The sequence below is a fragment of the Salvelinus alpinus genome, chromosome 15 (assembly GCF_045679555.1).
Source record: "Salvelinus alpinus chromosome 15, SLU_Salpinus.1, whole genome shotgun sequence".
In the NCBI taxonomy this organism is placed as follows: domain Eukaryota; kingdom Metazoa; phylum Chordata; class Actinopteri; order Salmoniformes; family Salmonidae; genus Salvelinus; species Salvelinus alpinus.
Genome location: NC_092100.1, coordinates 56,660,106 through 56,774,846, shown reverse-complemented (window position 1 = coordinate 56,774,846; position 114,741 = coordinate 56,660,106). Strand labels below are relative to the sequence as shown.

At 41.3% G+C, this 114,741-nt stretch overlaps 3 protein-coding genes across 10 annotated transcripts; 1 reads left to right on the top strand and 2 right to left on the bottom strand.

Annotated features, from left to right (window-relative positions):
• Positions 1–14,235: 14,235 nt before the first annotated feature.
• Positions 14,236–39,414, top strand: LOC139540417 (sorting nexin-33-like). Its single transcript, XM_071344214.1, has 2 exons — positions 14,236–17,055; positions 35,092–39,414. The coding sequence occupies exons 1-2, from the start codon at positions 15,633–15,635 to the stop codon at positions 35,343–35,345; spliced, it is 1,677 nt and encodes a 558-aa protein (XP_071200315.1). The 5' UTR covers positions 14,236–15,632; the 3' UTR covers positions 35,346–39,414.
• On the bottom strand, positions 23,219–59,317 carry LOC139540419 (HMG box-containing protein 1-like). Of its 8 annotated transcripts, none has more exons than XM_071344218.1 (12): positions 59,261–59,317; positions 57,725–57,903; positions 57,360–57,546; positions 56,977–57,100; positions 56,431–56,542; positions 54,938–55,056; positions 54,608–54,764; positions 53,007–53,151; positions 52,549–52,836; positions 52,106–52,247; positions 50,976–51,041; positions 43,586–50,255 (listed from the first exon to the last, which is right to left on the bottom strand). In XM_071344218.1, the coding sequence occupies exons 2-11, from the start codon at positions 57,864–57,866 to the stop codon at positions 51,018–51,020; spliced, it is 1,440 nt and encodes a 479-aa protein (XP_071200319.1). In that variant the 5' UTR covers positions 57,867–57,903; positions 59,261–59,317; the 3' UTR covers positions 43,586–50,255; positions 50,976–51,017. The 8 variants fall into 8 exon arrangements, 6 of the variants coding, with proteins under 6 accessions (XP_071200321.1, XP_071200319.1, XP_071200317.1 ...); XM_071344216.1 differs by having other exon boundaries at positions 59,230–59,276; XM_071344217.1 differs by lacking the exon at positions 59,261–59,317 and adding an exon at positions 58,847–59,209.
• Positions 59,318–75,882: 16,565 nt separating this feature from the next.
• LOC139540396 (cAMP-dependent protein kinase type II-beta regulatory subunit-like) lies at positions 75,883–108,078 on the bottom strand. The gene is made up of 11 exons (XM_071344191.1): positions 107,622–108,078; positions 94,396–94,431; positions 90,033–90,085; positions 89,681–89,764; positions 89,153–89,259; positions 88,750–88,903; positions 80,544–80,645; positions 80,252–80,326; positions 80,056–80,124; positions 79,348–79,483; positions 75,883–79,049 (listed from the first exon to the last, which is right to left on the bottom strand). The coding sequence occupies exons 1-11, from the start codon at positions 107,884–107,886 to the stop codon at positions 78,913–78,915; spliced, it is 1,218 nt and encodes a 405-aa protein (XP_071200292.1). The 5' UTR covers positions 107,887–108,078; the 3' UTR covers positions 75,883–78,912.
• Positions 108,079–114,741: the final 6,663 nt, after the last annotated feature.

Genomic DNA, 114,741 nt, shown 5'->3' with positions numbered 1-114,741 from the left:
GATGTTGCCCTTGCTATTGGTGATTCTCTGATCCACCTCTACGCAGACGACACCGTTCTGTATACTTCTGGCCCTTCTTTGGACACTGTGTTAACTAACCTCCAGATGAGCTTCAATGCCATACAACTCTCCTTCCGTGGCTTCCAACTGCTCTTAAATGCAAGTAAAACTAAATGCATGCTCTCTGCCCGCACCTGCCCACCCGCCTAGCATCACTATTCTGGACTGTTCTGACTTAGAATATGTGGACAACTACAAATACCTAGGTGTCTGGTTAGACTGTAAACTCTCCTTCCAGACTCACATTAAGCATCTCCAATTCAAAATTAAATCTAGAATTGGCTTCCTATTTCGCAACAAAGCATCCTTCACTCATGCTGCCAAACATACCTTCGTAAAACGGACTATCCCACCGATCCTTGAGTTCAGCGATGTCATTTATAAAATAGCCTCCAACACTCTACTCAGGAAATTGGATGCAGTCTATCACAGTGCCATACGTTTTGTCAACAAAGCCCCATATACTACCCACCACTGCGATCTGTATGCTCTTGTTGGCTGGCCCACGCTTCATATTCGTCGCCAAACCCACTGGCTCCAGGTCATCTATATGTTTTTGCTAGGTAAAGCCCTGCCTTATCTCAGCTCCCTGGTCACCATAGCAGCACTCACCCATAGCACGAGCTCCAGCAGGTATAATTCACTGGTCACCCCCAAAGCCAATTCCTCTTTTGGCTGCCTTTCCTTCCAGTTCTCTGCTGCCAATGACTGGAACAAATTGAAAAAAATCACTGAAGCTGGAGACTCATATCTCCCTCACTAACTTTAAGCATCAGCTGTAAGAGCAGCTTACAGACCACTGCACCTGTAAATAGCCCATCCAACTACCTTATCCCCATATTATTATTTGTTTTTTGCTCCTTTGCACCCCAGTATCTCTACTTGCACATTCATCTTCTGCACATCTATCACTCCAGTGTTTAATTGCTAAATTGTAATTATTTCCCCACTATGGCCTATTTATTGCCTTACCTCCCTAATCTTATCACATTTGCATACATTGTATATAGACTTTTCTATTGTGTTATTGACTGTATGTTTGTTTATTCCATGTGTAACTCTGTGCTGTTGTTTGTGTCGCACTGCTTTGCTTTATCTTGGCCAGGTCACAGTTGTAAATGAGAACTTGTTCTCAACTGGCCTACCTGGTTAAATAAAGGTGAAATAAAAAATAAAAACTCTATGCAAAGGAGATATGTCGTACTGCATGAGGCAAATGGTGGTCACACCAGATACTGATTGGTATTCTGATCCACGCCCCTACCTGGTATTTTTAGAGCAGCGAACACCTTTTGGTAACATGATATCCTCACCGGTCTCACTCCCATTCACAACGGGGTGATAGCAACCTTTATTTTTGTAATTTCATTTTGTGAAAGTAAGGAAGAGTTGGCTTCCCTTGCTAGTAGTAGCTAGCTGGCAGAATGGCTAGATGGCTTTATCCTGGCTAAAAACATAGCAAGCCAGCTAGCCTTTTGAGCTTACCACATCTCTATGTGAAATTATCAGATTTATAATAAAGATATGTCTTGGCAAATATTCATATACTTGCCGGTTTAACCTAAACCATTATCCCAGTTTCATTCATTCCGATATCAGCAAAAAATATTTACATCATCATGTTTAATAACTCTCTTTAATAACTCTACCTACATGTATATATTTCCTCAATTACCTCGACTAACCGGTGCCCCCGCACATTGACTCTGTACCGGTACCCCCTGTATATAGCCTCTCTACTGCTGCTCTTTAATTATTTGTTACTTTTATTTCTTATTTTTCTTTAGGTATTTTTCTTAAAACTGCATTGTTGGTTAAGAGCTTGTAAGTAAGCATTTCACTGTGAGGTCTATACCTGTTGTATTCGTCGCATGTGACAAATACTATTTGATTTGATTTGGTCATGGAGAAAAAAGCAAATGGCTAGCTACAATAGTTGGCTACAGCAGGTTCTACTATTTCACAATAGCTTGGAATCCTTAGTTATTACTTCTAAACAAAACACCTTTTTGGATTCTTGTTGTTTGGTTTACTGTTAGAACAGTCGCTGATGAATAGCATATATAGCCCATAGATCAGCTCAAGGAACCAAGAAGTGAAAACACCCCCACAGCTGTGGAAGGAATGATACAGCCGGACTCAACTTTCAAGTAGTACAAATGTACTTCGAATACCGGAGCATATTACAAGGACACCCCCTTTTGTGACAAAAAACAACATTGTAATACTGTGCTACGCTCCATATTTTCTGTCTGTAGTGTGTGAACAGTGGTGAAAAAAATACCCGATTATTTTACTTGTGTAAAAATAAATATACTTAATAGAAAATGACTCAAGTAAAAATGAAAGTCACCCAGTGAAATACTACTTGAGTAAAAGTCTAAAAGTATTTGGTTTTAAATATTCTTAAGTATCAAACATGAAAGCGTAAATAATTTTAAAAAATACTTTTTTTATGGATAGCAAACACTCAGAAGCATTTGTGTTTAGTGAGTCCACCAGATCAGAGGCAGGGGATGACCAGGGATGTTCTCTTGATAAGTGTGTGAATTGGACCATTTTCCTGTCCTGCTAAGAATTCAAAATGTAAAGAGTACTTGTGGGTGTCAGGGAAAATGTATGGAGTAAAAAGTTACATAATTTTCTGTAGGAATGTAGTGTAGTAAAAGTTGTCAAAAATATAAATAGTAAAGTACAGATACCCCAGAAAACTACTTAAGTAGTATTTTCAAGTATTTTTACTTAAGTACTTTACACCACTGTGTGCGAATTTACCTTAACAGACTGACATTCCTGTCTATGTAGCCAGTTTGCACTATTGATGCTTTTAAAGGTTGGGCCTTTACACATGTAAATCAGCAATGGAAACAACAAAAAACTACATTATTTAGCCTATATGACACAGTAGCCTAGTCGTTTAGGCTTCAATCAAATCCATGATATATAATGTTGTACATAGCCACCCGTAGCATACAACCCATGACTTCATTAATTGGTTCGAATCTCTGTGCAAATAACCAAGTTTTAGGACTGACAATCGCATGGATCCTTGTTCAAGCTCTTGTGTTTAAATGTTATTTGTCTCTTCCTAAATAATATATGCTCATTCATTATGAGTCAGTGGTGGCTAACACTGCGCTCAGAGCCACAGGATGATCAGGTTTCTGTTCAATCACCATTCTTCCACACCATTTTAACTTATCAACTGCTCAACATGAGTAGTAGAATCAGGTGTGATAGGACTGGTCTTGAACAAAATGTTATTTTAAATAGTTAATGAATGTATGTTGATGCTTTGTGTATTTTCCAGGAACTCGGTTGTCTTATAAAAACATTTATCAGTTTCTCCCATATTGGCTCAAATGGGTTTCTGTTTTTTGTTTCCCTCTGTAATATATATATATATTTAATAAATACTGATTATAACATTATTTATATTGTAATTTCTGAATATTGTGTATTTTAATTAAACATTAAAGGCTATTTACATGTGGGAAATGATTTTCCATTACATGGGTGCACAATGGGTTGACTGGTGAGTCTTATTTCACAGTGAGTCCTGCAATAAGAGCTATAACGCTAATATTGGTGTAGACTCTACATAGTTGTGTTCTGTGGGTGTCACTGAGTTGACTGATATCCTACATCCCACCATGGGTGCACACTCCATAGGTAAGGCTGTACAGTCCGATATGAATGTCCAATACAGGCAATAGACTGACTGGGGAGGTGATTTCCCACAGTCAAAGTCCTGCAATAAGAGCTATGAGTCTAATATTTATGTAAACTCTTTGGAATTGTAATCTGTCGGTGTTACAGAGTAGGATTATACCCCATTTAATGCACACTCTATAGGTAAGGCTGTACAGTCCAATATTAGTGTTCAATACACACAATAGGTTGACTGGTGAGCTAATGTGACTAATTTCACAGTGGTTTCAGAGTCCTACAATAAGAGCTACAGTATGACGCTAATATTTGTTAAAGTCTTTGGAATTTTAATCTCTGGGTGCCACTGAGTAGGCTGTTACCAAATTTCATTGGTACACACTCTATAGGTAAGGCAGTATAGTGCGTAGATGTATGCCCCCAATGAAATTATGCAGTATACTATATCGACAGTGGGATGTTTTTTTTGACTGTTTATTGTCAATTAAAAGTATTGTGTTTTTATTTTTTATTTTTAAGTTATATAACAACATTCTAAACTTGTTTAGCATTATCTACCCCAAAATTGGCATTATTCCACTATTTGTAAACGTTTGGATCAGTTTCAATGGGGTAATTTTATTTTGAAGGCAAACAGCAAATTCGACTATTGTGGCTAATCCTTATTGTGGCTAGTTTCACACAGGTCCTGGTGAGGCACATTCTCTGAGATATAGTAACTCCTCCCTCTGGTGGCCACAATGAAAAACAACAATACAATTCACACGAACTGCCTTCATTCATAAAAATGGCACACAGGAAACTCACCATTTTTTTTTATCACACACACCTTGATGTGAATGCAATGAATAATTAAAAACAGTTTGACCAATTATATGAAACCAGCTGATAATGATTTAAACATTGCAATTATTTGGCATTTTCAGCGGTGTTTAATAAAAGTGAGTCACCAAATCAAATTTGTCCCATTTATTTATTTCTCCATTATTTTACCAGGTAAGTTGACTGAGAACACATTCTCATTTACAACAACGACCTGGGGAATAGTTACAGGGGAGAGGAGGTTGATGAATGAGACAATTGTAAACTGGGGATTATTAGGTGACAATAATGGTTTGAGGGCCAGATTGGGAATTTAGCCAGGACACCAGGGTTAACACCCCTACTCTTACAATAAGAGCCATGGGATCTTTAATGACCTCAGAGAGTCAGGACACCCGTTTAACATCCCATGCAAAAGACAGTACCCTACACAGGGCAGTGCATTGGGATATTGTGCACAGGGAATTGGGATATATTTTTAGACCAGAGGAAAGAGTGCCTCCTACTGGCCCTCCAACACCACTTCCAGCAGTATCTGGTCTCCCATCCAGGGACTGACCAGGACCAACACTGTTTAGCTTCAGAAGCAAGCCAGCAGTGGTATGCAGGGTGGTATGCTGCTGGCGATGCTTTGTAAACAACAAGTGTAGACGAACAGTGAAATGTTTACTTATGGGTCCTTCCCAACAATGCAGAGGGAAAAAAACTGTTCCTTTAGGTGCTCAGTTTCTTTGTGACCATCACCGCCAGTCAGTAGGAAAATGCTGTTGTCTACATGTAACATGCTTAAATTGAGCAATCCATTGGCTTTAGAAGTCAAGAGCCAGAGGCACCACTTACTCACATGTAATGCATACCAACAAACTTTGGGAAACTGCAATAAAGATTCTCAGATTGTCCAGATTGTCAGATTGAACAGACCTTTCCACATGAAAGCCTTCATAATGATCAAATCTGTGTTCAAGTTAGTAAATATAGGGACTGAAAGTGCAATGGCTTGTGTGAGGACCTGTACATTTACACTGAAATTATCATTCACATGGACTGTCTTCTTGCATTTTTAGAGGAATAATTGGATAACAACCCTACTACTGCCTATGTGTGTATTGGCAGGTACAATAATGATTTTACATGTTATTCATGGTTTAAATGATAACAGCTCAGAATAGCTGTAAATAAATGAAGCCTGAGAAAGCCCATGTTGGAAACCAAGGGAACAGGGACTGGACAACAATAGATTTCCTGTCAATGGGCTGACATGTCATTTGGGACAACTTGATTGGCAGGCCCTAGAACCACCTACCGCCCATGTCAGGAGTGCCCCAACTTCCTAGTTAATTACGTTTACATGATTAAATTAATATTATTTGATCCATAGTAAAGACACGAGAGTGTCTTTATCAAAAGCAATCACTTTTGCATGTAAATACACAGAATCCTACTCATTACTTCTCGTACTTAATTACGTAACTTTTGTTTTGGACTGACACCGCCGTAGGCTTTTAATGGTCACAAGGCTCACGCCGGGAGGTAGCCCGGTTCCAAAACCAATGCAATCAACTCTGATCTTGTACAAAACATGCCTACACGGGCACCCGGGCCAGATGAATCAAATCTCCTCACTGACAAAAGGGTCTACTTGTAGCTTTTGTCATGCATCAATGAAAGCAGTGATTGTGCTTTCATGAAAACTAGGAACTTAGAAAAGAACGAGGTCAAATCATGACGTCAGTCATCTTCAGGTCCGAGTTCCAGAAAGATGCCAGAATTTCCGACTTGGATTTCCGACTTGGATGACCATTCAAAGCAATTTTCCCTAGGCAAGAGTGCCTTCCCTGACATGCACCAGCTAACTGCCAAGATAAGCACCCCTAACAAATCAAATCAAATCAAATGTATTTATATAGCCCTTCTTACATCAGCTGATATCTGAAAGTGCTGTACAAAAACCCAGCCTAAAAACCCCAAACAGCAAGCATTGCAGGTGTAGAAGCACGGTGGCTAGGAAAAACTCCCTAGAAAGGCCAAAACCTAGGAAGAAACCTAGAGAGGAACCAGGCTATGAGGGGTGGCCAATCCTCTTCTGGCTGTGCCGGGTGGAGATTATAACAGACCATGGCCAAGATGTTCAAATGTTCATAAATGACCAGCATGGTCAAATAATAATAATCACAGTAGTTGTCGAGGGTGCAGCAAGTCAGCACCTCAGGAGTACATGTCAGTTGGCTTTTCATAGCCGATCATTAAGAGTATCTCTACCGCTCCTGCGGTCTCTAGAGAGTTGAAAACAGCAGGTCTGGGACAGGTAGCACGTTCGGTGAACAGGTCAGGGTTCCATAGCCGCAGGCAGAACAGTTGAAACTGGAGCAGCAGCACGGCCAGGTGGACTGGGGACAGCAAGGAGTCATCATGCCAGGTAGTCCTGAGGCATGGTCCTAGGGCTCAGGTCTTCCGAGAGAGAGAAAGAGAGAAAGAGAGAATTAGAGAGAGCACACTTAAATTCACACAGGACACCGGATAAGACAGGAGAAGTACTCCAGATATAACAAACTGACCCTAGCCCCCCGACACATAAACTACTGCAGCATAAATACTGGAGGCTGAGACAGGAGGGGTCAGGAGACACTGTGGCTCCATCCGATGATACCCCCGGACAGGGCCAAACAGGAAGGATATAACCCCACCCACTTTGCCAAAGCACAGCCCCCACACCACTAGAGGGATATTCTTCAAACACCAACTTACCATCCTGAGACAAGGCCGAGTATAGCCCACAAAGATCTCCGCCACGGCACAACCCAAGGGGGTTGCCAACCCAGACAGATAGATCACGTCAGTGACTCAACCCACTCAAGTGACGCACCCCTCCTAGGGACGGCATGAAAGAGCACCAGTAAGCCTGTGACTCAGCCCCTGTAATAGGGTTAGAGGCAGAGAATCCCAGTGGAGAGAGGGTAACCGGCCAGGCAGAGAGAGCAAGGGCGGTTCGTTGCTCCAGAGCCTTTCCGTTCACCTTCACACTCCTGGGCCAGACTACACTCAATCATATGACCCACTGAAGAGATGAGTCTTCAGTAAAGACTTAAAAGTTGAGACCGAGTCTGCGTCTCTCACATGGGTAGGCAGACCATTCCATAAAAATGGAGCTCTATAAAAGAAAACCCTGCCTCCAGCTGTTTGCTTAGAAATTCCAGGGACAATTAGGAGGCCTGTGTCTTGTGACCGTAGCGTACGTGTAGGTATGTAGGGCAAGACCAAATCGGAAAGATAGGTAGGAGCAAGCCCATGTAATGCTTTGTAGGTTAGCAGTAAAACCTTGAAATCAGCCCTTGCCTTAACAGGAAGCCAGTGTAGGGAGGCTAGCACTGGAGTAATATGATAACATTTTTGGGTTCTAGTCAGGATTCTAGCAGCCGTATTTAGCACTAACTGAAGTTTATTTAGTGCTTTATCCGGGTAGCCGGAAAGTAGAGCATTGCAGTAGTCTAACCTAGAAGTAACAAAAGCATGGATACATTTTTCTGCATCATTTTTGGACAGAAAGTTTCTGATTTTTGCAATGTTACGTAGATGGAAAAAAGCTGTCCTTGAAACAGTCTTGATATGTTCGTCAAAAGAGAGATCAGGGTCCAGAGTAACGATTAATTGTCAGATTCAACAGAAGATCTCTTTGTTTCTTGGGACCTAGAACAAGCATCTCTGTTTTGTCGATATTGGACTTGTTTTACTGTGGATATAGATACTTTTGTACCTGTTTCCTCCAGCATCTTCACAAGGTCCTTTGCTGTTGTTCTGGTATTGATTTGCACTTTTCGCACCAAAGTACGTTTATCTCTAGGAGACAGAATGCGTCTCCTTCCTGAGCAGTATGACGGCTGCATGGTCCCATGGTGTTTATACTTGCGTACTATTGTTTGTACAGATAAATGTGGTACCTTCAGGCGTTTGGAAATTGCTCCCAAGGATGAACCAAACTTGTGGAGGTCTACAATGTTTTTTCTGAGGTCTTGGCTGATTTCTTTTGTATTTCCCATGATGTTAAGCAAAGAGGCAGTTCGAGTGTAGGCCTTGAAATACATCCACAGGTACACCTCCAATTGACTTAAATTATGTCAATTAGCCTATCAAAAGCTTCTAAAGCCATGACATAATTTTCTGGAGTTTTCCAAGCTGTTTAAATGCACAGTCAACGTAGTGTATGTCAACTTCTGACCCACTGGAATTGTAATACGGTGAACTTTAAGTGAAATCTGTCTGTAAACAATTGTTGGAAAAATTACTTGTGTCATGCACAAAGTAGATGTCCTAACCGCCTTGCCAAAACTGTAGTTTGTTAACTTTTTATGGCTGCAATCCCGCTAACGGGATCGATATGTCAAAAGCCAGTGAAAGTGCAGGGCGCCAAATTCAAAAAGCAGAAATCTCAAAATTAAAATTCCTCAAACATACATGTGTCTTATATCATTTTAAAGGTATTCTTGTTGTTAATCCCACCAAAGTGTCTGATTTCAAATATGCTTTTCAGCGAAAGCACTACAAACGATTATGTTAGGTCACCACCAAACCACAATAAGCACAGCCATTTTTCCAGCGAATGATAGCTTTCACAAAAAGCAGAAATAGAGATAGAATTAATCACTAACCTTTGATGATCTTCATCAGATGACACTCATAGGACTTCATGTTACACAATACATGCATGTTTTGTTTGATAAAGTTCATATTTATATCAAAAAATCTGAGTTTACATTGGCGCGTTACATTCACTAGTTCCAAAAAACATCAAGTGATTTTGCATAGCCACATCGTTTCAACAGAAATACTCATCATAAATGTAGATGATAATACAAGTTATACACATGGAATTAGAGATATACCTCTCCTTAATGCAACCGCTGTGTCAGATTTTAAAAAAACTTTACGGAAAAAACACACCATGCAATAATTTGAGACGGCGCTCAGAACAATAGCCAAATTAGCCGCCATGTTGGAGTCAACAGAAACAAGAAAATACATGATAAATGTTTCCTTACCGTTGATGATATTCATCAGAATGCATTCCCAGGAATCCCAGGTCCACAATAAATGCTTGATTTGTTCGATAATGTCCGTTATTTATGTCCAATTAGCTACTTTGGTTAGCGCGTTTGGTAAACAATTCCAAAGTCACAAAGCGCGTCCACTATAACGTGACGAAATGTCCAAAAGTTCCATAACAGTCAGTAGAAACATGTCAAACGATGTACTGAATCAATCTTTAGAATGTTGTTAACATACATCTTGAATAACGTTCCAACCGGAGAATTACATCGACTTCAGTTGAGCATGGAACAGAGCTGCCTATCACGTGAACGCGCGTGGTCAAAGCATGGTCAGCTCGTGGCAGTGGTGACTAATTCCTGTCTCCTTCGGCCCCCCTTCACATTAGAGTCATCAGACAAAGTCAGACATCAGAAAACTCACCCATATCTCGCTGTAATTTCAATGAGAGCTTGGTTGAAAATCTGCCACCCTCAGAAAAATTCCAAACAGAAAGTGGAACTTCTCAGGTTTTTGCCTGCCATATGAGTTCTGTTATACTCACAGACATAGTTCAAACAGTTTTAGAAACTTCAGAGTGTTTGCTATCCAATACTAATAATAATATGCATATATTAGCAACTATGACTGAGGAGCAGGGCGTTTACTTTCATCCAAGCTACTCAATACTGCGCCTGCAGCCATAAGAAGTTTTGACAAGACATTTGTGGAGTGGTTGAAAAACGAGTTTTAATGACTCCAACCTAAGTGTATGTAAACTTCCGACTTCAACTGTATTTACTACATACAGGAGTGGTAAGTCAGTACTGATGATGTTGATTTATTTCCTTATGAACTATACTCAGTAAAATATTTTAAATTGTTGCATGTTGCATTTATTTATTTGTTCAGTGTGCATGCTAATAATGTTAAATTGTCTTTATATTAAAATCTTCTTTATATTTCACAAAATTTTTGGTCCCACAGGCTGTCCCAACACATAATGACATGAAAGTGAATTCTAAAAGTGTAAAAAGCCCTTAGTTGTCTCTAAAATGTTGTATTCTATACCCATCTGAAGATAAATAAGTTAATAATGTGTTTGATAAGGTTAATGATTCTCTCAGGGGACCCTAAGTGAAATTTAGGGGACACCACAGGGAACCACTGTACTACTAACTTATCTCCCTGCTTGCTTTAATGCTTCCTCTGTGTGTGTATCTCCTTTTTAAATGTATTTTACCTTTATTTAACTAGGCAAGTCAGTTAAGAAAAAATCTTATTTACAATGACGGCCTACCCCGGCCAAACCCTAACCCAGATGACACTGGGCCAATTGTGCACCACCCTATGGGAATCCCAATTACGGACGGTTGTGATTCAGCCTAGAATCGAACCAGGGTCTGTAGTGATGCACTGAGATGCAGTGCCTTAGACCGCTGTGGGATGGCATGGGCATTCCTTTGCAGACTGAGGACTGCCAATGCCATCTGTCAGCCTCATTACTCTCTGTAACAAAAAGCTATTTTTTTAAATGAGAACTCAGTAGCCCATAGTAGCCCATATTTTGGTTGTAGCTAGCTTAATTTCAGTCAACTACTCCTGCTGAGGTCAGGCTCAGTTCAATGTTAGCTTCTAACTTCATCCTGCTAGCTAGCAAGTTATAGCTAGCTACCTGGCTAACAGCCAGAGCCCTTCAGCTACCTAGACATCTAACTGAAATATCAGTGAATATTTACCAGTTGTGCACAGTGGTGTGTATTCATGGATGCCAAGGGAAGCCCCTCTCTGGGTTTCATAATTTTGCTTCAATTCGCAAGAGGCTGAATGTATCTCACAGGAAAAAGATCAGAGCGAGCGAAACACTGCCCCTCTTTCATGCTACGTGTTGGCCATCTATCTGATGCTGTCTGGTCCATACGAGTATGACGTTGTTGCCGCCCCTAGCATTGAAGGCAAAGGAAGCCAGCGAGCATCTGGCCTCCCTTGACAAAAAACTATAAAGAATTAGCCAATCAGCATTGAGGCAAACTATTATGACCAATGATTATAACAGCGATTCTGGTCCAACCATTCATACAGAAGTGGTCAGATGACGCAGATGCTATACTACAGGACTGTTTTGCTAGCACAGACTGGAATATGTTCCGCGATTCATCCAATGGCATTGAGGAGTACACCACCTCAGTCATCGGCTTCATCAATAAGTGCATCGATGATGTCGTCCCCACAGTGACTGTACGTATATATCCCAACCAGATCCATGGATTATAGGCAACATCCGCATCAAGCTAAAGGCTAGAGCTGCGCTTTTAAGGAGTGGGAGACTAATCCGGACGCTTATAAGAAATCTCGCTATGCCCTCAGATGAACCATCAAACAAGCAAAGCGTCAATACAGGATTAAGATTGAATCCTACTACATCGGCTCCGACGCTCGTCAGATGTGGCAGGGCTTGAAAACTATTACGGACTACAAAGGTAAACGCTGCTCAGTGATGCAAGCCTACCAGACGAGCTAAATGCTTTTTTATGCTCGCTTTGAGGCAAGCAACACTGAAGCATGCACGAGAGCACCAGCTGTTCTGGATGACTGTGTGATAACGCTCTCGGTAGCCGATGTGAACAAAACCTTAAAACTGGTCAACATTCACAAAGCCGCTTGGCCAGACGGATTACCAGGACGTGTACTCAAAGCATGCGCGGACCAACTGTCAAGTGTCTTCACTGACATTTTCAACCTCTCCCTGACCCAGTCTGTAATACCTACAGTTGGAGTCGGAAGTTTACATACACTTAGATTGGAGTCATTAAAACTTGTTTTTCAACCGCTCCACAAATTTCTTGTTAACAAACTATAGTTTTGGCAAGTCGGTTAGGACATCTACTTTGTGCATGACACAAGTCATTTTTACAACAATTGTTTACAGACAGATTATTTCACTGTATCACCATTCCAGTGGGTCAGAAGTTTACATACACTAAGTTGACTGTGCCTTTAAACAACTTGAAAATTCCAGAAAATTATGTCATGGCTTTTGAAGCTTCTGATAGGCTAATTGACATTTGAGTCAATTGGAGGTGTACCTGTGGATGTATTTCAAGGCCTACCTTCGAACTCAGTGCCTCTTTGCTTGACATCGTGGGAAAATCAAAAGAAATCAGCCAAAAGAATTGTAGACCTTCACAAGTCTGGTTCATCCTTGGGAGCAATTTCCAAACGCCTGAAGGTACCACGTTCATCTGTACAAACAATAGTACGCAAGTACTTCTCAGCTTCTTTGGAAGTTGCTCCTTGGTTTTGGGTATTCGGGTATGAATCACATTCACCCCCCTTTTTTACACTGCAAGCATATGAGTGAGTTTCAACAATGCCTCTTTTCTTCTTGAAGTTTCAACATCCATTATCTCAGCAACTGTTTGGTCATGTCCTGATTCCATGCTACTAGCTATGAAGACGTTAGAAGGCTAACTTAACTACACACGCTGAAATTTTTCGATAGTTAACGTAACTTTTGTACACTCACTTTTGTACATCGCCTTGGTCCGTACAATTGACCTTATTTTAGCACCCAAAAAACGTAATACTTCCAGATCAACTGTAATGTCAATACCACTGTAAAGCACAATTTCTCCACTTTCCAACAGAATCAATTACATGAACTCCACGCTGCCCGTTTCTGCATGATTCAAGAAGGCAACGAGCTCCGTCGGGTCTTTTTAAAAATGGCGGGTGGGGAAGCGAAACTAATGCGTGGTAGTGAGAAGGAGAGACGTGTGTGGCAAAACGGCGTTTTTTCACTCGATCTGTCCAACTTATCACCTTATTGCCTATAAAATGTGAATAAAACACTATAAAGAATTTATATAATGTGTCATTACATACCTATTTGAAGGTTTGTGTCGAATTTGAATCGGGTTTTTAGGGCGGTGCTAAAGTGATCTTCAGAAGTAAACACCGGCTCTGAGAGTCATGATGCTTGCAGTGATGACGCAAAAAATGACTAGGTATCCCCCCTTACCCCCGTCACTGTCCATTTCTTGTTTTTAAACGATGAGAGAAGTGCTACACCTGGTGGAGAGAGATTGTAAGACAGAAATAGTTGCTTTATGGGTGCTGTACGTTACGGCATGACACATCACGATGTAACAGAGGGTCAGTTTTTTAAAACTTTTCTCCAATACTATAGAGCCATTACCATGTCTATCAACGCTCAAATAGAAACGTAGTTCACACCCCAGATTTTGAAGTCAACACAGTCGCTACAGACCCATTAGTTTTCTTCGCAGCCTCGTTTGAATGTCGCGGTTGCGCACATTTGAACGGATTGGGGCGAGTTTACGTTAGCTTGTTCGTTGGAAATCGACAAAAATATATTTCAATGGTTTGATTAATTACAAAATTATTCAAAATAGCTACATTGTATGGTTAGATATCATTTTGTGTGAAAAAACAAATTGTACCTGCAGTCTAAAACTATAAACTTTGTGAGAAAACCCTGAAATTGTTCCTTATCTAGAAATGTTACACCCTCTCATGTCGCCATCTTGAGCGCCCCCCTCCTCCATCGCTCGTTGCCCTGCAAGTGTATACTCGTCAGACGTCATGAAACGTCATGAGAAGTGTCCACTTCATTTGAGGGCTGAGGGGATAAGGTGTGTCTTTTAAGTGTTTGGACTACACCGGTGACAAGCAGTCAGTCTTAGAGCATGCGATCAGTTATCAGTTCTAAACATGTATTTGTATTCTCTACGCTTATGATCTATTTTCTTACGCGCATATGACAGAAAAGTGGTGGTCGGAGCACGTCTCTGGATCCGCTGTGCCGGAGGCGCTTGTATTAATCCTGCTGTAGGACTCCTTGCGGCCAGCACCAGCAGCATGAACGAGTCACTTCATGTTATGTTTCTCATGCTAGGGGCAGTGTAGAGCTGATTTCTTGCGTTTCAAAGAATGAATAAAGGACATTAACGAAGAAAAAAATTGTTTCTCTATTGTCCATGCCTAACGTCATGAAAAAAGTTACTTTGCTACAAAACGGATAGTAATATAATGGCATATGCTTTGCATTAAGTCGCGTTCCCTTATCATTTGCTAATAATGCTTAATGTTTTTTTTAATTCAAGGCAACGAAGAGTAGATGCGCAAGAACCTGTTATGTGGGGGAATTGGAGCAAGTTTCGGGAAGGAATGTGTATCAAGACCGGATTGCATTAGACTGGGAAATCCTTAGACTAGTCATCTCTATCGGGTCTGAATGCTTTCTTCCACCCGGGGCACTTTGTCTTTGTGCTGGGAACAAACTATTTCACTTTGTCTTTGTGCTGGGAACAAACTATTTTGATAATGTTTGATCATATGTACAGCATCACATCACGCAAGGATAACAATGTAACGATTCATCAGGATTACAACGAATAGACAGATGCATGTTTGCAATTTTTTCTTGGTGAAAACACATTTCGGGATAAACCGATGTCAATGCTTCCGTGATCCGAGGACTGAGGAGTTACAAGTTGCGAAGCCCACAAGTTATATTGCAGTTTCAAGTATTGAAGGAAAAGCTTGGATATCAAAGAAAACGTTTTGGCTAAGGGAGCGTAATGCTATCAATAGGAATATGGTACTGATGTAGTGGGCCTACTAAAAAGATGGACAAGATTCTTGGCAGAGTATAGAAAACAACCCAGGACAGTTGTGTAATTGAGTTGTAAAAATACCCAGCTTTATACTGCACCAGTTGTTTTTTAAGAGAGTAGATATAGCACTAAGGTTAGTATCATGTTATAGTGCATGAGCACATTCGAAATTAGTAGTTTGTATCAGTATTAGTGTCATTTGACACTGTCATTCGAGTCATTCTTTCGCTCCTTCTCTTATTGATTTGTTGGGTGACTAGAGTTGAGATTAGATGAAATAGTAGGGCTATGGTTCAGCTATTCAGAGATCACCTATTTGCACAACATGTGTTAACAAGTTGTGCTCAAGGGTAGCAGGGTCACAATGATTTTAGGCAGTGTGCATATGATAGTCAGCTGATTTGATGTCATAAGTGAGTCAGAATGTCGATGAAAGGCAAGGCACTCTTCACTTTCCAAAGTGAAAACAAAGAGGAGATCAGCATACAGGAGAATGAAGAACTGGTTATCTTTGACAATAACTCTGTGGATGGATGGTTACAAGGGGAGAACAGTAAAGGACAGAAAGGTCTCTTCCCGGCCTCTTATGTGGAAGTAATCCGCCCTCGTTCCAACTCCAACCTGACAGACTGCTCCATAAGCCCGGTGGGTTCTCCCGGCAATGGCTCCTCATATTTCCCCTCTACAGCAAACGCGCCCTTTCCCATGCAACAGGGTTACTATCACGATGACGATGATGACTGGGATGATTGGGATGACAGTTCCACAGTGGTGGACGATGATGGCCCCAGTGGCACAAATGGACATTCCCATCAGAGCCCCCACCCCAACAACCCCAATGTCCACTATTGTGCCAAACCTTACATGGAGAGGCAGGACAGCATCTCCAGCTCGCGGAAGGGCAGTATGGTAGGCAGGAACTTGAACCGATTCTCCAGCTTTGTCCGCTCAGGGGTGGAAGCGTTTGTATTGGGCGATGTGCCCATGAACGCTAAGATAGCCGAGTCATACACCATTGCGATGGGCCCCAAAGGGCCTCAATGGAAAGAGAGCCACACACCTTTCTCTTGCTCCATCGAGGACCCCACCAAACAGACCAAGTTCAAAGGCATCAAGACCTACATATCTTACCGGGTGACCCCGAGCCACAATGCGAGGCCTGTGTACCGGCGTTACAAGCACTTTGACTGGTTGTACAATCGTCTACTGCACAAGTTCACCATCATCTCCGTACCCCACCTGCCCGAGAAACAGGCAACGGGGCGCTTCGGGGAAGATTTCATTGAGAAGCGCAAGAGGCGGCTGATTCTCTGGATGGACCACATGACCAGCCACCCGGTCCTGTCGCAGTACGAGGGCTTTGAGCACTTCCTGATGTGTGCCGATGACAAGCAGTGGAAGCTGGGAAAACGGCGGGCGGAGAAGGACGAGATGATGGGCGCCAACTTCATGCTTACCTTCCAGATCCCCAACGAGCACCAGGACCTGCAGGACGTGGAGGAACGTGTGGACTCCTTCAAGGCCTTCGCCAAGAAAATGGACGACAGCGTCATGCAGCTGACGCACGTGGCCTCGGAACTGGTGCGGAAGCACCTCGGAGGCTTCCGGAAGGAGTTCCAGCGTCTGGGGAACGCTTTCCAGAACGTCAGTCAGGTGTTCATGCTGGACCCTCCCCACTGCTCGGAAGCCCTCAACACCGCCATCTCCCACACGGGACGCACATATGAGAACATTGGTGAAATGTTTGCCGAGCAACCTAATTATGACCTCTTCCACATGCTGGACAAACTGTCGCTCTACCAGGGACTACTCGCCAACTTCCCGGACATCATTCATCTACAGAAAGGTAATGTACTCTCCCCTTATGATGTGCTCATTAGTGTTAGACCTAGAGTCTAATAGCTTGTCCTAGAGATTAATCTTCAACTCATTGTTTTGCCTCACAAAGTACGGCCTATTAGTGTATGTAGTTATCACCATCATTCTGACTTCAATACCATCATGTAACTCGATACCAAAACGATACCACAACAACAAAAAATGTGTATATTAGCCAAAGTCACAGAATGGTAACTGATCCAGACAGACACTCAGCTACTACTCTGTTCAATCATTGGGGCATCCTTTGAGTTCAATATCATTACATTTGAATTTTTTTTACTTCAACATTTTTCAGACACAGCCATGTATGCTTTAATGAATCAATTGTACGATCATACAATCAATTTGACGTTGTTTTTACCAATCTAACTACATAACAACATAATGTTAATTTATTTATTTGAATGGTAAATCTATATTGATATAGTGGGAATATCAAGATGTAGCCTAGGCCTATCCAAAATACAGGTGAATTCACATTCAATAGGAGTTTGTGCATGCATTGAGTTATTGATCTTGTTTTGGCTGATTTCATGGGGCTGTAGATGACAATCAATCTGTTTCCCTTTCATTTGAGACATATTGTACTGATCAACAACATTTGCATAGAAGTAGTCTCTTTAACCAGTAATGAGGTCATTCACGAGGCAAGAGGGGGGCAGCTCGTCAAAGCAGTCAGTTTGGCTGAGGCAGTAGATCATCTTTGGGAGAGATGTGCAAAAGAGACAGAACAAGTGAATGAATAAAGTTTTTAGTGGCAATCAGCTTTGAAATCAGCATATTTTGCGTAAATGCTATGGTAGTGAAGTGATGTTAGATTTAGCTATCAGCTAGCAAGGAAAGTTAGCCTACAAAGCTGGGAGCTACCAGTATCTTCTTCCATTGCAAAGTGTTCTAGCCTATATGGACATTGTTTTGCTGTCGTGTTGCATTATTCAAGTGTGTTAACTTTTGTGTATCGTGAGTGGGGAGCTAACATGATGCAGCCCAGACTCCCAGTGCAGGCTAGCAATGAGTAAGTGGAGCAGGCATGGTGCACTTTATAAATAGGGGTTGTTGCGCAGATACAGGCTTGATCTGTGAGACACATTTGACAGAAGTACCGAAAGTAACACAAAATCTAGTACCGAACCGTTGTTCATGTTTTAGTATTGAGAAAGTACCAAAGTTTCGGTAAACCGTGCAACACTAGTTATAAGTGCTTATAGAATCAGCGTTACAAGTAATCATGCGTTACCACAACAGCTTTGAAATCAATAGGGCAGAAATCACTCTTGGTTCCTTGATTGATGAACACTGACACTTCTATCAAACATGTCTTTGAGCCCTAACGGTATTTCCTAAATGTGTCTAGTTTTACTACCCTGTCACTGATAAATGGAAGGATAATTGAAGTACCCCCAAGCCATTCCTTAGTCGCATATATAGTGCCTTTAGAAACTTTTCACACCCCTTCTTATTCCAAATGTTGTTGTGTTACGTCCTGAATACAACATTGATTAAGTGGATTTTTTCTCACCCATCTGCACACAATCTACACCCCATAATGACAAAGTGAAAACCTGTTTTGAGGAATATTTGCACATTTCTTGAAAATGAAATACAGAAATCTCTCATTTACCTACAGTTGAGTCGGAAGTTTACATACACCTTAGCCAAATACATTTAAACTCCGTTTTTCACAATTTCTGACATTTAATCCAAGTAAAAATGTCCCTGTCTTAAATCAGTTAGGATCACCACTTTATTTTAAGAATGTGAAATGTCAGAATAATAGTAGAGAGAATGATTTATTTCAGCTTTTCTTTCATCACATTCCCAGTGGGTCAGAAGTTTACATACACTCAATTAGTATTTGGTTGTATTACCTTTCAATTGTTTAACTTGGGTCAAATGTTTCGGGTAGCCTTCCAAAAGCTTCCCACAATAACTTGGGTGAATTTTGGCCCATTCCTCCTGACAGAGCAGCTGTAACTGAGTCAGGTTTGTAGGCCTCCTTGCTCACACACACTTTTTCAGTTCTGCCCACAAATGTTCTATGGGATTAAGGTCAGGGCTTTGTGATGGCCACTCCAATACCTTGACTTTGTTGTCCTTAAGCCATTTTGCCACAACTGTGGAAGTATGCTTGGTGTCATTGTCCATTTGGAAGACCCATTTGCGACCAAGCTTTAACTTCCTGACTGATGTCTTGATGTTGCTTCAATATATCCACATAATTTCCCAGCCTTCATGATGCCATCTATTTTGTGAAGTGCACCAGTCCCTCCTGCAGAAAAGCACTCCCACAACATGATGCTGCCACCCCTGTGCTTCACGGTTGGGATGGTGTTCTTCGGCTTGCAAGCATCCCCCTTTTTCCTCCAAACATAACGATGGTCATTATGGCCAAACAGTTCTATTTTTGTTTCATCAGACCAGAGGACATTTCTCTAAAAAGTATGACCTTTGTCCCCATGTGCAGTTGCAAACCGTAGTCTGGCTTTTTTATGATGGTTTTGGAGCAGTGGCTTCTTCCTTGCTTAGTGGCCTTTCAGGTTATGTCGATATAGGACTCGTTTTACTGTGGATATAGATACTTTTGTACCTGTTTCTTCCAATATCTTCACAAGGTCCTTTGCTGTAGTTCTGGTATTGATTTGCACTTTTCGCATCAAAGTACGTTCATCTCTAGGAGACAGAATGCGTCTCCTTCCTGAGCGGTATGACAGCTGCGTGGTCCCATGGTGTTTATACTTAGATGAACGTGGTACATTCAGGCGTTTGGAAATTCTCCCAAGGATGAACCAGACTTGTGGAGGTCGACAATTTTTTTTTCTGAGGTCTTGGCTGATTTCTTTTGATTTTCCCATGATGTCAAGCAAGAAACACTGAGTTTGAAGGTAGGCCTTGAAATACATCCACAGGTACACCTCCAATTGACTCAAATTATGTCAATTAGCCTATCAGAAGCTTCTAAGCCATGACATGAATTTTCCAAGCTGTTTAAAGGCAGTCAATGTATGTAAACTTCTGACCCACTGGAATTGTGATACAGTGAATTATATGTGAGAAAAAAAATAATTGTGTCATGCACAAAGTAGATGACCTAACCGACTTGCCAAAACTATAGTTTGTGAACAAGAAATTTGTGGAGTGGTTGAAAAACGAGTTTTAATGACTCCAACGTAAGTGTATGTAAACTTCCGACTTCAACTGTATGAATTCACACCCGAGTCAATACATATTAGAATTACATTTGGCAGTGATAACAGCTGTGTCTTAATGGGTAAGTCTCTAAGAGCTTTGCACACCTGAATTGTACAATACTTGCACATGATTATTAAAAAATTCTTCAAGCTCTGTCAAGTTGGTTGTTGATCATTGCTACACAGCCATTTTCAAGTCTTGCCATAGATTTTCAAGCAGATTTAAGTAAAAAATGTAACTAGGCTACTCAGGAGCATTCAATGTCTTTGTAAGCAACTCCAGTGTATATTTGTCCTTGTGTTTAAGGTTATTGTAATGCTGAAACGTGAATTTGTCTCCCAGTGTCTGTTGGAAAGCAGACTGAACCAAGTTTTCCTCTAGGATTTTGTTTGTGCTTAGTGCTATTCCTTTTCTTTTCATCCTAAAAAACTCCCTAGTCCTTGACAAGCATACCCATAACATGACCACCACCATGCTTGAAAATATGAAGAGTGGTACTCTGATGTGTTGTGTTTAATTTGCCCCGAACATAACACTTTGTATTAACACTTTGGACATTAAGTTAATTTCTTTGACACATTTTTTGCAGTTTTACTTCAGTGCCTTATTGCAAACAGTTTGAATGTTTGGGAATATTTTTTATTTTTCTGTACAGGCTTCCTTCTTTTCACTCTGTCATTTAGGTTAGTATTGTGGAGTAACTACAATGTTGTTGATCCATCCTCAGTTATCTTCTAAAACAGCCATTAAACTCTAACTGTTTTCAGAAGGACACCTGTATCTTTGTAGTGTCTGGGTGTATTGTTACACGATCCAAAGTGTAATTAATAACTTCATGCTCAAAAGGGATTTTCAATGTATTCTTTTTTAACCTATCTACCAATAGGTGCCCTTCTTTGCGAGCCATTGGAAAACCTCCTTGGTCTTTGTGGTTGAATCTGTGTTTGACATACACTTCTCAACTGAAGGACCTTACAGATAATGGTATGTGTGGTGTACAGAGATGTGATAGTCATTCAAAAATCGCACACAGAATGACTCCATGCAACTTATTTTGTGACTTGTTAAGCACATCTTTAGTAATTAAGAAAAGGTGATAGATATCTATGCCATCACTAGATGGAAAACTGTCTAGCTTCCAGGATATGTTCCCTCTGAGTTCCATTTGCACATTGCATCAGCCTACATATAACTTACTTAAATACATTAATGCATTCAGTGGTGGAGATAGCATGTAAACAAATCAGTCTGGTGGTCAACCACCTTTCACAAACTGACAACCTTGTAATGGCATGTCCCTTAATGGTAGAGTGAGCTGTAAGAAATCCTGTTGGTGTCAATGCAAAAAATCTTCCATCTGGGGTGATTTCCTATATGCCCTGCACAATCCAGATGATCATTCGTCTCCATTGGATGCATTGAAAAGGGATGATGTGCCTAGTACATGCTTGGGCATTGCTGATGCATTAACTATGGCCAGCAACTTGGACGTGTCTGTATTTGTCATCAGGGTGGTGCAGTATTTGACCAGCATACCAAAGACATGCTTCAGTTCTCAAACAACCCACATATCAGGAGGGGGGAGGGGCCTCCAGCAGAGAAAGCCATGTTTCTCTTAGTCGTCTATTGTAAATAAGGCCATGGTCAACGTTTCAATCTTAAGTAAACAGCTGCAATGTGCTTTTCTAAATCACATCTACACCGCACCCTTAATTGTACAGGAATTGAAAGCCATTTGAAAATGTCATAGGCATAGCACAACATCAGGGACCAAGGGTCTTATTGGTTCAGCTGAAAATACTCATGGAACATTTGGCTGACTATTGAATGACCTTGGCCCAAAGACGTAGATCTACATTTAGTAATAGCATAGTCAAAAGGCAGAATGTCATATCTGCACTGCACATTTAATAAATCCACTTCCGCTCAGTTTACTGTACTCTCATTACCTAGCTGAAGGCAATGCACATGAACACATCATGTAAGAATATATATATTCGGAAAGTATTCAGACCCCTTGACTTTTTCCACATTATGTTACGTTACGGCCTTATTCTAAAATTGATTAAATCGTTTTTCCCCCTCATCAATCTACACACAATACCCCATAATGACAAAGGAAAAACAGGCGTTTGCAAATTTATAAAACATTTCAAACGGAAATATCACATTTACATAAGTATTCAGACCCTTTACTCAGTACTTTGTACTTTGTAACCGCTGCCAATGTTCATTGAACAGTCTCGAGTCTTCTTGGGTATGACGCTACAAGCTTGGCACACCTGTATTTGGAGTTTCTCCCATTCATCTCTGCAGATCCTCTCAAACTCTGTCAGGTTGGATGGGGAGCGTCGCAGACCATCTATTTTCAGTTCTCTCCAGAGATGTTCGATCGGGTTATGTCCGGGCTCTCTCTGGGGCACTCAAGGACTTTCAGAACTTGTCCCGAAGCCACTCCTGCGTTGTCTTGGCTGTGTGCTTAGGGTTTTTGTCATGTTGGAAGGTGAACCTTCTCCCCAGTCTGAGGTCCTGAGTGCTCTGGAGCAGGTTTTTGTCAAGGATCTCTCTCTATTTTGCTCCGTTCATCTTTCCCTACATCCTGACTATTCTCCCAGTCCCTTCCTCTGAAACACCTCCCCACAGCATGGTACTGCCACCACCATGCTTCACCGTAGGGATGGTGCCAGGTTTTCTCCAGACATGACACTTGGCTTTCAGGCAAAAGAGTTCAATCTTTGTTTCATCAGACCATTTTGCAGCCTAAGGTGTGTATAATGTAACATTGGTAACATGTAAAAAGCAATATTATATTTTAATCAACAATTCCTAATTAGGCTATCTGTATTAAAATGTATTATTACGTTTTTTTTTATTCTCAATACCATACAGGGTGGAAGCACCAGAACACAAGAGTGGGGACAAGACTGGAGGACACCAAATTGCTTGGGAAAGCATTGTTTTAATAGATAATTGCTTAAATAAATAAAAAGATCAGCATTCTTTACAGATTGGGCATTTGTTTCCCTGAAGGAGTTTCTGTTTCTGAATTTGCAGTAGCTTTTTCTGTAAATTCAGGACCTCACTCTGTAGTAGGTTTTTCTCTCTCTCCAGCTCCAAAACATCAATATGAGCTTGGTTCATGTCAGTTCTGGGGCGTTGCTTGGCCTGTCTGCTGTTTTTGCTGCTGGTGCAAGATCCAGGCACTGCTGTTTCTCCATGGCACAGGGTGTCAGCTCAACTAAAGGAAAGAAAAGAAAGACAATTTTGTACAACAATTGAATTGGAGTTTATGATATGCCCAGCCTTGGTACGAATGATGATGTTATGCAACATGCTGTAACGGGACTGATAACGGTAACATTGTAGTGAAGTAGCATTAACGTTAGTTTTAACGTCCATTATATTCATTGATATGTACCAGTTATTTATGTTTACTAAATATTGGTGGGTCGAGTTGTCCGTCGTCATCATAGGGGTTAAGGAGAGGGGCAAACTGCTAGGGAATCATCTCGCATATCTTCTGGGAGAAAGGATCAATTCCATTGGACGGAGGCCCCCCTCTGGTCTGAAATAGCCCCCGCTTCTCCTCTGCCGCATCCTTTTTGGCTTAAATTTTTCCAATTTGGGTCTTTCTTCTCTTTAATCTGTGTCAATCCGTTCAATCTGTCACATAAAATGGCCCTGGTGTCTTCCTTCTTTTTGACAGTTGTCTGTCTTATTATCCTCCAGTATGTTACTAAATTCCTCCATCAGCTCCGACAAGAGTTTTTTTTCATAAGCGGAGAAATGTGAACTTCTTTGACGTTTGACGTGCCATGATCAGGTGGCTAGCGGACAAATAATAAATGCCTAAATAATGTAATAACAATAATTTATATTTTATGCTAGCTAGCTTGGATTATAAATTAGCTACCTACAGTAGCTAACATTAGCTATTGAATTAGTTTTCTATCTAGTACTGGCAAATAACGGATTTTATTTCAAATCAGCCAACCCGTGAGAACCTTTCACGATGGAGTTGCAGTAGTTTTAACGTTACATTGTTGTTATTTTAATCAAGGAACAGCATCTTTGTGGCCTCATTTGTCAAGTAGGCTAGCTACTTAATTTCAACTCACGAAATACCTCATATATTGGTGTTACATGTCACTATTCATAGTTCACAACCGTTAATCATAGATGTATTGATCCAGATTTAAAATGAAGTGGTGCATCACATCTCTGATTAATTATAAACTTAGATTTACAAAACCTAGATTAGCTTTAATCGTAGATGAATTTAAGGCCAGGCACCACAGGCAAAAACTTTGATTTTGCTTCTATCTGTCAATTTTCCGATTTTTGTATATTTTGCAACTATAACTTTCCTGATTTCATAAAATGTACAAATAAATCAGCAATAATGTATATAAATACTTTATTTGTATCATTTTATCCCAACTCCGTCAACAACACCAGCATACATTTTGTTCTTGTTAGCATGTTTCATGTAGAACTTCAACCACTATTTTTAAAATGCTCCATGTGGAATCATATATCATTCAAAAGCTTGTTTTCCGGAGCATATCGTTAGCTAGTTCATACATGGCTATATGCTTTGTAGACGTAGTGCTTCGTGCTGAAAGATGAGTAATTTCCTGACATCCGATTGGTTACTGGCATTTAAAGGCCCTTCCGGCAACCTGATTGGTTAAAATGCCTCAATTTGTTGTTTGAAAGTATCTCCCACGAAGAATCCACGTAAAGAGAGATAAAATGAGAAAATTTCAAAGAATATACCTACAGTATGTGAATAAAAATAGGCGATCTCAGTTAGCCAATGAGAGAAAAGCAGTGAATGAAAGAAACAATTGGCTTGATCAGCCGATCGAGGCAGTGGCAGTACAGGTAGAGGAGGAAAAGGAGGTAGCCGGCAGCTGCGTGTCGAAATGCAAATTAGTTGAGATGAAGAGGACAGCGAGCGGCGATCAACCAGACAGCAGCCAGCCAGCATTTAGGAGGAGTGTTTACAGATCCTCCAGGCTGCAGGAGTGCTCCAGGGGAGATGTGGCTTTTGACATAAGTGTGAGGATGGTTCTTCTAGCCCACAAACTTGGACTTGGTTATGCAGCTCTAAAGAATATAAGCAAAGGGATTTGCATCTCACCTCATAGCAGAGACATGACAGGAGAGTGACAGGTAAATAAAAGGAGAGAGTAGCCCATTAGTGTCAGTTGACTTGCTGTATATAAAAAATATTTATTTCCTTGCTCCAGCAAAAGTATTCAAAGTTAATTAAACAGAGTGATAGGAAAACATAACTATACAATGAGACTGTCACATAGGCCTACAGTGTCATAGGGCTGTAGCCTACTGTGATTACTGAGAAATTAGCTTTACATAAAGTAAATGCATGCTGATATGCTAATATTTACATAGGGTAACATGCTGATATTTAGTCCTGCAGTTATGACTGTAATGTCGACAGACATCATAACAAGTACTTATCCCCCCCACTTTAGTTGCAGAGATTCAGAGAGGGCGTACGCAGATATAGACCCAGACATAGCAGAGTTGCGGAAGGAGGATGAGGATGCCATCATAGACATGTATGTATCCTTTGATGGCACTTGGCACGAGAGGATTCACTTCCAACTACGGGTGTGTGGATAGACATTGTAACAGGTCTAGTGATAGACTACGAGGTGTTGCCTTCATACTGCCATTCATGTGTGATGAAAAGGAAAAGTGGAATTACTGAGGAGGAGTTCAGGGAATGGAAGGATTCACATGCAGATGACTGCTCAACTTCTCAGGTTCGAGGAAAGCAATGGAGCAGGAAGCAGCTAAACACATGTGGGCCAGATCAGTCAGTTGCCACCACTTTCGATACACCGGGATGCTCTCAGATGGTGACAGTACTGCATACAAGGCAGTTGTCAAAATAGATCCCTACCCAGGCATTGAGATAGGGAAACTAGAATGCATCAATCATGCCCACAAGAGGATGGGAACAGCGCTTCGTAAACTGAGTTCAGAGAAACACTTTGGGGGGAGAGGTGAAGGGAAACTCACTGCACAAAAATGTAAGAGTCTGCAAAACTATTACAGGGGTGGAATTCTTGATAACCAGGGTGATGTAGAGGGCAGGAAGAATGTTATCTGGGCTGGTCTTGTCCATTCCACGTCAACAGGCTAAATCCCTAATCACGGTAGATGCTCGTCATCTTGGTGCTGGTACCAGCGAGCCCTAGAAAATGGTGAAGATCCACCCAGTCACAAAAACCATAGAGGCCATACATTTTTGAATAGAGACGTTGCACAGAAAATGGTACCTGTATATCATAGGATGTCAAATAATAACCTCCTCAAAAGAATGCAGCACGGAGGAACCCAGAATGCAAATGAATGTCTGAACTCTGTAATATGGTCGCGATGCCCCAAAACTGTCTTCGTGGGCAAAAGCAGCATTGACGCAGCAGCCGGTATGGCAGTAGCCACGTTCAATGAGGGAGCCACTGCTCTATCAAATGTGATGGACAAATTATGTCTTGACAGTTGTGAGAGTTGATGCTGCTTCAATGGAGTGTGCCAAGCATAGGCGCAGGTCCCATGACACAGTCAAGAAAGTAAAGTGGCACCAGCAACAACTCAAAGAGGACCTTACATATGGGGCAGGCATAGCTGATTAATGTTCTGCACATTTCAAAAGCCATACAAAATCCTTGTGTGTGACAAATTGAGCAAACTGATATGAGAATTTGCCCAAAACTGCATATTTGGCCAACAGACCAGTATTCAAAGCATATGCTCTATTGCTTGAAACAAACGTATTAAACATTTGGCCCCCAAGTGGCGTCACTACAGAGGTGTCACTACAGACTCTGGTTTGATTCCAGGCTGTATCACCACCGGCCGTGATTGGGAGTCCTATAAGGGGGGCACACAATTGGCCAAGCGATGTCAGGGTTTGGCTGGGGTAGGCCGTCATTGTAAATAAGAATTTGTTCTTAACTGACTTGCCTAGTTAAATACATATGATGTTTATTTGTCAGTTTAGAAGTGATATATGAATGAGTTTAATGTGATATAAATGGTCATACTTTTGGAAAGTACATTTTAATTGCATTAGCCTATCTTTATTGGCCATTTTCTCAAAATGACATGTTCACCGTGCACCAATTCATTTTTCTCAGTCTTCCAAGGATGTACATTCACATTATTCCACACAAAGGATCTTAGGTCTTATAATCAGACTTTTACAGAGCTTTTTTATATCTTGTGTCGTTTTGATTTTAATTGTCATTTTATCTGTAAATATATGTAAAATATTAATCTGTCATACATGTGAATTGTCTTTTTTTAATAATTCCATGAAATACAATATTTTGATCAACTGATCTGTAAAAGTCTGACCATTTAAGTGTCTTAACCCAATAAAAAAAAAACATTCTGCCTTGAAGCAATGTGTTTGAAAAACAGATTCTAGTAATATGCAAATTCTCGCATACAATTGAGTTCGCAGAGGATGAGGCGCTAAGAGATAATTGAGAGTTCAGAGAAAAATGTGCCCAGAAAGTGGAATTGAGAGCAAGAAAGTAAGTATCGATCTCCCTGCTCATGGTATACTTGCCTGCGCTCTCTTGAAATTCACCTACAGTGCATTCGGAAAGTATTCAGACTCCTTTACTTTTTCCACATGTTGTTACGTAACAGCCTAATTCAAAAATATAATCCCCTCATCATTCTACACGCAATAATACCTCATAATGACATAGTAAAAACAGATTTTTAGAAATGTTTGCAAATGTATAAAAAAAACAACAACTGAAATATCACATTTACATATGTATTCAAACCCTTTACTCACTACCTTGTTGAAGCACCTTTGGCAGCGATTATAGCCTCGAGTCTTCTTGGGTATGACGCTTCAAGCTTGGCACACCTGTATTTGTGGATTTCTCCCATTCTCTGCAGTTCCTCTCAAGCTCTGTCTGGTTGGATGGGGAGCGTCGCTGCACAGCTATTTTCAGGTCTCTCCAGAGATGTTCGATCGGGACTGGCTGGGCCACGCAAGCACATTCAGAAACTTGTTCCACTCCTGTGTTGTCCTGTTGGAAGGTGAACCTTCGACCCAGTCTGAGGTCCTGAGCGCTTTGGAGCAGATTTTCATCAAGCATCTCTCTGTACTTTGCTTCGTTCATCTTTCCCTCGATCATGACTATTCTCCAAGTCACTGCCCCTGAAAAACATCCCCACAGCATGATGCTGCCACCACCATGCTTCACCATAGGGGTGGTGCCAGGTTTCCTGATGTGACGCTTGGCATTCAGGCCAAAGAGTTCAATCTTGGTTTCATCAGACCAGAGAATCCTGTTTCTCATGGTCTGAGAATCGTTTAGGTGCCTTTTGGCAAACTCGAAGCGGGCTGTCATGTGCTTTTTACTGAGGAGTGGCTTCCGTCTGGCCGCTCTACAATAAAGGCCTGATTGGTGGAGTGCTGCAGAGATGGTTGTCCTTCTGGAAGGTTCTCCCATCCCCACAGAGGAACTCTGGAGCTCTTTCAGAGTGACCATCAGGTTTTTGGTCACCTCCCTGACCAAGGCTCTTCTCCCCCAATTTCTCCCCCCCCCATAGGGGTGGTGCCAGGTTTCAAACTTCCTCCATTTAAGAATGATGTAGGCCAACGTTCTTAGGGACCTTCAATGCTGCAGAATTTGTTTTGGTACCCTTCCCTAGATCTGTGCCTCAACACAATCTTGTTTTGTAGCTCTATGGACAATTCCTTCGACCTCATGGCTTGGTTTTTGCTCTGACATCCATTGTCAACTGTGGGACCCAAGTGGGTGGGCCCGACCGTGGTGCCTGTTCGTTAATTCTCCTGCCCCCACAAAGATGTGAAAAGTAGATTTATCGCCCGAGCCTAATATTCTAAGAGTTGATTTGGTTTGGGCCGGCTCAGGTTTATGGTTTGTGCAACATTGTAACCTATGTTTGATTCCCTCCACAGAGGGAGAAGCACGCCAGTATCTCTCACATAACTAGTATGAGGTTCACTTTCTATGATCTCTCTCCCTCTATGTTCTGATAGACATGAGCCTGCAACTCATCTCTTCAGCGTTGCATTTATTTTCTTACAGAATCATAGCTGCGTGAAGGGTCCGGGAGGAAATGCAGCACCCCTGATCAATTGAAATACATTTGCCAAAGTTATAGAATAACTGCTATCTGTTCAGAAATACATAAAATCATTCAGAATAGCCTACTACACCATGAGAAGGCCTATAATTTAGCCACAGAGGATCAATATCTTCTTTTTTTTAAACAGCCTAGCTGTGGATTTTAGCCCGATGACAAGGAATAGCCTACAGTCAGGAATGGGCTGCAAATCTGTCAATGATAAAACAGTACACAGACAAAACAGGCCTTTCGCAATATTTCAAATACAATCGAGGGGAAACACAGGTTGGACAGCGATTGCTCCTGCTGAAAAAAGAAGACTATCCTGTAGGCTACCAAACATATGTGGTAAACTTCCAAATATTGTTTTACAAAAGAGATAGGCTTTTGGCACGAGCGCATCGACAATCACCAGCGAGTTAGCTGTGCAGTCTGTGAAACTGGAAAGCATTTTTAGGACTATAATTTCCTTCTCTTAATGTAGCCTACAATATGTGTCTCCACACACCTAGGCCTAGGCTACTGATGGCATCACATTTCAGGTAAGTCCCAAGTGCAGACTGTGTTGAAGTAACAATGTTTATTACAGCAACAGGGGCAGGCAGACAACAGGTCAAGGCAGACAGGGGTCGATAATCAAGAGTGGTGGGGCAAAGGTACAGGATGGCAGGCAGGCTCAGGTCAGGCAGAGGTCGGGTAATACAGAGTAGGGGCAACAGTACAGGACGACAGACAGGCTCAGGCAGAGTGGTCAGGCAGGCAGGCTCAAAGTCCGGACAGGCAATGGTCAAAACCAGGAGGGCGAGAAAAAGAGAGACTGGGGAAAAGCAGGAGCTGAGAAAATCGCTGGTTGACTTGCCAGTTCATCTCGTTTGTCAACAGACAAACATAGAACACAGGTATAAATACACAGGGGATAATGGCGAAGATGGGTGACACCAGGAGGGGGTGGAGACAATCACAAGGCAGGTGAAACAGATCAGGGCGTGACAGATGGATTCAAGACAAGGTCGTTTTTATTGATCTCAGATTCTCAGTTTGTCTGTGTCAAAGTAGCCTGTCATTTCGATAATTTGTGCGGTATTAAAAAAGATTCTCCTAAAGTCTCCAGTCATGTAAAATGCTGTAGAATTGCATGAAATGGGTTTCTAAAAGGCAAAACATTTCCCCATGTGTGCAACTTCTTTAAGTGCCTCTACTCTATTGTTCTATGCCACTATGCAATGGAATGATATGCAATGCTTTATTATAAAGGTGTTTTTTTCTCTTCATGCTTTTCAGTACCTTAGAATTCCCCAGATCACCCCCCTCTAGAGCTCACTTTTTGTTCCGGCACCTTCCGATTTACATATTAAGCACTGGGTTAGAGAGTGACAAATAAAGCTCTGAGTACCAGGCCATTAGGACTTGATGGCCGTTAGTGAGTTGGCTACTACCAAAGCATGTCCAGAGTGCATAAGAGGAGATTACCGTGACTCAGCGGTCACGTGGACTTTTACTGCGGTCATGACTCGTGACTGCCGGTGTGGTGGTAATACAATCACTGCAACAGCCCTACTCTCCATTGCTATTCAATGCAGATCCTGCCTTCATTCCGCTTTGATCAACATTTTTTGCTTCGGTGTGTGAATCTGGGCCAGCGATAGGTTATTTTGTTTTATAGAGGAGCTCTGGCCTACTGGTTATTGTGTTATAACACAGTTCCTCTACTTCCAACAAGTTATCTGTTGAACACAACTCTCAATGTGCATGTCGTTAGACCTGTTTGATCTGTTGAACACTTTTTTAGTCAGTTTCCCTTGTATTCTCTATACAACACTCGTTTGAAATCAATGACCAACATATGATCAAACACATCAAAAACTAGGAGGACCAACTCTTCATACAATTAAAATGCCTTTGTTTTGGTGGCATGTTCAATAGAACTAAATCTTTGAAACTCAGACACATTCCGGCATGTCTTGTCTAGCCTTTGTCAGGGAGTGATACCATGACCAACACAGTTGACATTCTGAGGTATTATTCAATTAAACGGGATGGACGTGTAAAGTCGTCTAAGCCCTTCCTGTAACTAAGTCCCAGGGCAAGAATGGGTGGATCTCTTTGAAAATTCCTCATTGCTGAAGCTTTGCTTCTCTCGTCTGTCGTCAGTCTGTCTTTATATCCCCCTTTATTAGCCATAATAAATAAACAAGAACAAGCCGGGCACGTGAGACAGTAAAAGTTTGTTGTGTTCACATTCCACACTTGGCATGTACACTCTAGCTATTGGCCTGTTATTATCAAAGCCAGAGAGGAGCTGAAAAGGATGTTGCAGCCAGCAAACTCAGACCCTTTTCTTCTAACAAGAACTCTGCGGTACAGTGACTGTGACGCTTTAAGGCAGACAAAGCAAACCTTTTACAAGTAAATTGCTCACTGAGATGTGCGTTAGTCTGCCTTTAGAAGTTAGCTGAGGTTGCCTCGGACAAGTGCTGCTAACAATTCACTGTTTCCTACAGTACGATGTAAAAAAAAAAAAAAGTGGAGGAGAGAAATTTGTGCAGGAGTGTCTAGTCATCTCTGTTCTCACCCTCCCCAAAGTGATGGTGTGTGCGTGTGTGAGTGTTCTGTTACTGGCGAGCCGACAGATGGAAGGGGTGTGTGTGTGTGTTTGTTTGTGTGGGTGAATGTCTGATCAGTTCACTGCTGTGCTTGGCACGGCGTCAGTCCAACACCCACCCCCCTCGCCCTCCCCAACCCTTTGTTGGTCATATGCTGTGTACTGGTCACAATCCACATTTGGCAACTGAACAGGCTTGACTAGTCTGGCTGGCAGTCCGCTCCATAGACATTAAAACTAGGTCAGCGCAAACTACTTCAAAGACAGTAGTGATGCGGCGAACAGGCAGATGTTGTGATTCACAGTCGGAATGATGCCACCCTTGTTTAGCAGCAGACTTGGTACTTGTGACACAGTGTCACAATGAATGAATGATCAGATCACTGGGTCCATGTGAGAAGTTATTGCATAGTCATTGTATGGCAGGGCACAGTTGCAGCAGGTGTAACCTACAGTGCCTTGCAAATGTATTCATCCCCCTTGGCGTTTTTCCTATTTTGTTGCATTACAACCTGTAATTTAAATTGATTTTTATTTGGATTTCATATAATGGACATACACAAAATAGTCCAAATTGGTGAAGTGAAATGAAAAAAATGACTTGTTTAAAAAAATTATTTAAAAAAATTAAATTGAAAAGGGGTGCGTGCATATGTATTCACCCCATTTGCTATGAAGCCCCTAAATAAGATCTGGTGCAACCAATTACCTTCAGAAGTGACATAATTAGTTAAATAAAGTCCACCTGTGTGTAATCTAAGTGTCACATGATCTGTCACATGATCTCAGTATATATACACCTATTCTGAAAGGCCCCAGAGTCTGTAACACCACTAAGCAAGTGGCACCACCAAGCAAGTGGTGCTATGAAGACCAAGGAGCTCTCCAAACAGGTCAGGGACAAAGCTGTGGAGAAGTACAGATCAGGGTTGGGTTATAAAAAAATATCTGAAACTTTGAACATACCACTGAGCACCATGAAATATATTATTACAAAATGGAAATAATATGGCACCACAACAAACCTGCCAAGAGAGGGCCGCCCACCAAAACTCATGGACCAGGCAAGGAGGGCATTAATCAGAGAGGCAGCAAAGAGATCATAACCCTGAAGGAGCTGCAAAGTGGGACTGGGACGGAGGTTCACCTTCCAGCAGGACAATGACGCTAAGCATACTGCTAAAGCAACACTCAGGTGGTTTAAGGGGACATTTTTACACTTGAAGTAGGAAGTTTACATATACCTTAGCCAAATACATTTAAACTCAGTTTTTCACAATTCCTGACATTTAATCCTAGTAAAAATTCCCTGTCTTAGGTCAGTTAGGATCACCGCTTTATTTTAATAATGTAAAATGTCAGAATAATAGTTGAGAGAATTATTTATTTCAGGTTTTATTTCTTTCATCACATTCCCAGTGGGTCAGAAGTTTACATACACTCAATTAGTATTTGCCTTTAAATTGTTTAACTTGGGTCAAACGTTTCAGTTAGTCTTCCACAAGCTTCCCACAATAAGTTGGGTGAATTTTGGCCCAGTCAGGTTTGTAGGCCTCCTTGCTCGCACACGCTTTTTCAGCTCTGCCCACAAATTTTCTATGGGATTGAGGTCAGGGCTTTGTGATTGCCACTCCAATATCTTGACTTTGTTGTCCTTAAGCCATTTTGCTACAACTTTGGAAGTATGCTTGGGGTCATTGTCCATTTGGAAGACCCAGTTACACTACCGTTCAAAAGTTTGGGGTCACTTAGAAATGTCCTTGTTTTTGAAAGAAAAGCTATTTTGTTGTCCATTAAAATAACATCACATTGATCAGAAATACAGTAGACATGGTTAATGTTGTAAACGACTTTTGTTGCTGGAAACGGCTGATTTTTTACGGAATATCTACATAGACATACAGAGGTCCATTATCAGCAACCATCACTCCTATGTTCCAATGGCACGTTAGGTTAGCTAATCCAAGTGTATCATTTTAAAAGGCTGATCATTAGAAAACCCTTTTGCAATTATGTTAGCACAGCTGAAAATTGTTGTGCCAATTAAAGAAGCAATAAAACTGGCCTTCTTTAGACTAGTTGACTATCTGGAGCATCAGCATTTGTGGGTTTGATTACACGCTCAAAATGGCCAGAAACAAAGACCTTTTCTTCTGAAACTCGTCAGTCTATTCTTGTTCTGAGAAATGAAGGCTATTCCATGCGAGAAATTGCCAAGAAACTGAAGATCTCGTATAACGCTTTGTACTACTCCCTTCACAGAACAGTGCAAACTGTCTCTAACCAGAATTGAAGGAGGAGTGGTAGGCCCTGGTGCACAACTGAGCAAGAGGACACGTACATTAGTGTCTAGTTTGAGAAACAGACGCCTCACAAGTCCTCAACCGGCAGCTACATTAAACAGTACCCGCAAAACACCAGCCTCAACGTCAACAGTGAAGAGGCGACTCTGGGATGCTGGCCTTCTACTCAGAGTTGCAAAGAAAAAGCCATATCTCAGACTGCCCAATAAAAAGAAAAGATGAAGATGGGAAAAAGAACACAGACACTGGACAGAGGAACTCTGCCTAGAAGGCCAGCATCCCGGAGTCGCCCTCTTCACTGTTGACGTTGAGACTGGTGTTTTGCGCGTACTATTATTACATTAAACTGGATAGACGTGTAAAGATAGTCGTCTTAGCCCTTCCTGTAATAAGGTATTTCTGTTACAATTTTGTTTTATGAATTAGCAAACATTTCTAAAAACCTGTTTTCGCTTTGTCATTATGGGGTAATGTGTGTAGATTGATAAAAAAAAACATGTAATTTAATCAATTTTAGAATAGGGCTGTGGAAAAAGTCAATGGGTCTGAATACTTTCCGAATGCACTGTAGTAACCTAACATAGCAGGTGTAAAAGAAACGCCTGAAACTATATCCCCTACATATTCTTTCCATTTCCCCAGAAAACCGGAACATCTGGTTGTTGGGGACTCGGCAGAGGCTACACAGTTAGTAACACCTCTTATGTATCGGTAGCTAGCTAACCGCCAACTCTCTCTCACTCCTCAGGTGCGTTCGCCAAGGTCAAAGAGAGTCAGCGGATGAGCGACGAAGGAAAGATGGACCAGGACGAGACGGACGGAGTGCGTAAACGCTGCCGGACAGTGGGATTTGCCCTGCAGGCCGAGATGAACCACTTCCACCAGCGCCGCGAGGTGGACTTCAAGGAAATGATGCAGGCCTACCTCAAACAGCAGATCGCCTTCTACCAGCGTGTGGGCCAACAGCTGGAGCGTACCCTGCACATTTATGACAACCTGTAGAGGCTGGGCCTGTCATCATTCCAAACGTTATCCTTCTGATCCAAAATGGCCGCCCAGTTCAACAGGGCCTCCCCAGGGGTTGCCAAAAATCCTAGTGGAAACAGAGACATGGCTGTAGTTGGGAAAGTGTATCACTTTGTTCTCTTTTTTTCATGGTGGACCATGATAGTCACACAAACCCTGGCTTGAAAGAAGAGAGGGGTTGCTGAGGTTGCTGCCTTAGAAAGTTGACTTTCTGCTTATTTTGGCCTGAATAGACAGAAAGAGGGAATGTACTTGAAGCACTTGTGCACTTCACGTAATAGTCACTTTCCAGGCTAAATTTCAAAGTCGAAATTGTTGGTTGCAAGGGACTTACACCATTGTATTTTTCATAATTCCACCAATTTTGCTATGTTTTGACCAAAATGTAAAAAAAAATATTTTATATGTTAGCAACCAATCTTAATGTGTTAAATCATTGGTGGCATTTAATCATTCTTTGTAGAGGGTCAAAGATAGGCATGTGTAGCCTTAATGCTTAGACAATTCCCTGTAGATGATAGAAACTGAACTCCTTTAGTGTAATGTATGATAGCCATGTCAGAATAAGGGCTCGACTGCTCAGGTGTTCAGTGCAAACATGTTACATTCATGTATTTTCTTGAATTAGCTCTCCATACAAGCCAAGTTCTAAGAGGCAGCAGCTGCACTAAGATTAAGATCCTGTCCTTAAGATCCTGTCCTGTGGTCCCTGTCAGTGCCTTAAGGAACCAAGCATTTTAGTGTGATTTTCTAAACAAATGTCTTCACCTGCCTGTTTTCCATTTGAGGAGAAACAGGCCCTTGGACTCAGTAGTCGAGTTTGCACAGGGGGTTTGCTTGTTCTTTCTGTTGCAAAAAACATTTGAAGTTGGAAGTACTTAATGTAAGAGGTACTGCATGTTGGTTCCAACCTTAAAAGTAACAATGGGAAATGCTTTTGTCTGGATAAGGATATTTCTGTGCATCCGCCAGAAACTCTAAATGGGAAGATGGGAAACTCCTTTCATTTCGTATTACTTTATTCCTCTTTCATTTACAAATCTCGTGACGTGACTATGAGACATGGCTGTATCTAAGTGGATTTGTATTTATCTGAGCCTGCTAGCTAGCTACATTTAACTACTACAAACTAATTTAAATCACAATATATAAAGGTTAACTTACTTGTTTTTTGCTGTCCATTGGCAGCACAAGTGGAGCATTTGACTTGCGAACTCATCACCTGATCAGCGTCTCGTCAGCAATATTAAAAAAGTACTTCCGGGTCCCCCATGTAATAGTACAAAAGTGTCAATAACCATTCATGATATACAGTGCCAGTCAAAAGTTTGGACACACCTACTCACAGTTTTTCTTTATTTTTACACCTTTTTTTTTTACACTGTAGAATAATCGTGAGGACATCAAAACTATGAAAATAACACATGGAATCATGTAGTAACCAAAAGTGTACCCACCCTTTTCCTTGATGACAGCTTTGCACACTCTTGGCATTCTCTCAAACAGCTTCACCTGGAATGCTTTTCCAACAGTCTTGAAGGAGTTCCCACATATGCTGAGCACTTGTTGGCTGTATTATTTCTTCACTCTGCGGTCCAACTCATCCCAAACCATCTCAATTAGGTTGAGCTTGGGTGATTGTGGAGGCCAGGTCATCTGATGCAGCACTCCATCACTCTCCTTCTTGATCAAATAGCCCTTACAAAGCCTGGAGGTTTGTTGGGTCATTGTCCTGTTGAAAGACAAATGATAGTCCCACTAAGTGCAAAGAAGATGGGATTGCGTTTCGCTGCATAAAACTGTGGTAGCCATGCTGGTTAAGTGTGCCTTGAATTCTAAATAAATCACAGTGTCACCAGCAAAGCACCCCGACACCATCACACCTCCTTCTCCATGGTTCACGTGGGAACCACACATGCGGAGATCATTCGTTTACATTCTCTGCGTCTCAGAAAGACTGTTGGAACCAAAAATCTCAAATTTGGACTCATCAGACCAAAGGACAGATTTCCAATGGTCTAATGTCCAATGCTAATGTTTCTTGGCCCAAGCAAGTCTCTTCTTCTTATCGGTGTCCTTTAGTAGTGGTTTCTTTGCAGCAATTAGACCATGAAGGCCTGATTCAAGCAGTCTCCTCTGAACAGTTGATGTTGATGTGTCCGTTACTTGAACTCAGTGAAGCATTTATTTGGGCTGCAATTTCTGAATCTGGTAACTCTAATGAACTTATCCTCTGCAGCAGAGGTACTGTAACTCTGGGTCTTCCTTTCCTGTGGCGGTCCACATGAGAGCCAGTTTCATCATAGTGCTTGAGGGTTTTTGCGACTGCACTTGAAGAAACTTTCAAAGTTCTTGAAATGTTCCATATTGACTGACATTCATGTCCTAAAGTAATGATGGACTGTCGTTTCTTTTTGCTAATTTCAGCTGTTCTTGCCATAATAGGTACTTGGTCTTTTACCAAATAGGGCTATCTTCTGTATACCCCTCCTACCTTGTCACAACACAACCGATTGTCTCAAACGCATTAAGAAGGAAAACATTTACTTTTAAGAAGGCACACCTTAATTGAAATGCATTCCAGTTGACTATCTCATGATGCTGGTTGACAGAGTGCCAATAGTGTGCAAAGCTGTTATCAAGGCAAAGGGTGGCTACTTTGAAGAATCTAAAATCTAAAATATATTTTGATTTGTTTAACACTTTTTTGATTACTACATAATTCCATATGTGTTATTTCATAGTTTTGATGTCTTCATTATTATTCAACAATGTAGAAAATAGTACAAATATAGAAAAACCCTTGAATGAGTAGGTGTGTCCAAACTTTTGACTGGTACTGTATGAAAAATAATTGTCTAAACTTTAACAATTATTCCAATTTGTTTATATTTAAGTGACATCAAATAATTGCCCCCAATGCAAATCACTGTATATGGAATACATATTGGCTTACAGCAAGAACTGTTCTGGGTGCCGCAGTAAAAGTATTGTAGGGAATACTCAGTAGGGTCTGTAGAATGTATATATGGTGTCATTCCATGGGGCTCTGAATAATACGGAGTGTTGCTGGCCTTTTTACTCCACCTATTCCATTGGCTGCCGAATGACATCACATGTACACTTACTACACTACAAAAAACCCTGTAGACAAACAACAGTGCAGGGCATTCTCACTGAATTAAAGGGCAACTACACTCAAAAGCAAAGTTTTTTTATATTTTCCCAGATCTCAAAAGTTATCCCCTGATGTGGTTTATGCATTGTTGTGAACACAGAAAATCCCATTTTGTTGTTTGTCTTTTTATGGGGTAAACCTGAAAAATGGGGTAATAAGAAACCTGGAAATACAAAACCAAGAAAACTGAGTTTTGGGAAAAATAGAGATAGGCAAAAAATATAAACAGATTTTTAAAAGGCCCTACCAATGTTTTCTGCAGTGCTTACAGACTTACAGTCATGCGTGAATAAATTTTTACGTGTGGGTGGTCCCGGGAATCAAACCCAATATCCTGGCGTTGCAATGCTCTACCAAGATGCATGACAGTGTTATAAATGCTTTATAAAACCTAAATTTAATATAATTTATAAGGCCTTTATTAATCAGTGCTTATGCCACCCTTTATAAAGCACATGTTTATGTCATATTTGACATAGTGGGTTGTGGGTTATAGTGGGTTATACATTTGACATTGGTGGTTATGTCACACAGTTATGCCACATTTAAGAACCCTTTATAAAGCATGACATACGGTTGTAGATGCTGTGTTTTTTTTCTCCATATCCCACTCCCCATGAGACACCCTCGGAGAGTGGGATATCCAAAAAAACACATTTCCAATTCACACATGCGTATAATTCTAAATTGTACATGTGTGAAATAAGACATATGTAAGCATCCATATTATGATTTCCATTCACCTCAATTTGGCAGGACAGGAAACAATCACCAAAATAACAATACTGTAAATGATTGGATGATGTCCTCTTTTTCCTGTAATGCTTGAGACCATAGTTCCAGTTAATAAACAAAGACTGCTTTGAATTACCTTCTCAGTAAACAACAAATGTCTGACGCTGTTTATGACTCGGTACTAAGTGTTGTCTCAATGGCTGTTCCACTTCCAACATACATTCCCAAGTATGGGCAGATGTTAAAACCAGGTGTTTCACAACCCTTCTTTTTGAAATGTCCTCATCTTCTCTCCTGTTTTTTTACTGCACACGTCTCAGTTACTCAAAGACCAAAGTAACACTATTTAGCACTCAGTTTCAAATGAAAGAAAATAGCCTCTCAATAAATAGCTGGCCATACATACTGTTGGAGGTAGTCGAGTGTACAGCCTTATTCTAAAATGGGTTAACTAAAACAAATCCTCAGCAATCTACACACAATGCCCCATAATGACAAAGCTAAAAACAGGTTTCTAGAAATTCTAGCAAATACAAAACATAAATACCTTATTTACATAAGTATTCAGACACTTTGCTATGAGACTTGGAATTTAGCTCAGGTGGATCCTGTTTCCAATGAGATGTTTCTAGGAGTCCACCTGTGGTAAATTCAATTGATTGGACATGATTTGGAAAGGCAAACACCTGTTTATATAAGGTCCCACAGTTGACAGTGCATGTCAGAGCAAGAACCAAGCCATGAGTTCGAAAGAATTGTCCGTAGAGCTCTGAGACAAGATTGTGTCGAGTCACAGATCTGGGGAAGGGTACCAAAACATTTCTGCAGCATTGAAGGTCCCCAAGAAGACAGTGGCTTCCATCATTCTTAAATGGAAGAAGTTTGGAACCATTAAGACTCTTCCTAGAGCTAGCCGCCCGGCCAAATTGAGCAATCGGGGGAGAAGGGCCTTGGTCAGGGAGGTGACCAAGAACCCGATGGTCACTCTAACAGAGCTCCAGAGTTCCTCTGTGGAGATGGGAGAATCTTCCAGAAGGACAACCATCACTGCAGCACTCCACCAATCAGGCCTTTATGGTAGAGTGGCCAGATGGAAACCACTCCTCAGTAAAAGGCACATGACAGCCTGCTTGGAGTTTGCCAAAAGGCACCTAAATGACTCTCAGACCATGAGAAACAAGATTTTCTGGTCTGATGAAACCAAGAATAAAGTATCTGGCCTGAATGCCAAGCGTCACGTCTGGAGGAAACCTGGCACCATCCCTACAATGAAGCATGGTGGTGGCAGCATCATGCTGCGGGGTTGTTTTTCAGTGGCAGGGACTGGGAGACTAGCCAGGATTGAAGGAAGGAAAGATGAACGGAGCAAAGTACAGAGAGATCCTTGATGAAAACCTGCTCCAGAGCGCTCAGGACCTCAGACTGGGGCGAAGGTTCATCTTCCAACAGGACAAAGACCCTAAGCACACAGCCAAGTCAACACAGGAGTGGCTTTGGGACAAGTCTCTGAATGTCCTTGAGTGGCCCAGCCAGAGCCCTGACTTGAACCCGATCGAATATCTCTGGAGAGATCTAAAAATAGCTGTGCAGCGACACACCCCGTCCAACCTGACTAAAGGGTCAGAATTATTATGTAAATGTGTTATTTCAGTTTTATATTTTTTATACATTTGCAAACATTTCTAAAAACCTGTTTTTGCTTTGTCATTATGGGGTTTTGTGTGTAGATTGAGAAAAAAATACAATTTAATACATTTTAGAATAACATGGAACCCAAACCGGTTGCGTGCATGCGCCATCGTGCATAAATTAATTTATTTTATTATTAGTATTTTTATTTTCCCCCTACACCAAACGCGATCACGACACGCAGGTTAAAATATCAAAACAAACTCTGAACTAATGACATTAATTTGGGGACAGGTCAAAAAGCATTAAACATGTATGGCAATTTAGCCAGTTAGCTTGCACTTGCTAGCTAATTTGTCCTATTTAGCTAGCTTGCTGTAGCTAGCTAATTTGTACTGGGATATAAACATTGAGTTGTTATTTTACCTGAAATGCACAAGGTCCTCTATTCCGACAATTAATCCACACATAAAACGGTCAACCGAATCGTTTATAGCCATCTCTCCTCCTTCCAGGCTTTTTAATCTTTGAACTTATATGGTGATTGGCATCTACACTTTCATAGTATTACCACGACAACCGGCAAAACAGTTTGTCTTTCAATCACCCACGGGGTCTTTCAATCACCCATGAGGAGATGGCACGTGGGTACCTGCTTCTATAAACCAATGAGGAGATGGGAGATGCAGGACTTGCAGCGCGATCTGCGTCAGAAATAGGAATGACTTCTATTTTAGCCCTTGGCAACGCAGACACTCGCGAGCGAGCAGTGTGGGTGCAATAATTGAATAACATAGATTCCAATATGTATTGTGCAACGCGAGCGGTGTAATCAGCCTCTGAGGCTGTAACGTAACAACATTTTGAAAAAGTCAAGGAGTCTGAATACTTTCCGAAGGCACGGTTTGTACCAAAGATACCTTAAATAAGTATTTTTTTCATGTTTTTCTGCTATATATGCAGTAGGCCATGTATTGTATAACGACACAATCCTTATTTTAATTCAGGTATTTTTTTTCGGGCTTAGGCTCATATAAAGTCCTATCCTTATGCATAAGCTGTCACATCTGCTCCTGCAACCCCCTCTACTACTCATCCTGTGTCTCCTTGATCTGCCGCCACTCCCCCAGTACTCTCTCCGTCCCCCTCTCTCTCTCTATGTGTGTATGATTGTGTGGGCGGAGACAGGTGTGCTGGAGTCAGAGCATATCCCCACCAGCTACTATTCAGATCCTGTTATCCTGTTGTGCCTGTTTTCCTCTCCGCTACAGTTCTGCCCACTCTGACTCTGGTCCCTGTCTCCAGTCCCACATCTCGTCATCTGCTACTCTGTCCTGGATTCCCCACTCTACTACGCCCTTGGATTCCCCTCCGGACCTGCTTACCCTGTCTCAACCCCTCTCGCTCCAGCCTCAGCACCTGGTTTCCAGCTACCCGCCGAGCTTCCCCTGACCTGCACTTCATCTTCCCCGTGTTTCAATAAATACCTTGGTTACTTCATCCCAGTCTCCTCATCTGAGTCTGCTCTTGGGTTCCCCTGTTCCACTCTAATATGCATATGGTTGTTTTGAATAATCATCACCTAAAAAAAGAGCTGCCCATTTGGTGTGTTAGGCTTTGAAACAACATCCACAATGTTTTCCACTCAGTTTCAACCTATTGAACTTTTTTCTTGAAATTGATAAATCACAGTTAGTTTTAAAAGCACATACTGTTTTGATGATAAGTGTTTGATGTGATTTTCGATTGCATTTGCCTTGACATCAGTGGTTAGTTGTACAATAGAGCCGTGAGTACCAGGCCATTAGCGACCTGATGATCGTTAGCAGTTGGGTACTACCAACGCATGTACTGAAAGTATAAGAGGTGGTTGCCGTGACTCAACGGTCACGTCATGTGTTTCCGGTATGTGTGCCTGAAGCGCTGAAAAATATGGACACCTTTAGGGTGGCCCACTCATTTCTAAGGTAACAGGAAGATGGTTTTGCTCGTTGTGAAATTGTGTATTTTAAACACATAGATCACATGGCTATTGAGAGACATGAAAACCTAGGAGATCTTAGTTTTTTTTACCCCTTTTTCTCCCCAATCGCATGGTATCCAATTGGTAGTTACAGTCTTGTCTCATCGCTGCAACTCCCGTACAACTCGGGAGAGGCGAAGGTCGAGAGCCGTGTGTCCTCTGAAACACAACCCAACCAAGTCGCACTGCTTCTTGACACAATGCCCACTTAACCCGGAAGCCAGCCGCACCAATGTGTCGAAGGAAACACTGTACACCTGGCGACAGTGTAAGCATGCACTGCGCCCGGCCCGCCACAGGAGTCGCTAGTGCATGATGGGACAAGGACATCCCTGCCGACCAAATCCTCCCCTAACCCGGACAATGCTGGGCCAATTGTGTGCCGCTCCATGGGTCTCCCGGTCGCGGCCGGCTGCAACAGAGCCTGGACTCAAACCCAGAATCTATAGTGGCACAGTTAGCACTGCGATGCAGTACCTTAGACCACTGCACCACTCGGGAGGAAAACCTGAGAGATCTGAGGGAAATCTTCAGCTTTGCTAAGATCATCTTACAAATTATTCATGAAAACTGAGTTGTCCCTCCTACAATTAGCTGGCTTCCTCTTAAATGATCAAGACACGTGCAAAAACAAAAGATAGGACAGGTGAATAAGATTGCAAGTTTAAACTTTTATTTATAATATAGTACAAGGATATTTTGAGTTTGGTGGGGCGTGGACCTGTACATTATCAACAACAAAGCTGTATAAATTCAACGCCATGGCAACCTGCAAGCAGAACATCACATGACCTGTACTAGCCTGGGTGCCAGTCTTTTTATGCTGTACTGCCAACTCCTTGTCATTCATTGGCATGCCATAGAGCACAAAACAGACTGGCACTCAGGCTAGACCTACTGTATACAGTTTGGCCATGTTTGTGTCAATGTAAAAACTGATAGATCTCTTGAAGATATACCGTATGTAATTTTATACACAGGTAACTGCCAAATAAAGGAAACACCAACATCAAGCTTCTAGATCGCAGTCCAAAAATAAATCATAAGGAATAAGGTATCTATATCTGAGAGGAGAAAACTCCAATAAATAAATACATTTTAAACCCATGTTTCGTCATGTTATTCGGGACCAAACTTTTTACATTATCAATCATAGTCTGCTGCTGGAAAGACTTATGTGTTATGGCTTTACACCCCCTGCTATAATGTGGATAAAGATTTACTTCTTCTTTACTTAACAGAACACCACGTGTGTTCTTTAATGGAAGCCTCTCAAATATAATCCAGTTAGAATCAGGAATTCCCCAGGGTAGCTGTTTAGGACCCTTGCTTTTTTCAATTTTTACTAACGACATGCCACTGACTTTGAGTAAAGCCAGAGTGCCTATGTATGCAGATGACTCAACACTATACACGTCAGCTACTACAGCGACTGAAATGACTGCAACACTCAACAAAGAGCTGCAGTTAGTTTCAGAGTGGGTGGCAAGGAATAAGTTAGCCCTAAATATTTCTACAACTAAAAGCATTGTTTGGAACAAAACTCTCACTAAACCCTAAACCTCAACTAAATCTTGTAATAAATAATGTGGAACTTGAGCAAGTTGAGATGACTAAACTGCTTGGAGTAACCCTAGATTGTAAACTGTCATGGTTAAAACATATTGATACAGTAGCTAAGATGGGGAGGAGTCTGTCCATAATAAAGTGCTCCTCTGCCTTCTTAACAACACTATCAACAAGGCAGGTCCTACAGGCCCTAGTTTTGTCACACCTTGACTACTGTTCAGTCGTATGGTCAGGTGCCACAAAAAAGGACTTAGGAAATTTGCAATTGGCTCAGAACAGGGCAGCAAGGCTGGCCCTTAGACGTACACAGTGAGCTAATATTAATAATATGCATGTCAATCTCTCCTGGCTGAAAGTGGAGGAGAGATTGACTTCATCACTACTTTTATTTATGAGAGGTATTGGCATGTTGAATGCACCGAGCTGTCTGTCTAAACTACTGTCACACAGCTCGGATACACATGCATACCCCACAAGACATGCCACAAGAGGTCTCTTCACAGTCCCCAAGTTCAGAACAGACTATGGGAGGCACACAGTACTACATAGAGCCATGACTACATGGAACTCCTTTCCACATCAAGTAACTCATGCCAGCAGTAAAATTTGATTTAAAAAAACGGATTAAAAAAACACCTTATGGAACAGCGGGGACTGTGATGCAACACAAACATTGGCGCATACACACACACACACGATAACATAAGCACTATACATACACATGGATTTAGTACTGTAGATATGTGGAAGTGGTGGAGTAGGGGCCTGAGGGCACACAGTGTCGTGAAATCTGTGAATGTATTGTAATGTTTTAAAAATGGTATAAACTGCCTTAATTTTGCTGGATCCCAGGAAGAGTAGCTAATGGGGATCAATAATGAATACAAATACACACACACACACACACACACACACACACACACACACACACACGCCATTTAAACGCCCTATGCCCCTTTGAGACCCCTCTTTCAAAATAATGGGCAACTGGGCATTTTTATACATGACCCTTAGCATGATGTGATGTTTTAATTGCTTAATTAACTCAGGAACCACATATGTGTGGAAGCACCTGCTTTCAATATACTTTGTATCCCTCATTTACTCAAATGTTTCCTTTATTTTGGCAGTTACCAGTAGCTTCCACTAGCATACATTTAATTGGTTGTACTGTATACGATTACATATGTACTGTATATAAAGTGCAAAAAGAAATTAAAACACTTAAAGTGAAGGCTTGGGCCTGAAGTGCTGTTTGGATGAGTGTGCAAAACATCCATGTGTACAAACATACATCATCATCGGCACATGACCTGCTGGTTTAGCAACTAGATGCCTGATTCACACTATAGGGCTAAGCCAAGCCTAGCCGAGCTGTACTGAGATGGCCTGGTTATACATCTATCACAGTTCCTGAAACCACGCTAGAAAGCACAATGTGAAAATAAAATATCCAAGCCATAATAGTTTGGTTCAACCCTACAGTGTGAATAAGGAAAAGAGGGTATCTGAGTTATGTTCATTAGAGCATGGAAGGAAACCTTTAAAAATGTTTTGCAATGGAACAATAACATAAGGGTTCTCTTTCAAATACTCATTTCGATTTATCACATATGGGGATTCGCTAGGACCACCAATACTCTTGGAAGGACCAATAGAAATCGTATGTTGGAGACAGAGTGGCAAATGAGGTGAGCCCTTCATCTTCTTATAAGGAGCCACTCTCCAACCCTATGGTCATTCTCGTTCATCTTCCTCGTGAGGACTATTGCTCTCTAGCTCTCAGCATGACTGGAGCCCTGTTTTCCTGCTTAATTGCTCAGAAGCGAACCGTGTAGGATATTTTTGCTGAGCGTAGCTCTTCAGACCCTGTTGAGAGGTTGAGTACTGAACGAAAGGTTTTTGCTTTGTGTCAATTGCTTTTCTACTTCTCAGTCTCCGTTAGTAGCTAGCTTCACGGCTAGCTATTTAGACTTGGTTAGCCCACGCTGCAAGGCTAACTTAGGTAGCTCGCTGAGAGGCAAGTTAACCTCACTAGCATATCCATCTGCAAACACGGTAGCATTGCTAGCTTAACCTATGTTCATCCATTTGTGTTAATTAGACCGACCGTCTCATACTCACGATTCCTTCGGTGGCGGGAGCACACTACCTGACGGCTAACTCTGCCAGCACTAAGCTAGCTACGGCACACCTTCACCACAAGGTAGCTGCTAGCTAGCTAAAGCCCCGCTAGCTAGCTAAAGCCCCACTATCCCCGAGGCTATAGCATTCTACTGGGGTCATTATTGCTAGCTATTAGCTGCCTCCCCATCTTACGGGAGCGAGTGACTGAGGATATATCTTCGCTCTTGACAACCCTCCTCCATGGTGCAGGGACAAGATATACCAGTCATATAGCTGTCCTACTGCCCAGAAATATGAATGCATAATTATGAATACAGTATTTTGAATACTTCTTCCTTCAGATACATTGCCTGCTCTGTCTAGAGAGAGCCCACGTCTATCTGGACTGACTTGCTGCACCCTGATAGAAGCGAAGACCCTGTGAAGGCCATGGGAGACCCCATCCCAAAGACGGTGACCACGCCATTTGGGGCGGGAGAGCTGACAAACCAATGAAATAGAGGGATGCCGTATGCTTTTCCAACTATGTTGCCTACCCTCCCTTTTCCGTCTACACAGAGCAAGGGAATAGGGCCTCCCCCTCATCTTCGAGCCACTCGATGGCCAGTGACTTTCGGGGCAGCAGTTATACCCTACTCACAACCAGTCCTGGCAGCTATTGGCACGCAGGGTTTATACCCTAGCAAACAAAGCAATGCTCTACTCTCTCAGGGGGCATAGCTGGTGATATATTTTTTTTTAAAACATTAAAAACATTTTAAGGAAAGGAATGCAGGTCTTTGACTCTTGAAAAAGAGGGCCAACCTCCTTCTGCATGCTCTCTGTTTTACAGAAGTGGTATGACTAAACAGATCGTTTCGTCCTACACTCTGTGTTCCATGGTCTTATGCTCCTTGCAGGACTTTTTTGGACAGAGAGAAGGTTTCTTCATTGTTAAGGTCCTCTAGCCGCTTTCTCGGCCTGCCCAGGCCCTGACAGTAATACAGTTTATCCTAACTGTTGTGTTGTTTATAGGGGGAAGACACGTCCCTTACGCCCAGTCTCTAAGACTTTAGCTCGTCCTGTAATCTCGTTCCCAGACACTTTCGCACAAATGGTCTGGTGGACCAACGCGTCAAACTTGTTGGCCTTCGTTAGCCAATACAGAAAGAACGGGAGAAACTCCCATTGCATAGGCATTGGCTTAATCGGCTTAATCTACCAACCAATCGTCACCCACAACACCTTCCCCTTAACCCTCCCCACTCTTCACAGTCATGTGATTCTCCAAAATGAAATGATGACAAATACATTACTCAGTAGGTCACTCCCATAGAATTCTATGGTCACTCCCACTAAGGCCAACTTTGAATCGTTGATATCCCAGGCGTATATTGCGCCGTGCGCAATAGCCTAGGGATGAGGTTACTCAACCTGGGACATGTCTACTGTGCTTAAGATTCTTTCACAGCAGCTACTAGCCGCTGATAAGCAACATTCCTCAATCTTTTGCTTTACTACTGCCTTTGGCGTCCCTAGAGTGAGTGTGTGGACAGTGCTCTACCAGCCACTGTTCACACCCGCATTCTGCCCTAGGGTTTTTCAGGCTAGCCCTATACCTAACCCCATCCTTGGTCCAGGTCGACAATTTATTTTTGTCGCACCTTGGAGCCTATGGTTTTTCGTCTGTCGCCTTCCCCAGAAGGGCGTTCCTGTTGTTGTCCAGTACACACATTGCACATCTACTTGGATTGAACGAAGGCTCAGGCAAGGGTGTCATGCTTTCAATCATTTGGTTACCACCCTCGAAAGAGGCCTCTGAGGGTTGCTGATGTTGGGACTACCCTGGCTTCGGTGAGCATGTTTGCGATACGAGACTTGGCCATATCACCATAGAGTATGAGATACATTGAAATTAGTATTTGAAAGAGAACTTAAGGTTACTTTCGTAACCCTGGCTCTCTGATATGAGTGAGATGTATCACAGCATTTCACTGCTCACAAGAGTGCGAGGAGAAGCATGCTTGAGAATGACCAGAGGGCGGGAGAGTGGTTCCTTATAAGGAGTTAAGGGGGCTCAGCTCATTCGCCACACTACCTGTCTCCAACAGACGCTTTTGGTTGGTCCTTCTGAGAGTAATAATAATAATAATAATAATACATGGGACTTATATAGCGCTTTCAATGACCCAAAGTCAATCGTAGAAACTAAACAAAAAACTGAGATCAAAACAAGACAATGCCAGTCTAGGCAAGGCACACAATTGGCCCAGCTTCGTCCGGGTTTGGCCGGTGTAAGCCGTCATTGTAAATAAGAATTTGTTCTTAACTGACTTGCGTAGTTAAATAAAGGTTCAATAACAAAAATTGGCCCTGCAGCAATGTTCCAACATCTAGTGGAAAGCATTCCCAGAAGAGTAGAGGCTGTTATATCAGCAAAGGAGGACCAACTCCATATTAATGCCCATGATTTTGGAATGAGATGTTCGACGGGCAGGTGTCCACATACTTTTGGTCATGTACTGTATGATACAATGCATGAAAGGCTTTATCAATCTGTGCAATATATTGAGTTGTACAAATATAAATCAATATGAACTACAGCTGAGAAGAGAAAAAACACAATTTTAAGATTCCGTATGAAACCATTTAATAAGGCATTTATAAATTGTGTGTTCACCATTTATTAATCATTACGCCCACATTTATAAACCATTTACTAATAATTAGTCAAGTATTTTTACAGTCCCTAAAGTGAGCACTATTTATACTTTATGAATATTTTATAAATATTGTGAGTGACCAGTGTAATTTCTCACAAAATGATGGACATGCCATTGGTAGACATTCCTGCATGATTAATAAATGATGAGCAAGCGGTTTGTAAATGCCTTATAAATGCTTTATTTAAAGTGTCACCAAAGCTATTTAAAATCCCCCTTATTTATTTTACAATTAAAAATATAACTTTTGTATCACTGCTCCTCCTTCCTTAACCGAACTTCTCAATTTCCAGTAACTCTACCAAAATTCTCAGCTTTTCCAGAATTCCTGGTTGGAGGATTCTGGATTTCTTGCTTATACCCTCCTGATTCTGGGAATCTTTCAACCTGAATTTCTGGAAAACCTGCTGAATCTTTGGAAAGTTACTGGAATTTTGCAACCCTGATCTCAAGGTTTCATGCTTCGAAATATGAAATTACCTGAAGAAATAAAACTGAGCCTTTCCTTTTTTTATAGAGAAATAACATGGCATCTCTTGTCCTTTTAAAATGTAAGAAAATATCAGCACGGTTAGTTACACTAGATTACCTGCTTTTTAATATATAGTTCATAGTTGTCGTTTTGTCTTGCAGGCCTATCTATAAGGTCTCTTAGTTATAAAAGCAAGTGTATTCAGCATCACAGTTATGTCTCATCAATTTGACAGGTGAGCAGAGAGAGAGAGTAGCCTGGTTCCAGGTCTGTTTGTGCTGTCTTATGGTCCAACGACCATAGTTGGCTATACAGCACAAACAGATCTGGGACCAGGCTAGAGAGGCTAGTGGGGTCGCCTGGTTGGTCTGTTCACCTTTGACCTCTGACCTCGCCATGCCACACACACCAGTGTCTGAAGGTCATAGGCCATCTATTGGTGCTGGGACCCCTGAGGAGAGAGAAAGAGAGAGGTGGAGGGTAAAGGCCCAATGCAGGCGTTTTTATGTCAATATCAAATAATTTCTGGGTAACAATTAAGTACCTTACTCTAATAGATTTACATTAAAATTGGCAAAAATAGCTTAGCAAAAAACAATTTCTCAAGCAGTAATTTTGCTAGGACTGTCTGGGAGAGGTCTGAGTGGGGAAGGGAAAACTGAAAACTAGCTGTTATTGGCAGAGAGTTTTGGAAGTCTTTGTAATTGGTCTATTAACCAATTTACTGCATGGTGATGTCACAATGGAAAGCCGAAACTCCCGCACATGCAAACCTGCTGATTAGAACACCCTATGTAGATTGTATTTTCAAACAGAAACTATCAGGAAATAACACTGATCACATTGTTTAACACTTTCACAGTGTTCGTTTAACCAGCTGTTAATATTATACAAAACACAGGGAAACATAATTTTTTGTGTACTGAGCCTTTAAAGCATGCTCAGAACTTGCACACAGCGTTATAATACCTAGGGCACCTCCTATCTTTACATTGATAGGCTGCTGTGACATTTGTGGCAGTGTGCCCTATAGGTTTTATAAATCTGTGACCTTACATTATCACTACTTGTTTTAGCTAAGCCCTGGATTTGGCGCAGTTGCCTGGTAAACTATATACCTGGATGATTTCAGTTGGAACTTTATGATCCTGCCTATAATAACAGTCCTTACCGTGTTGGTTTAAACCAGAGGGTTTGAATCTCGCTCAGGACCTTATGTCCAGGACAGAAATTGGGCCTTCGAAATAAGAGCAGATCAGTGTCATGCCTATTACACCTTACTGAGTTCTTTATGATAAGCTTACATGCGCACCGTATTCCGGATAGTAGCTCGTAACTCCTACAGAATGATGCATTTCTTGCAGTAAAATGATACAACAAATGTTAATTTTGTCTTGAGAAGAGGAGTGGAGAAATATGATTTATTTCTTTCAGCATCTCAGAAAATGTGAATGTGCGTGTAATGTTATCTTTGACACTGTTATGCAAGCAGACAGTATTTCAACAACATAAAATATGTTCCCAAAACGAACTGAAGCCTTATCAGAAAGGTTTCATCGTTTTCACAGTTTTTCATTTACTTAAAACCGGTCAAACTGATGGCATTTGTACATTTTGCACAAAATCAATCATTCCACTGTTTTGGAGTTTTTGCGCTTTCTCCCCGGTACCTAAACGAAATAGACAACTTTACCGGTATTAATTAGGTTACTAACACATTCATTCTATCTATGTAAGACATTATTCTGGTGAGCACTACTTTATTTAGTCTTCTTGGGTAACAAGTTATGACAGAAGAGAAGCTGCATGTATCTAACTATACTGTAGTTGACAAACAAATGGTCTACCAAATGTCGGAAATTATAAGCAGAAAGTTGTCGAAATTAGGGGTGAAAGTAGCCAGTAGGCTATACGGTCCAGTACGGAGTATCAGCAAAATGTATTATTATGGAATTATGGTGTATCGAACTGCGAAGGTAGCCTATTTTTTGAAGAGATTTGTTTGACAATCAGATGAAAACATCATCACCCAACACCCATGATATGCGAAATTGAGCCTACACAGACCGCAAAAAACAACAGTAAATGGGATAAGATGTTTACATGCCACAGTATCCAGTCTAAGATCAGCATATCCCAGGCATCTTATCCGGCTTCCCTACAGCCAGGATAAAAGCTTTTCGGGTTATTGTAAACGGGATATGATGTTTGTGTGTCAACTCGAAAACTGAATACTTGAGTATCCTGAATAATAAGGGAATATTGGTCTGCATGTAAACGTAGTCACTGTGATCAACTTACTGAGTTGGTTCTCTTGCGTTTCCAGCAGTCAGGGTTGAGTCTCTTCTGCTCCTCAGCCAGAGCCTTGGCCTCCACGGTGTACATCCTCCTCTCCTCGTTTTTCATCTTCTTCCACTTGTCACCCAGGATCACGCTGATGGCTCTGTACAGGGACACAAGGACATACTATAATTTATACCGTAATTCATTCAGTCACTCATGTGTGTGGAACTTTATTCATTACTGTGAGAGACAACACTCTTTTCTCTGCTACTGTAATCCTACCTGTGGCTCTGGTCTAAAGCCATAGTCTACTCAGAGACGTTCCTAACATAGAGATCCTTTCATTTTGTAAACAATTTGTCAGAACAGGACGGATGTACTACTGACCCCCCCCCCCCCCCCCACCCAGAAAATTAGGTTTTACACGCATGCACACACACACATTTGGTCTGCCTACCCACCTGTTATCCTTCCCAGGGTACATCTGTGTGTACTCCAACCTGTACTTCTTAGCGAAGAGCATGAAGGCGTTCATTGGCCGCTTGCATTTGGTGGGCGTGGCCCCGCCAGGGGCCGTCCCTGAGGTATTGCTCCTGTTTGGTTTGCTGGTGGAGGAGGGGTGGGAGGAACTGGAGAGTTTCTCTGGGTCAGGGGAGACAGCGCCACTGCTGGACTGGGAGGTCCTACGCTGCCTGGCCATGCTGCTCAGCACATAGACAGCTGAAGAGTCCAGAGGGGTGAAGTCATAACTGGAGAGAGATATAAAGAGAGAGGGGAGATTAACACAATTTATATCATTTCACCAAAATCTTATCTACTGTGTCATACTGAGGCATTGATATTGTCTGAATAAACTAAGCCCTCGGCAGCATATACCAGTGTGCAGACATTTTTGTTTAACATTGGTATTATTCTGTACCTCCTGAAGGTGTCGAAGACAACAGAGTCGTCACAGTTTATGGAGTCTCTGTGGCCTGGAGGAAGACATAGGTCCCCCACCTGCATCTCATAGCAGGGGATACCGTGCTGCACCACCGTCAGGCTGGGATAGAACGAGGACCAGCCTGCGACAGGAAGAGACATGGAGTTGTAAACATTTTTTTTTTTTTTAAATACACAAAAAATATGTGAACCTGTCCAAGATGTAAATCTGGCCTGTACTATAAGGCCCTATCACCATACAGTCTCAAAGATTATCCTACCAATAGGCCTATCCGCTTCCATGGAACATCAAGAGCTGAACATTTGCTTAATCAATCTGATGATAGCTAGAACTTCCGGACTTCAGACTAATAGCGCCTGCATTTATCATTTGCACGCAGTTCCAGTTCGCCCTGTTCCCTTAACTCAGGGGTGTCAAACTCAAATACCCAGTGGGCCAAAATGTAAAACCTGAACAAAGTCGCGGGCCAACATTGAACAAATGAACCTTTTAATATGGACCCAAACAAGTTTTGCTTTAACATTGAATATGGAACAAGCATCGCTTATTACCATACAATATATAATTTAATAGTGGAGACATGCAAAATCGAATTTCAAATGAAAAAACACATCAATGGCATTCATTTATTAAATAAATACAATTTAAATAAAAATCGTATGCCTCTTTTCTATTTGCAGCCTTCTGATTTAAATACCAAAATAAACTTTTTTCAGATGCGTCGCAGCTCTCATCCACAGCGAGGGAGAACGCAACGAAATCTTTTCCCTTTTCCATCAGCTGGTCATACAGATTGGTGGCAAGATCACATGTGCGATCAGCTACTGTGTTCCTGCTCAGGCTCACGTTTGAAAATGCTTGCTTTTTCTCTGGGCATACGAGGTCACAAACTTTCATCATGCACTTTTTCACGAACTCTCCCTCATTAAAGGGCCGGGCTGATTTTGCGATCTCTGCTGCCACTATATAACTAGCCTTTACAGCAGCCTCACTTTGTGATGTGGCTTTTTTGAACATATTCTGTTGTGAAACCAAACTTCTTTTCATCTCCTCTACTTTCTGGCTCCTTTGAGTCATGTCCATGTCCTTGTATTTGTCATGGTGTTTCGTTTCATAGTGTCGTCTAATGTTGTACTCCTTACTTACAGCCACGTTGACTCCACAAACAAGACAAACAGGTTTGTCTTTTACATATGTAAACAGATATTCTGCCTCCCACTTGTCCAGAAAGCTCCTGTTTTCTGCCTTTCTTTTCGCCATTTTTGGGAAGGGATAGCGCGCTGACAGTTGTAGCGTCTATGTTGCTATGACTACTGTCACAGAGGAGAGGGCGTTTCTGGGTCCAGTCCTGATTGGCGCGCGAAAACAACAGCAGAGCATTATGGGATTCGTAGTATTAGCGGTGAATGCGCTGTGTAATACCGGCGGGCCAGCTCTAGTAGTAATTTGGTATTGTCTCGCGGGCCAAATATAATTACCCCACGGGCCAAATTTGGCCCGCGGGCCAGAGTTTGACACCCATGCCTTAACTGATTCAGTTATCTTGTTAACAATTCAAAGACATTTCGTTCTTTTACCTTTGTTTTTCACAAAGAAGGGGTGATCAAATCTGCACTCTGCCGTTAAGAGGCCATCTTCTGGCGAGCCGGGGTAAAAGGTGAGTTTGAGGACAGCCTGGCCGTACGACACGTTCTCCTCGTGGGCCACTAGCTTCAGACCTTCCGAACCGTAGCTCTGTAAATCAATCAACATCCAGAGAGAAAAATGTGAGAGGGAGACTAGCCAATCATATCAGATCTGGCGATTAGCAAGGGCATGTTCATAAGGCATCAAATGGTAGAAAACAAACAAACAAGGAGGGACTAGCTGGACTTTTTATTTTTTTCCGCTGTAAAACATTTTGCTACCTTTCGGGCGGTGGACGGCATTATTCTCTCATCATCACCTGACTCATCATCAGAGTCTCCCAGGTCCTCAGCCTCTTGCCACTCCTTGTTAGAACCCCTGTGGAACCGCAGCCGGGTGCCTGAATAGGATGATAACAGCAAAACATTTAGTCAAATAGAGAAAGAGAGAGAGACAGATATTTCTTCTTGCCTTGAGACTTGACTTTTGATGCTTCTTATTGATACATCCTTACTTACAAAGAAGTACAAACAGTATTGGCCTGTCATACTGCTGTCTAAACACCAGAGGCTGATATTTCCCTATGAATTTATGTTCACTCTGGATTAAGTTAGCAACACACAGAGGAAACAGGTACATTTAAACAACAGAGTAAACACAGGCTTAAAAAAAGAATATATTTAATATAACACTTTTCATTACAGAGTTATCTCAAAGCTCTACTGAGGAGAAAAATAAATGATATACAATAAAAACAACATACATTTAGAAACAAGGCAGGTAAAATAGCAATAGTAGGCTAGTTGCTAAATACATTTTAGTTTGGGATTAGGACAATGAAAAAGACTGTGTCTAGAGAAGTCGTTTTTAATAAGGCCCGTTTTAAAAGTTCTGAGTGATGGAGCGGCTCTCAGATGGTCAGGGAGAGCATTCCATAGGCGAGGGGCAAGGGAGCAGAAGGCTCGGTCCCCCATAGTTCGGAGACGTGTCTTGCCGACTTGAAACAGTAGGGAGTGGCTGGAGCGGAGAGTGCGTAGTGGCTCGCTGATTGAGATGAGGTCGCTGATGTAGGTCGGGCTCAATCCATTCAAGGATTTAAATATAAGCATGATGACTTTGAAATCGATCCTGTTGTTGACCGGTAGCTAGTGGAGTTGGGCCAGGATCGTTGTAATGTGGTCTGACTTCTTGCTCTTGGTTAGGACCCTGGCAGCACTGTTCTGGATTAGTTGGAGCCACTGTAGTGATTGCTGGGAGGCCCCCAAACAACACATTGCCGTAGTTGATCAGAGAGAAGATGAAGGCATGGATGAGTTTCTCTGTATCTGGCTGGGAAATGGTATGACCCAGACAGATGGAATAACTATGTTTTACATACTTGTTTTATGTGGGCATCGAAGGACAGAGAAGGATCAAACTTGACTCCTAGGTTGGAGATGACAGGGGACAGGTGGATGGCCTAGCCATTGATTGTAGGGCAGATGTTTCCAGCACTGATGACCTGCTTGGGTGTCCCAATAAGCATAGCCTCAATCTTGCTACTGATCAACTGGAGGAAGTTCTCTTTCATCCATGCCATGCCACAGGATCTGTGATATGTTGCCTGATACAGTCCTGAATCCAGAGTGCACAGCCACTTGTTATCAATGTGTTAGCTAGGCTTTTTCCACAAGTAAAAGGTAAACGCACTCAAGGCCATAATGCTAGGAAAAGCTTATCCATTTCTCTCTGTGTATGTGTGTGTGTGTGCGCGCCTGCGTGCGTGCGTCCATACCTTTCAGGAAACAGTGCCAGGCAGTTGAGGGCCAGGAGTTAGACCAACCCATGTCCTCATCATCAGAGAAGGATGACATAGAGAACACACCAGACTCTGACTCACTGCTGGCCTGAATGGGGGACGTTCAAACAAAGAGAAACATATTACAAAACAGTTGAATAGCACATGTCATAAATTGCTGTTGTTGTCGCAAAGTTATAAAACAGTTGCATTGCCCTGAATGAAGCATGCCAATCAGGGTTGGCCAATGCCACTTCAATTCAGTTCATTAAGGAAATTCCTCAATGAATTTCCAATCCAGAGAAAATTTGAATTTCAGTGAGGGATTTCAGTTTACTTCCTGAATTGACTAAACTAAAATGGAATTGACCACAATGAACACTAATGGTCATATGATCATACATAATCTTGTAGTAGATAGTCTAGGTGACGTGACACATACAAAAACATTTTATTCATTCATTCAGTATAGGAGTGGAGAGGGTGATAGGGTCCACACACAGGAAATGGTTGGACTGAAAGGTAAATGGTGAAAGGTCGTACTCTGACACGTCTGCTGCGCTCCCTAAGGTGACCCCTAGAGGGGCTGGGTGCACTGCTGGCCACGGGAGGTCGGGCGTAAGAATGTAAACTACGACTGGTGGCAAAGATGTGCATAGGAGACGATCTGATGAGAGGAATAAAGAGAAATACATATTAATTATCAATACATTAACAATCTAACACCATCACTTTGCCCGTCCATGAGACGACCTGATAAGGAGAAATACAGATATACATATCAAATTCAACATATCAAACATCAACCTAATGCTTTGTTGATGTGTGGCTCTGTCTGTGTGTGTATGTGTGTGTGTACCACGTGCCTTTGTGTGACATGCATGTGTATTGTGTATGCGTTGTCAACCCCTAAACACAACAGGTACCTCTTGATGAGAGGAGGCTCCTGCAGTAGGGGGCTCTGAGGGCTGGTGGCAATGTTAGCCAGCTCAGTCAGCCAATTGGTGTGAGGGTAACCAGCTATACACTCCTGATGTGACACCCCAGTTCCCACGTGGAACAGCACCGGAGAGGACTGGTTCTCCTCTACCTCCTGCAGCTCTGGCAGGTCATCTGGAGCGGGAGGGGAGTGAGGTTGGTCGGGTTTGTGCTTATAAGTGTTCAGAATATAACTAAATAGAAAATTCCTGTCCTTTATGGTAACACTTTACATTGCAGTCTTATACCTGTATACTGTGTCTGTGTGTGTGTGTGTGTTATGTAGACCAATTACATAATAGCAGATATTTACCATACTCCATGGGAGTAGGGGGGTAGCCAGGTGATGAGGACAGAACCTCATTGCATTTCAGAAGATCAAAGGAGTCTTCTATTCTATTTGCATCCATCTTGTTTTCCTCAACTTGTTCAGTCTTATTAACTTCCCATAACATATTACGCCATGTCAGCTGGCAAGTCTGTAGACAGCCACTGGAGACAACGATAAATTACAATTTCAGAATCTGCCCACAACAGGTATATATAAAACATACAAAATTATGAAATAATATGCTTTGAATTATTTGGTTAAACGCTAGGCCTATGTAATTTTTGTTTGCATTGAATATTAATAGGTGAGTAATAAAATAAAAGGCACTGGTTAAAAAAGCATAGATGACTGCATTATTCTACAATCACGAATCCCCATTTCCTGTGGCAATATCACATTATGGCCATAATAAATTAAATCAAATCTGCAGGTCATTACATAGGGGATAAAAAGCCTCCATATAAAAAGTCCTTTGTCTGTGTGGACTAGATAAAGAACAGTCATGTGACCATATGAGTGCAGCCCTTGTTTATAAACGTTGGGAACTTCGCGCACGCGCACCAGAGCTCATTCATTCATAACTGCGTAACAAGCACTTGTCAATAACGCTGTTATGATCATACAAAAATTCCAAAATATCGAGAGAAAAAGCAATATAATTTCATAGGTAAAGGCGAATTGAGAAATATCAACGTGTCATGCCACCTAGTCTGAGCAATGTAGGCTACATTAGAAAGGATCGGCGGAAGACAATAACAAGCTTTCGGCTTCGTAGCTGTGGCCAAATGAAATGTAGCCATTTTTTTTTAGGTTATCGTAGAAACTTAAATTGTAAAGTTACGATTATATCTAATGTTAGGCGATGAATGGCTTTCTAGATATCCGATAACTAATCTTCCGCAATTTATTTCTTGACATTTTGATTCTTGGAAAACTAGCTAAAACATAGAATGGCACTTATTACTCTTAGAAATGTGAAAAGTTGACATAGCCTATAGCCAACTGTCCAATTACTTTTTTTCTATAATGCAATATGTTATTGTGTTGAGTGCTGTCACAAGGGAATATACTTTCTTGTCACAGCTAGAAAATAACCAAGCTCACTTGTAAACAAAAGAATGTCAACAAGTTCAGACACGACGCCGCTTGCGCCCGTGTTCGAGATTGTCAAATGAATGAACCGAAAATGTACATTCAGTCCGAAGTTTTTTCCCGAAACATTGTTTTACTACTTTGAAAGCAGGCTGTCTTTGTCACTATATTGGTGAATAGCTAGCAAGCTGATAGCCTAGCAAGCTAATGTTACAACCAAAATAACAAACATAACAATGAACAAAATCTGTCTAGAATAAATTGTCAATCGACATCGAACGGTCGAATGACAACTGTTCCACTCCACCAAACTATACGCGCTGAATAAAGAAAATTACACTGCGTATTTCTCAAGATTAGTTAGACTTTTGTTTCTTAGAAATCTGTTATTTTACCAAACCTGTCGCCATCAAGTAACTCTCTTACATTCATTGAAGGGGTGGGAAGGAATACTTCCAAAACCGGTCATCTATTGGTGGATATAAACGTCAGTAAAGTTAACCTCTAATCGTTATTGGTGGGTTCATGACGGTACTAAAAGAGCCTGGTTTGGTTTGTTAATCAAACGTCCATTGGCTGAATGTGCACGTCCGTTATTTCCCAGAAACAGATGATTGGTCATAACAAGGAGAATACAATTAATCCTTTGTTATTGAAACTCACAGGAATGTTCTTATATTATCTCTGTTGAATAACAGTGTACAGCTTCAATTCTTGGACCGACTCTCCCACCTCTACGCATACGACACCATTCTGTATACTTCTGGCCCTTCTTTGAACACTGTGTTGACAACCCTCCAGACGGGCTTCAATGCCATACAACTCTCCTTCCGTGGCCTCCAATTGCTCTTATATACAAGTAAAACTAAATGCATGCTCTTCAATCGATCGCTGCCTGCACCTGCCCGCCCGTCCAACATCACTACTCTGGACGGTTCTGACTTAGAATATGTGGACAACTACAAATACCTAGGTGTCTGGTTAGACTGTAAACTCTCCTTCCAGACTCACATCAAACATCTCCAATCCAAAGTTAAATCTAGAATTGGCTTCCTATTTCGCAACAAAGCATCCTTCACTCATGCTGCCAAACATACCCTTGTAAAACTGACCATCCTACCGATCCTCGACTTCGGCGATGTCATTTACAAAATAGCCTCCAATACCCTACTCAATAAATTGGATGCAGTCTATCACAGTGCCATCTGTTTTGTCACCAAAGCCCCATATACTACCCACCACTGCGACCTGTACGCTCTCGTTGGCTGGCCGTCGCTTCATACTCGTCGCCAAACCCACTGGCTCCAGGTCATCTACAAGACCCTGCTAGGTAAAGGCCCCCCTTATCTCAGCTCGCTGGTCACCATACCAGGACCCACCTGTAGCACGCGCTCCAGCAGGTATATCTCTCTGGTCACCCTCAAAACCAATTCTTTCTTTGGCCGCCTCTCCTTCCAGTTCTCTGCTGCCAATGACTGGAATGAACTACAAAAATCTCTGAAACTGGAAACACTTATCTCCCTCACTAGCTTTAAGCACCAGCTGTCAGAGCAGCTCACAGATTACTGCACATGTACATAGCCAATCTATAATTTAGCCCAAACAACTACCTCTCCCCCTACTGTATTTATTTATTTATTTTGCTCCTTTGCACCCCATTATTTCTATCTTTACATTCTTCCACTGCAGATCTACCATTCCAGTGTTTTACTTGCTATATTGTATTTACTTCGCCACCATGGCCTTTTTTTGCCTTTACCTCCCTTATCTCACCTCATTTGCTCACATTGTATATACTTACTTTCTCTACTGTATTATTGACTGTATGTTTGTTTTACTCCATGTGTAACTCTGTGTTGTGGTATGTGTCGAACTGCTTTGCTTTATCTTGGCCAGGTCGCAATTGTAAATGAGAACTTGTTCTCAACTTGCCTACCTGGTTAAATAAAGGTGAAATAAAATAAAAATAAATACAAATATCAACATTGTCTGAATTCATTTTAACAAAGGCTTGCATGTTATGAAGAGATCCAAATACAGTATTGTCTTTTATTTATTTATTTTTATTATTAACAACAAATCAATACAGGAAGTACATGAGGGAACACAAGTATATATAGATTATATACAATGGACAATTAAGCTAGGGGGTACAATATCACATTACACAAGGACCTTAAGGGACATACATACACTTAAAATTCTAACAGCTTTTTTGTTAGTAGAGTATTTAACTGTCTTAAAATACAGTTCAATTTCTTTTTGTAGGGTAAGAAATTTTGTTTTTTTGTTGGTAAATTTACATTTGTAAATATGAAATTTGGCCAAACGAATAATGAAATTAATTACATAAAAATGTTTCAGCTTATTCCTATCGTAGGTAAAGAATCCAAGCAGTACATCTCTCCACAATAGTGTAAGACCTTCAGAAATGTGTTCAATTATAAATCTACTGATGTCTTGCCACAGTCTTCTTACATGAATACAATGCCAAAAAAGATGCAACACTGTTTCTGGGTGGTCATTACAAAAGGAGCAATTTGAGTTGATGTTTTCCTTAAACTTCTTCATATAGTGGTTGCCAGGGTAATATTTATGAATAATTTTAAAGGAAACTTCCTTAATTTTGTTAACAAGTAGGTATGTGTGTGGCAACAGCCACACTTTTTTCCAACAGATATAATCAATAAATCCATTCCAATAAGGCATGACATAAGGTCCTGCTGAAACAAGGTTCGTATCGCTCTGTTGTTGAATGGACCAAAAGAGAAACGAATCTTTCCTACTGATGAGTCAACAGGGTCAATAGAAGGTAGGCTCTGAGAGTCAGGTCTTGACACGTTCCTGAATAATAAAGCAACACCTGAGGGAATGGCATCTAAAACAATTGCAAAATCTTTAGGTGTTACAGGGACCTTGTAAAGTGATAAGAATTCCTTAGAACTGAGTAAAATACCCTCTGCATTTACCAGTTCGCTCACCAATAGGATATTATTTCAGAACCAATATTCTAAAAACAAATAAGTGTTTTTATACAATATATCCCGATTATTCCATATATAATATATGTGTGGAGAAAAATTATGTTTATAAATTAAGGACCATGACAAGAAAACCTGCCGATGAAAAGCAGAAAGTTTCACTGGAACTTTGTCAATATTATAATTGCAAACCAACATGAAGTTAAGGCCACCAAAAGTAGAGAAGACATGATGAGGAATAAAATTCCAGATAGAAGTGGGTCTTCTTAAGAATTGTTTTATCCAATTGATCTTAAAAGTATTATTTAAGGTTGTAAAGTCCAGAAAATTCAGCCCACCATTCTCATAAGTGTTCATTACAACAGTTTTCCTCATGTAATAGGTACAGTTTCTCCACGGAAAGTTGAAAAGCATTTGGTCTATCTCCTTGCTTATTTTACTGTCAATATATAAAGATAGAGCGCCATATGTTAATCTAGAGATACCTTCAACCGTGGTTATTAGTACTCTTCCTTTTAAAGATAAGTCCCTCTGTAGCCATTGTTTTAGCTTCTTCTGGGTTTTTTTAATAAGAGGGTTCAAATTTATTAAGCCTCTAGACTTCTGATCCTTTGTAATGGTTATGCCTTAAACATGTAAGTTCTTGTTTTACTGGAATACCATAATATGAAGGTGTCACACAATCTTTGACAGCCATGAGTTCACATTTATTAATGTTAAGATATAGACCAGATGCTTTGGAAAACGATTGTATCACATTGATCGATATGGGAATTTGGTTAGCGTCTTTCAGAAAAAGTGTAGTATCGTCAGCCAGCTGGGTTATAATAATTTCTTTACCAGCTATGGAAATACCTTGTACAGGACTATTATTTAAAGAATTTGCAAGAAGTTGGGTGATTAATAAAAACAGGTATGGAGAGATAGGACAACCTTGCCTAATTCCTCTCTTTAACTCAATTCTAGGTGAGGTGCCATATTTCAATTTGATAGAGATGTTACCATTTGTATAGAGAGTCTTAATAGCCTTACAGAAAAAATCCCAAAGCCAAGTCTCTCAAGGGAGTGGAAGAGGAACTGATGCTCTACTGTGTCAAATGCTTTATAAAAATCAAAAAAAGAATATGAAGCTATCCTTGGTTATTCGGTCTGAGTAGTCAAGTATGTCTAATACTAGTCGGACATTGCTAGAAATATGTATGTTTCTCATGAAGCCAGACTGTGTTTCATCAATGATCGCATCCAGGACTTCTTAAATTATTTTTGCAAGTAGTAAGGCTAATATCTTATAGTCATTATTAAGAAGACAAATTGGACGGCAGTTATCGATGAGCAGCACTTCTTTTTAGGCTTAGGTATCAGTGTTATTAACCCCTGACTCATTGTAGGAGGGAGAACATTGCTTTTAATACTCTCGAAAAAGACTTCAAATAGGAAGGGAGCTACTTGTTCAGAAAATAATTTGTAAAATTCTGATGTAACTCCATCAACACCTGGTGATTTATTGTTCTTTAGACGTTTGATAGACTCTACAATCTCGTCAACTTTGATGAGTTCATCACACTGTTTAGATTCTATATCTGATAGAGTGAACATTATTCAGTGAGTCAAAAAACATATTTGTGGATTCCTGACAGTATGTAGAGCTATACAATTTCCTATAAAAATTGCTACAGTATTTAGCGATACATTTTTGGTCATCTGTAATAACACCATCAATGTTGAACTTATGGATAGTTATATTTTTAGAGTGACATTTCTCAAGTCTAAAGAAATAGGATGAATTCTGTTCTCCCTCCTCAATCCATTTTTTCCTAGATCTAATAAAGGCTCCTTCTGCTTTTACTCTATATATATTATCCAGTTTATTTTGTAACTCAATTAGTTCCATCTTCCATCTTCTTCTTCCCCGAGAGGCCAGCTGGGGACCTCTGATAAAGGGAAGTTATCTTAATGATCACCTTTTCCTCTTCAGCTCTTCTGGTCTTAGCAAGATTACTACCATATTTTCTAAGGTATTTGGACACCTCAAATTTAAAGAGCTCCCAGTTCTTGCAGTAAGATTTTTCTTCACATGCCCTTTCCCAAAAGTGTGAAAGCAGATCTTTAACCTCAAACTTAATTATATCATTATTTAATAATGAGCTATTTAGCTTCCAGTAGAATTCTCTACCAAGGGGTAAATATTCAGGGGTAAATATTTTAATATCAATGTAAATGGCCCTATGGTCTGTGAGGGGAGTAGTACAAATATTTGTAGTAACACACTCACTGTCAATACCTTTGGATATAAGCCAAAAATCTATTCTGGATTGTCTGAAACCTGTTTTGTTACTCCAAGTGAATGATCTGTCGGCCGGAAACTTCTCTCATCATATATCAGTAAGATCAAACTTTTCCATAAAAAGTATTAAACCCAAATTCTGATTGGTTGGCCTACCTGAGGGCCATCTATCAGTTGAATTATCAATAGTAATGTTAAAGTCCCCTCCTATCAATAATAACAAATTGGGAAATTTAGATAACCAATGAAGTATGTGTTTCTCTATAGATTCAAGCAACTCATCATTCTCATGTTTGGTGTTGTACCCGTAGAAGTTTACAGTAATGAGCGTAATGTCATTGTAACTGATCACAAGACAAATAAAGTGACCAAAGGGGTCACATTCCGAGTGTAGAATATTACCACCAAATGTATTTTTCATTGTAGTGACACCAGCGGAGCGTTCAGATCCATGGGAAGCCATATATTGTTGCCCCACTGTGACCTCCAGAAGTTGGCATCAGCCGAAATTGAATGAGACTCTTGAAAAAAGCTCAAATCTGTTCGAAATTGTTTAGCAAATAAAAAATAAGGCCTTGCGCTTCACATTGTTTCGTAACCCCCTAGCATTAAGAGAAACTATAGACAAAGACAAATACAGTATTGTCATTACATGGTCAGGTACAGTGAATTACAGTGTTATATAATGTGACATACAGCTGTGACTGAGGTTGGGGTACAATTGTGTAATTACAATCTATAATAGTTTTACATTTATCACAATCAACAATCAACCACATATATGGCATTTGTACATAAGGGGGCGGTACCGCGCGTTGATACAACGCTTCCTATTAATTTTCAATGGAGGCAAAAATTATGGCTATACTGACAATTTATATGTCTCTTCGCCCTAATGCCCCGTGTAAACGAGCATGCAATGCCGCGCGGTGAAACACCACTTCCCATTAATAATCAATGGAAGGAAAGTGGTGAGAAGCAGACAGGGCGGGGAACGTTGGACAGTGTGAACGTTGGCGGGGGAACAATGAAACAATTAAGCATTTCTCAACTTTATGGAAATCACCACCGGTGACCGCTGAGCCATGACCAATCATATCGAGTGGCTCCCATGACGAATTTGACGCTATTCGACCCATCGCTGGTAACTTTCTTCAGCAAAGATGGCTGACAAAAATACTAGTATGGAAGCAAATTAAAGTAATTATAACGTCATAATGAGTGATGCAAAAAAATGAAGTTGAGAGGAATATGTTAGTTAATGTAGAGACAAACGATTATGCATATTATTTTTGTCCTAAAGTTAATTTATGAAATTCGCTATTTAGCAAGCTAGCTGACTAGCTAACATTTGCCAGCTAGCTAGCTTTATGGGTGTTGTGACATTTTTTAAATTATTTTATTTTATTTTTAATTTCACCTTTATTTAACCAGGTAGGTGTCACGCCCTGACCTTAGAGAGCCTTTTTATTTCTCTATTTGGTTAGGTCAGGGTGTGATTTGGGTGGGCATTCTAGGTTGTCTATTTCTTTGTTGGCCGGGTATGGTTCCCAATCAGAGGCAGCTGTCTATCGTTGTCTCTGATTGGGGATCATACTTAGGCAGCCTTTTTTTCCACCTTCAGTTGTGGGATCTTGTTTGTGTGTAGTTGCTTTCTGCACTGCATATAGCTTTACATTCGTTTTTTGTATTTTGTTGTTTTTCGGTGTCATTTTTAAATAAAGAAAAATGTACGCCTACCACGCTGCACCTTGGTCTCCTTCTATCAACGAGCGTAACAGAAGATCCCACCACCAAAGGACCAAGCAGCGTGGCCAGGAGGAGCAGGGATCCTGGGCCCGGGAGAAAAGTGAGTGGAGGACATCATGGGCAGGGGAGGAGGTTATGGCAGGGGACAAGACCCTGTCACGAAAGCAGGCGGAGGCAGCGAAAGAGGAACGGCGACGAAACCAGGAATCAAGGAAACGACAGAAGCCCGAGAGGCAGCCTCCCAAAAAATGTTTTGGGGTGGCGAACGGAGCAAAGGTGGGAACAAGAACCAACTCTCTGTAATTACATTGAGGAGTTGGTCACGGTTCAGATACCGTGTTTTCCGGTTCGGCGCATCATGCCTCCAGTGCGCACCCTTAGCCCGGTGCGTTCTGTGCCTGCTTTCCGCACGTGTCGGGCTAAAGTGAGCATCCATACGTTCGTTTTTTGTATTTTGTTGTACGCCTACCACGCTGCACCTTGGTCTCCTCCTATCAACGAGCGTAACAGTAGGCCAGTTTAGAACAAGTTCTAATTTACAACTGTGACCTGGCCAAGATAAAGCAAAGCAGTGCCACACAAACAACAACACAGAGTAACACTTGGAATAAACAAACGTACAGTCAATAACACAATAGAAAAAAATCTATATACAGTGTGTGCAAATGAGGTAAGATTAGGGAGGTAAGGCAATAAATAGGCCGTAGTGGCGAAGTAGTTGCAATTTAGCAATTAAACACTGGAGTGATAGATGTGCAGAAGATGAATGTGCAAGTAGAGATACTGGGTGCAAAGGAGAAGAAAAAAACATAACAATATGGGAATGAGGTAGTTGGATGGGCTATTTACAGATGAGCTATGTACAGGTCCAGTGATCTGTGAGCTGCTCTGACAGCTGATGCTTAAAGTTAGTGAGGGAGATATGAGTCTCCAGCTTCAGTGATTTTTGCAATTCATTCCAGTTATTGGCAGCAGAGACCTGGAAGGAAAGGCGGCCAAAGGAGGAATAGGCTTTGGCGGTGACCAGTGAAATATTCCATGCTTGAGCGCATGCTACGGGTCGGTGCTGCTATGGTGACCAGTGCGGGGCTTTACCTAGCAAAGTGTAGGGGTAGGTGGAAAGCATGGCCAGCCGTAGAAGAATGCTTATTGAAATTCTCAATTGTCGTGGATTTATCGGTGGTGACAGTGTTTCCTAGCCTCAGTGAAGTGGGCAGCTGGGAGGTGATCTTATTTTCCATGGACTTTACAGTGTCCCAGAACTTTTTGGAGTTTATGCTACATGATGCAAATTTCTATTTGAAAAAGCTAGCCTTTGCTTTCCTAACTGCCGGTGTGTATTGGTTCCTAACTTCCCTGAAAACTTACATATCGCGGGGGATATTCGATGCTAATGCAATACGTCACAGGATGTTTTTGTGCTGGTCAAGGGCAGTCAGGTCTGGAGTGAACCAAGGGCTATATCTATTCCTGGTTCTACATTTTTTGAAATGGCATGCTTATTTAAGATGGTGAGGAAAGCACTTTAAAAAATAACCAGGCATCCTCTACTGACGAAATGAGGTCAATATCCTTCCAGGATACCCAGGCCAGGTTGATTAGAAAGACCTGCTCGCTGAAGTCTTTTAGGGAGCGTTTGACAGCGATGAGGGGTGGTTGATGGCAGGTTGGTCAGGATGATATCTATGAGGGTGCCCGTGTTTACAGATTTGGGGTTGTACCTGGTGGGTTCATTGATAATTTGTGTGAGATTGAGGGCATCTAGCTTAGATGTAGGACGGCCGGGGTGTTAAGCATGTCCCAGTTTAGGTCACCTAACAGTACGAGCTCTAAAGATAGATGGGGGGCAATCGATTCACATATAGTGTCCAGAGCACAGCTGGGGGCAGAAGGTGGTCTATAACAAGCGGCAACGGGGAGATACTTGTATCTGGAAAGGTGGATTTTTAGAAGTAGAAACTCTTGAATTGATTGGACACAGACCTGGATAGTATGACAGAACTCTGCAGGCTGTCTCTGCAGTAGATTGCAACTCCGCCCTCTTTGGCAGTTCTATCTTGTCGGAAAATGTTATAATTAGGGATGGAAAGTTCAGGATTTTTGATGGCCTTCCTAAGCCAGGATTCAGACACGGCAGAGTGTGCTAAAGCAGTGAGTAAAACAAACTTAGGAAGGAGGCTTCTGATGTTAACATGCATGAAACCAAGGCTTTTACGGTTACAGAAGTCAACAAATGAGAGCACCTGTGGAATGGGAGTGGAGCTAGGCGCTGCAGGGCCTGGATTAACCTCTACATCACCAGAGGAACAGAGGAGGAGTAGGATAAGGATATGGCTAAAGGGCTATAAGAACTGGTCGTCTAGTGCGTTCGGAACAGAGAGTAAAAGGAGCAGGTTTCTGGGCGTGGAAGAATAGATTCAAGGCATAATGTACAGACAAGGGTATGGTCGGATGTGAATACAGTGGAGGTAAACATTGAGTGACAATGAGAGAGGTTTTTTCTCTAGAGACATCATTTAGACCAGGTGAGGTCACCGCATGTGTGGGAGGTGAAACAAAAGGGCTAGCTATTGAGCAGGGCTGGAGTCTCTGCAGTGAAATAAGACAATAATCCCTAATCAGAACAGCAACGGACAAGACATATTTACATTAGGAAGAGGCATGCGTAGCCGAGTGATCATAGGGACCAGTGGGAGGCGAGCTGGAGACACGGCGATTCAGACAGCTAGCGGGCCGGGGCTAGCAGGCTAGCAGAAGGGCCTTAGGGGGACGTCGTGATGGAAGAAGTCTGTTGTAGCCTCCTCGGACAGGTACGTCGGCAGACCAGTCGTGTTGGATCGGCAGGGCTCCGTGTAGGCAGTAAAAGGGTCCATGTCAATTGTCAAAATAGGTATTGTAGCCCAAGAAATTGGCTGACGGTCCTCTTCAGCTAACAGTCCGATATGCTCTAGACAGCTAGCCGGCCGCGGCTAGCAGGGTAGCAGATGGGCCTTCGGGGGACGTCGCGACGGAGGAGCCTGTTGAAACCCCTGTTGGCAGTAAAAGGGGTCCAGGCCAATTGGAAAAATATGTATTGTAGCCAAAGGAGTGGATGATGGACCTCTTCAGCTAGCCGGGAGATGGGCCTAGCACGAGGCTAGCTTGCTTGCTTCGGGACAGAAACATTAGCCAGGGGGTAGCCACTCGGATAGCAGCTAGCTAGCTGCGATGATCCAGGTGAAAAGGTTCAGGGCTTGCGGTAGGAAACCAGAGATGTGGAGAAAAAGCAGTCCGATATACTCTGGGTTGAATTGCGCTGTGCAGACTGGCAGGAGTTGACCAGCCTAAGGTTAGCTGATGACCACTAGCAGTGGCTAACTGACTACTAGCTAGTAGCTAGTTAGCTGGCTAGCTCCTGTTGGGGGTTCCGGTTCTAAAGTATAGAAAGTAGCAGATCCATACCACATTGGGTGAGGCGGGTTGCAGGAGAGTATGTTGAAACTGAGGTTAAAAATATAAAAAATATATACGAAGGAAAAAAATATTTATCCACGGGACACGACAAGACGAAGACAAAGACGTCTGAACTGCTACGCCATCTTGGAATGAGTATGAAATTGTAATTTATGTGGTTTAATGTTTTCGGGACTCCTGAGAAATCCAGCAAACCAGGCTGTCGTCTTGTGAAACAGTGGATGTAAAAAATCTAGCTAGGTAAAGCATTTACTGCTAATTGAATGTTCAATTTTGACAGCTTGCCTTGATATTTCTCATGCAATGCAGCTGAAGTAACGTATCTAGCTAACTATTTTCTTGCTTATTGTGTAGTGGAGTATAAAAATACCTGTATGCCTATGATTGTGTAGCTAGCTATGTAGCCGATCTGTGTATGGACCCTAAAACGTTTGGTATAAATATTAGTTCAGAATCTAGCTATGAACCTCAGCTATCATAGCCTGTTGTATTGACTTCAAAAGAGTCTGAATGGCATTAATGAAGCCTATGGAGTAGAAAATAATATAACTTTATTGTGCCAAGGATGCAAGTTCTATATTACCAATCATTACCAAGCATGAGATCCCCCACATTGTAGCCTGTACATTTAATATATTCACTGATCATGTACTCTACCTTGGCAAATATAGGTGTGGTTCAGGTATGAAATTCTGAGACATTTTTTTCCAGTCATATCCAATACCAGGATTATCAAACTCCATTATTTGAATGATGCTGTGTCTGCATGTATGTATTACATTTATACACTTCAACAGTGTTTACTAATACTGGTCCTGGGACATCAATGGTTACACATTGTAACTATGCAATAGACTAGAAACCTGATTTAAGTAGTTAAAGGCTGATTTGTAATTAATATATACAGAAACATAATTTTAAAAACAGTACACAACAATTCCTATGCATCATGTACATACTCTAAAACTGGTTAATCTCTATATCAAACTCTCTTCATCTGCAATGATCTGAGGACACAGGATAGGTGTAGTATTTCATCAAATTAGATATTTAATTTCAACCAGTAGAGAATTTGAAACACTTTATTGCAAGAAGTTCATTATCCAAGTGTTAAAAATACATAATACATGCATTATAATAGTATAATTTGAATATTATATTCTAAATACAAGTTAAATCTGTTATTTAACATACATCTGGTGTGCATTATAAAGACAGGAAGAAAGAGGAGGTGGGTAGAGAGGTGTAAGAAAGAGTGTAAAAGACAGAAAGGGAAAGAGATAAGAACAGAAGAGCAGGGAAGACAGCATATGATAAATTAATTACAGTGCTACCCTAATATTCTCTCAGTTCATAACAATTACATAATAGTATCTCTAGCTGTGTCTCCTAACAGCCTTGGGCCCCCAGTTGGCCCAAAGGTTATCAACTTCTTATGGCTGGGGATCGATATGACAACAGTCAGTGAAAGTGCAGGGCGCCAAATTCAAACAACAGAAATCTCATAATTAAAATTCCTCAAACATACAAGTATCTTATACCATTTTAAAGGTAATCTTGTTGTTAATCCCACCACAGTGTCCGATTTCAAAAAGGCTTTACAGCGAAAGCACCACAAACGATTATGTTAGGTCACCGCCAAATCACAGAAAAACACAGCCATTTTTCCAGCCAAAGACAAGAGTCACAAAAAGCAGAAATAGAGATAAAATGAATCGCTAACCTTTGATGATCTTCATCAGATGACACTCATAGGACTTCATGTTACACAATACATGTATGTTTTGTTCGATAAAGTTCATATTTATATAAAAAAATCTCAGTATACATTGCCGCGTTATGTTCAGTAGTTCCAAAAACATCCGGTGATTTTGCAGAGAGCCACATCAATTTCCAGAAATACTCATAATAAACGTTGATCAAAGATACAAGTGTTATACATGGAATTTTAGATCCACTTCTCCTTAATGCAACCGCTGTGTCAGATTTCAAAAAAGCTTTACGGAAAAAGCAAACCAAGCAATAATCTGAGGTCGGCGCTCAGAACCCAATCAAGACAAAAAGATATCCGCCATATTGTGCAGTCAACAGAAGTCAGAAATAACATTATAGATATTCACTTACCTTTGATGATCTTCATCAGAATGCACTCCCAGGAATCCCAGTTCCACAATAAATGTTTGATTTGTTCGATAATGTCCATCATTTAGGTCCAAATAGCGCATTTGCGCATTTGGTAAACAAATCAAAACTCACGAAGCGCGTTCACTAGTTGCAGACGAAATGTCAAAAAGTTCCGTTACAGTCCGTAGAAACATGTCAAACAATGTATAGAATCAATCTTTAGGATGTTTTTAACATACACCTTCAATAATGTTCCAACCGGAGAATTCCTTTGTCTTCAGAAAAAGCAAATGGAACGGGAGCTACCTCTCACGTGAATGCGCATGACCAGGTCCTGGCACTCTGCCAGACCTCTGACTTAATCCCCTCTCATTCAGCCCCCCTTTACAGTAGAAGCCTCAAACAAGTTTCTAAAGACGGTTGACATCTAGTGGAAGCCTTAGGAAGTGCAACATGACCAATATCCCACTGTATCTTCAATAGGGGCTAAGTTGAAAATCGACCAACCTCAGATTTCCCACTTCCTGGTTGGATTTTTTCTCAGGTTTTTGTCTGCCATATGAGTTCTGTTATACTCACACATCATTCAAACAGTTTTAGAAACTTCAGAGTGTTTTCTATCCAAATATACTAATAATATGCATATATTAGCAACTGGGACTGAGGAGCAGGCAGTTTACTCTGGGCACCTTATTCATCCAAGCTACTCAATACTGCCCCCAGCCATAAGAAGTTAAGAGCGGGTGAGATGGTGATGACGGGACTGGGGGTTGGCACCCTCTCTCGCATCAACACATACCTGCAGACAGGAGACAGATGGAGAGAGAGAGAGCATGATTAAGTCTTGTGTTTTTTAAATTCTCACACTGTCAGTCATCATAATCATCAGGAGGTGAAATGCAAAACTTACTTTGTATCATTAACTCTGGGACTACTGCATCTCTATCTGTATTTCAATGTAAAGCATCTCTTTAATAATACTTCAAGTGGACCTGACCAAGTGACCTCTCACCTCTGATCATGCTGTGCCCTCTATGTGTCAGCCAGTTCAGATGCAAGAGGGGTTTACCTACACAGCTGATATAACCTATATGATTTAGGGAGAAGGGGCGAGAGGGATGAAGTGAAGGAGAGAGACTGTTATTGATTTAATAAGGTACTTAAAGGGACAATGTTCAACAGGAATCTGTGTGTGTGGTCTCACCTGGTGTCTACACTAAGTGGCTGCAGAGTACTTTATACTGAAAAACATGCACAGACACATGAGGACAAACAATATAGCGTAGTTATATAAATAGAAATAATGGAAGTGTATTACTGTTCTCCATGCCTATTCTTTGAAGGTGGAAGGAGCCACAGTTATACACCTGAGCCTGCTTACTGCACAACACAATCAATCAATCAGATTGATACACAAGTGTGTAGGTGTGCGTTATAGGATGTCTAATTGTTTTTTTTATTTTTTTTAAATATGGGTGACTCTTAAAAGAGCCTGTTTTGTTTTTGTGCAGACATTACCCGTACCTGAACAGCACCCTCACCTGAGAAGGAATTCAATCAAAGGGAGAGAAACTGAGATTTGTTTAACTGCAATTGACATAGCTTAGTAAATGGAAGAATACTATTTTATTGCAAAATTGTTCAACTTTGTATTCATCATCTTCATCTCCAACTACAGCACGTTTCTATGTTCTGTGGAAAAAAAGATAGAGGAAGATAAGTGTTTCCAATGACATCATCGGTGAGCATCATGTTATTTTATGGTCCCCTCCTGGTCCTCATGAAGTTATGCAGGACACAAGTAGACTTCACACATGCCTCTGCGTTAGCAGGGTGGACCCCGATGACTCGCCAGTACATCCACTACTGGGACACAAGAATGCTGAAGGTGCACTCGACGGTCAGCCTGGCTCGGGTGAGGCGGTAATTGAAGACCCTGTTCCTCCTAGGGATGTTTGCTCCAGGGAAGGGCCGCATGAGGTTTCTCCGGAGAGGAAAGGCCTTGTCTCCTATGGGTCTGGGGTCCCCGGTGCTTTGCTCCAGGAACACAGCTGTCTTCAGGGAGGTCGAGGGTGCCATGTCTTAAGCCATGACCAAAGGCAGAGTTGGCCAGAGTGCCTCCCTCACTCGTCCTCCCGTAGCTGCCGACATCCAAGAGGTAATTGGCATCCATATCCGCCAAGAGGACAATGGAGAATTTCCCCTTGTAGTTGTGGAACAGGGAACCGGAATTTGGGTGTGCTTGCAGGACCACATACTTGACATTCACTGTTCCCAGATAATGAGTAAAGTTACGCCCTTCTTCAAAGTGAGCAGCGATGGCTCTCCAGTCGTCCTTGGTTGGGACAGGCATGAATTCCCACTCACGACGATGCACCCAACCGCGCAATGCCCTACATGGTAACTGTAGGCAATCGCATTGAAGGAATCTCCAGTTGCAAGGTATCTGTAGGAATATGGAAGATAATGTCATTATTAGACATTTAAACATCACCAGGTCATTGTGGATTTATCACGTTTCAGTGAAGACCCAGATGCAGACAGTGTCGAAGTTTCAAAAGTGTATTACTAGAACAGGGTGCAGGGAAAATGACAGGTCCAGGGCAGACAGAGATCAGTAATCCAGGTCAGTCCAAAATGTACAGAACGGCAGCCAGTCTCAGGGTCAGGGCAGGCAGCGATCAATAGTCCAGGGTAGTGGGACAAGGTACAGGGCGGCAGGCAGAAAAGACAGAAGCAAGGGGGAAAACGCTGGTAGGCTTGACGAACAAAACGAACTGGCAACAGACAAACAGAACACAAGTATAAATACACCGGGGATAATGGGGAAGATGGGCGACACCTGGAGTGGGGGTGGAGAAAATCACAAAGACCGGTGAAACAGATCAGGGTGTGACAGGATTACTAAAGTATAATATCTGTTATACCAAATAATAATAGCATTGGATAGATAGATGCATGTGCACACACATGAGCATGTGTAGCATGTGACAACAGCAGGATCATATCAAGGATAGCATCACAAATGAATGCATAAATACCACAGTAGCATCAGTAACCTCAAAGATGTAATCAATACACATTTCATGTAAATTAATCCCATAAAGAATATTTCCAATGTAAATTCTGAAACACTTTGTGTTACAATGTTATTTGTTATTGTTCTGATCTATTCATATAGGCTATTGTCTCACTCATTATATGTTTATTGATCAATAGTAACATGTCAGGATTCTAGAATTGATTGACAATATTTACCTTTAACAAATGGTGAGAAGTTCAGCTGGACAAATATCTTGTCAATATGCCCATCCTGGACAGCAGCTCATCGAACTGGGCTTTATCAAGCCTGAAATAGCCCTGGAACATCACATCGTCGAACAGCTCCTGCACCAGATGTTGGTACGCTCCATACTGGCTGCGGGACATCAGATGGGGTGAACCCACATGGAGCGCCATGGCCACAGGTTCCACCGTTGATTGATCGCCGCAATAGCCAGGAGTTTCCTCAGTTTTAAATTGATGATGGAAAGTTAAAATACTTTAAATGACTACTTAAGTAGTTTTTTGGGGTATCTGTACTTTACTTTACTATTTATAAATTTGATAACTTTTACTTCACTATGTTCCTAAAGAAAATAATGTACTTTTTACTCCATACATTTTCCACCCAAAGTACATTTTGAATGATTAGCAGGAAAGGAAAATAGTCCGGTTTATGCACTTATCAATTGAACATCCCTGGTCATTTCTCCTTCCTCTGATCTGGAGGACTCACTAAACACAAATTATTTGTATGTAAATAATATCTGAGTGTTGGACTGTGCCCCTGGTTATCTCCCCCCCCCCCCCCCCCCCCCCAAAAAAAATGTGCTGTCAGGTTTGCTTAATATAAGGAATTTGAAATGATTCATACTTTTACTTTTGATACTTAAGTATATTTTTGCAATTACATTTAGTTTTAATACTTAAGTACATACATTTAAAACCAAATAATTTGAGACTGTTACTCAAGTAGTATTTTACTGGGTGACTTTTACTTGAGTACGACAATCGGGTACTTTTTCCACCACTGGTGGATAAAATCACTATTTATAAGCAAATAGCCTACTCTCCCTCCAAAAATATTAATATTAGCGGGTAAAATTCATTTGGTGTCAAGGTGTCAATAATGTTATATTTTTTCATACAGTTTTGCACCCTTCGATGCTCACCATAAGTTTTATACACTGCAATGTTAACATATTTAACTTTTTTTTAACCTTTATTTACTTTTTTAACCTTAATTTTATGAGGGAGTCCCATTGAGTTTTATTTAGCAAGGGAGCCCTGCATGACAAGTCCAGCAGCAATTAGACATTCATGTTTGAGACTCAAATACTTAAATTAGTTAATATTGGCCATTAACCAATATTGTCATCTTGAGTGTAGTACCTAAAAGAAATGAGCGTAGCAGCTTCATAATACAAAATTGTTCTTTATTGTAATGAAGAGTTAGATATAACCAACAATAGCCAATAATAATGGATTTCCTCCGATATATCCAGTTCCCAGTCTGTAGTGGACCTTCTTCACAAAATCAACAGCACTGCCAGCACAAAGCTAGAGGGGAATTATACCATTAAAAAAACAATTAGTAAAATACCTCCTGTATAAGCCAAGTTAGACCTAACCAAATCATGAGAAAACAAAAAGATCATTACTTGACACATTGGAAAGAATTAATAAAAAAACTGAGCAAACTGGAATGCTATTTGGCCCTAAACAGAGAGTACACAGTGGCAGAATACCTGGCCACTGTGACTGGCCCAAAATTAAGAAAAGCTTTGACTATGTACAGACTCAGTGGGAACAGCCTTGCTATTGAGAGAGGCTGCCATATTAGAAACACATATTTCCTTCAGATTACACAAAGAATTGGAAAACAAATCACATTTTTATTAGGTGAAATACCACAGTGATCCATCACAGCAGCAATATTTGTGACTTGTTGCCACAAGAAAAGGGCAACCAGTGAATCACAAACATCATTGTAAATACAACCCATATTTATCAGTTTATTTATTTTAAGTTTTGTACTTCAACTATTTGCACATTGTTACAACACTGTACATAGCCATAATATAACATGTTCAATGTCTCTATTCTTTTGAAACTTTTGTAAATGTAATGTTACTGCTCATTTCTGATTGTTTATTTCATTTTTGTTTATCTGTTTCACTTGCTTTGGCAATGTAAACATATGTTTCTCATGCCAATAAAGCCCTTTGAATTGAGTTGAATTGAGAGAGACAGAGAGAGAGAGAGAGAGAGAGAGAGAGAGAGAGAGAGAGAGAGAGAGAGAGAGAGAGAGAGAGAGAGAGAGAGAGAGAGAGAGAGAGAGAGAGAGGCTGCTATTGAGAAAGCAGGGGACCATTGTGCACGTTTTCCAAAAGGTACATGTTGTTTGCAATTTATGTAGAGGTAGACAGCAATAAATGCAATATAACTATGATTGTGTACCAAATGGCACCCTATTCCCTATATAGTGAACTACTTTGGACCAGGACCCATAGGGCTCTGGTCAAAAGCAGTGCATTATGTAGGGAATAGGGTGTCATTTGGACACACATTATCAATGTCCTTGAAGTCATGGCTAAAAACTGCATATTATTATGTGTCACTGGCACACGAGAACAGTTGCATTTAATAATTAATGTTGTACATTTAAAATGAGAAACACAAGGAAATAAACTAGTTCATTAAAGACAATAACGGTTCAAATACCATATTACCGGTATGGTAACCAGTGTCTAGTGCTGCAGCTTAGAGGATTCAAGCGCTCAAAGATGGTCAGCCAACTGTATTTATATTCTTACAAAACTATGATTATTTTGTTGTGCAAAAGTATGGCATTATTAACTGTTTCTTAAAGCACACAGTGAATAATGTATTACAGTTTGTTCACAGACATGTTCAGGGAGTTGAATCACATGTTTGAGGAGACACATTTGCAATGATAAAAGGACTACTGCTTCCATAAGTAAATTTACATACTCCGATGTAGAAAGATCTCTTTTTCCCTTATTTTCTGATGACAAGATTGTTTGTTCTTACCACCATGTTGAAACAAAAGGACCTAGTTCCCTTCTGTATCCTATTAAATGCACGGTCCCCCTTGCTAAAAGATACGTCAACATGAGAATATCAAATTATTAACAAAAAAACTCTTAACTGTGAAATGCGATAATTACTGTGAAGTTATGATGACACCATCATAATCTAACAAGGATTTGAATGGCCTTTGGCACATGATGAAATACGATATCAGAATATTTGAAAGGACAATTTATATATCATCTATAATGTTATAGTGATCATTATACAAACAGTGACTTAAAATGTCAAAATGTGATAAATTCAATAAAATGCACACTTGTAGAAAATCTAAGAGGAAAAAGTTGTGAGGACAGAACAAATTAACATTCACATTTTGGATTAACACGGATCCTCCTTTCAAGACAAATATTACTCCCAGACAAAATCCTTTAAAACATACCATTGTGTCATCTGGAATCAAACGTACACATTTTGTCTTACCCTATCTAAATCACTAATGGTAACATACTGTTTCACATTTTCAGAACGGAAAACAATACTTTCTACCCACTGGTTTCGGCAACACTTTATTTGACACCCAGCGTCATTATGTCAGAACAGCTGTAACACTGTCATGACACATATATTTAGACCGGTTGTGACATGTATTGTGTTATTTTATGGCTGGTTATGACACCTACATAAGAGTGTTAAAACCCACAAAACCTACCACACAAGGCAAAACATTCCATTACACCATTGCCTACTTGTCAAAAGTATGTTGATGTTATATAACATTTTATGAAATTGACCATATTAAATTATGATTGTAATTGTCCACACATTGATGTCAGACATGCACCTACCCCAATGCTCTGTTGCTAATGACTGGGATGAATACAGGAGCAGATTCCAAGAGCAGGACGAGACACCCTATTTATGACTGACATAAGGGCATGTACGTGATATGCCTATCTGGCTTATATGATTATGATAGTCATAATGCTTCTTCACAGGGCCATAAAGAGTATTTTCTTAGTCCCGATTAAAGTGACATAGGATGGGCATAATGCTTCATGACAGTGTCATAAAGTGCATTTTCTGCAATTTATTTAAAATATGACAGAGACAAAAAAAAAAAAAGGAAACTTCTTGGCAGGGAAAAACACAAATACATTCTTATGTAGGTGTCATAAACAGCCATTGAATAACGCAATATATGTCACAACAGGTGTAACTATATGGGTCACGACAGTGTTATGACCATGTTATTACATGTTATGTCAGCTTTTATGACATGTTTATGACCATGTCATAACGTGTTATGATGCTGGGTGTCAAGTTAAAGTGTTATCCTGGTTTCTCACATCTTCATCATAGTGCATCTCACTTTTTACCCTTTCTGGATTTCATAGGTTCTTCCCCTCAATGTCAGTGGTGCTATTTCCAAACAACGTGACCAGCTGCTCTTCGTAATTTGCAATGTTTCTCTTCATGATGTCCATGCAGGGGCCCAGCAACCTCTCAAATGCCTGGACGTCCATAACTGGTAAACACAAGAGGAGAGGTGTCAGACACAGGAAGGGATGACTCTAAACAGATGACTTATATCACATGTAGGTCCTGATCTGACAAAGATCCACATTGACAAAGAATAAGAACAGTCATGATTGTGTTTGGAAACGTTATTAGCCCTTAAATCCTTATGTCTTCCGTCCTTGTTTCTCCAATTCCTGTCAAACCGAATTGGAGGAGACTCTAATGAGATATGAGAAAAATGTAGGACAAGGACGGAGGAGTATATACAAATTTGAGACACAGCCCACAGAGTAAAGGCAGTATACCTAAACATTTAACACTTCCCACAGCATAAGCTGAAGCAGCTCTGGGTTTGTTCGTGACCAAAGCCAGTTCTCCAAAGTACTGCCCTCTTGAGCACGTGGCTATATCGACCTCCTCATCCTCTTGGTCTTTTTTCGTCTAGAGAGAAGACATAAGAGAGCAACATAAACAACATAATATCCCACAAATGGCCTCCTGAGTGGCGCAGCGGTCTAAGGCACTGCATCGCAGTGCTAGAAGCGTCACTACAGACCCGGGTTCGATCCTGGGCTGTATCACAACCGGCCGTGATCGGGAGTCCCATAGGGCGACGCATCGTCCGGGTTAGGGGAGGGTTTGGCTGGGGGGGGCTTTACTTGGCTCATCTCACTCTAGCGACTCCTTGTGGCGGGCCGGGCGCCTGCAGGCTGACCTCGGTCGTCAGTTGAACGGTGTTTCCTCCGACACATTGGTGCGGCTGGCTTCCAGGTTAAGCAGGCAGGTGTTAAGAAGCGCGGTTTGGTGGGTCATGTTTCGGAGGACGCATGACTCGACCTTCACCTCACGAGCCCGTTGGGGAGCTGCAGCGATGAGACAAGATCGAAATTGGGGGGAAAAGGGGGTAAAATCCCACAAAAAAATGTCATTAAAAAAATATCACACAAATCCATCTTAACTAAATTTCTATGTATGATACATTCAAATCTGTAATGTCTTAGAGACAAACTTACCCTGCTTCTTTTCATGGTGATTCTAACTTGACCAGATTCAACTATATAAAAACAATCTGCTAGATCACCCTGCAACAGAACACACATTACAGTATTTCAAATAGCAAATAAACAATACATTAGAATGAAAGAAATACTTGCAAGAAGTGCAATTACCTGGCATGATCATATAGAATAGAATAGAAGAAAACAATACCTGAGAGATGATCTGTTCTTCATCGCTGAATGGTTTAGAAGACAGCACGTCCACTACTTTCATTCTCTCTGAAAGCTGGGGATAACAGGAAAGGCAAACTTTGTTAAGACTGGTTTGCAGGGATGAGTTCGTTCTATACTTTAAATTACACATCATCTGAAAGCTGGGGATAACAGGGCACACACTGATTGGATTGCAGGGACGTATTTGTACTAATGTGAGAGAGAAAATGCACTTTGTGTGCACAAAAACAAATTCTACTGATAAAGATAGAAACACAATAGACCGATACCTCTAGTGACGTAAGGAATGGAAGAGATTCAATGAACTCCTCATAAAGTCTCCTCTTCAACGCGTTGTTCTTTACAATGATCCTCCTGAACGTCAGACGATCCTGAGAACAAACAGACACAGTTGTCAGTATTAGAGGTCGACCGATTAATCGGAATGGCCGATTTAATTAGGGCCGATTTCAAGTTTTCATAACAATCGGAAATCGGTATTTTTGAGCGCCGATTTTCCGATTTTATTATATATATTTTTTTACACCTTTATTTAATCTTTAAACACGATGGCAACACCCACCCGTAGCACGCGCTCCAGCAGGTGTATCTCACTGATCATCCCTAAAGCCAAAACCTCATTTGGCCGCCTTTCCTTCCAGTTCTCTGCTGCCTGCGACTGGAACGAATTGCAAAAATCTCTGAAGTTGGAGACTTTTATCTCCCTCAACAACTTTAAACATCTGCTATCTGAGCAGCTAACCGATCGCTGCAGCTGTACATAGTCCATCGGTATATAGCCCACCCAATTTACCTACCTCATCCCCATACTGTTTTTTATTTATTTACTTTTCATCTCTTTTGCACACCAGTATCTCTACTTGCACATGATCATCTGATGATTTATCACCCCAGTGTTAATCTGCTAAATTGTAATTATTCGCTCCTATGGCCTATTTATTGCCTACCTCCTCATGCCTTTTGCACACATTGTATATAGATTCTCTTTTTTTTCTTTTTTTTCCTACTATGTTATTGACTTGTTTATTGTTTACTCCATGTGTAACTCTGTGTTGTTGCCTGTTCACACTGCTATGCTTTATCTTGGCCAGGTCGCAGTTGCAAATGAGAACTTGTTCTCAACTAGCCTACCTGGTTAAATAAAGGTGAAATAAAATAAAAAATAAAATTTAACTAGGCAAGTCAGTTAACTTCTAGTTCCTCCCAAACCCGGATCCGGGAGCACCCCCCACAGTAAAAAAGCTGACTAGCATAGCCTAGCATAGCGTCACAAGTAAATACTAGCATCTAAATATCATTAAATCACAAGTCCAAGACACCAGATGAAAGATACACTTCTTGTGAATCCAGCCATCATTTCTGATTTTTAAAATGTTTTACAGGGAAGACACAATATGTAAATCTATTAGCTAACCACGTTAGCAAAAGACACCACATTTTTTTACTCCACCAGTTTTTTACTCCATCAGTAGCTATCACTAATTAGACTAAATAAAGATATATATAGCCACTAACCAAGAAACAACTTCATAAGATGACAGTCTGATAACATATTTATGGTATAGCATCTGTTTTTCTCGAAAAATTTGCATTTTTCAGGTATAAATCATAGTTTACCATTGCAGCCACTATCACAAAACTCACCAAAGCGACTAGAATAACTACAGAGAGCAACGTGTATTACCTAATTACTCATCATAAAACATTTCTTAAAAATACACAGCGTACAGCAATTGAAAGACACAGATCTTGTGAATCCAGACAATATTTCAGATTTTCTAAGTGTTTTACAGCGAAAACACAATATATCGTTATATTAGCATACCACATGAGCTAACATCACCCCAGCATTGATTCAAGGCAAAAAGAGCGATAACGTTATCACCACCAAAATATATGAATTTTTTCACTAACCTTCTCAGAATTCTTCAGATGACAGTCCTGTAACATCATATTACACAATGCATATAGAGTTTGTTCGAAAATGTGCATATTTAGCATCACAAATCGTGGTTATGCAATGTAATCAGTCAAAACATGGCATGCATTCTGTCCGGCGCCATCTTGGAAAGGCACCTAAGTTTACGATTATTTATCGATTAGATTGACAAAAAAAATACAGGTTGGACAGCTAATGAAAGATGCATTAGTTATTAATGCAACCGCTGAGTTAGATTTTTAAAATTAACGTTACTAGACATACAGTGTGCGTTACAGCCAGACTAGTGCCGCAATAATGGCCGACAAATGCGTTTACATTTTTCCACATAAATACGGAATAAAATCATAAATAGCTCTTACTTTTGGACGAGCTTCCATCAGAATCTTGGGCAAGTTGTCCTTTGTCCAAAAGAATCGTTGCTTTGTTGTAAAACGTCCTCTTCAACTTCGGAACTAGCAGCTAACAATAGCTACGTGGCACACACATGTCCAAATCCTCAAAGCGCAATACTACGAAACTTCCGAAAATAGCAATATACTCGCATAAACTGATATAAATCGGTTTAAAATAACTTCGTTATGATGTTTCTAACACTTATATCGAATTAAATCACAGACGGATATATCTTATGCCGATAACGAGAGCTTTTGAGCATGCCATTCTGATGTCCTCTCTTGCGCCTTGACGAGCGTCCAAAAGAACGGACATGTCACTCCATGGCCTTTTATAAACTCTGAGAAATACGTAGAGACTCCATTCCACTTCTCATTGGTTACTGACATCCAGGGGAAGGCGGGTGCAGTTCATTTCGACCCATAGGGCACACACAGAGCTTTAAACTGATCTGAGAACAGAGCCTAGATTTCTGACCTTCGCATGTCCTGTCATGATTTTCGCTGTAGAAAGAGTTCTGGTTCACCCACAGACATAATTCAAACGGTTTTAGAAACTAGAGATTGTTTTCTATCCAATAGTAATAATAATATGCATATTGTACGAGCAAGAATTGAGTACGAGGCAGTTTAATTTGGAAATGTAAAAAAATAAATAGTGCTAACAGCTCCCCCTATTGACAAAAGGTTAAGAACACATTCTTATTTTCAATGACGGCCTAGGAACGAGGCAGAACGACAGATTTTTAACCTTGTCAGCTCGGGGGATCCAATCTTGCATCCTTACAGTTAACTAGTCCAATGCTCTAACACCTGATTACATTGCACTCCACGAGGAGCCTGCCTGTTACGCGAATGCAGTAAGCTAAGGTAAGTTGCTAGCTAGCATTAAACTTATCTTATAAAAAACAATCAATCAATGACTGTCATTGCTCCAATGTGTACTTAACTATAAACATCAATGCCTTTCTTAAAATCAATACACAAGTATATATTTTTAAACCTGCATATTTAGCTAAAAGAAATCCAGGTTAGCAGGCAATATGAACCAGGTGAAATTGTGTCATTTCTCTTGCGTTCATTGCACGCAGAGTCAGGGTATATGCAACAGTTTGGGCCGCCTGGCTCTTTGCAAACTAATTTGCCAGAATTTTACGTAATTATGACATAACATTGAAGGTTGTGCAATGTAACAGGAATATTTAGACTCATGGATGCCACCCGTTAGATAAAATACGGAACGGAATAAACGTTTTGTTTTCGAGGGGATAGTTTCCGGAATAGTCAAAGGTATATGGTTTAGAGAGAAATAGTCGACTCGTTTTAATTCCTGTAATAACTTGCGGCTGCACTTGAAAGGGGTTCCTTTCGTTATTTTACCGTTCATGTCTTCCATAGAGAATGTCTTGATCTACTTCAAATAAGGTCTGTGTTTCGCGGAGGAGCAGACTGACAGGGGACCATGCAGACAAGCTCTGCTTTCTGCACTACAACCTAAAACTTAACTAGGAATATTGAAGACCCATGAAAGCTGGTGGTTCGTTTTAACATATGTTCTCATTTTATTTGAGACTAAATTGATTTTATTTATGTATTATATTAAGTTAAAATAAAAGTGTTCATTGTTCATTCAGTATTGTTGCAATTGTCATTATTACAAAAATGTGTGTGTGTATATCATCATATATATCATATATATCATATATATATATATATATACATTTTTTTAATCGGCCGATTAATCGGCATCAGCTTTTTTTGTCCTCCAATAATCGGTATCGGTATCGGCGTTGAAAAATCATAATCGGTCGACCTCTAGTCAGTATATCTCTAATAATTTATAATGGTAGGATGAAAACAACAAGTCATGTCGATGTCTGGCAATGGTGAATGATATAGTCAAGACAAACAGTCCACAATTTGGGATTGTTTTGTTCAGTGCAGTATTATTTCCACTCCTATGATTCGTTTTTCCTTTTAGTCCCTGTGTCCAACATTACATTTTCCAGCAGAGGGAGCTGCATCTCTAACCAATGTCAAGATTTTCCCCAAAAAGCTGCAGAAGTGTCCTATTATTATATCAAGCATTTATCATTGGTTGGTTTATCAGGATTCCCATTAGCTTTTACCGAAGCAGCAGCTATTCTTCCTGGGGTCCACACAAAAACATAAAACACGACAAATAACAAAACACTGATACACTCATAGACAAGAACAGTCACATAAATCTACAATACATCAATATACAAACAATACAGCAAAATAATAATGTACGGGTAGATTGCGTGTTAGAGTGTGATAGAGTGTGTCTATGTGTGGGTGGCAGGTAGCCTAGCAGTTAAGAGTGTTGGGCCAGTAACTGAAAGATTTCTGACTCGAATACCTGAGCCAATTAGGTGAAAAATCTGTCGATGTGCCCTTGAGCAAGGCCCAAGTCGCTCTGGATAAGAGAGTTAGCTAAATGACTAGAAAGTGAATGTTTGTGTGTGTGTCATTTCACAGTCCCTATTGTGCCATGAGATGTTGTTATATACATTTTTTGTGGTAATTTTGCTGTTTAGTTGAGTAATTGGAGATAGCTCTGTATAATACTGTGGTGGGTGATTCTTAAACCGGTTTTAATCACAGCGGTAACAAAGTGAGTTAGAAAACCATGACGCATCTGCAACAATCAGCTATCATTCTGAAGACTAAGATGCTTAGTTTATGGCACGGTGTCTTAATTTAAATATATTTAACATTTTTGTCTGAATTTTGTACATTTTCACCCCAAATTCTCATTACCGAAAAGCGTCCGGATTAAATTCTCTGGTCATTTTATACAATTTTACTTTAGAAAAACCTAACTTATTTGAATAAAACACAAAATATGTTGCTGTAGTTTGTCCATAAATCATAAATGTTTTATACTGGTTGAAGTTTACATTAAACTATAATATTTATTACGTAAAAACACAATGTCTTTCTCATTACGGTAACATGTTTTTTGATTTGCTGTAAAAACACGAATACATTTTTTAATAAAGTTGTTTTCACCCATGATGGATCATCTAGAAGAGTAGTCCTTAGATGAGCACAACATAACAAGTAATTATGACAAAAAAGGTTAGGAAAAGCTTATGTGTATAATTAAATTTGTAATATATTTGTTTGCAGTGTTATGCTTAAAACTCAGGCCTTTTCAATAAGTGAGAAATGTAAAAAAATATATGTTTATATATTTTTGGGACTTTGAAAACTATTGCGGTAATGAGAATTTTTGCATTGGTAGTTTTGGAAATTGTGGTAAAATGCATAATATCTGATCAATAAACATAACAATAATTATTCATTAAATAGCTAAAGATCCAAATCTTAGTAATCCAAGAGGAATTATGGTTGAAAATGTGTTTCTTTTTTTAACATTTATTATTTTGTCAAGTGTCAGTTTCTTGAGAATCACCCGTGTGTTCCCGTGAATTCCTTTTGGACTTGGGGACTGTGAAGAGACCCCTGGTGGCATGTCTTGTGGGGTGTGTACGGGTGTCTGAGCTAAATGTTATTTAATTATGCAGACAATCTGGAATTTTCGTCGCAGTAATATTTCTCATAAAAACTAAAAGAGAAGATGATCATCTCTTGTCAAGCGTCAACCAGGAAAGACTGACATGTTGTTGATGTTAGTGCTGTATGCAGCAAGGCATGCTGCTCTGTTTGAGCCAGCTGCAGCTGTGCTTGGTATTTTCTTTGCTGCACTTCACCATTTTACTGGACAGTAATCAATATTGGACAAGACCAGAGCCTGAACAACTAGTACAGTTGATTTCTGTGTAAAAAAACGCAGAACCTTTTCATAGACATACCCCTCCACATCTTCACAACTCATTTGTCAATATGACTTGACCATGATAATTGACCATCCGATGTTATACCTAGGAGTTTAGCTTCCTCGACTTGCTCAATGGTCACACCCTTTATGCACAACTCCAGCTGAGGTTTACATCTTAGAGAATGTTTTGAACCAAATACAATGCTATTATGAATTACCCATTCTAATTTTCCCAGGTACTCAACGCCATGGTCTGGTAGCATTTGGGGTTATCACCTGTACAAGGACTCATGTGCTGCTAATGTACAGAGTGTAATCCTTACAGCTCAGAGAGGAAGGATTCTTGGAAGCTCTTTGTACAAAACATGGCTTTCACCTCACTGACCTTTCTCAGATGTTTATCGATAGCTTAATACATACAGTGCATTCAGAAAGTATTCAGACCCTTTGACTTTTTCCACATTTTGTTACATTACAACCTTATTCTAAAATTGATACAATTATTTCCCCCCTAATCAATCTACACAGAATACCCCATAATGACAAAGCGAAAACAGGTTTTTAGACATTTTTGCAACTGTATGAAAAAATATGTATCTTATGTATCTTATTTACATAAGTATTCAGACCCTTTGCTATGAGACTCGAAATTGAGCTCAGGTGCATCCTGTATCCATTGATCATCGTTGAGATGTTTCTATCACGTGATTGGAGTCCACATGTGGTAAACTAAATTGATTGGACATGATTTGGAAAGGCACACACCTACAGTGTCTATATAAGGTCTTACTGTTGACAGTTCATGTCAAAGCAAAAACCAAGCTGTGAGTTCGAAGGAATTGTCTGTAGAGTTCCGAAACAGGATTGTGTCGAGGCACAGATCTGGGGAAGGATACCAAAACATTTCTGCAGCATTGAAGGTCCCCAAGAACACAGTGGCCTCCATCACGCGTAAATGGAAGAAGTTAGGTACCACCAAGACTCTTCCTAGAGCTGGCCACCTGGCCAAACTGAGCAATCGGGGGAGAAGGGCATTGGTCAGGGAGGTGACCACTCTGGCAGAGCTCCAGAGTTCCTCTGTGGAGATGGGAGAACCTTCCAGTAGGACAACCATCTCTGCAGCACTCCACCAATCAGGTATTTCACTGAGGAAAGGGGAAAGGGGGATACCTAGTCAGTTGTAGAACTCAATGCCTTCAGCTGAAATGTGTATTCCGCATTTAACCCAAACCACTCTGAATCAGAGAGGTGTGGGGGGCTGCCTTAATCGACATTCACGTCTTCGGCACCCGGGGAACAGTGGGTTAACTGCCTTGCTCAGGAGTGGCCAGACTCCTCAGTGAAAGGTACATGACAGCCCACTTGGAGTTTGCCAAAAGGTACCTAAAAGACTCAGACCATGAGAAACGAGATTTTCTGGTCTGATGAAACCAAGAATAAAGTATTTGGCCTGAATGCCAAGCGTCACATCTGGAGGAAACCTGGCACCATCCCTACAATGAAGCATGGTGGTGGGAGCATCATGCTGCGGGGATGTTTTTCAGTGGCAGGGACTGAGAGACTAGTCAGGATTGAAGGAAGGAAAGATGAACGGAGCAAAGTACAGAGAGATCCTTGATGAAAACCTGCTCCAGAGCGCTCAGGACCTCAGACTGGGGTGAAGGTTCACCTTCCAACAGGACAATGACCCTAAGCACGCCGCAAAGACAACGCAGGAGTGGCTTCGGGACAAGTCTCTGAGTGGCCCAGCCAGAGCCCGGACATGAACCCGATCAAACATCTCTGGAGAGACCTGAAAATAGCTGTGCAGCGACACTCCCCATCCAACCTGACAGAGCTTGAGAGGATCTGCAGAGAAGAATGGAAGTTCGAACAAATACAGGAGTGCCAAGCTTGTAACGTAATACCCAAGAAGATTTGAGGCTGTAATCGCTGCCAAAGGTGCTTCAACAAAGTACTGAGTAAAGGGTGTGAATACTTATGTAAATGGATTATTTCAGTTATTTATTTTTATTTCTAAAAACATGTTTTTTCTTTGTCATTATGGTGTGTAGATTGATGAGGGGAAAAAAATATTTAATCCATTTTAGAATAAGGCGTAACGTAACAAAATGTGGAAAAAGTCAAGGGGTCTGAATACTTTGCACCACCTTACAGGCATTTTGTCCATGTGATTGATGCAAAATTGACAACTGAGCCATGCTGACATTGACCGTTTTCCAGAAAACTGCCAGACAACTGCTACCCCATCATACAATATGCACTGTACAGTACTGTCGGTTACTGCATGTACTATGAGGTACAGTTTAGGGAACAGAAAATAATTCACTCACCAGGCACCAGAGAGCTCCAGGCGAGGTGGCTATGATGGTAGCCGCCCTGGGGGTGTTGTACATCAGGGCCAGCTCTCCAAAGCTCCCCCGGTTATCATAGGCTCCCACAGTCTTCTCAATGCCATCAACCCTCATGCAGATATCAAATATCCCTCTGAGAGAGGGGGGAGAGAGGACGAGATTTAGAGAGAACAATTTGGATCATATAACAGTCCTTTCAAGACAAATACAGTGTGGAACTGAAATGAAACTATTGCCAAATATACTATGATGTATTGAGGAACATTTGGGGAGTAACCCCCGAAAGGTTGTCAGTCCGATAGTTGAACCATTACGCCAAGAACTCCAAACCTCTTGATGAGGTTGTTAGGTGTTAAGGTTACTATAGTATGTCAGGGTTTACCTTTCTATAACGTAGAAGTTATCCCCATCGTCATCTTGATCTATGATGTGCTCTCCTACCGCAAAGAACTTCTCAAACATGGCGTCAAGTACTTGCGAAAATTGTTCCTGTGGTATGAGAAAACAAACAAGAAATAAAAATACAGACTGAAACAAAGACCTGAGGATTATATCAAACAAGCAGTCTATTCAAATAGAAAACATTGTATTGAGTATTTGTAATAGTAAGGCCCTAGGCTACACATTACTCATTACACAGCATCATACATGAATACTTCAACTTGATTCCTCGCTACATGCTGTTACAGTACTTACAAATAATTGGCAAAACAATCCCACAGTGCATCGGGCCATGGCACAAAGCTACTGGCCCCAGGCTGTTCTGTTCTCTTTTCTGTGTATAGAGTGTGTGCGTGTGCGTGTGCGTGCGTGTGCGTGTGTAATGAAGCATAGCAGATAGTGAATGGAGGGAAAGGGAGACCCACTACAGTACGATGAGGGAATAGAAATATAACATTCTTCATCTTACCGGGTCCAGGTTTTTAAACAGGAGGATATCTCGGCAGGCCTCCTGTAGTCTTTGCCTCTGCTCGTCTGTTTTAGGGTGGGCAACCTGGGAAAGCACCCACATGCTATGTCATTGACAAAGATAGTTTGCAAGAACACTTCTTCTTGTCCTTCACATCCAACTATCTGTATACTCCATGCACTAATACCAATACTCATCTAGTACAACATCATTTAGAAAACATAGCTGACATTTGGCTTGTCATCATTTTTTTTTTTTATCTCCAGAGAGTTCATTTCTTCAACAGTTTCTCTGTAGTCTCTGTAATAGTTTCTTGTACAGTGCCACTTTTTGAAATGCAGGGCCATCTTACCCTCTGCTCTTTGTCCTCCTCGTCTTCATCAGGGTTGAATGCCTCGGCACACACTGTATGATAGAAGAGATTATTAAAAGTTACTGCAAGACATTCACATTCCCTGAAAATGAAATATGCTGACCAGAAACATACACATTCTGTTCAAGACATATGTTGCTTGTCAGAAAAGGTTAACAAAAAAAATCTAAGAAATGTAGAAAAGTAGAAGATACAAGATTTTCCACAGAAAAGTGACACGGTATTTCATCCATTACTGGTCCTCGTCTTCTAAGCAACTGTCTTATTCACGGTGGATTTAGAGCCTTTGTGTACAATTATTTTATTAAACACAACCTTGTTTTAAAAGTATTGGGCCTATAACGAACTTCGTCAAGATATACGTTGTCTGTGTAAGAGATTCATTAAAGATAATACGAGGTCCATCTTCCAACAAAGGAATATATTGTAAAAAATATGTAGATATCCATGACATCTCTGAGAGATTTAGTAATCATAATAAAGTATCACTTTTTAAACAGATCAGAGAGATAAAGAGTGAGTTAACGCAACCAGAATTGAGCCAGAGCTTATTATGGGGTGATAATACCTTCATTTTACACTTGAAGTTGACACAATAAAGACTTTATGATTGAAGATGCCATAGACCTTTTTCACAAAGTGACGACAGTTCAGCTTCTCTAATACCACACAAAAACAAAGGCACTGACCCCAAACCTCCCCTGACGACTTTAAAGATGGCTGGCCAGGGGGCCTCTCTTTTCACCTTTCTTCCGGCATGAGTGCCCAACAGCTAGCCTGGTCAACCAGACTGAGTGCTACGTTCATTGGTGAGCGCAGTGGTCAGTATCGTTGACCGGCCTAGCCAATCGGCTCCTAGATGCCTCCAGCCAACCATCCTCTTACTAACCATCCAGATAACAGTACAGTCACTCCTCTGTCTGTCCGTCTTCATCAATAACCTCGACTTCCCACGCAACAGACTAGGATGGATCCGCATATCAACACGGTCCTGCTGCCGCTAGTTTCATCTCATGTCAACCTGCATCATTTTGTGATTGACTTCCTTCCTGGGGTTTGTTAAAGGAAGATCGAAATGACGGTGATAATTCATCTCTATTGTAAGCAGAGGCCGGGTAAAATGAAACACAGTGGAGGAAGAGATCGGATTAATGGCCTCTGTGAGTGTTAATGCCTACCAGTTACATTATCCAGGGGATTTTCATATCCACAACGACCGGAGACGTTACCTGTCCTACATACTCATTCTTACTCTAATTTTAAACTAAATCAAAATAATATGATAGAATAGAACTAAAAACATTCTGTGATCTTTACTACAGAGTGGACCTAAAAAAGTATGCAGCCTGACTACCTGTGTAACTTCAGAAAGTCTCCTTGAGTAAGAGATCTCGGTTTTGTAAGGAGACTGCTGACTGAACGAACAGGCCAGACAGAGAAGTACCGTACTGTAGAAAATGGAAGATTCCAGGGTTCAATTCCCCAACTGTCCTTGTAAATAAGAATTTGTTCTTGACTGACTTGCCTAGTTAAATAAAGGTTACACTAAGAGCATAACATTTCTACACCCTAATTGTAGTCTACCCAATACCCAAACGGAGATTCAGTGAAAAAAGAAATCACATTGATTTATCAAGACCAGTCCCCATGCTTGTCTCAGAGCAGCGCAAAATTGTGTATTGTTGTAGGCTATTGCTTAAAATCCTATTACTTCTATCTTCAATATGCTTTTTAAATAAATAAGGCATACACCACTTTTAACAGCACATTACTCAACACTAGTGAGACTCATGTTGCCTACGGTAGGGCTGCAGTATATCGAAAAATATGACGTGACTCTCCGCCAATAATTACATATAGAGGATTGGAGGATTCTAAATTAAAACCAAAAGCCACCTCATGGGTCTCCCGGTGGCGGCCGGCACTGGTATCGAACCTACATCTGTAGCATTGCATTTTGCACTCCGGGAGTCCCCATCCACTCCGGAGGCCCCATCCACTCCGGGAGTCCCCATCCACTCCGGGAGTCCCCATCCACTCCGGGAGTCCCCATCCACTCCGGAGGCCCCATCCACAAAGTATCAAAATACAGAGAGGTGTTGATAAAAGTATATCGTCCTGCTAATAGTCCATAATGGGCTATTATAATACTGTACATGGTGTCCAAGTCAGGATAACCAAAACATTTATTTATTAAAGACTATCAGAAAAATGTTGGTACTTATTTATTTTTATCCAAAGCCATGAATGAGTGAGTCACTCAGCTTTTTGTAGTTGCCGGGCTGTATGACTGTGCCACACAACTTGATAATTGTTCACGATATTTTGGAGGTTATTTCGTTTTCAAAAAAACGAAAGTGAGCAATTGTAATCTGAATAAAGGCCAAAACATTTAATTATGTTTTTAGATGTAATACATAATACTTTTTGCTGTATCATTTGTTTTGTCTTTTCTGGTGGATTAAACTGAAAGTACAACCAATCACGGCCGGTTGTGATACAGCCAACCTAACTAAGAAATACATTTGATGATAGAATTCTCTCCCTACCCTCCTTCTAGACAAGTCTATTGTCCAGCTACCTGCTAATAGCCATAATGGCGCTGTACAACGTGACCGTGTGTGTTTGAAAGAGTCTTTTCCAGTAAGCAACAATTTGTTTATGTCACACCCTGAACTGTTTCATCTGTCTTTGTGATTGTCTCCACCCCATCCAGGTGTCGCCCATCTTCCCCGTTATCCCCTGTGTATTTATACCTGTGTTCTCTGTTTGTCTGTTGCCAGTTCGTCTTCTTTTTTCAAGGCAACCAGAATTTTGTGTCTCAGCTCCTGCTTTTCCAGTCTCTCTTTTCTCGCCCTCCTGCTTTTGACACTTGCCAGTCCTGACTCCGAGCACGCCTGCCTGACCACTCTGCCTGCCCGACCCTAAGCCTGCCTGCCGACCGGTACCGTTGCCCCACCTCTGGTTTACCGACCCCTGCCTGCCTTGACCTGTCTATTGCCTGCCTCTGTTGGAATATGAAACTATTGTTTATTCGACGTGGTCTGCATCTGGGTCTTACCTTCACACCTGACAGTTTACCTTCATTAGACAACTTTGTTACAATATTTCTGTAAATCAGTGATATTTATTCCCATAGTATTTCTTTATGGAGCCATTACTAAATAAACTTCGCATTTTGAAAGAGTATTTTTATAATTATTTTATTAACGATTATTTTATTAATAATGCCATTATTAGTTACATTGTTTTAGTTTGAACGTGCAGACTGGCACTAAGAACAGCGGGAACGTCTCCCTAGTCAGCTCCATTATTAGTGCAACGCCCCTTAAAGTGTTGCTCTGTGCTACCCAGTGTGGCGGGGTGGCGGTCCACCCCCCCCCTTCCTCTTCCTCCCTTCCCCATGGGCTAGGTCTGTCTTCTGTGCGCAGCTCTACAGCCCATCCTGTGCCCCCTGCCCTCGTGCCTTGAACCTCGTGTGCTTTCAGTGGATACAGCTGGAGAACTGCAAGGCAATCCCATTGTGTGCCACTCGGGTGCATGACCAATATGACCCATATATATTGTCCTGCTAATAATTGTGTTAATAATATATCTGTGAGAATATCCAAGGGGCTTTTATATAATTCTAAATTAATAATAATCATAATCGCTTTGTTTAAAAAAAGAACAATATTTTGGAGATGATTTTGTTTTCAAATAACGTAAAATGAGAGAGAAAAACGCCAATCCTGAACATGGGGTGAGACATTGTTACTAATTTGTAAATAAAGCCAGTTTGTTATTTAGAATTATTTATTTATCTTTTTAGAGGGAGAGAAACCAAATACCTACAGTCATCTCATGGGTCTCCCAGTCGAGGCCAGCACAGGTATTGAACCAGCATCTGTTGCAACACAGTTTGCACTGCTACGCAGTGTCTTAGACCTTTGCACCACTCAAGCACTGTACAACATAACCAGTCGGGAGAGGGCTACAACACTACAGTAAGAGCAAAATAATCCTAACAAAATAAAATAAAATAAAACCTTAGTGTAACAACAGTTTTAGTAAGTAATACTGAAGTCGTGCACAATTATCAGTTTCTATTTAGGTTTATGTTACACATTCATTGTCAGTTAGAGACACAGTAGGACCCAAAAGCATAATCAGTGCTCTAACTCCCCCTTGTGGTGGTATGGAATAATGAAGTGGTGACGCAGGGTACCGTACTAAACCACAATATTACCTCTAAGTCCCGCAGCATAATAACAAACTTTTAGTGGAGCAACCACTGTACTAATAATGTTCAGGCTTTTGTTCCACCCTAACACACCAGAAACAACAACAATAACACACTCACCTGATGCTCTTCTAATAAATCGACTCATCACAGGAGCTGAAAAAAAGTGGAAAAGCGAGGTTGTGAGGTGATCATATAGGATTACATTGGAATCTGTTGTGGTGAAACTGCCATGTCAGTTTGCGATATCACGACAACGAATATCACTTCAAACAACGAACACTGTTTTATTCCCTCAGACATCATTGCATATCATTGCACACGCGATAGAACAGCAGTGTGTCCTACGATTCTTTAAAAAATTACTTTTCTGGAAGCTCATCTCCTCCTTTTCCAAAACAAAACAAAAACAATAACAAATGCGCCTGGGGCGACCAGTGGCACTGTTTCACCTTTTGCAGATCTCAGCTTTAAGGCCAAATCAAGAAATATTGCAGTGATACCATACATGTTCTACATTTTCTTAATCAAAGCTGGCAACTGAATGACAGGTGAAAAGAACTCTTAACCTACTGTGGATTGTTATAACAATGTTGAACACAGATGTTACCTAAAGCTGAATGCATATCCTCTCTTTTTGATAACATCATCAATACCGCCCATGTGCAGCTAACATGGCTGCCATGGAATTGGTTGTGTCATGTAAATGCATCATAATACTTTTGGTAGAAACCTCAATGTCCAAACTCTCTATTATATCTTTGCTTTGCAAAACACCAGGGAAGCAAGCACCCTTTGCTAACCTAAAACTCCCAATAAGGAAGTGATGCTGAGTCCTTTGACGTGTGTTTTGCTTCTCTGATCAAGTAACTGTCCAATGAAAATCTAACTTTTAAAAGTTCATATTCAATCAAATGTACCTATAAAGCCCTTTTTACATACCCGATGTACAGAAACCTAGCCTAAAACAACCAATATTCTGTTAACTCATACCCAAATAACTCATCCTATACTTTTATTTGTGGCCAAAGCATGAATTGGAGAAAAAAACACTTCAAAAAGCCCACCTCAAACTTGTTTCTCAAACAGACTGTTTGAAAAATGCTTGCTATTGCCTCATAGAGGATGATGAGCTGGCCAATCAGCGGTCTACTCGCATGAATATTTTTAATGACCGGTATACGCCCACATCATTCTATTGTTGGGGTACGCCTACATCATTCTAACACAGAAAAGCTGCATTTTAACACACTTAATTCACATTTTATGGAAGAAAAACCATTTCCCTCATATTGTAATTCATTATAGGTCATATTTCATAGAAATCTGGAAACACTGGACAGTTACTTTAAATTAGAAAACAAAATGTAATCTTAGTGAACCACACCTACACATGAAAAATACCAGCCTTGTCTCATAGACTAGACGTAACATAGTAAACGTAAATCCGGGACACTCAAATTAGTATGAAATCGTACGTTTGGTATGGTTTCCTAAGACAGAAGGTTACTTTTGGCAAAAACAAAAGGAGGGTGGTCGGTCGCAGTGGATGGGAGATGTATAACGCGAATGTCTAGCAACCCAAAGGTTGCATGTTTGAACCTCATCATGGACAATTTTAGCTAATTAGCAACTTTGCAACGACTGACTACTTTTTAGCTACTTAGTATGTTAGCTAACTCTTCCCCTAACCCTAACCCTTTAACCTTTTCACAAGTGAGTTCCACCCAGAGAGAGTTTTTTATGCGAGTCATGTCAGAATGCACTCACTGTTCCAAAATGTGATTGTTACGCAGCCGGACAATTAACCCGTTCGGCCTGCTAATTATCTATAGGCTATTATCTACTTGTCAAATTCAAATTAATTTCAAACAAGTTTTATTTACCTGCCATTTCCTGGTTGCAAAAATTTTAATAGTTTGCCTAATTTCAGTTTTTGTGATAAAACAAGCAAGTATAGTGTAGAGAATAATTGAACCATCTAAACCGCTGGGAAATAGTTACCATAACCCAAAGAATGTGAAATGTCAGAATAATATTAGAGAGAATGATTTATTTCAGCTTTTATTTCTTTCATCACATTCCCAGTGGGTCAGAAGTTTACATACATTCAATTATTATTTTGTAGCATTGCCTTTAAATTGTTTAACGTGGGTCAAAATTATTCGGTAGCCTTCCACAAGCTTCCCACAATAAGTTGGGTGAATTTTGGCAAATTCCTCCTGACAGAGCTGGTGTAACTGAGTCACATTTGTAGGCCTCCTTGCTCGCACATACTTTTTCAGTTCGCCCACAACCTTTCTATAGGATAGGGCTTTGTGATGGCCACTCCAATACCTTGACTTTGTTGTCCTTAAGCCATTTTGCAACAACTTTGGAAATATGCTTGGGGTCGTTGTCCATTTGGAAGACCCATTTGCGACCAAGCTTTAACTTCCTGACTGATGTCTTGAGATGTTGCTTCAATATATCCAAATAATTTTCCTGCCTCATAATGCCATCTATTTTGTGAAGAGCACCAGTCCCTCCTGCAGCAAAGCACCCCCACAACATGATGCTGCCACTCCCGTGCTTCACGGTTGGGATGGTGTTCTTCGGCTTGCAAGCCTCCCCCTTTTTCCTCCAATGATGGTCATTATGGCCAAACAGTTATACTTTTGTTTCATCAGACCAAAGGACATTTCTCCAAAAAGTACGATCTTTGTCCCCATGTGCAGTTGCAAACCGTAGTTTGGCTTTTTTATTGCGGTTTTGGAGCAGTGGCTTCTTCCTTGCTGAGAGGCCTTTCAGGTTATGTCGATATAGGACTTGTTTTACTGTGGATATAGATACTTTTGTACCTGTTTCCTCCAGCATCTTCACAAGGTCCTTTGCTGTTGTTCTAGGATTTATTTGCACTTTTCGCACCAAAGTACGTTCATCTCTAGGAGACAGAACGCATCTCCTTCCTGAGCGGAATGACGGCTGCTTCGTCCAATGGTGTTTATGCTTGCATACTATTGTTTGTACAGATGAACGTGGTACCTTCAGGCATTTGGAAATTGCTCTCAAGGATGAACCAGACTTGGAGAGGTCTACATTTTTTGACTGATTTCTTTTGATTTTCCCATGATGTCAAGCAAAGAGGCACTGAGTTTGAAGGTAGGCCTTGAAATACATCCACAGGTACACCCCCAATTGATTCAAATGATGTCAGTTAGCCTATCAGAAGCTTCAAAAGCCATGGCATAATTTTCTGGAATTTTACAAGCTGTTTAAAGGCACAGTCAACTTAGTGTATGTAATCTTCTGACCCACTGGAATTGTGATACAGTGAATTATAAGTGAAATAATCTGTCTGTAAACAATAGTTGTAAAAATTACTTGTGTCATGCACAAAGTAGATGTCCTAACCGACTTGCCAAAACTATAGTTTGTTAACAAGAAATCTGTGGAGTGGTTGAAAAAACAGTTTTAATGACTCCAACCTAGGTGTATGTAAACTTCGGACTTCAACTGTATAGGCCTAAGGCCAAGACAATAAGAAGACACAGTGGCAGAAAAAATTCAACCACACATTTGTTTCATTACAAAACCGGAGAGCGACATCTGTCCGGTGAAGTCCACAAAACATATGGCATGTAACAAAGAGTTACATTACCTACAGCATGGTCAAGCAAAGTAATGTTTCCAACATTTACGGACTAAACAACTAGATTTAGAACCACAGAGAGTTGGTTCTGAAGAAAACAGGAGCTGCCTCCACTATTCAAGCACCATTTCAACATTACATTTACATTACATTTAAGTCATTTAGCAGACGCTCTTATCCAGAGCGACTTACAAATTGGTGCATTCACCTTATGATATCCAGTGGAACAACCACTTTACAATAGTGCATCTAACTCTTTTAAGGGGGGGGGGGGGTTAGAAGGATTACTTTATCCTATCCTAGGTATTCCTTAAAGAGGTGGGGTTTCAGGTGTCTCCGGAAGGTGGTGATTGACTCCGCTGACCTGGCGTCGTGAGGGAGTTTGTTCCACCATTGGGGTGCCAGAGCAGCGAACAGTTTTGACTGGGCTGAGCGGGAACTGTACTTCCTCAGAGGTAGGGAGGCGAGCAGGCCAGAGGTGGATGAACGCAGTGCCCTTGTTTGGGTGTAGGGCCTGATCAGAGCCTGAAGGTACGGAGGTGCCGTTCCCCTCACAGCTCCGTAGGCAAGCACCATGGTCTTGTAGCGGATGCGAGCTTCAACTGGAAGCCAGTGGAGAGAGCGGAGGAGCGGGGTGACGTGAGAGAACTTGGGAAAGTTGAACACCAGACGGGCTGCGGCGTTCTGGATGAGTTGTAGGGGTTTAATGGCACAGGCAGGGAGCCCAGCCAACAGCGAGTTGCAGTAATCCAGACGGGAGATGACAATGACAATGCCTGGATTAGGACCTGCGCCGCTTCCTGCGTGAGGCAGGGTCGTACTCTGCGAATGTTGTAGAGCATGAACCTACAGGAACGGGTCACCGCCTTGATGTTAGTTGAGAACGACAGGGTGTTGTCCAGGATCACGCCAAGGTTCTTAGCACTCTGGGAGGAGGACACAATGGAGTTGTCAACCGTGATGGCGAGATCATGGAACGGGCAGTCCTTCCCCGGGAGGAAGAGCAGCTCCGTCTTGCCGAGGTTCAGCTTGAGGTGGTGATCCGTCATCCACACTGATATGTCTGCCAGACATGCAGAGATGCGATTCACCACCTGGTTATCAGAGGGGGGAAAGGAGAAGAACATCATCTTAGTCAGTCTAAAACACTGACTAACTAAAAAAATACCAAAAACTAGTTCGTCCAATCAACGTAATCTAATTACAGTATGATGTGGCTCTCCATGGTATTGCTTTCTGTGTGTTTGTGTGTGTGTGTGCGTGCATGCAAGTAGAAAAAACATGTTGACTCACCCTACTTGTAGAGAAATGCCAATACCATCCTCCTCTTTCACGTTGCCTAAATGGTCTGTGACTCATACAGTACACGCTTTTAGTTTTTGTTGTCCTAGGCTACCTGCATTTGAAGAACAATCGGAAAGTAATTCTGCTTTGAAAGTTGATCAACTTGTAAACTCACTTTTGAGAAAATCGCCTTTGAATGTTTTGGTATCTAGTGAAGAGCTCTTCTTTGTCTACACCCATTCAGCATCGTTCACACCCTCTTAAGCTTTAGCAACACCCACTCTTTGCTCTCTCGGAGCGCACACTTGACGCTCTGGCCAATGATTTGTTTACCTCTGGATAACATGAAAACAGCCTAACCAGCTCTGCTGGCAACAATTTAATTACACTTTTTTGTAGACGTTTACTGACACCGGCCATATTCAACGGGTGTTGTACACACGTCACGTAATGTTAGCTAATGAGCCAACCAGCTAACATTAGCTAGTTAAACAACAATGAACAAAGTTCCAACACTGCCTAACATTAGGCTCTAACTAGAAAAGCAAACAGCTCTGGGAAACGAATAATAATGTCCGCTAGGGAGCCAGCCAGCTAACGTTAGCTAGCTAGCTAACAATACACTTTAGCTTAAGACATACAGCTAGATAGCTAGGTAAACAATGACCCTAGCTAGGTAAACAACTAAGGTTATATATGTAACCACGTTATGTGAGCTATATGGATCACTCCAATATATTGATATCACTCCGCGGCGGAGGGATACATCCGAAGTGAGAATTTACAGATTTACTGTAAATGACCACATCCTGAATGACCACATCCCTCTGGATCAGGGAAAGCTGTCAAGACACCTCTATCGCTTCCCGGAGGATCTCCTCTGTGCCCTCCTGCAGCCGGGGCAACAGAGTCTGCAGGTAGGCCTGCAGCAGCATGGCCATGTTGGTAAGGTGGCCAAGAGAACAGAGGGACCCATATGTGGCTTTCAAGTCCGCATCAAAGACTCTGGAGGGCTTCAGTCGCGGGTTCCGCCCTATAATCTCCTGGTCTGGGAGGACCATGGCAGCTATCATGGTGTCCATGGTCGGGTACTCCCGGAGGCCGAGTGACTCTGCGCCCGCAACATAACTCCATGGTCCAGTCTTGGTTGTGAGTCGGAAGCGCCCCCTGGCAGAGGCCCAACTTTCCTGCAAGGCCTCACAGAACTCAGCAGAGATGGGGACAGATGGAGAGTCCTTACTGTCCACCAGTTTTGATGTCCAGTGCAGTGGCTACCCGAGTGAGTAGGCTCCTAATAGCCTCTCGAGCAGCTGGGGGCCATGAAGCCCCGCTGCCGGCTTCTGATGGTCTGTCAGCCTGGTAGCCCCGCTCACGGTGGTGAACAGTGCCAGCATCGTCCCCCAGGAACAGCCTATCACTGGCCAACAGGGAACAGCTGTTGTCGCCAATGAAGCTATCAACCTCCTGCCACAGGGCATGCGCCCTCCGTTCAACGTGGTCCCAGCGGCTGACTCCTGCCCCCGTCCAGGACTGGCAGCAGATGAGCTCTGCCTGCGTTGGCTCTGGCTACGCTTCCTGGGAGGGGTACTGGGCCCAGGAGAGGGACTAACAACTCGCTGGCGCACCACTCCTGAGGGAGGGAGCTCGTCCCCAGCCTGAGCCCGAGTCTTGCCGATCCACTCGCACATGGCCTCCAATCGCGCCAGGCGATGGCGTTTTGAGAACACCACACAAAACAGGCATCCAGTAGGGTGCTCCACTGCCCTCTCCGCGTGGCTCAAACCCAGGCAGTGCATACACAAGGTATGCGGATTCTCAGGGGGGATGCCACCATCACACCTGTCACAAAGGGAAGCCATAAGCTCAGCCAAGCTAACAAGGCCACGGAGCAGGCGTCCGACGCCCTGGAAGAGCTTATGTCGTGACCTGCTTGGAGGAATAGGAACCTGGTGAAGGAAAAATTACCCAGTACCTCTGAAAAAAATGGGGAAGACCCGTGTGGGAAAAGGCCACTCAATGTTGTCTTGGTAAGCAACTCCAGTGTATATTTGGCTTTGTGTTTTAGGTTATTGTCCTGCTGAAAGGTGAATTTGTCTCCCAGTGTCTGGTGGAAAGCAGACTAAACCAGGTTTACCTCTAGGATTTTGCCTGTGCTTTGCTCAATTCCGTTTATTTTTATCAACCAAAAAAACTCCCTAGTACTTGCCGATGACAAGCATAACCATAACATGATGCAGCCATCATCATGCTTGAAAATATGAAGAGTGGTACTCGGTGATGTGATGTGTTGGATTTGTCCCTTTGTATTCAGGAAATAATTTTCTTTACCACATTTTTAGCAGTTTTACTTTAGTGCCTTATTGCAAAGAGAACGCAAGTTTGGAATATTTTTATTCTGTACAGGCTTCCTTCTTTTCACTCTGTCATTTAGGTTAGTATTGTGGAGTAACTACAATGTTATTGAACCATCCTCAGATTTCTCCTATTACAGCCATTAAACTCTGTAACTGTTTTAAAGTCACCATTGGCCTCATGGTGAAATCCCTGAGTGGTTTCCTTCCTCTCCGGCAACTGAGTTAGGAAGGACGCCTGTATGTGTAGTGACTGGGTGTATTGATACATCATGCAAAGTGTAATTAATAACTTCACCACGCTCAAAGGGATATTCAATGTCTGCTTTTTTTTTACCCATCTACCAATACGTGCCCTTCTTTGCGAGGCATTGGAAAAACTCCCTGGTCTTTGTGGTTGAATCTGTGTTTGAAATCCACTGCGGACCTTACATATAGTTTTATGTATGCGGTACAGAGATAAGGTAGTCATTCAAAATCATGTTAAACACTATTATTGCACACAGTTTACTCCTGTTTACTCCTCCAGTTTACTCCTGAACTTATTTAGGCTGGCCATAACAAAGGGGTTGAATACTTATTGACTCAAGACATTTCAGCTTTTTATTTGTAATTAATTTGTACACAATTCTAAAAACATAATTCCACTTTGACATTATGGGGTATTGTGTTGAGGCCAGTGACACCTTTCTCTGTCCAGTTTCAACTGAAATTGTCCAACATGAACTGCACTAGCTAGCTAACTAGCTTAGCTCGTCGCTAGCTTGGTTAGCTAGCTAGGTTGGTAATACATGGTTGGCAAATTTTTATTTCACCTTTATTTAACCAGGTAGGCCAGTTGAGAACAAGTTCTCATTACAATTGTGACCTGGCCAAGATAAAGCAAAGCAGTGCAACAAAAACAACAACACAGAGTTACACAAACAAATGTACAGTCAATAACACAAAATAAAATAAAAATAGAAAGATCTATGTACAGTGTGTGCAAATGTAGAAGAGTGGGGAGGTAAGCAATACATAGGCCATAGAGGAGAAAATAATTACAATTTAGCATTAATATTGGAGTGATAGATGTGCAGATGATAATGTGCAAGTAGAGATACTGGGGTTCAAGTGAGCAAGAGGGTAAGTAATAATATGGGGATGAGGTAGTTGGGTGTGCTATTTACAGATTGGCTGTGTACAGGTACAGGTTTTGGTAAGCTGCTCTGACAGCTGATGCTTAAAGTTAGAGAGGGAGATATAAGACTCCAGCTTCAGAGATTTTTGCAATTCGTTCCAGTCATTGGCAGCAGAGAACTGGAAGGAAAGGCGGCCAAAGGAAGTGTTAGCTTTGGGGATGACCAGTGAAATATACCTGCTGGAGCGTGTCCTACGTGTGGGTGTTGCTATGGTGACCAATGAGCTGAGATAAGGCGGGGCTTAACCTAGCAAAGACTTATAGATGACCTGGAGCCAGTGGGTTTGGCGACAGATATGTAGTGAGGGCCAGCCAACGAGAGCATACAAGTTGCAGTGGTGGGTAGTATATGCGGCTTTGGTGATTAAACGGATGGTACTGTGATAGACTACATACAGTTTGCTGAGTAGAGTGTTAGGGGCTATTTTGTAAATGACATCGCCAAAGTCAAGGATCGGTAGGATAGTCAGTTTTACGAGGGTATGTTTGGCGGCATGAGTGAAGGAGGCTTTGTTGCGAAATAGGAAAAGGGGTTGAATATTCTAGCCGATTCTAGATTTAATTTAGGATTGGAGATGGTTAATGTGAGTCTGGAAGGAGAGTTTACAGTCTAACCAGACACCTAGGTATTTGAAGATATTTGTAGTTGTCCAAATAGGCAACAGTTTAGCTAGCTAAATTGTACAGCCAGCATTTTGTCTATAGTGACGCTGTTACAATTACCAAACATTTGGATAAACAAATCATTTATCAAAATATGATGTATGACAGGATCCGATGTTGTATGCAATTTCAATTGCATTTGAATTGCTTCGTGTATCAGCAAGGTTGCTTGAGATGTCACTTGGAACTTGCATCTGCACCAGAAATGTCTTCGTGTGACACAGGCTTAAGAGGTGCAGGAGCTCAAGCAGTAGAAGAATTAGCTGCCGGTACTCCGCTCTGGTGGGGTCCTGCCCAAGACAAGCACTGTATACTATTATATAATGATATGCCATTTAGCAGACACTTTTATTCCAAAGCCAGATTCAAACCCACTACCATGGCATTGCAAGAGCCATGCTCTATCAACTGAGCTACAGAGGACCACCATATATCTACTGAATTAAGTAATGATCCACGGGGCTTGATCTATTCCATTCTATTCTTGTCTGTGTTTTATCTGCAACTGTTTTATCATAGGCCTCTGATCAGCCCTCTGCCTATCCTCCTAGTAGCAGCCATTAAGACTTCTTCTTTCTCAAGCACCATAACCACTGAGGCATGCAATGCTAACCTGTCACATACACTTGTGCTTTTTCCCCCAACTGCTTTGCTTTCAGACCTACAGAGGTGTAGCAAATCCCATACTGCTGCGTACAGATGTAGGATTTTAATTGTATCACTTTTTTGTTGATGAAAATGTTCCTGCACAGCAGAAAATGCAAACTTGTAGTGTATTCAAGGTATAAAAAGGTTTCTGAAGTTTGTAATTTCCACTTATAAAATGTCAGACTTGATTTGCCCTAAAGAAAAATGTATCAACCCCTCCAAAAAATGCCTACTAATTAAAATCCACATGATAATTCCCATTTCCTGTTGCTGCAGGATTATTTTCCTACTGTAGCAAAGTGGCTCAATCTAAGATCCTACATCTATATTGACTGTCAAAAAAGGCTGGTCATTTACACTACCGGTCAAAAGATTTAGATCACCTACTTATTCAAGGGTTCTTCTTTATTTTTACGCCTCCACAATGAGTCGGACTGCAGAGTGAAGGAAAAGCAGCCAACAAGTGCTGAGCATATGTGTGAACTCCTTCAAAACTGTTGGAAAAGCATTTCTGGGGAATCTGGTTGAGAGAAAGCCAAGAGTGTGCAAAGCTGTCATCAAGGAAAAGGGTGGCTATTTGAAGAATCCCAAATATAAAATATATTTTGATTTGTTTAACACTTTTTTGGTTACTACGTAATTCCATATGTGTTATTTCATAGTTTTTATATCTTCACTATTATTCTGCAATGTAGAAAAGAGTAAAAATAAAGAAAAACCTTTGAATGAGTAGGTGTTCTAAAACTTTTGACCGGTAGTGTATAAATTGAGTTTCTCACTCTATTTTTTATGTAGATTAAATCGTCATTACAGAGCCCCACCCTGTTTTGAGCCCCACCTGTTTAGCAAAAACTAAATACATTTTTGCCTGTTTTGCATGTTATTTTGGCATTAATACCTGTCACATATCATATTACAAACACAGCAACAATTTTTTTTTATATATACATACAGTGGGGAGAACAAGTATTTGATACACTGCCAATTTTGCAGGTTTTCCTACTTACAAAGCATGTAGAGGTCTATAATTTTTTTATCATAGGTACACTTCAACTGTGAGAGACAGAATCTAAAACAAAAATCCAGAAAATCACATTGTATGATTTTTAAGTAATTAATTTGCATTTTATTGCATGACATAAGTATTTGATACATCAGAAAAGCAGAACTTAATATTTGGTACAGAAACCGTAATAAACCCGTATACAAACATGTTCTCTTTTTTGATTTCTTGAGTAAGGCAGCTCCAAAATGCAGGTGTTTCAGCCTAGTTCAGTGCTTTCTGTGGTGGAAGGGCAGCCAGCGGAAAATATAGAGCGTAGGGGTTGGTAATCTTCTCTAGTTGCGCAGTGATTGGCTCAGTGTTCTGTCACTCATGGGGACACTACGTCACCACAAAATCTACAGGGAGAGCTGGAAAGTTCAAGCCCCCTTGGTTGCTGCCATAGATTTACATTAGAAGTGCCCATCCAAGAAGGCTGAAGTTCATTGGTCACAGATAAAATGACGTCAAATCACGTTATATCTACCGTAGCTTTGATTGGACTGATCATGTAAACGTCATACTTTCAAAATCTTAGCTAACAAGATAGACAAGCAGTTAAAATCATGAATCACATCGATAATCTACTGGAAAATCCCCCTTCAATCCTTGTCATATGAAGAGAAATTATAGATAAAACGTATAGGTGCTCATCGGCCATTGGACATGAAGATTACACAAGTTGGAAATTGCAAATTCAACATTGAGTGGTTTGGAAGGAATCAGAGGCTAACTGCAAGCATTGCAAAGCAATCATTATTTTGCTTCCCCTGCCTGCTATTCGGTGGAGAGTGTGTGGTCCAAGTCTGGGTTTAAAGGTCTCTTTTCCAAGCTTAAAAAGGATAAACATTCACACACAACACCATGGGGCAGAAAAGGTTGAATACACTGGCCATTCTGTCAATCCAGCATGACTTCTGCCGCATTAAAAACAACTGGAAACTCGGAACAGGGACATCTCAGACTTCAGTGAGTTCAAGACACCTGGGAACTCAACAATTTGCTCCGACTGGGAAAATACATTTTGAACAGTCATCCAACTCGGAATTCCAAGTCGGGAACTCTGGCCTATTTCTAGAGCTCTGACCTGAAGATCACTGACGTCATGATTCAACCTGTTTTTTCAGAGTTCCCAGTTGTCTTGAAAGCAACATAAATCCCGAGAATGGCAGACTTTGATGACAAAGTTTCATGACAAAATCTGCCCACAAGAAGGACCGCAGCGCCACCTTCCTGTTCAAGTGAGCACAGCACAACGATGAGTCCAAAAATGTCTTGTATGCTGCTGCATAAATGATGTAATATGCCAGGGAGATATGTATACTGTAGCTAAGAAAGTAATACTACGTGTATGTTGTATAGTAAGCTGTTAGTAGCCCATGTGCCTCACCCTAATAATTTGGTCAATTACCCCCTCATAACTTAGCCTACTGTTCTGACTTGGTGGTGCACATGTACCCTGTTTCAGAGAAATGTCATCATCGAATATTGTCTGCTTATATGCCCCCTTTATTTATCCTACAGTTCTGACTCGGTGTACAGGGAGAATACTGCAAGAACGACCCATGAATTCTGTCACTGTACATTTCGAAAGTGCTGAACAAATAGTTATTTTGACTAAGTCCTTCTTAGCTCGCTCATTAATGTCTTAATCGAAATTACGGATTGCTTCTTATTCACTCATCGTTCCATTATGCCATAGTTTGTTTTCTCAATTGTCAGTAGAAACCACATTTGTTTAAGCAAGTCAGCAATATCAGCTATGTTTATTAAAAAGGCAGTGAATTAGGCTGAATTAATGGTTTCGCTACCAGACGAGGCTCCGCTGATAGCCAGGTATAGCAGTGGTAAGGACTTACTTCTATGGTGCTGAAAAGAAAGCTCTCCTGTTTTTATATATATATCTTTTATATAGGCCCTAGCAGTTTGTGGGCACCGTTTGTCACCGTTATAGTGCAATTAATGGATTGTTTAGCGTTGTGTTGTGTAGTGGCTTTGCTGGCATGTATCTACAAATATATATATTTTTTGCCCCACCAAGATTTACATGCTAAAATCGCCACTACTAAGGTTTATGTGATTTTCATGAGAACTGTGTACTCTATTGTTGCTCTAACTCCCTCTGTAGTAACTTGGCCTATATGCATTGTGTAAGCCTAATGATGTCAAATTAAATTCTCAGGAATCAGGATAAACTGTTGGCTAGAGATCGAATGCTACACAGTTGCACAGTATGTTCATTACGTGTCAATCAGCCGCCATCACCATGTCCATATTTGGCGAATGACAGCCCAGACAGAATTATCATGGCATAGTGTTGTTACAATGTGGGAAACAATTTGAAAGCTCATCACACATCACTGGCTACAGTGGCTACATTTTCTAAGATGCAAACATGTTGCAATTGTAGAATTCCATTACATCTCATATACAATTTATTCTGTTCTATTCCATTCCGATATTCCACTGGCTGAATGATATAATAGAAATTGAATACAATATAATAGAATGGAGCTCAACATTGTTATTATTCATTTATTAGCCTACCTGTGAATTCCTCGTCGTCACTCTCCTCCTCTCCATTTTCAGAATCAATCTGCATGGCTTCCTCAATGAAATTGACCGCTTTCCCACTGGGTCTCGTGGCCGAATTTTGGTCATTGCCAAACGCGGCTCCTCTAATTTCACTGTCCTTCAGTTGGGTGAAATACTGCAAAGCGAACTCGAGCAAATCTCCCGGCTGATTCCTCAGGACCTCCACGGTAAAGCTCTGCAACAGCTCCGTCAATCCTTCAGGAATTTCTATACTCATTCCTGATGTCAAATCTATGAGAAATACGAATAAAATGTATATCTTTGTGCTTCCAACAAATGAAAGAATTCTATTCAATTTTACTCAAAACAAAATACAGATTTTAATTGCCCGGGGAATGTTTTATTCAATCCCCATGCAATGCAGATATTCCTTTCAATGTGCTGAATGAAAATGGCTCAGAATTTTTGGACTCAGCATCTTCTGCTGCTTCTGGCTACACATGTGACCAAAGAAACCATGGCAACCACCATCCCAGTGATTGCGTATGAGAGCGAGCTGCAGCAATGCAATGGATGGCAAAAACTGCAGTGGCATAATGTTGTAGGCCTAATCAACTCTGCAATTGAGGGCAAAAACTGCAGTGGCATACTATTATAGGCCTAATCAGATGACAGCCATTGCATCAATGCTGTTTAATAAATTATACAGTCAAACTTTTTTCATTATGTAAATAAAAAATTTTTACTTAATATGTGTGCAACAAAAGTTCAACATTCCCAATGCCTTGTGCACGCACACCAGTTGCATCAAAGTCCATTAATTTCAATGGGATACAATCCGCACTGCTGCGACTCATCTGCTAGACATCTGCCAGACTAGGCTGCAGTGCGTGCAGTGTATCTTTCCAATTTGTAGGTTGTATTGCCGTGCGGCAGAGATCTGTATATAATGACTAGATGCTCATGTCTCCGCCCTAACAATGTGAGTCGTCCCAAAGGCGGGAAGGCAGGTGACAAGTTTAGGTCCAAAATTAGCCCACAGGAACGCTTAGGGTTTATTATGGACAGATTTTGGCGAGAGTGAAACCTCTCGCTTCGCCTCTTCCTCTCTGCGTGGGGTCTTACATGCTGACCAATTATTGCAAAATAAATTTAAACATACATGTTATTCAATTATTGCACCCACACTGCTCGCGCACGCCAATGAGCGTATGCATTGCCAAGTGCTAAAAGATAAGTCAGTTCTATTTGTGACGCTGCATAATCCCAAACGGCGTTCCATAGAATGCCGTGCAAGTCCTGCCTCTCCCATCTCCTCATTGGTTTATAGAAGCAGATACACACGTGCCATCTCCTCATTGGTTATACCCACATGGGTGATTGAAAGATGAACTTCGGTCGGTTGTACGCGCATGGCCGGTTTGGGTAGGTGACCACACCGCTTGTGTTGCAAAATAAATTTAAACATACATGTTTTTCAATTATTGCACCCACACTGCTTGCGTGCGCCAACAAGATTATGGGTTGCCAAGTGCTAAAATAGAAGTCAGTTCTATTTGTGACGCTGAATGCAGTACAAGTCCTGCCTCTCCTATCTCTTCATTGGTTTATAGAAGCAGATACACACGTGCCATCTCCTCATTAGTTATACCCACGTGGATGATTGAAAGATGAACTGAGTTCGGTCGGTCGTTGTGGTAACTATGAAAGTTAGATGCCAGTCTATAAAAAAAATTAAGTCCAAAGAAAAAAAGCCTGGAAGTAGGAGAGATGACTAGAAACGATTCGGTTGACCGTTTTATGTGTGGATTAATTGTCGGAGTAGAGGACCTTGTGCATTTCAGGTAAAATAACAACTCCACGTTTATATCGCAGGACAAATTAGCTAGCAACAGCAGCTAGTTAAACAGGACAAATTATCTAGCAACTGCAAGCTAGCTAGCTAAATTGCCATAAATGTTTCATGCTTTAAGACCTGTCCCCAAATTAATATAATTGGTTCAGAGTTTGTTTTGATATTTTAACCTGCGTGTCGTGATCGCATTTGGTGTAGGGGGACAAAATCAATTTACGCACGATTTGGGTACGGTGTAAGAAACTGGAGTAGATTAACCACCCAAGGTGCTTACGTGTAACTTTCAGCTATGTGTTTCTGGGATGGCAACAAGATTTTTAAAATGGGATTTATTGAATATATGCAAGGGAATGGTTTTGGAAGCATAAGGACCGTATCTTTCATATCAGCGAGAAATAATTTTCACAAACAAAAGGTTAAATTGATACACACCTTGATAGGGTTATTGTTCCCACATGGCCATATCTCCATGTTACAGCGCTTGTTTATTGAAGACAGGCGGAAGACAAGAGGCGACCGACCACCTGTGCTTTTTAGTGATCTAGCATGCTCCGAACACCGGTGTGTAAGTGTAACTCGGGAAGTGCAGTTTCATCGGATGGTTTTCCAGAGCTAGGGGAGTATCAGCTGCTAGTCAACTATGCCTGTTTAGAGAGTGTTCTGACGGTACTTTTGACATGACCGAGGCAAGTTTGACCTCTTACTTGCCAAGATAGGAGCAAGCATCGCTAGGATGGAGACCAACTACCACAAGTCCAGCTGAAAGGCTCACAATTTGTGTATTTACTTAATAGTTGGCTGCTGATTACAAAATTGCCCATGGTAAATTAAACTATCAACATTGGAAGCTGAAATGTACTAGCCTATAATGAGTTTGGTATAGCCTACACTACAGCATGAAGCAATAGTTTGCCCATGGTACATGAAACGATCAATGTTGGAAGCTGAAATTGAATAGCATAATGACTTTGGTATACCGGTAGCCTGCAATAGAATAGGCTACAGCATGGATGAAACAATAGTTTGCCCATGGTACATGAAATTATCAACTTTGGAAGCTGAAATGAAGTTGTGTATAGACTACAATACATCATGGATGAAACAATAGTTTGCCAGATTATAATTTGAGGCAATGGTGAATAGATTAGGCCTACTGTTTAGATTGAATGAATTTATAACATTTTTTTTTTTTTTTTTTTTTGCAGATTCCTGTCAACTGGGGACTAGTGTATGGTATAGTGCCCTTAAACTCAACTCTGGAACTCGAAGCCAGTTCCACTGCGTTTTTTTTCATTGTTCCCCTCTAATCTTGGACACCAGGTAGGTGCAATTAATGATCAGTTAGAACAGAAAACCAGCAGGCTACATGATGACAAAGTTGGATTCATAGTTGGGAATATTTCAAGAGATGTAAATTATACTGAACAAAAAAATAAAGGCAACAATTTCAAAGATTTTACTGAGTTACAGTTCATATAAAGAAATCAATCTATTGAAAAACATTAGGCCCTTTTCTTTGGATTTCACATGACTGGGAAAACAGATATGCATCTCTTGGTCACAGATAACTGTAAAAAAAGCTAGGGGCGTGGATCAGAAAACCAGTCAGTATCTGGTGTTGCTACCATTTGCCTCATGCAGCGCGACACATCTCCTTCACATAGAGTTGATCAGGCTGTTGATTGTGGCCTGTGGAATGTTGTTCCACTCCTCTTCAATGGCTGTGTGAAGTTGCTGGATATTGGCGGGAACTGGAACACGCTGTCGTACACGTCGATCCAGATCATCCCAAACATGCTCGATGGGTGACATGTCTGGTGAATATGCAGGCCATGGAAGAACTGGGAAATTTTCAGCTTCCAGGAATTGTGTGCAGATCCTTGCGACACGTGGTCTTGCCATTATCATGCTGAAACATGAGGTGATGGCAGCGGATGAATGGCACGACAATGGGCCTCAGGATCTCGTCACGGTATCTCTGTGCATTCAAATTGCCATCAATGAAATCCAATTATGTTTGTTGTCCGTAGGTTATGCCTGTCCATACCATAACCCCACCACCATGGGGCACTCTGTTCACAACGTTGACATCAGTAAACCACTCGCCCACACGACACCATACACACTGCCAGGTACAGTTGAAACTGGGATTCATCTGTGAAAACAGACTTCTCCAGCGTGCCAGTGGCCACAGAAGTCGGTTCTGGCGCTGAACTGCAGTCAGACAAAGACCCTGGTGAGGACGACTTGCACGCAGATTAGCTTCCCTGATATGGTTACTGACAGTTTGTGCAGAAATAATTTTGTGGTGCAAAATCCAGTTTCATCAGCTGTCCCGGTGGCTGGTCTCGGACGATCCTGCAGGTGAAGAAGCCGAATGTGGAGGTCCTGGGCTGGCGTGGTTACCCGTGGTCTGCGGTTGAGGCCGGTTGGACATACTGCCAAATTCTCTAAAACGATGTTGGAGGCGGCTTACGGTAGAGAAATTAACATTCAATTCTCTGGCAACAGCTCTGGTAGACATTCCTGCATTCAGCATGCCAATTGCACACTCCCTCAAGACTTGAGACATTCATGGCATTGTGTTGTGACAACTGCATTTTTTTGGTGGCCTATTATTGTCTCCAGCACAAGGTGCACCTATGTAATGATCATGCTGTTTAATCAGTTTCTTGATATGCCACACCTGTCAGGTGGATGAATTATCTCGACAAAAGAGATATGCTCACGAGCAGGGATGTAAACAAATTTGTGCATACCATTTGAGAAGCTTTTTGTGCGTATGGAACATTTCTGCCATCTTTTATTTCAGCTCATGAAACATGGGACCAACAATTTACATGTTGAGTTTATAATTGTGTTTAGTATAATGCAAATCATATCAGCTTAAAAAGGGTTAATTAACCAGTAAAATGTAATCTGTCATACCCAAAAGTAATTATTTGTCATGAAAGGGCCATAAACAATAACTAGTAATGCTGCATACTCCAAAGGTTTAAATATCACCTTTCTGATAGTAGTAACTTTTGAGGACACAAGCTCAAGTCCACAGATGATAAAAATATGAAAATGTATTTGTATATTTGTATGTTTAGTGTTAGAGAAAATGTGCATATTTTCTAAAGGTCTCTCTTGACCAAAACGTCTAACCCATCGCTGTGAATGTCTCAGAGCTTGCATCCTGGACTTGTTAGGATATCGCCTTTCATCTCAAATCAAATTGTATTGGTCACATACACACGGTTTGCAGATGTTATTGCGAGTGTAGCGAAATGCTTGTGTTTCTAGTTCTGACAGTGCAGCAATATCTAACATGTAAGGCGCTGTTGCGCCTTCTTCACAACACTGTCTGTGTGGGTGGACCATTTCAGTTTGTCCGTGATGTGTACGCCAAGGATCCTGAAACTTTACACCTTCTCCACTGCTGTACTGTTGATGTGGATATGGGGGTGCACCCTCTGCTGTTTTCTGAAGTCCACGATCATCTCCTTAGTTTTTTCGACATTGAGTGAGGTCGTTTTCCTGACACCACACCTCTTCCCTGTAGGCTGTCTCGTTGTTGTTGGTAATCAAGCCTACTACTGTTGTGTTGTCTGCAAATTTGATGATTGAGTTGGAGGCGTGTATGGCCACGCAGTAATAGGTGAACAGGGAGTACAGCAGGGGGCTGAGCATGCACCATTGTGGAGCCGCAGTGTTGAGGATCAGCAAAGTGGAGATGTTGTTTCTTACCATCACCACCTGATGGCGGCCTGTCAGGAAGTCCAGGACCCAATTGCACAGGGCGGTGTTGAGAACCAGGGCCTCAAGCTTAATGATGAGCTTGGAGGGTACTATGGTGTTGAATGCTGAACTATAGTCAATGAACAGCATTCTTACATAGGTATTCCTCTTGTCCAGATGGGATAGGGCAGTGTGATGGCAATTGCATCGTCTGTGGACCTATTGGGGCAGTAAGCAAATTGAAGTGGGTCTAGAGTGACACCTAAAGTGATATGATCCTTGACTAGTCTCTCAAAGCACTTCATGATAACAGAAGAGAGTGTTATGGGTCGATAATCATTTAGTTAAGTTACCTTTGCCTTCTTGGGTACAGGAACAATGGTGGCCATCTTGCTGCATGTGGGGACAGCAGACTGGGATAGGGAGAGATTGAATATGTCTGTAAACACACCAGCCAGTTGGTCTGCGCATGCTCTGAGGACGCCGTCTGGGCCGGCAGCCTTGCGATGGTTAACACATTTAAATGTCTTACTCATGTCGGCCATGGTGAAGGAGAGCCCACAGTCCTTGGTAGCGGGCCGCGTCGGTGGCACTGTATTATCCTCGAAGCGGGCAAAGAAGGTGTTTAGTTTGTCTGGAAGCAAGACGTTGGTGTCCGTGACGTGGCTGGTTTGCCTTTTGTAGTCCATGATTGTCTGTAGACCCTGCCACATACGTCTCGTGTCTGTGCCATTGAATTGCGACTCCACTTTGTCTCTATACTGACATTTTACTTGTTGATTGCCTTGCAGAGGGAATAACTACACTGTTTGTATTCGGCCATATTCCCAGTCACCTATCCACGGTTTCTGGTTAGGGCAGGATATAGTCACAGTAGGTACAACATCTCCGCTGCACTTCCTTATAAAAACTCACCAAATCATATTTATAAATAAATACAAATACGTCAAAATTATTCCCTGAGGCTACCCGGAACATGTCCCAGTCCGCGTGATCAAAACAATCTTGAAGCGTGGATTCTGATTGGTCAGACCAGCGTTTAATAGTCCTTAGCACGGGCACATCCTGGTTGAGTTTCTGCCTATAGGAAGGGAGGGGCAAAATGGAGTCGTGGTCAGATTTGCCGAAAGGAGGGCGGTTTGCATAAAGTCTAGTGGAGTTCCTTGAGGGCCGTCGTGGTATCGGCTTGAGGGGGGATATACATGGCTGTGACAACCTAGGAGAATTCCCTTGGTAGATAATACGGTTGGCATTTGATTGTGAGAAATTCTAGGTCAGGTGAACAACAGGACTTGAGTTCCTGTATGTTGTTACAATTACACAATGAGTTATCGATCATGAAACATACACCTCCGCCCTTCTTCCCAGAGAGACGTTTATTCCTGTCGGCATGACGCACAAAGAATTCAGGTGGCTGTACCGACTCCGACAGCATATCCCTGATGTCACTCTGGAAAGAAACCCTTGCCTTAATTTCATCTACCCTGTTATCTAGAGACTGGACATTAGCGAGTAATATGCTGGAAGCGGTGGGTGGTGTGCGCACCTCCGAAG

What these genes read in the sequence shown, in the direction of transcription:
- LOC139540396 (XM_071344191.1), bottom strand. Translation starts at nt 107,886, where the DNA reads ATGAGTATAGAAATTCCTGAAGGATTGACGGAGCTGTTGCAGAGCTTT. An exon ending in TGACGACGAGGAATTCACAG is followed by an intron (nt 94,432 to 107,621) that starts GTAGGCTAATAA and finishes ACTTTTTTTCAG; the next exon opens with CTCCTGTGATGAGTCGATTT. An exon ending in TGTTTAAAAACCTGGACCCG is followed by an intron (nt 89,260 to 89,680) that starts GTAAGATGAAGA and finishes CTCATACCACAG; the next exon opens with GAACAATTTTCGCAAGTACT.
- LOC139540419 (XM_071344218.1), bottom strand. Translation starts at nt 57,866, where the DNA reads ATGTTATGGGAAGTTAATAAGACTGAACAAGTTGAGGAAAACAAGATG. An exon ending in GAGCCTCCTCTCATCAAGAG is followed by an intron (nt 57,101 to 57,359) that starts GTACCTGTTGTG and finishes TCCTCTCATCAG; the next exon opens with ATCGTCTCCTATGCACATCT. An exon ending in AACGCAAGAGAACCAACTCA is followed by an intron (nt 51,042 to 52,105) that starts GTAAGTTGATCA and finishes CTTATTTCGAAG; the next exon opens with GCCCAATTTCTGTCCTGGAC.
- LOC139540417 (XM_071344214.1), top strand. Translation starts at nt 15,633, where the DNA reads ATGTCGATGAAAGGCAAGGCACTCTTCACTTTCCAAAGTGAAAACAAA. An exon ending in CATCATTCATCTACAGAAAG is followed by an intron (nt 17,056 to 35,091) that starts GTAATGTACTCT and finishes CTCACTCCTCAG; the next exon opens with GTGCGTTCGCCAAGGTCAAA.